The sequence below is a fragment of the Chelonia mydas genome, chromosome 8 (assembly GCF_015237465.2).
Source record: "Chelonia mydas isolate rCheMyd1 chromosome 8, rCheMyd1.pri.v2, whole genome shotgun sequence".
Classification (NCBI taxonomy): domain Eukaryota; kingdom Metazoa; phylum Chordata; order Testudines; family Cheloniidae; genus Chelonia; species Chelonia mydas.
In genome coordinates, this window is record NC_057854.1 from 51,270,660 (window position 1) to 51,385,784 (window position 115,125).

Below are 115,125 nucleotides of genomic sequence, written 5' to 3' on the forward strand. Positions count from 1 at the left end.
CGAACCTTGTTTAACCCTGTTTAATGTTGGACTGTTTTTGTCATGTTAACACCTGTGACTCTTTGGGCCCACGTATTCCATCAGTATGAATACAGCACCGCCCTCACCTGGTATCTCCTGATGTGGAATAGGTGAGGGGTAATAGATCAGGGCATACGTAGCCATCTGCCCAGATGTGCTGCAAGCTGGCAGGGCTGGGGAAGTGCCAGGGCTCTGGTCAGTGGGAAGGGTGGGGGGCATTGCTCTGCACATGTGCTGGGGGGTTGGCCGTGGCAGGCACCAGTTCCCTTGCAGAGACTGTAAATGGAAGCACTTTGGGTTTTAAATGGCCTGTCAGAAAGCATTTGGCACGGGCAGGACGAGGCTGAGAAATGACAGCTCATTTCAGCTTAACAAAGAGCTGCAGCAACTGACAAATACCGAGTGCAGAGAGCTGGCGGCTTTTCAGCTCAGCCCTTCGCTGCTGCACTTCCCCACCCCATCCTGTTCACAGCGTGGCTGGGGGAAGAACACGGGAGAGGGAGACGGGGTCTGACAGGGAGTTACCTCCCCCCGTCCCGCAGTTCACATGGCAGGGGAAATAGCTGGTGGAGGGTGCCTGGATTTAGGGGCTAGAGCCTGTTGTGAGTTGGCACGTGGCCAAGCAGGCCCAGAGGGAGCACAGGCCTCCAGCCGCCGATCTCATCTAAGAGGATGGGGGGTACAGATGGCCACAAAACCCAGCAACTTAGTGATCAAGCTTAAAAGCTTAAGTGGATGTTTGAGCAGGCGACGCAGGGTCTTGAGACAGCTGGGGCGCCCGGGATGGGGCAGTGTCACACTGACAGCCAGGGCAGGGGCTCTGGGGTAGATGCTGAGTGCAGTGGGGTGGAGTCCCCGGGCATTCCAGCACAGTGCAGTGCCCCAGAGCTGGGGCTGCGTCCTGGGGCTCTGAGTGCATGGAGCTGGCTCTAAGCAAGGGGACGAGCTGTGCTGATCTATTTACTCCACCTCCCTTTCCCTAATGCAGGGAACGGGATGGTGGCGAGCGGAGTAGGCTCATGGTCATTCCACGCTGCAGGGCTGGGAGTGCAGTAGCTAGCTCTAAACTCTCAGGGAGCTTACAATGAGCAAGGCTGGGATGGCCGGAGCTGCGAGCTCCTCCAATGCTAGCATTCCTGCAGCTGGCCCTAGACTGACCCCCTAATGAGTGGGGCAGGAACTGCTGTGGCACAGAGCTCCACATTCAGCACGTTTCCGTTATTCCTGCCAATGTGGTCTGGCACCAGACACTGGGAACACATGACCCCACAAGCCAGTGCTCTGGCACCGTTCCCAACAGTGACTCCTGCTGGGAAAGGCTGGTGCTGCAGCAGCTGCGAGCTACCGCACAAAGGGGTTGGTGCTGCAAGGGCTTCAGTGTTTCTGCACTTCTGGCGTATGAGTTCGAATCCCAGCAGCTGCAGAAGGCAGCCGCAGGAGCCCTTTGTTTCAAGGGGCGTTAGGCGCCTAAATTCCTTTGAGGGTCTGGGCCTAGGTTCATTATTGTAAAGTTCTTCATTGTCACGCTCCATGTCAGATGGGAGAAAATCCACCGCCCCCTTTGCCTCACCACCGTTTCAGCCCTTTGCTTCTCCTCCTCCTTCCCCAGCCTCTTTTCTCTGTTTCTCCCCATCTTCGTATCACCTCTTCTTCCCTCGACACTTCCTTCCCTGCAGCCATTTCATCCCCCCGAGCGGTTCTACTATCCCTTCTCCAGTCCATCTGCTAAAATGATCAGCCATGGAACAGCTAAAGCGTCACCTGAGTTGCCACTCCAGTGCGTTTAGTAGAGGCTAGGGGAGTTCAAGCCTCTCCGAGCCATTGGCTGAAGACTCTGGAAGGCACCATTGCATTGCTTTACGTTCTGTTTGCATTTGGAAGGCATGTCTGGAAATGGGCATAGATACCAGGGGACGGCATGGCCAAGGGGTGCAGGGATACAGGTGCCAGCTGAGTAGCTCTCTATTTAGTTCGAGGGAGGTGTCTTGTGCATGTGGAATGAAGGTGTGTGTGTGTGTAAATGCAAAACAAAGTGGAATAGGTGCGGAGGGAGGCGGGGGGTTGGAAAGACTGGGAGTGGAATGAAAGTGGGTGTGGAATGGTTGCGTGTGAAATGTAACTATTAAGTGCATGGCATGGGTGGGATTGGAGCAAACAGGCAAGAGTGTATGTCTATGTGTATGCAGTGTATATGTATGCCCATTGGACTCTTGTTCTCAGACATGCCTTTCACATAGGCCCCTGGCAAGTAGGTCTTTCACCCTCCCGTTCCCTAGATCTCCTTGTTTCATACAGACCTCTTTTCTCTTCCTCCTCCCTCCCCCAGACCATCTTCTCCTCTTCAGTGCTCTTTAATCACTGTTGGGGTTTTTTTTCATTCTCTGCCAAAAGGTTTATTTTCTGGTTCAGCTCTTTAAAAGAAGAAGCTGGATGCAGGGGCGGGGATGGGATCTCACTCACTGCTTTCTGGGTGCTGCACTTGTGCTTTTAATCCCTCTGCTGTCAAGCTCCATTAGGAGATTTGGGCATCATTCTGCTACTTCTGGGGCCTGGCCTCCCTCTAGCCCAGCCTGAAATGAGGGCAGTGCCTTGGCTCCAGGAAAGTGATGGATGGGGAATGATGTCTTAAAGAGACAATGCCCTCTGCCTTTTGTCTTCCTCAGCTGCCAGCATTCTCCCTTGCACCCATTGGTGGGGTGTTTGGAAAGAGATGGTGGCTGCCTTGCTGTGTTGGCAATCATGCAGCACGTTTTGCTAGCAGCGTGGCCTGGGTGTGCAGCCTGGCAGCCGCTGCAGGTGGTCTAAAGGCTGGCCTGGAGAGATGATGGGGCGGGGCTTGGTGGGTCGTAGCTGTGTTAGCATCACCTAGGGTTGCTGACTGGAAAAGAGAAACGGGGAGAGTTGCCCACTACAAAAAGCCTCAAACCGAGGGCAAGGGATGATCAGGCCATCATGGACTTCGGGGCTTCTGATGCCTTGAGAAGAAGCAGGAGCTAGTCCCTCCTCTGGTTGCTGCCCTGTTCAATGGAGCAGCCTTCTCCCTTCACAGCAGCACAAACCCACTGTCAAGTCAAAGGCTGTGACTGTCAAAGGAATCCAAGGATTGGCCCCTCTGTTCCCATTGGCGATTAGCACCCAGCTCTTGTAGGCAGCTTTGCAAATCTCAGCCTTCTGTCCTCTCTGGGCCGAGATCACAGCCATGTTTACACAGCCCCCCCATTACTTCTCCTCTGAGATCTGACCCCATTCCAACAGACAGCTGAGTGGTGTTCACACGGCAGCTTTTCACCGCACAGCCACGTGTCTGACTGTGTGTGTGAGCCCACCTCTGCCATGCTACCTGCTTGTCTCAGTACATCCTGGGAAAAATCTATCCCAGAATGCCTCAGCACATGGAAAGTCGCAAGCGGACATGCACACAGGAGGGCACTGTGGGGTTCTCACTGCACAGAGAGCTGCGAGGCAGGCAGACTGGCCAGTCTTGGTCACTGGCAAGGGCCACTTGGGCTCAGCTGCCACAGTTACTAGCTATACTTTGACCATAATTTGGGTGTGCATACAAGCCATGTTCTGAGCAGTCAGGGCTCTGGTTACCAGTTTGCTTCAAAGTGCTGAGCCAGCTCCTCAGCTGCTCTGAGCCGCCCTCTCTCAAGTAAAGTCAAAGGAGCTGTGCTATGGTGATTTTAGCAGCATGTTCTCTCCCGCTGCTGGTGATCTTCACACTCACACGTAGAATACATGAGAGAGCCACCGAGAAGCTACAGGTGCCTTGCAACTGACCAAGGATGCAAATGCCATCGATATGATGAGCTAAAGTCCTCAGGTAACCGAGGTCACAGCTGCACGTCCCAGCACCCTGTTGGTTTCAAAATTCTTTGTGTTTCCCTTCTGGTTCCTCTTGGTGAAGAGCAGCACCCCTGCAGCTTGTCCTCTTCTGGGCCATGTGACTCTAAGTTGTCAGGCCCACCCCAGGCCAGGGTGTCTCCTCCTCTAATGCTGCAAGGACCTGAGTCTCTTCTCACTCACCCCAGTGCAAGTCAGGTGTGAGAGGAGAATCGAGTCCAGTTGTTTCCAGTAGTCGGAGGTTGGGGAGGAATCCTGGGCAGGGAATGGCAAGTGGACACATGGAAGCTGGGTGGAAGGAGGATGCTAGTGGGAGGGAAAAGCTGGAGCTGTTCAGGTTTGAATTCTGCTACTGACCAAAGTATCTGCTCCTCAGACTGACATCCTCTTTCCACCCACGCTCCGGAGACAGGGTCCTGAGCTTCAAGGCTCTTCTGGGCAGCACTGCCCGAATGCCTTGCCTATGCACTGGCCTTTGTATGCAATCGCACCATCCTTCACTTGCTAGCAGACAGCCCTCTCAAAGGGGCCTGTTCTGATCTTATGCAGTGGTGATTCCAGGGTGGCTCTGTTGACATCCCTCGCATTGCTGCCAGTTCTCACAGGGTGGTTGGCCCCCATAGGTGCTGGGGGTGCTTCCGCACCCCCTGCCTTGAAGCGGTTTCCATCATATACAAGGTTTACAGTTTGGTTCAATGGCTGTCAGCACCCTGGCTATACAAATTGTTCCAACACCCCCCGCTGTCCCCTTAAGTGAAGTAAGCCCTCACCGCCGCCCACCCCCCAGCACAGCTACATCCCAGGTTGAACTGATTAAGAGGGTGGGGTGCCACCTAGGGCTAATGAATGAAAGGAAGACAGCTGTGATGAGGGGGTTGTAGGCAGTCCCTGGGGGAAAGCTAAGGGCAGTAGACCAGGGGTGGGGCTAATCTGCTGAGGCAGAAAGCCTGGGCCAGGAAACTGAAAAGGGCTGCGGGTGAGGAGAGAAGCTTAGTGGAGGGGCAGTCTGGTGATTTTCCCCACGCAGAGGCTTAGAAGTCAGGAGGAAGCCTATGGCGGTCTCTAGCTGGGGTGGCTGTTTTGGCTAGAAGAACAGGTGGGGAGCTATGGAGTGCTGTGAGTGGCAGAGCCCACCGGAGCTGGCATAGTAGGTGAGCTCTTGGGCGGGGTGAAGGGGCTCTTATGGGCTAGGTGCATTGTGTGTGGGGATAATGGGTCATGTTTGGGGGGCCTTCAAGGACTGTTGGCACCTATGTGGGATAATAAACCAGCCCAGGGTTAAGGTAACATCAGACCCATTGTGGTGGAGTCTTTAAACTGGGCGGGCTGGGGGAGAATGAAGCAGTAACCCTGGTGTTATTGTGCCCAGATGCAAAGGGACACTCAGAGGCAAGGGGGAATCATGATCGGTGAATCTGGAAACTGGCCTAGGGTTGCAGAATGGTTTCTGGTCTAACTCCCTGGGCCAGATCCAGCTTGTCTCAGGCTGCTGGCAGACTCAAGCAGGTTCCACGACAGTGGTTACACTTGGATCGTGTTTTCAAGCCTTTCTGTGCAACCAGGCAAGCTAGAAACTTAGCATCAGTTAAAAACCATGTGATTCTGACATTACATAACTCCTATAACAGTGAGGCCTGCATCTGTAACACTGATGCCATAATTTGCGTCTGGCTTAGTGACCTGTGGGAACTTTCCTCCTTGCACCCTGCTCCTGAAATCCCCTTGGGGAACCTCTGGTCCAGTGGCTACCTTGAGGTGCAATTGAATGGCTGGAGCCTTTTGGCTCCATGAATGCTGAGTATTTGGGAATAAAGCATAGGCCAGCTGCACATGCTGCCCTGATGGACAAAGCAGCGGTCAGGAGCTGGAAGGTGTGAGCTCCAGCCCTGGAGGTGGATGGGACTAAACTGCAGACACCAAACACTGTGGGGTTCCTGTCGGGGGACTGATGTCAGCACAAGCTCTGCAGAGCAGGTCTGAATGGGACCTCCTACAGAAGGGGCTAATTCTCACTGCTTCCCTCCTTGTATCTTGAGCTGTAACTTCTCCCCTTGTGCTTATCTGTTTCCCCCTTTCCCCAGGAAGGCAAAAGGGCAGGGCTGAGCTGTTGTTTTGAGTCGCATTGTGCCTGGGCTCAGCTCCTGTGACTGCCCCTGCACATCCCGAGCTGTGGATTGTGGGCTAATACCAGCCACTGAAGCCATGTGAACCACAGGTCCCGGACGGCATGTTTTCTCTACTTACCAAATTAAGCTGCCTTACCCACAGCTTTCCTGATGATGGAAGAGAATCTGCTGAGCTGAAGCCAGCTGTGGCTTGGCAGGCGGAGGGAAGGGCCCTGGAGTAAAGTACTGAGTGGTGTCTGTCACTTTGGTGACTCTCCCTCCTTGTCTAACCACGACAGTCTCCCAGCTTTGCCTAGCTGACTGGTCTGTGAGCCTGGTGTTGACTAGACCCATGATCCCAGAGCTGATCCTAACCTCTCTGGTCTGAGGGCTGGATTATGGGCTGTGATGAGAGCTCCCTTCCTATGCAGTGCTGTGCCCAGCCGTGTAATCTCCTGTATGGTGCCGAGGGCCAGTTCTGGGGAGGAGGGGGCATAACAAAGGGAAAGGGAGTAGTGTTCTCTCCTCTTCCTTGCTAATCTAGCTTTCAACAGATCCAGGATTGCCCTGGTTTCTCAGGCCCTGATCCTCAGCTGGTGGAACTTGGTCGACCTCAGTTGAAATCAATGGAGTGATGTTCATTTAACCCACCTGAGCAACTGATAATTCCTGAGTTCTCCTTCCTGCTGAGGTCACAGAGCACTGATTTCCCTTGGGATCCTGGGCTCTGGTGAGGTGACCCCTAGCCTGAGTGCGGGGGAGGGAGGAGGCTGAAATCCTCCAGCTGTCAATTGTCACCAAGCTGCCAGGTTTTCTCTTATGGCAGTTAGCTAAGTGGCCATCCATAAGAACAGCCAGCCATCCTGGGTGAGACCAAAGGTCCATCTAGCCCAGTGGCCAATGCCAGGTGCCCCAGAGGGAATGAACAGAACAGGTAATCATCAAGTGATCCATCCCCTGTTGCCCATTCTCAGCTTCTGGCAAACAGAGGCTAGGGACACCATCCCTGCCCATCTTGGCGAACAGACATTGATGGACCTATCCTCCATGGATTTATCTAGTTCCATCTAGGTGCTGAAGTAACCAGCTCCATTTAATAAAGCTCCTCTCTGGGGAGCCTATAATGTCTCCGAATGTGCCTGTGGGTGCCCTCTCTGGGTGGGCATGGGGCTGGGCAGGGGAACAGGAGTTGGGAGATAGAGATGGGTGGAGAAACAGTGAGGGGGTTGAGGGCATCGTCCATGTGCCAAGCTACCAGTGGCCAAATGGTGTGGCCAGAGAGCCAGGGGCGTGAGTAAAGCTAGGAAGGGGCCAGAGAGAAGGAAATCAGTAGGAATGAAATAAGTGGGATACTCTGGTGGGTGGGGGGTGAGAGGAATCACGTTTCTGACTCCTCTATCTAAGGGACAGCTCAGCATCTCCCATTCCTGCTCATGAGGTGCTGCATTCAAGCCCCTCCTGCCATCCCTCTGGCAAGCTGCTCCCACCGCGGAGCCTCATCCTGCTAAGATCTGGAGGAAGCCTCTCGGCTCATCAAATATTGAGACTTGTGCTCATCGGAGGGAGAAAACAAATCTACCTCTCGTACTGCTTCCACCTGCTGTATTGATTGAGCATCAGCCCCTCCCTGCACAGTGCTGTTCTGGTCAGTTAGCAACAGCCAGAACTAGGCCAAGCTAATGGTGGGGGTGAGTCTGCAGAGCCCCTCCTCGAGGTGGAGGGGAGCTAGGATTCCACCTGTCTCATTCAAACATGCAGTCTGGCTAAGGCCTGCGTAAGGATTTGTGTGAAGCCCTCTCTAACGCTGGTGTTTTATCTGCTACAGGTAGAAAGGCTCCTGCCCCTCGCAAAGTTCCCTACTGAATCGGGACATCCAACTCCCATTCGTCCCAATAGGGCATCTTTGACAATCTTGGCCTCAGTGTTCACTGTACTTAAATGAAGTGATTTTTGCTGCTGGTGAAAAGCGTGGTCCGGGTCAGCGAGATCCTCTCTATGCATGCCGGCTCCCCCCACGCCAAGCCCTGTCTCTGTACCACACCTCAGGCTGGCCTCTAGCCCTGGAAGGGGATTTCAGTCTCCAAGGGCCATGCACAATGCAGATTGCTGGCAAGGGTGGTGGGTTAGAGCAAGGTGTGTTTGGAAACATGGACTCCTCTTCACCAGCCACTGGCCTGAGCTCCACCGTGCTCGTTACACATGCACTCACCCGCCACACTGCCACAGCAAGATCAACAGAGGCGCTCCTGCTGCAGCTTCCATGTGCCAGCAGCTATCTCCTGCTTATAAGGCTATCCTCTGTGAGGGTTCCCTGACTCGTAATAGGCCTCCTCCCTTGTCTATCACAGCCTGGATTTGTTAGGCGGGTTCAAGCTTTCATTTCTCACAGGCAACCTGGGAGGAGCTCTGCTGAGTGATGGAGCGTGGGATGTGCGCTTCTAGATACTGTGCGTGTGCCTGCATATATTCACCCATGCAGTCATCTCAGGGTGATGTGAAAGGCAGAGGCTGTTTTGCCCCAGCTGCAGTGCACAACAGTTTGCTTAGGGGAGTGAAAAACTCCCTTCAAAACTAACTGCAGAGGGATCTTTTAGGGAAACTATCACAGGGAAAGGGAAGAAGGAATTGAGTAGAGCTGGGCAGAACCAGGAGCACTAGGAACTGAGTGTAAACTAGGGTAGATCCAGGGAAGTAAATGGATCAGCTGAGGATTTGGGCCATCAAATTCAAGGGGCTGCTCACATGGGTAACATTTAAGGACCAGGCATAAGACTTTTCAGAGTTAGGACTTCAGGTTGCACACTTAAGTGATCACAAGTTGGGAGATGCAAAATGAAGGTGTCAAGTTCTGTAGGGTACCTGCATTACATGCTCTCACAGCTGTTAAAGTAGCCAGGTACTTGACATAATCAGTGCGGCCCAGATCCTCAATCTGGGCTCAAGTCTTTCCTGAGTGCCGTGTGTTGGCTCAGAGTCTCGCAGGTATTTAGTCTCCTTGGTTCCATTGAAATCAAAATATCTTTGAGGATCTGGGTCTTGGAGCTTAGCATGGGGGGTGGGCAGAAAATCTAGGTGCATATTTGAAATGCAATTTTGAAAGGCTCAGACAAATCGAAGTTAGCTTTCTGACACCTCAATGCCCCTTCTTAATAACCTGTTCTTAATAAGAGTTTTTTTCCCAAGCCAAATTCTAGCTTGAAACGCCGAGCTCTGTATCTGGTAAACGCGTTCAAGCAAAGATTCACTGCTGGCATGGTTTCACTTACAGACTGTGGCCTTAATTCAGCAAGGTACTTAAGCATGTGCCTTGAAATCAATGAGAGACTTGCTTAAAGTTAGGCATATGCTTAAGCGCCTTGCGAACCATTTTCAACCTAAGAGCTGTTCACAAGCTGCTCTCATGACTATTTGCTCTTCTGTATTTGTGGGCTGTGGTTAATCACGTGGCGGTGGTTGCACTTCCTGACTGGGTGAATGAATCTCATTGGGCTGAGTCCTTACTAACTGCTGTTCTGTGGTTCCCACACCTTTCATGGCATGTGTGAGTGTGGGCATTTGGATGACTAACCACCGGTCCCTAGACGGGGTGTGTGGACAACAACCCAGTCCCAGGACCCTTCACGAGTAGTGAATCAAAAGCTGTATGAGCGTTGTCGAGTCAGATGGCTATTTGCAATTCAGGTCAATGCTTGCACTGTTTTTGCTAGTGTCCTCTAGCTCTGTTCCTCTGCACCCTCTGTGATCGGGGGTGATTCACATCACAGGGGCGTTGTATGAATGAGTTGGAAATTGTTTGGTGGTAAATGGCACCACTCCAGCCTCTGCTATTATTCCCTTGATAATCTAACAAGTGAAAGGTAATAAAAGGTTAACAGTATTGTTTCCTCACCTCCAACAGTCCCCAGATGTAAGCTAAACCTTTCAGCCCAGCCGAGCTTAAAGGGGAAACTTCATTGCATCTCTACATTATAAAATACCTGAGGGCTAATCTCTCCTGACATTACAGACGATGACCTAACTCACTTGGGACACCACCACTTGAGCATTATCCCTCCTCTTCTCCCTCCCTAAGATAAATGCCACAGCAGAGCTCTGCCCGGCTGATTTCCCTCCTGCACAGGTTGCTGTAGCTCTGTGCGTACCCAGGCACACATGCACCCATGGGAGCTCAGCGCCACCCTAGTATTGATCTAACAAACACATCCTAGGAAGAAGCTCTTAGGCAATTGGATGTGACAGAATAATTCTTTCTTCAGGAAGAAGTAAACAAGGCTCAGCTGGGGCCTCTATCTTGCCAGCTCTTGCAGGAGAAGCCTGTCTCCATCTATCACAAACCGCTCCCCTCCAGCATTAAATCACATGTGTACTTAGCTCTCTATATAATGCACTTTGTGCCTAAAGTACTGTTTGTGGGGTTGCCCTGGCTGTTCTAGCTCAGACTTGGGGCAGGACAGAGTGGTGGCGTGGGGCAAAGGGCCCAGTAATAGCTCTGCAGGTAGCCTGAGAGACAGGGGGACCAATCATTGTATTGTCCTCCTTTAGGGAGAGAGGTTTACCTTGGGACACTAGAAAATATACGTGGGAACCTTTCCACAGCCACCCACTTCTTTAGCATCTTGCAATAAACCTGACTCCTGCTGGACTTCGTGTGTGTCTGTATCAGGAATAGGAGTACTTGTGGCACCTTAGAGACTAACCAATTTATTTGAGCATGAGCTTTCGTGAGCTACAGCTCACTTCATCGGATGCATACTGTGGAAGCTGCAGAAGACATTATATACACACAGAGACCATGAAACAATACCTCCTCCCACCCCACTCTTCTGCTGGTAATAGCTTATCTAAAGTGATCATCAAGTTGGGCCATTTCCAGCACAAATCCAGGTTTTCTCACCCTCTGCCCCCCCCCCCCCCAACTCACTCTCCTGCTGGTAATAGCCCATCCAAAGTGACCACTCTCCTTACAACGTGCATGAAAATCAAGGTGGGACATTTCCAGCACAAAAAGGAGAGTGAGTTTGTGGCGGGGGGGCGGGGGGGGCGGAGGGTATTACCAGCAGGAGAGTGGGGTGGGAGGAGGTATTGTTTTATGGTCTCTGTGTGTATATAATGTCTTCTGCAGTTTCCACAGTATGCATCCGATGAAGTGAGCTGTAGCTCACGAAAGCTCATGCTCAAATAAATTGGTTAGTCTCTAAGGTGCCACAAGTACTCCTTTTCTTTTTGTGAATACAGACTAACACAGCTGTTACTCTGAAACCTGTATCAGGAATGAATTTGGAGCTTGTGCAAGAAAGGGCCTAACTCCACCACCAAGAGCCATGTGCCTGTCTAGTACAAATGAGTGCTTGGCCACCTGCCCTCCTTCTCCAGAGCTCTGCCAGGGCATTGGGGGCTCACTCATGGTCATGAGGGGTTGCCATATGCAGTGTGCTGTGCAGCTGTTGTGTAGGGAGTGGAGCGATATAGCCATCTGGGTCTGTCATTTTAAAGGTCACACGTATCTCCCCTGCTCCTAACTGTAATTCTAACTGCTCCATAACCATTCTGCTGCTGGAGCCCTGGAAGCAGCAAAGCACTTAAGCTCAAGCCCCCTCAACCTCACTGAGATGGCCTAAATGCTTACTGAATCTGGGCCGAAGCGCTCCCCTTCTGCTCTTGTTCCTGGTGCTGGAGATCTTGTGATGGGGCAAAAGTGCACAACGGAGCAGGCTTGGCCCAGGAACAGAGTCAGGTGCTGAGACTCCATGGAGAATGGGTGAGGTGCCTGTATGTAGGGTTGGGAGTGTCAGGGAATTGAGTGCCTTGGCTACCACTTGCTGTAGTTACACAGTATTAAGTATATCAAGTGTTGTTACCATCAACATTTATTTGTGATTGGATCTGGTGGCGTCTGTCTGGGAAACCAAAGCAGCCCCTCAGTATTTGATGTGGTGTTTGCATGTTGATGAAGGCAGTAAACAAACTAACAGAGCTATTTGCATTCCTCAGGCTTCAGATCCAATTGTTGCTGCTTTTTGTTAACCCAAGAATCATGCTGCCTCTGCCTATGCGCGTTCTCCCAGATTTGAATTTTAACTCTTTCCAGTCTGCAGGCCAGATCCTCTGCTGCTGTAAATCAGCACAGCTCAATGGCAGTGGAGCTCCACTGATTGATATCCACTGGGGCTTTAGCTCTGTGGCTGAAGTATTGCAATGCTTTCCTTCCCCAGCCATGGTTTCTCCAAGGGCCTGTCTCACAGAACAATGAGGATGCTTTTTGCATATGTTTCTTGCATGAACAATTGGGCTCAATTTTTGCTTGCTTCTGGAAAGGTGAATCACTGATGAGCAAGATGGTTGATCCACGTCTGATGAGAGCCTTTTGCAGAAGGGAAAACTGTGTTAACTCTGAGCTTCCTTTAGCAAAGAGCTGGGAAGGTTTGGGGAGATCCCGGACTGCCGTGGCAGTGACGGGAGAAGTGACAAGGGTAATGAGCGCATGAACAAAAAGGGGCAGTGTATGGAAAGTCTCATTTCATTCCTTAGGGGTAAGGTAATGAGTAAGGGGCACATCCTGCCCTTAGTAACTGTGTGTGAGAGAGTATAAAGGAACACTGAGCGCGCGCACGCTCTCTCTCTCATGCTGTCTCCTGTATCAGGCAGTCCTAGATCATCTCAGCGTTGCAGTATAATGTGCCTCAGCTGTTTCTTGGTATAAGATACTGGTGCTGTCGCATCTGGGAAGGGGGCAGGGGAGCATCCTGTCCCAATGCCCTGTAATGCATCACTTCGCATCCCAGCAATCCCTGTGCTTCCGTCCACATTTGGCACCATCTTTCAACGTTTTTTGTACTGCGCGCTCTGTCTTCCCTTTTGGTCTGCAGGAATGGAGCCCGAAGTCCTGAGGAATATGCTGATCGGTCTCGCCAGCGCATCACGAATTGCAGTTGAATTACTCCTTAAGCTACAGTGAAGAGTCCGATGTCGACTCACATAACGCAGATGTGAGTTTGCTTGTGGCATTCACGGACATGCTCACCACCGTGGAACACCGCTTTTGGGCTCAGGAAACAAGCACCGAGTGGTGGGATCACATCATCCTGCAAGTCTGGGTGACGAGCAGTGGCTGCAGAACTTTCAGATGAGAAAAGCCACTTTCATGGGACTGTGTGTTGAGCTCACCCCCACCCTGCGGCGCAAGGACATGAGATTGAGAGCTGCCCCGCCGGTGGAGAGGCAGGTGGCTATTGCAATCTGGAAGCTGGCAACTCCAAACAGCTACCGATCAGTCGCTAACCAGTTTGGAGTGGGAAAGTCTATCATTGGAATCATGTTGATCCAAGTTTGCAGGGCCATTAATCGCATCCTGCTCAGAAGAACCATGACTACGGGTAACGTGCATGACATTGTGGCTGGCTTTGCACAAATGGGTTTCCCTAACTGTGGAGGGACGATAGATGGGACACATTACAATTCTGGCACCACCCACCTAGCCTCAGAGTACATAAATTGGAAGGGGTATTTCTCTGGGGTTCTCCAGGCACTTGTGGATCACAGCGTGCATTTCATTGACATTAACACAGGCTGGTCCGGAAAGGTGCTTGACGCACGCATCTTTCAGAATACAAGCCTGTTCAGGAAGCTGCAAGCCAGGACTTTCTTCCCAGACCAGAAGATCACCATAGGGGAAGTCAAAATGCCCATTGTGATCCTTGAAGACCCTGCTTATCCTTTAATGCTGTGGCTCATGAAACCCTACACAGGAAGCCTTGACAGCAGCAAGGAGTGGTTCAACAACAGGCTGAGTTGGTGTAGAATGACACTGGAGTGTGCTTTTGGCCATTTAAAGGGCCGCTTGCGCTGTCTGTATGGGAAGCTGGACCTGGCAGATGACGACATCCCCCACAGTTATATCCGTGTGCTGTACCCTCCATAACATTTGTGAACAGAAGGCTGAAAGCTTCACTCAGGCATGGACCTCGGAGGCTCAACACCTGGAGGCTGAATTTGAACAGCCAGAGATCAGGGTTATTAGAGGGGCCCAGCACAGGGCTGTAAGGATCAGGGACGCCTTGAGGGAGCAATTTGAGGTAATATTTGGTACCCTGCACGGGAGTGAAGTGCAGTGGTTCTAATGTTGGTAGGAATTTGTGTTTGCTACATATGATGCACTGACTTGCAGTACCTGTTGCTTTCCTGGGCTATGGTATCTTTTACTTAATGCAATAATAAAGAATATTTCAATAAATGATTTTTTGGCTTTGAAAAAACAACTGCTAGGGAAATTGAAAGGGCATAACACATCTGTGCTGTGTGGGACAAGGGAAGGGGGTGGGGTGCAGTGGGGAACGGGACAATCGGAGATTTGTGTATGTCCTGTTATCAAACTCAGCCTTCCTGTCTGAAGTGCCAAGCAATGAGTGCTGCACTTCAGGCTGGCTAAAATGCATGGTGATGGAGATTGCAGGGCTGGCAGCTGGTGGCGATAAGAACCCAGATGTCAGGGAAGTGGGTTGGCGGTGACATGGGGGAACAAGGGAATTTTTTGGGACAAGGGGTGGGGTGGGTGCGGATGTGCTCCCTCTGCATTGCTACGAGCACCTGTATTGAGTCCGCTTGGCACTCCATGATGCTTAGTAGCCGCTCCATGCTTTGATGCTGGCAATCCGCATTCTGCTGACACAGCCTCCTTTCACTCTCCCATCACTCCTGCACTTTGATTTTCATTAAGGGACTGCTGATGACTTCATGCAGCAGGTCGTCTTTGCGGACGTTTCCTGATTCTTTGGAGTCTTTTGGCTGTTGATAACAAGGATGGCTGGGATCTCAAGGCTGCATCTGTAAAGCCAAAATGCAACACTCAACCGAGGCAGCATTGCTCACACCAGACAGAGCAATGATTCGCCTGTACTTAAAGACAAGTACAGTGTACACAATAGCAGAAATTGCCCATCCCAAAGCAAGCGCACAGAAGCACCAAAATGGTGAGTAAGCACAGGGGCAAGGGGGACTGATTGTTTCATGGCTGTACTGTCCTCTGGGATTCTGTGCCTTGGAGTACCAACAGCTGCTGTGACAGGCAGGGGGGACCATTGCTGCACACAGGCAAGCTGCATATGGGCCAGGGCAGAATCCACATTGCAGTAGAAGACCCTCCCTTTCTTCCCAGGTCACCCTCAGCAGCAAGATCTTCCAGGACGAACTCCTGTGGAAAATGTGGGGACATCTGCCTTGCCAGTGTGGACACCTCAGGAGTTAGGGCACCCAGGGCTGACTTAATGCACTCTAACTTGCAAGTGTAGCCAAGCCCTAATTTAGTAGCATCCGTCACCCTATTTACACTCACTTTGCACTGGTATTATTGGCTGCAGGAAGTGCAGGGTGATCTAGACTCTATGTCCTAAGAGAGCAAAATATGTCCTAGTTTTTTTTTTGTTTTGTTTTTTGTGTGTGGTGTTTTTTTTCCTGGCAAGAGAAGAGATCATGTCCAATGTTGTAGCTAGGCATTTAAAAACTGTGCCGGAGAAGAGGGTGGAGAATACTAACTGCAAGGGGGGGGGGTGAGAAAACTTGGATTTGTGTTGGAAATGGCCCAACTTGGTTATCATACACATTGTAAGGAGAGTGATCGCTTTAGATAAGCTATTACCAGCAGGAGAGTGGGGTGGGAGGAGGTATTTTTTCATGCTTTGTGTGTATATAATAAGATCTTCTACACTTTCCACAGTGTGCATCCGATGAAGTGAGCTGTAGCTCATGAAAGCTTATGCTCAAATAAATTGGTTAGTCTCTAAGGTGCCACAAGTCCTCCTTTTCTAACTGCAAGGAAGTATCCTGCTGGCATTGTTAAACATGCTGGGTGAGGCCAGCTGGAGGTGGAAGGCAGATTTATGCGACAGTCTGGGTATTAAAAGTAGGTGAATGTTGTAGCAGATGCTTATTAATTACTGCTTGGGTAACATCACATTAAGGGAAAATATTTGAAATCTTACTTTTTTTTTTTTTTTAAGTGAGTCCTGGATGTGATGGAGCATATGTTGTGGGAGTTCCTACCTGGCTCTGTCCAGAATCTGCCCTCCTAGGTTCTGATTCTACACCCTGTGCAGTTATTTCCTCCTGGAAGAAGTGGGTGTCACAGGTACACATGCCCTTCTTTTCATCTTGCAGAGATAGATCTGGTGACCTGCTCCAACTAATCCCTGTGCCATTCGGTGCAGCTGCACTGAACATAATGAATGATAGCTGGAGTGTATAAAGAGAAATGCTGGGATTCAGATTTGCAGTATACAACACACTGTGGCATGTTCTGTTTACTCTTCCTCCTGGCTAGTTAGTACGTTGCGTGTGTGTGTACACACTCTCTCCCCTTGCTGACCCATTACCAGTGGCCATTAGCAGCTCCAGGGGCAGAGTTAAGGCTGCATTGCAGAGTGGCGTGTAACTTAACTCTGTATTTGCTGGGTTTCAGTGGCTGAAATTTAGCTATTCTCCATATTCTGGAAGGACACAAGGCTGCAATGGGCACCTTTAATAAATGTTAATGCAGTTCCTGGGCAATTAATTTAGCCCAAAGTTATGCCCTTCCTGGGCTTTGGCTTTATTGGTGGTAGGAACAACGACATGTAAACCTCAACTTGAAGTGTTCCTGAAGCTTCCATGCAAAGATCTCGGCTCCCATCCTGCTTACCTCTCCTACATCCAGGGTGAAGCTAATGAACCACAGCTGTCAGTTTGTCAGCAGGAATCCATCATGCCCTGTAGGATTTCAGTATTTGCTAAGAGGGTGGGCCAACAGAAGAGCCCTGTTGCTCTGACACACTGGCACCAAGGGAATAAGAAATCTCTTAGCATTTGCAGCTCTTCCACCATGAGCTGGGGTCTTCTGAGATTTCACAAGCGACACTGGAATTGGGGTCAGGCCTAGTCAGTAGTTGTTTAGTAGGGGGATTTCTTCTTTCAACCCGTACCCTGACACAACGCTATGCTTGTTATCACTGAAGGGATCTTGAGTGAGGCCCAACCCTCAGTGGGATTCCCATGGCTCTTTGTCAGGGTTCTTTCCCCACTCTGAACTCTAGGGTGCAGATGTAGGGACCCATATGAAAGACCCCCAAGCTTATTCTTACCAGCTTTACATTTAAAAACTTCCCCAAGGTACAAACTTTGCCTTGTCCTTGAACAGTATGCTAGCACCACCAAGCGTTTTAAACAAAGAACAGGGAAAGAGCCCACTTGGAGACGTCTTTCCCCATAACATCCCCCCCCCAAACCCTACACCCCCTTTCCTGGGGAAGGCTTGATAATAATCCTCACCAATTTGTACAGGTGAACACAGACCCAAACCCTTGAATCTTAAGTACACAGAAAAAATCAGTCAGGTTCTTAAAAGAAGAATTTTAATTAAAAGATAAAAGAATCACCTCTGTAACATCAGCATGGAAAATACTTTACAGGGTATTCAGATTCAAAACACAGAGGATCCCCCTCTAGGCAAAACCTTAAAGTTACAGAAAACAGGAATAAACCTCCCTCTTAACACAGGGAAAATTCACATAAAACAAAAGATAATCTAATCCGCCTTGCCTGGCTTACCTATAGTGGTTACAATATTGGAGACTTGGATTAGGATGGGTTGGAGAAGATGGATTTCTGTCTGGCCTCAGTCCCAAGAGAGAACAAACACATAAACAAAGAGCACAAACAAAAACTTTCAAATCTTGTTAGGGGGAAGGCATCTTGTTCCCTTATTGGTCCTTTGGGTCAGGTGCCAGCCAGGTTAGCTGAGCTTCTTAACCCTTTACAGGTAACAGGATGTTGCCTCTGGCCAGGAGGGATTTTATAGCACTGTATACAGAAAGGTGGTTACCCTTCCCTTTATATTTATGACACTCTTTTTCCAAGAAGCTGGGTGGTATCCTTCCACCCTGACTTCAGTGTAGTAATTACGTTCTGCTTGTCTCCATTTCCCCGTGCATTTTCTAATGGCTACAATAGTGTTCTTCACATCTTGTTTTTAGCTATTCCTGATGAAGTTCTTTCTCAGGCCCGTGGTCATTCTCTGTGGAGCTGTGGTTGGTGTTAACCTACATTGGCAACACAGAAACAAAGCTAATGGGATGTGTCTCTCTACTATGATCCACAGGCGTATTCGGCACATCTATTTTTCTTGCTTGAATCCTTATTGAATTTACTAGCCCTCAGTGCATAGGATTTCATAAAATGGATTGGCCTATTAAATGGGAGTAATTCCTTCACTCTGTGGGTGGGTGGGTGGTGCTTATATACCACAGTGAGAAGAATATAGGTGCATTATGTTTTATTCCCTTGTCCTTTTGCTAGCTCTCATTCAAACACAGATTTATTCTCTCCCCAGCTTACCTGTGCCTTCTGATTGTGCTAGGCAGTCATAATGCTGAATCTGTGACACCACCATCAATATTTTGACAACAGAATATGAGGGCCAGAAATGAAATTATAACTTCCTGTCTGGATCAAGGAGGAGATGCTGGATGCTAACAGTCAGATGCCTTAACTTATGGCAATGGGAATACAGGAAATACAGTATGGACAAAACAGATATTACTTTGCCCTCTTAAAGCCATTAGCTCTTCTGTAGTGCTATTTATCTGTACATTACAAAAGAAGGCCAGTATCACTATTGTCATTTTAGGGATGAGGAAACTGAGGTCCAGAAAGGTGACATGACTTGTTCTAGGTCATGCAGCAGATCAGTAGCAGAGTTGGGAACAGATCGCTGGTTTCCCAATCCAGTGACTATTGACTAGACCAGACTGCCAGCTCTCAGACTCCTGGACTACTGAGTCCAGAATGCTACCTCTGGCACCACTCAAAATAGGAAATTCAAAAGAGGAAAGCAAAAAGAACATTCCTAATGTACTGAGGTAATTGTACACTAACATACATGGATGGAAAAGCTCCTTCCTGATCACTACAGTACTTGGCTTATGGCCTGAAGCATGAAATTTGATTCCCTTTATCTTAGCTTACCTATAAAATAAAGGAAGGTTTGTAGCTTAAATTCTGCCCCATCCTTCAGAACACTGTTTGGGGGTGGGAGTGAACAGTTATATAAGTGAGGGCTGGAGCTACTAGGAACAGAAGTAGTGTCTTGTAACAAGCCCTCTTGTGCAGGACTAAAGTGTGCCAAAGATAGGCTCTATTCTGCAAACGGTAATAGACCAGAGCGTAATCTTATCTGAGAAAATCCTGTGGCTGGCTTTCATATCCCCGTCTCATCTGTATCTCATCCATGTGCGAATCCTGTCTAGGCCTCAGGCAAAGCCCAAGTCCAGCCTTTGGCATCTGTTTTCCTTTCTGGCCCTTTTGAAGCACGGATCCCGCTTTTGAGTTGGTAGCCAGGACTACATTATGTGGGACGCTTGGCACTGGATCAAAGCAGCTCACAGGCCTACCAAAACCGGGAGGGATAAGCAGATGGGCAGCTTGATTTCAGAACCCCCTGCCCCCATAATGCTCGGTGTAGTTTGGCCAGGGTCAAAGGTCAAAGATTTCATTAGCAACTGCACAGAGCCGAGCTGTCCTGGGGGTGCTGGTGGCAGCGGTGGGGAATTCAGAGCAGAGGTGTACAGGAAATACAGATGACTTGGAGGAGGAAGGGCGGCTTGGGATTCCAGCACCATGGACAGGGCACGGTGAGGCCCGGCTGGGCTGGGGGCGGCTGGTGGCCCTGGGCGCGGGAACAATGGCAGGCGCCCTGCACGGCTGGCGCGCTGGGCTGAGTACCAGGGCGGGGATTAACCCGTTGGCTCCCTGCCTGCTCTGAAGCTTCCGGACGCTCGGCGGGACTCTCTCGGGAGCTGCTGTTTTCGATCCACCCGTCGGGAGCGGGGGCGGGGCTGTCTCTGACTCCTCGGGGCCGCGCCCGGCTTGCTCGTTCCCAGGCGGGATACTGCTGCCTGTGGGTGCCCCTGGCTCCAGCCTGGCGCCTGTCCCCGCACCGCGAGTTCGAAGCTGCGCTGGGGCAAGTCGCAGCCCCGCTCTGGGCTCCTGCTTTTCCTGTGGCCCCCGCCTCCCCGGCGGGCCGCCCTCCTTCCTCCCTCGGCGGCACGGTCGGCCGGCTCAGCGGGGGCGGGGGAGCCACCCCTGGCCAGTGCACTTGCTCGCCGCGTTGCATCCTCGGTGGCTTCCCGCGAGTGAGCTCGGAGCGGGATTTCTGATGCCATTGTCTCGTCCCGTCGACACCCCCCACCCCGCTACCGCCCTGTAGGGGGGCGGGGGCCAGGCGGTGCAGCAGGGCGCCCCCTGCAGCCGAGGGGCGCTTACCGCAGCCATGAAATATACACGAGGCTCAGAGAGCTGAAGCCGCTTCCATCACCTCCTACCTCAGCAGCAGCTCAGCCCCTGCCTCGCAGCCCGTCCGGCCTGCAGAGCAGGCGGGAGGCGATCGCTCGGAGCAGACGCTTGCAAGGTAAGCTGCTTTCCTGGGGGCGGGCGTCTCTCTGTCTGGGGGGAGGCTGTGTGGCCAGAGAGGAGAGGTCTGGAGAATCCGGTGCAAAAGGGGAGCTGTGTCCAGAAGGCAGCGAGACATTTCCTTCTGCAAACTTCTCGGCGAGGTCTTTCCCTCTTGCATGGAGCGCCCCCCCCCCTCCCGGCCCGGGGGAAAGTGCTTGGCTGTTATGCTGGGGATGGCTCCTCTTCGCTGACAGCCCTGCCAGGCGCCTTAGCTAGGAAATTTAACTGAAATCTCTTGCTATCCCCCCACCCCGCTTCCTATAAAAGGGAAAAAAGACTAGGAGGGTGCATAGAAAAGGAAGAAAAGTCAGATCTGGCCATTGGTGAATGGTGAAGCACTCGCATGGCTGCGGGGAATGATCGGAGAGCAGCGGGGTGAGCTCTTGACACTGGGCTATTTGTTTCCGAGCTGGATTTCCTCCCGTCCGCTCCAGAGCTCTGCTTTGGGGAGCCCCACTGAAGGGTAGGAGGGCTGGCGGCAGCCTGCCGCGCCTTGCAAGAGCCCAAACTGCCATGTTGGACTTTCCGATTTCTTGGCTAACTTGTGTGTTTGTGTTTTTAAAGCAGTAACACCCTCTCCTTGAAGAATCCTAGCAGGCAGAGAGGGGAAGGATTTAGCAAGCCCATCTCTGTGCCAGGCTAGGGTTGTCCCCTACAGCACTTCTTGTGCTTTACCTAGGCTAAGTTTGAAAAGTCCCAGGTGATGGGGATTCCACCAGGCTCACTCTGCAGGTGTGCTGGACAGCAGGGACATGGTAGCTCAGCAGAGCCCCAACCTTGCTCTCCTATACATATAGTCGAATGACCGCCTCATCCGCCTGATTTGCTGAAATGAAGGAAATCAGATCCCTTTGTTCCCAGGGATCTCTGTGTTGTCTCTCGCTGCAGTCCATAATTAGGAAGGAGAGCTGGGTTTAGCCTGAACATTACTGCCTGCACCCTATGGGTGACTGCTTCACCATTGGTGGGGCTTGTTTCCTCTAAGCTCATCCTGGAGGCTGAATTTCTGTCCCCTGCTGCAAAAGTGTCTATAGTAACATTTAGCCATACAGCTGGAGTTCCTCTCTGTTGTTGATTCTGTCTGTATATTGTAGAGACTTTCAAATATGCTGTGGAATAGTCCATCAGTACACACAGAGTTCTATTACTGTCCTCCGCCAGTTCCCTGAATGATCTGCCCTAAGAAGCTTCATTTTTAAATGTGATGCTGTTTGTGACTTGTCAATATTTGCGCTGTTCCTGAGCCTGATTTTTAGTTAATTAGCATTAATAGAGCCTCAGAAGGGTCAGGAGTTGTACTAAGCTGGGCAGTTTTGCTAGTGATCTAGGAAGTATAATAGGCTCATTAAATGGGTAGGAAGGGTTTTCACTTGTTTATAAACCAGAGATTGTGATAATGGGAGATTAGCATTTGCCACTAGTGGAAATTAATTAATGAGACAACAGGCTTGAGTCTCCTCATGCCAGGGATTTTTACAGTGGTGAGTCTTCAGTGGGGTTACTCCTAGTGCAGCGAGAGCAGGATCAGGCTGTAGTGATGGACATAGTGCTGATGAAGGGCTGCGAGCAGATGACTCAGGAGCCCTTGTTAAACTGCAGTGTGGGTTACTGATATCCCATGCCGTGGGTTCTTCAATGTGGTGTCCTCATTGGCTTTAGCAGCCACACCACTCCCCACTCTGCTCCAAGTAAAAGGTTCACTCCAAAGTGGTCCAACAAGGCCCTTGCCCAGATGAAAAACAAACTTTTCCTCATCATTTTGTCTCCTAATGGTTTGGGGTATGAACAACAGTCTAGTAGAGGCTGAGACCTGGAAAACTCATAGTTTCTTTGAAAGACAGATTCGTGTTTGCGCTGCTCTGAACAGAGGTGGATTTGACAATGGAAGAAGGGGAATCCAAGTATATAAGGCTATTGAATGAGTTATGACAGAAGTTACCATAGACAAAGATCAGGTTAATAGATTCTAAGGCCAGGAGGGACAATTGTGTGTAACACAGGCCAGAGGATTTCCCTGAATGAATGCCTGATGATCTCAGCGAGACCTAGGTCTTTCCTCCCTTTGGAATTTCTTTCAGGCACCTGGCTGCTCAATTCCAGTCACGAAACACCCTAGAGATAAGTGTGGGTAGGGGTGTCATGGCCCAGTTACCAACCCTCTCCTTGACAAGGGAAGGAGCTATAAATATCAAATATCAAAAAATGTTACTTGTGGCCTGAGCAAGATCAGTTAATTTAACAATAGACATAAACAGAAATAGACCCACCCTGGCCCATTGTTGTGTGTGTCCTGTGGATAAATCCAGGACGCTAGTCACCAGGGCTGCCAGTCACCCCCACTAAATGAAGATAGATAAGCTTAGACAGACAACAATAGGCACACAATCTTGTCTGTCCTCCCCTCCCACCCCCCCATCTGATTTCCTTTCCTGCACATCTGCTACAAGAGCAGAAATTGAGACCCTGGCTGAGCTGCTCGCAGATTGAAGTGCTGACCTTTCACATGGCTGTTTTGCTACTGAGATGAAATATTTAGCGCAGCTCCATTACTGTCTTTTTCTTGAAAGTGTGTTTCATGCTTCATCTGCTGGAAATGTTAAGAGAGTTCATGCCACATTTTTCATTCTGCAAAGTCAAAATCTATCAGGGATATGGGTGGTGTGTCTCTGGGTGGTTTCACTGCAAACCTCATTCTCCCAGCATAAATATATATCTCTTGGGTGTCTTCCATGCAGAGTTCTGCATCAGAGACCCACCTCTCATTCACTCATTAAGTGGGATTAGTACCCTGTCCATGGCGTGCACAGAGACAGATTGCATCCCCTTTACTCACATTGGTGAGCATAAGTAAGGATTAAAGCCCAAATCCATTGTCTTATTTGGAGTTATACCTCATGTACCCCAGCATAAATGAGCTCAGAATCAAGCCTCATGGAGTTCCAACAGTGCAACACCGATAGCAGTAAAAGGAGAATTGGTCCCAAGAGGGTTTTCATTGCAACAGAGACAGTTGGGAGGGGGGGGGAACTCTGTGCAACCATTAGCCCACAGCAGGGTGCAGTTCTGTTCACAGGGTCAAAGGTCAGACCTACGACATGATGACATAATATCTGGCCACCCTGGGATATGTTATCACACTTTAAAATGTAGGAGGATCCACTGCAGAATGAGTAAAGGCGGTGAGCTGGGAAACCAGGCCTCATATCTGAGGACCCGATTCCCCTCTCATTTATACCAGTTGACAGTAGCAGTAGCTCCATTGGAATTGAGGGCATTATACCTGTGTTAAAGTCATGCGAGAGTTCCAAGGGGCAGCAGGGATGGGATGCAAAGGGAGTGGTCTGCATAAATTAACAGCGACCTATCTGGTGAGTAAATAAGGGAGGAGTCCTTGGCCTGAAAGGTGGCTGTAAGGTGATGTGACTAGGGCAGAAGACAGGGATACAAAGCAAAACAAATGCTTTTGTCTTTTTGTAGGGAATAGTGTGATGATATTTTAAGAGCTACAGGAACTGAACTCAGACATTTGAATAAGGCTTTTGACACAGTCCCATATGATATTTTCATAAACAAACTAGGGAAATGTGATTTAGGGGAAATTACTAGAAGGTGGGTGCACAACTGCTTGAAAGACCATACTGAAAGAGTTGTTATCAATGGTTCACTGTCCACCTGGGAGGATATATCTAGTGGAGTCCCGCAGGGCCAGTCCTGGGTCTAGTACCATTCAATATTTTAATTAATAACTTGGATAATGGAGTAGAGAGTTATGTTTATCAAATGTGTAGATGATGCCAAGTTGGGAGGGGTTGCTAGCACTTTGGAGGACAGGATTAGAATACAAAATGATCTCAACAAATTGGAAAGTTAGTCTGAAATCAACAAGATGAAATTCAATAAAGAGAAGTGCAAAGTAGTCCACTTGAGGGACCAAAAATCAAATGCACAGCTACAAAACAGGGAATAACTGGCTCGATGGTGGTACCGCTGAAAAGGATTTGGGGGTTAGAGTGGATCACAAATTGAATGAGTCAACAATGTGGTGCAGTTGCAAAAAAGGCTAATATCATTCTGGGATGGGTTAACAGGAGTATCATATGTAAGACCCAGGAGGTTACTGTCCCACTCTACTTGGCACTGGTGAGGCCTCAGCTGGTGTAGTGTGTCCAGTTGTGAGTGCCAATTTTAGGAAAAATTTGGACAAATTAGAAAGAGTTCAGAGGAGGGCAACAAAAATGACAAAAACTTTAGAAAATCTGACCTGTGAGGGAAGGATAAAAAAATTCAGAGAAACTGTCTTGAGAAAAGAAGACTGAGGTGGGACCTGATAAGTCTTCAGTTGTGGTAGGGCTGTTATGAAGAGGATTGAGAGCAATTGTTTTCCATGTTCACTTAAGGTAGGTCAAGAATTAATGGGCTTAATCTGCAGCAAGGGAGATGTAGGTTAGATATTAGGAAAATGTTTCTAACTATAAGGATAGTTAAGTACTGGAATAGGCTTCCAAGGGAGGTTTGGAGGTTTTGAAGAACAGGCTGGACAAACACTTGTCAGGGATGGTCTAGGGCAGGGGTGGGCAAACTTTTTGGCCTGAGGGCCATATCTGGGTATGGAAATTGTATGGCGGGCCATGAATGCTCACGAAATTGGGGGTTGGGGTGTGGGAGGGGGTGAGGGCTCCGGCTGGGGGTGTGGGCTCTGGGGTGCGGCCATAAATGAGGAGTTCAGGGTGCGGGAGGGGTCTCCTGGCTGGGGTTGGTGTGGGGGGTGAGGGTTCTGGGGGGGGCCTGAGGATGAGGGGTTAGGGGAGCAGGAGGGTGCTCTGGGCTGGGACCGAGGGGTTCGGAGGGCGGGAGGAGGATCAGGGGTCGGGCACGGGGTTGGGGCATGGGAGGGGGTCAGGGGTGCAGGCTCTAGTGTGAGCTTACCTCAAGCAACTCCCAGAAGCAGCAGCATGTCCCCACTCCGGCTCCTACGCGGAGGTGCAGCCAGGTAGTTCTGCGAGCTGCCCCATCCACAGGTGCCACCCCTGAAGCTCCCATTGGCCGTGGTTCAGGGCAAGGGCAGTGTGCGGAGCCCCCTGGCTGCCCCATGCGTAGGAGCTGGATGTGGGACATGCTGCTGCTTCTGGGAGTTGTGTGGAATGAGGCAAGCCCCCAACCCCGTTCCCTGGCTGGAGCGGGGCAAGTCCCGGACCCCGCTCTTCAGCGGGAGCTCGAGGGCCAGATTAAAACATCTGGAGGGCTGGATGCAGCCCCTGGGCCATAGTTAGCCCACTCTTGGTCTAGGGTTACTTGGTCCTGCCACCTGGACTTGATGACCTCTCCAGGTCCATTCCAGCTCTACAGTTCTATGACCCAATGAATCTATTCTACAGTGCCAATATAGTAGGCAGAGCCAGGTTAGATTTGGCTAGTCCTGACCCTGGGGTAGAGCTGGGACTGGTTTGACTGGTCCTGGCCAATGGGGAGGACTGGGGGAGATTTGAATGGTGCCATGCCTAGGCAGGCTCGGATGATCCTTTTGTTTGATTGCCAAAAGAGAAGTTATGGTTCCAATATTTGCTCAGCAGGTTTTAAATGGTATTTCATTTCCATCTTGTAAGAAGGACCAAGTAAAACAACTCCATCTGCTTCTGCCAGGTCTCTGAGGCTAGTCAGCAGCACTCCATGACCAATGTGTCAAACGCTGCTAAGAGATCCAATACATTTGACCCTGGCCCATGTCTAAGATGGTTATTTCCCAGGGCCACCAGTGTTGGCTTAGTGCCTTATCCAGATCTAAATCCAATGGTGAAGGACAGCAGCAGAGGGCAGGTATTGTTGGAGGCAGCCCTTACCTAGGTTCTCGGTCACTTTGTGCAGCTAGTATGCTATTTCCCCACCCCAGAATGCATTTCTTTGTCTAATTTTGATTACATGGAAGTAAAACTGATCCTGATTAAGCCACCATTGAGGTTTGAATGTGGGATCTTCAGAGCTAAAAGCCTCCATTGCTAGAACTCTAGCAAGAAGGGTGTTCCAGCCATTAAGGCACTAGCCTGGGACTGTGGAGACCTCTGTTCAATCCCCTGCTCTCCCACAGGCTTCCTGTGTAACCGTAGCCTTTCTGTACCTCAGTTTCCCTCATCTGTACAGTGATGATCATAGCACTGCCCTGCCTCCCGGGGGTGTCGTGAGGACAAAATACACTAAAGATTGTGAAGTGCTCAGATACCCCAAGGTTTAAGGGGGCTAGAGAAGTACCACAGCTAGACAGAAATAAGTTGAGAATGAACTAAGTCTATTGGCTGGAAGAGGTAAGGGATTCTTCTGTGGCTCAGCCACTAGATGGGCACCAAAGCTCCCACTCTCCTAGTGACAGACAGACAGGCAATGCCTGTCAATGTTAGTCACCCTGTCAGAGTGGCAGCTGAGTGCTGTGCCCATCTGAAGGGCACACCTGCATACTAATGAGGGTTTTATGAAAGAGAGAACTAGGCTGCTTTTGTTTTGCTACCTAAAAATTAAGGCAACTCCACTGGGGCTGGATCCTGGTGTAAATCACTGCAGGTCCTTGGAAGCTAGCTGAGGATCTAGAGATGTGCAACTCTCCATAACTTTAGCAGGGATTGGACATGTGCGCCTGAGGACAGGAGCGGGCCCTGGGCTTTGTTTTTCTTGCATGCGCCCATCCCTGTAGTGTGTAAGCACGTGGGATGCTATCAGAGTATGACTTTGTGAATGTAATTACATTTAATGAGCCATTAAACTAAACCTCTGTTTATGCTCCAAGATAATGTTGACAGTCCCAGCTGTATGTCTTGTATCCTCGCAGGAAGAGAGTCTTTGCTTTCCTGTAGCTGATGGCCAGCGTTGCCCCTCCCCCAGCCTCTCTAAATCCTCTCGCTGCAAGAAAAGGGCAAGGTACAAGCCTTTGAGCCGCACAGAGCTCTTCTTCTGGCCTGGGCAGTTACTTATTGAGATGGATATGGAGCTGTGGCTCTCTGACAGCCACATTCTCCGTCCCTTTGAAATGAAAGAGAGACTTTAATGGATCATTTGACAGAGTGACAAGTAGGGGTGGTGAAAAAGTAGTAGAGAGGCTTTTATTTTTGTAACCAATTCTCCATTTGGTAGGTGGGGGGCCGAAGGCAACCTCTCTCACTAGCTGAGACCAACCCATTGCAAAGGGGCCAAATGGAGCCCTGCTAGAAGGAAGCAGAGCTCCATTGAAGTCAGTGGAGCTGCAGCTGCATACACCAGGCATAGATTTGGCCCAGAAGTTTTGGACGGAGGATTTTTAAAGCTGTCGAAGGTTTCTGGACATCATTAAATGAATAGGAATTAGGTGTCCAAATCTGCCAGGCAGCTTTGAAAGTTCCCAGCCCCAAAGGCTCCCATCTGAAGAAAGGTGACTATCAAGTGTGCATTGGAATAGTAATGGGGAAAGTCCTTTAATGCATCTGTCTTAAATATAAAGGGAAGGGTAAACACCTTTAAAATCCCTCCTGGCCAGAGGAAAAGCCCTTTCACCTGTAAAGGGTTAAGAAGCTAGGATAACCTCGCTGGCACCTGACCAAAATGACCAATGAGGAGACAAGATACTTTCAAAGCTGTGGGGGGGAGAAACAAAGGGTCTCGGTCTGTCTGTGTGATGCTTTTGCTGCGGACAGAACAGGAATGGAGTCTTAGAACTTAGTAAGTAATCTAGCTAGATATGCGTTAGATTATGATTTCTTTAAATGGCTGAGAAAATAAGCTGTGCTGAATGGAATGGATATTCCTGTCTTTGTGTCTTTTTGTAACTTAAGGTTTTGCTTAGAGGGATTCTCTATGTTTTGAATCTAATTACCCTGTAAGGCATTTACCATCCTGATTTTACAGAGGTGATTCTTTTTACTTTTTCTTCTATTAAAGTTCTTCTTGTAAGAAACTGAATGCTTTTTTCATTGTTCTCAAGATCCAAGGGTTTGAGTCTGTGGTCACCTATACAAATTGGTGAGGATTTTTATCAAACCTTCCCCAGGAAGGGGGGTGCAAGGTTTTGGTGAGGATTTTGGGGGGAAAGACTTTTCCAAACGACTCTTTCCCAATAATAAACCCGGTTAGATGTTTGGTGGTGGCAGCGAAAGTCCAAGGGAAAAAGGTAAAATAGTTTGTACCTTGGGGAAGTTTTAACCTAAGCCGGTAAAAGTAAGCTTAGGAGGTTTTCATGCAGGTCCCCACATCTGTACCCTAGAGTTCAGAGTGGGGAAGGAACCTTGACGGCATCGCTGATAATTAGCCAAGGGAGTCTCTATAAATGGAAACAAAGAATACTAATACCTGTGGGGAAGGCTGGTTAAAATAGAGAAACAGCTGCATTTTGTCCTAGAGGTTAAGCCCTCCATTAACTTAAATGCAGCTACACTCCTTTACACTAGCGGTGGATAAGTCCATAAACACAGTCCTCCTGTTCATTTGGATTTAGTGTTGGTGAAAGCCCTGGAGACTGAAGCCTGTTTGTCCACAGAACAGGTTTCAGCAACAGTGCAAGTTCCCTACCAAAGTGCCTCATGCCTGACCTGGCAAGGTCACTCCATAGGCCGAGTGAGGAGTTCAATCTGCATCGTTCATTCAGTTCCTGGACCCTCTGCTGAGACTGCCAGCCAGGGGGGCAATTGTGATAATGGTTTTGGGACGTGGACACCTGTCAGTTAGGAACTAGATCAACCGACTTGTGCCACAAGGTAGTCATTGCCGATAAGAGCCTTTTCCACATTCCACTGTTCTGAATCTGGAGACTCCAGCCATGCTGGCAGTCAGCCCAAATCAATTATGACAGGACTCTGGGACCTACAGTGCCAGTGGCTTCTAACCAGTTATCCCCTTCACAGCCCCACGTGTGCCAAACATCAAACTCTCCTTCCTTGACTCACGTAGGAACAGAATCAACTTCCTTTTGGTTCACCTTCTAATTTATTGCTAGGCTTTACCATACTGTCATAATGAGCACTATCTGTGCCCCTCCCCAACAGGGATGAGTATCTCTTCATAGCACACCTCTGTGGGAGGGAGGGTTGTCCCCGTTTTGGAGAGGAGAAAACTGTGGCACAGAGAGAAGTAGGCTTCTGTTTTCCAGAGGATCCCTTAATTTTGGACCCCCAACTGGAGATCCCTAGGGAAGTCAGTTGGATCTGTGCCTACACAGCACCTCTCAGAATCCGGCTTTAGACAACTCAAATTGGTCATGCAAAATCAGGGGATGTTACTGAGAATGCAGGTCTAAGTAACTCACCTAGGAAGTCTGAGTCAGAGCAAGGATCAGAATGCAGGTCAGAGTCCTTATCTACCAGGGCATCTTTCCTCTTTGGATCCAAAGGACACAAGTGGACTGTACATATGTGATGAACAGCAGTATTTGGAAACAGTTTATAGCTTTGCATTCAGCTTTTCAGCCTATTTTTAAGGTGTTTATATGACTAAATTGCTGATTTAGGGCAAACATATCCACTCTGTCAGTCTGGATCTTGTTCATTATCTATAACCACATCCAACAAAACATCATGTCTATAACCACATCATATCAACAGGACATGCATTACTTTCCAGCTCAGTGGTAGAGTGTTTTTTACTTTTCTCTCTCCCTGATTTTGCCTTGGCTCTTTACTCTGCAATGGCAAGTGTTTCTTGAAAAGTCGGAGAGATTTCGGGGAAAGTTTTCAGATTCTTGGTGACAGTTTTGAATTGGGAGCAATCTGCAACTGACTTCGGGATCTCTGAGTCTGATGCAGCAGATGTGTCCAAAACCTGCACGTGTACAACAGGCTTCGCTCATCAGTGAAAGCTTCCCTCTGGGCATGACTTTTGCGAGGAACAAGGTTTACTATTTCCCCAAGGGATTTTGCAGGGGTCATGAGTCAGATAGGGAGGCCCAGGGCCAATGTGCAACAAGGAAAAGCATTCTGGGTGGAAGGCGGTGTGCTGTTATACAAAGCTGAAGAGCTTTGATGGTGGTAATGACTGCAGAATGGGTCGGAAAAGCCAGCACCTGTGCATCCGAACATGGATGAGAGAGAGCTGCGGTTGGTTGGCTGGTTTACGTCCCTTGTCAGGAACTGCACTGGGCAGCATTCCTGAGCGTTGTTTCAGAGAAAGCCAGAGAGAAATGCTTGTTAAGACCCAGATCCTCAAAGGGGATCAGTGGGAGTTGGGCACTCAAGTACCTTTGAGGATCTAGGCCTAACTTCCCAGTGGGAGCTATGGCTCAAGTGGCAATATAACTGTCCTCAAGCTGGACCAGCTGCCATCTGTTTGGCTTTTAACCTAGTCCCCAAAGGTGTTAACCACTGGGAAACACTGCCTAATACCACTGTACAGGACTTGCTGAAGCACCTAATGCAGCATGTTCTCCTGGCTACACTCCAGCTGAACAATTACATCCTGCCTTCCCCAAATGGCCCCTGCACTTCCCATTGGATGTTGTATCGACTGATCACTGCTGAATCCACCAACTTCCATAGTGCTGTCTGAACTGGCATTGTTGTGGGGGTTTTTTTGGTTTTTTTTTTTTTTTTACTCCCCCACCCTTGGGAGGCTAATGCACCAGTGCCCCGGTTCTTCCTTAAACATGACAGCCCTGGCCTTTGGAGTCCACAACAATCTGTCTAGACAGACACTTACCCATCTGTAGCATGGTTCGGCATTGAGCCCTATAGGCAGGGTAAGCTCTTCTCAGTGCTTAATCTGTGCCAGGACTGAGTCCCGGCACCTCCTAGGCTTGGCAGTTCAGAGCCCTGGCACTTTTGCTGCATCAGTTATGAATGTAAAAAAACCAAAATTGCTTGAGCCCCGGCACCTCTTTCAGTACAAATTAAGCATTGGCTCTTCTTCAGGTCAGGCCACTCCCCTGCTCCAAATCTTTCCTTTTGAAGGTCTAGTTCCCTAATGAGGCTCGTTTGTCAGCCCTTCCCTCTAAGATCATAGGTTGTTAAAATCTCCTCAGGGTGTGGCAGGTAGTGTTGATGAAGTTTGTTAGCCCCTTTTTTCCCCTGGCCAGTGGTGGGATACATGCACCTCCTCATGGTATTCTTCCTTTCTTCCTGTATTAAACTGTGGTGCGGTGTTGCTAAAGAACTGCTGTGTTCCTCCTCAGCGGTGGAAGAAATGAAATTCTCTCCATGCACAGAATATATAGATCCTTTTAGGAAGCTGGCTATTGCCAGTAGCATGGAGAAGCGTATACAGTCAGGACTTTCTTTTTGTCGCCAACTGAAATCTTGCGTGCATCCTCCCAGGCTATTGGAGTAGGATGCAAATCAGGATCCTGATTCCATTTCTAGATCAGGTGAGGCAATGGAGCTGCTGCAAATTACCTCAGATTATATCTCTGCACCAGGACGAAACTGATAAGAAGTTCTCTGTTTGCACCCTGGATCTCTGCAGGTTTGGTGCTGTTAAGCTCCTTCATAGGATTATGCCTGCCTAAGAACATCATAATACACAGTTTTAAGTAGCAGAAAAAGATTAGATCTGGGAGAATAGCAAATCTCCACTGGATATGTTCAAAATACTCAAAGAATTTAGAAATTAAACTGGGCCCCTGACTCACTGGGTGTACAGGAACTGGCCACTTGGCAAAATTAGGGCTAGTTGTGACATCAGACAAACATTTTGAGACTGATTCAGCTTTCACATGCACCAGACACATACCCTCAGGTAGGTCCATAGGCTTACTGGAGTTACTACGGAGAGCAGAACTGAGCCCTCTGACTCGCTTCAGTATCTGGCTCCCTCCCTGCACACCATTGTCTTGAGTCTGATCTCACGTCCGTTGGTGCAGGACAGGTGTCTCCCCACTGAGGTCAGGGGGGTTAAGCAACTGTGAGATCAGAACTGGGCCTTTTTGCTTTACGCGCCCCAGCAGGTGTCCCATCTAGCAGAGCCTGAGAAGACTTCACCCAGCACGCAGCTGTGAGTGACCCAAGAGCAGCCTTTCTTGTGGCGTTTTGGCATGGCCACTCCAGGGCATGGCCACTCCAGCAAGCGCAGAGGTGGCACCAAAAGGCATTTTTCAAACCTTTGGAAGAAGCTGCAGTGGAGCCGGTTCTGGACAAAGCTCTGGTGGATGCTTGTTTCCTCCGAAGCAGTCTGCACATTCCTGCCTGGGAGACATCTGCTGCTGGTGATAGCTCTACCCCCAGGGCACCGGTGCCAGAAAGAGCTCAGCAGAGCTGGGGCATATTGGGTGCGGAGCACTCTTAAAAGCTAGCCCTTATCTAGAGGCTTCAATTGGAGTTCTATTCTCTAGAAAACCTGGTGATGATTGTGGGTGTTGAGCATGTGAAAGTCTGGCCCTGAATGCTGTTGAAAACCTGACCCTAGGGGCATGAACTCACAGAAAAGGTGAGAAAATAGAAACAAATTTAAATCCCTTGACTTCCATCCCCATTCTGTATGTCGGCCCCAGTGGTGCATGGAATGGAATAGGTCTTCTGCAGGAAGGTTGCTCTGCTCCCCCAGACTGGATGTTCCAACAGGAGGATCTAAAGCAGAAGCAACAGCACCACTTCACTGAAGAAACCCAGCAAGGAGCATCTAAGTTCCCTTAATGAGTTCCTGTTCCGTCAAGCTGTCCCTTCTCCTGCAGCAAGCCCCAGGCACCCCAACATGTGGGAGTGAGCCCAAACAGAGCAGCTTGTAGGATCGCAGCCTGTAATGAGCCCATGGAGAGAGTTCAGGCCAGATACGTGCCCTGCCTAAACTATTTGATCTAGTGTCTTTACTATTCACTCTGACCTTGTCCAGACTGGGATTTGGAAGGTGTTTGCACATGTTACGTGCCTAGTGTAGACAAGGCAGTGTGTCTTTATCATCTGTTAACTTGGCTTAGTTGACACTGACTTGTCTACACTAGGCATTTGACACGTGTTAGCAAACACCTTCTAAATCCTAGTCTAGACAAGGCTCCTGGGAGAAACTTTAGCAAGAACTTGCACCTCTCACGCTGCTAAGGATAAGGGAAGAGCTGTTATACAGCAGAAACTAAATATTATACTTTCCTAATTTCAGTAGCATTTGAGGGAAGCCCCTGCAGTGAAGGCATGAAAAGGTCGGATAATAGTCTGGGTATTTCTCCCATTTCTGGTTTTGGTTCTTCTCCAAATAATGAGCATTGGGAACTGTAGCTACAAAAACTGCCACAACTCCTTGCATGCAGTGTGACAGAAAAAGAACTCAATCCATTTCCCTTGCCTAGCCCCTCTCTCCCCCCACACTGGTAGTACCTGGAGGCACGTGAGTTCACTCAGCAGCGACCCCGCTGGTGGAGATAGGAGTAGCATTGATGGGTTCTGAAAAAACTATTTGAGGATGATATGTGTGTGGGACAGAGATATATAAGGGGAAAGCACTTCTGATGAAGAGTAGCTTGCCCCATCCCGCTGCAAACCAAGAAATGATGTCCTGGCAGGAAACAAACCCTATTCTTTCTCCCAGCCTTCTGATTTGGGAACAGATTCCCTGCAGAAAGCCCAGTTAGTGCTTTCCTTGTGTTTAAAAGCTGCAGTGTGGCCTATCGGCAGCCTAGCTCACTGTCATGTGTGAACTCTGAGCATGCTCTGTTGCTCTCAGAGGGTGGGAATGTGGCAGCACTCAGGCAATGCTGCGCACTGCTCAGTGGTAGAAAGGCCCTGACTAGCCAGGGAGGGGGATGATCAGGTGTATGGGAGGACAAGGCTGCTGAGAGGGCTAGAGGGGATTCCCGGAAGGTGCCCCCAAAATGTAAGTTTTTACACGATTCATCACTGGTGTTTTGAATCTGTAGTAAATGACTGAAGTCAAGTGCCCCTTGTTTATCTGGAAACCAGAGTCCAGCTGGGTCAGTGAGTGCATGTGCCTGGAAGTGCTTGTATGAGTGTGTGAGAACAGGGGGGCACGTGTGGGCGTGCACAACTGAGTGTCTGGATATGCGTGTGTGTGACCAGAGTGTCTGTGCATGCACCAGTGTGAGTGGGTAGCTCTTCAGGATAGTTCTTTAGCCTTGTTCCTGTCCTGCATGCGGTGGAAATGCTCGGGTTCAGTGGGCCAGTGCCATTCAACTCTAAAGGGGAATGGATCCTCAGATGGTGTAAATCAGTGTAACTGTCTGGAAGTCAATGGCGCTATGCTGGTTTACATCAGCTGGGGATCTGGCGCAGGATTCCTATTGTGGTTATAAGCCTTTCAGAATTAAAGTCAGGCCTCTAAATGTTTTATCTCCCCTCTCCTCAATTACAGATTAATTGGAGCCCTAACTTGGGTGCCATTTTGGAAGCGCAGTAATTACAAAACTTTTTACATTAATCTTTGTTTTAAATGCAGTTGTTTATGCAATGGTCTGCTAGTGCATCACAATTAATTCACCAGTTCCACTCAGTGCTGGATCTCTCTACCCTCCCCCATCAGTGCACCCCGACCATGCCCTGGAAGGAGAACCCTGACCCTATAAGACAAGTGCTAAGAGCAGAACTGACAGTGACATTGCAGAATCCTAGAAATGTAGGGCTGGAAGGGACCTCGAGAGGTCAGTCCAGTGTCCCGCCCCACACACAATGAGGCAGGACCAAGTATACCTAGACCATCACTGACCAGTGTTTGTCCAACCTCCAATGGAGATTCTACAACCTCCCTAGGTCACCAGTTCCAGTGCTTAACTATCCTTATAGTTAGGATCTAGCCTAATATCTAACCTCAATTTTCCTTGCTGCAGAATAAGCCCATTACTTCTTGTCCTACCCTCTGTGGACATGGAGAACAATTGGTCAGTGTAGCAAGTCGAGCACTCACCTGCATGGCGCCTGCTGCTGGTTGCCTTGGGAATTAGCCATTCCAGCACTCTGAGGGCCTCCTGCTGACCAGTGTCTCTCCTGCCTCAGGCCCCCGTGTCCCTCCTGGACCCCAGTGCCCCTTTTCTTGGGGTGCCTGTCCACAGCAGTAGCCCATACTCTGGGTCTCCCCTCCCAGGGGAACCCCCACCCCTTATGCCCACCTTGCCTCAGTGGCTACTGCTAGTCATCATCTAGCCCCCCTTTCTCTGGGGCAAACTGCAGTCCAAATTGGCCCATCATCATTGGCAAGGGGGTTGGACCAGCTGCCTCTGCCTATCCCTGAGCTGCACCTCTGCAGACCCAGTATCTCCTTAGGCCTTAACAAGGCCTCAGCCTGGGAAGTTGCCAGGCTGGAGATCCCCAGCTCCCCTTCCCCTTCTGGTACCCTGTGCTCCAAGGCAGCTAAGTCCTTTTAACTCCAAGACTGTAGTGAGACTGACCCAGCTCCTCCCTTAGCCCTTCCTATATTGGCCCAGCCTGGCCCTGATTGGCTGCCTCAAGCCCGCTCCTGATTGGCTCCCCAGGGCAGCCCTTTCGCAGGGCTGTTTTTAACCCCTTCCAACCAGAGCAGGGTGACTGCCCTGCTACAGTCAGCATCTTCTCTAAAACAACCTTTTACTTATTTGAAGGCTGTTATCAGGTCCCCCCGGTCTTCTCTTTTTAAGACTAAACGTGCCCAGTTTTTTAATCTTTTCTCACTGGTCATGTGTCTAAATCTTTTATCATTTTCATTGCTCCTCTCCACGTCTTTCTTAAAATGTGGCCTCCAGAACTGGACGCAGTACTCCAGTACTGAGGCCTCGCCAGTGCCAAGTAGAGCAGAACAATTACCTCCTGTGTCTGACATACAACATTCCTGTTAACGCATCCCAGAATGATATAAACTCTTTTGCAGCAGCATGATATTGCTGACTCGTATTCAGTTTGTGAGCCACTGTAACTCCCAGATCCTTTTTATCAGTACTTGCAGTTTGCCAGTTATTCCACACTTTGTAGTTTATGCATTGGATTTTTCATTCCTAAGTGTCATACTTTGTACTTCTCTTTGCTGAATTTCATCTTGTTGATTTCAGACCAATTCTCCAATTTATCACAGTCTTTTTGAATTCTAATCATGTCCTCCAAAATGCTAGCAACCCCTCCCAGCTTGGTGTCATCCAGACATTTTATCATTGTATTGTTCAGTCCATCATCCAAGTCATTAATGAAAATGTTGAATGGTACTTGACCGAAGTCAACCCCCTGTGGGACCCCACTAGATCTCCTTAAGTATGGTTTTCCAACCAGTTGTGCACCCACCTGTTAGTAATTTCATCTAGATCACATTTCCCTAGTTTACTTATGAGAATGTCATGTGGGGACTGTGCCAAAAACCTGACTAAAGTCAGATATATCATGCCTACTGCTTCCCCCTGCTAACCACTGGACCAATAACCCTGTCAAGGAAGGAAATTAGGTTGGTTTGGCATGATTTGTTCTTGAAAAATCCATATTGACTATTACTTATTATCCTCTAGGTGTTTTCAAATTGATTGTTTAATAATTTGTTCTAGTATCTTTCCAGGTATCAAAGTCAGGCTGATTGGTCTATAATTCCCCAATTCCTCTTCGTTCCCCCTTTTAAAGGTTTTATGTTTGCCCTTCTCCAGTCCTCTGGGACCTCACCTGTCCACCATGAGTTCTCAAAAGTAATTGCTAACTGTTCCGAGATTGCTTCAGCTAGTTTCTTAAGTAGCCTAGAGTAAATCTCATCAGGCCCCACCAACTTGAATACATCATAGCAAAGAGGCTTCTAAGCATCCTGTAGGTCCACAGGAGATCTATGGGCCTGTGTCCTGGCCCATGGTCTTTCTGCTAACAGCAGGAGTTAGTTAGCAGTTGACTTACTGGATGTTAAGGTCCAGGGAAGACCATGCCCCTCATTGGCTTAGTGTCAAGCCTGAGACCAAGAGAATGAGAAGGAGCATTTGGAGCCAATTATAGAACAAAGAGGCAGAGGCAGGTTACAGGGTTGCCATCCATCCCTATTCTATGGGATCGTCCCAATTGTTATAAACTTGTGGGACAATACAGTCTATGTGCCCCTAGACTGTGTAGTCTTCAGGGCAGGACCAAGCCTGTAAAGTGCCTAGCAACTTGTTGGGTCTTATTAGACCTCTCCCATTTCTGTGGGCTCTTGTTGACGGGGGAGACAGTGGGTAGGGGCCTGGTTTGGCTGTGAGGAGATCAGACCAGGGTTCTATTTGTGGCTCTGTGTGACCTTGAGCTAGTTTCTGGGCCTCTTTCTTCTGTTACCCTTTATCTGACTTGGCTGTGTAGATAATAAGCATTTCAGGCAGGGTCGGTCTCTTGCTATGTGTAAGTTCAGTGCCTAGCACAGTGGAGCCCTGATCTGCTACTACAGTCAATGTATTACTGCCACTCCCCGATCCTCCATGCTGTGTATTCCACCAGACAGATCTGAGCAGAAGTAGCTACACTGTTCCAGAGTTCCTGGGGGACTAGCCCAAACTCCTGGTGGGGGGAGGGAAGTAAAGGATGTGGGAGCAGTGAATAAGCAGGGTCATTCTCACCCTTTCCTAGCTATGGCAGGGCCTGCAGGGTGAGTGGCAGAGAAGCTGGCAATGCTGGTTCTACACCTATTGGTGGAGCTCCTGGGTCAGTGAAATCTCCAGCTGGGGAGCTCTAGCTGCTTCTCTTCAGGCAGCACCACGGGAGTAGAACTGGGGGCCCTGTGTATCCTTCACTGAGGACATGATGCTGCACTACTGAAATCAGGGGGAAGCATTGCCATTTATTTAAATGTGTGCAGGCAGGCCCTTGATGGACCGCCACTGGACCACCTCTCTGCTCCTTCTCCTCTTTCCCCGCTGCTCAGTTTCCTTCTGGTGAGCTGCGTCCCCTCTTGGGCTGCCTGTACAGTCATTTGCCTTCATAATGCCCAGTATCAATTTATAACTGTAAGAGGCTACTCCGTTTCTTTCAGGGATCCCGTTTGTGGCAGAAGGGAATACAAGGCAATAAATGGCTTCTGGCCATGATCAGATGCTGAAGGGAAGTTGGCCTGCATGATAATCTCCAAAGCCCTTTACTGAGCAGATTCCCCCTTAGGCCATGAATACCCATCCTATCTCCACTCGGTCCAAAGTCACTCAAATCTCAGGTGCATCTTGCAACGCTCTCCCCACTCCCTTCAGGCATTTGAAAATGGGCTGGGGGAGATCATACGTGAGGGGAACTGGAAGTGGAGGGGGATTTGAGTTTTTAAGTTGTGTGGCTCTTCAATGGTACTGCTGCCATGAGGATGTATGTTTAAGTTCTGTCCAGTCTTTGGACAGGCACCCTTCATAGCATTTCTGTCAATCAGACAGAGAAACCAAAGCAAAATCTGCAAGGATTATACAGTGAAGTAAGAGAAGGTTTAAAAAATATGTATATAGGAGGGGACAATATTTTTCTTGCCTCTTGAGGCTTTGGAAGTTCTGAATCAGTATCTTCTCAGCCTGCCCAGAGATAGTGAGGCTTGTGGGAATTGTGGGTGGAGTTTAGGGGAATTATTTGGAGGCAGAGCAGAAAATGAATAATTGAGGGGTGACCTCTTAGTGCAGGGCTGACAGGGGTAGCCCAGGAGTGCATCCGTACATGTCATAAATATAAAGGGAAGGGTAACCGCCTTTCTGTATACAGTGCTATAAAATCCCTCCTGGCCAGAGGCAAAACCCTTTCACCTGTAAAGGGTTAAGAAGCTAAGATAACCTCGCTGGCACCTGACCCAACATGACCAATGAGGGGACAAGATACTTTCAAATCTGGAGGGGGGGGCAAGGGGAGACAAAGGGTTTGTCTGTCTGTGTGATGCTTTTGCCGGGAACAGATCAGGAATGCAGCCTTACAACTCCTGTTAAGTTAGTAAGTAATCTAGCTAGAAAATGCGTTAGATTTTCTTTTGTTTAATGGCTGGTAAAATAAGCTGTGCTGGAGGGAATGTATATTCCTGTTTTTGTGTCTTTTTGTAACTTAAGGTTTTGCCTAGAGGGATTCTCTATGTTTTGAATCTGATTACCCTGTAAGGTATTTACCATCCTGATTTTACAGAGGTGATTCTTTTACCTTTTCTTTAATTAAAATTTTTCTTTTAAGAACCTGATTGATTTTTCATTATTCTTAAGATCCAAGGGTTTGGGTCTGTGTTCACCTGTACAGATTGGTGAGGATTCTTGTCAAGCCTTCCCCAGGAAAGGGGGTGTAGGGCTTGGGGGGATATTTTGGGGGAAGACATCTCCAAGTGGGCTCTTTCCCTGTTCTTTGTTTAAAATGCTTGGTGGTGGCAGCATATGGTTCAAGGACAAAGCAAAGTTTGTACCTTGGGGAAGTTTTTAACCTAAGCTGGTAAGAATAAGCTTAGGGGGTCTTTCATGCAGGTCCCCACATCTGTACCCCAGAGTTCAGAGTGGGGAAGGAACCTTGAAATGGTGGCAGAGTGGTGGGATCATTTTGAACCAGAAGCACAGCAGGATTTTAAAGGGTTTTGTAAAAGGTGATTGCAGCTGTAGATTCTGTCTCTCTGCCTGGGGGACAGAGCAGCAGGCATAACAAAAGGATTTTTCTGTAGGCTGAGAACAGCTATCAGAGAAAAAGGCATCAGGTTACAGCACAGCAAAATTTTACAAGCCAGTTTTTTTGTTTGTTTGTTTTCTTTCTAACTCTCGGGTGTAAAGTTAGTTAAAAACAGAGAGGTTAGGATGACAGACAGCACTGTTCAACAGAAACTGGAATTAGGCAGATTTGAGGCTGAGGAAAAACAAAAGGAATATGAAAGTATCTTGTCCCCTCATTGGTCATTTTGGGTCAGGTGCCAGCGAGGTTATCTTAGCTTCTTAACCTTTTACAGGTGAAAGGGTTTTGCCTCCGTCCAGGAGGGATTTTATAGCACTATATACAGAAAGGTGGTTACCCTTCCCTTTATATTTATGATGATACAGATCCTCGCAAGAGGATACAGATTGAATTTTCAGAGCAATAATTGGCTGAAATCCATATAATGGAAAATCTGTTTTTGGTCAAATCAAGCACTCCTGCCTCAGGCAAAATCTTTACTGAAATTAACAGGAGTTTTGCCTGAATAAGAAATGAATAAAGTCTGCAGGGTTTAGTCCATTCAACATAGAGTAGAAGGGAGACGCGTTAGTTGGTTTTTAGAGCAAGAGAACGGAAAGCAGGATTACTAGCTTTTATTCTTGGATCTGCCACTGACACATTTTGGGCAAGTCCCTTAACTTCTTTGTGCTGTAGCTTCCCCATCCATAAAAGGGAGCTAATAATACCTACCTCACAGGGGAGCAGTGAGTCTTACTTAATTAAGGTCTGTAAAGTGTTTGGAGATCTCTGTATGAAAGGTGCTGGATGAGTGCCAACTGTCATTTTTGCCATTTTTATGAACAAACAGATTTTTTTTTTTTTTGGTCTCATGGGAATTCCTATCTCCAAATTGCAGAAGCAATACAGTGCACAGTGAAAGACTGATTTTTAAAACACCTTCCTTCTTTGCATTCATCTTCCCTCTCCACTGCTTGCAGGACTCTTGTGAGGCTGGCCAGGACAAGACGTTTTCTAGGGATCTGCCATGTCAGCGGGAACTCATTTATTGGGCCTACACTATTCATTCCTCTTCCTGATCATTGTACTGCCCGAGGCGCTAGTGTTAGACCCTGGATAGACATAGAACGGAAAAACATCCCTGACTCCAACGGGCTTACAATCAGAGTTCCACCCCCACTCAAATCAGTGGGAATTTTGCCAGTTGAAACAAGGTTCGCTGCAGTGATTAGAAGTTGGGTCACTTTGCCATGGCCAAGTGTGACAAGGTAGCTGAGATGCCACCTTTCAGTACCGAGTCCTCAGATCTGCTGTTTCCAAAAGGTTTTTACTTCTAGCTAGTTCCAATCTGAGTTTTGAGAATTGGGGCGGGGGAGGTAAGGGAGAGGGAAAAAAAAAAAAGAAGAAAAGCGCCAGCCTTTTGTAGAGCAATCATAATGTGAAAGCTCTCAAGGGCTAAACAGAAACCCAAACCAATTACAGAACCTTTCCCGGGGCTCGGAAGAAACAGGATTCACAGAACAAGCTGGCAGCATTGCAGAAAATAGAACTGCTGGACTGGAGAGCCCCAACTGGATGATGGGTGACCTTGATCATATGCCAGTCAGTTACCATCAGACGGGGGACCAACAGCCTTGTGGGTTTTCAACTTCCCTTTTCTTCCTGTCTTCTGACTGAGGTCACCAAGTAAAGCCAGGATCCGTCCAATGAATGGTGGGGATGGGGCAGGGCCAAGTTTCAAGAGCTGCATTCGTGTTTTCACAGTGACGCTTTCTCTTGCTCTATTTGAGCTCCTGAGCCGATAGGGGCTGATTAGACCTGAGGGGCTGTTGAATTTCTTTGTGCCTTTCAAATAAAGGCCAGATGGAGCGAGAAGTAGCAGTGGGCTGACACACAGCTCATGAAAATAGCATGCCTCCATTGGAGTCAATGGAGTCTCACTGATTTACAGCCACTGGGAGTCTAGCTGTAAGTCTTCAGAATTCCCTGATCTGTTTTATTGCTTATTGCCTAGATCTTCCCTTCTGGTTCTTGTTTACTGTTATATTTGATTCCCCCTGACTCGCTGGAACATGCATGTATGCACCATAGCATGGTGCTTTACAGAGCAAATAAAGAGCCTGACTCTGATTTTGCTGACACTGGTGTAAGGTCTGGATCCTGCACACACCAAAGTCCCATTGACTCCAGTGGTACCGGATCAGGCTTTAAATGACATTCCATTGAAGTGGTGTAAGGGGGATCAGAATCAGGTCCCTGGTTATCTGTGACATGACTCAATGCAGGGTGATAAGGAAAGGGGGGCTCACCTTTTAAATTAAATGATCATTAATATTATAGTAACTGCTAGGAGCTGGGATCAGGGCCCCCTTGTGCTAGATATGGAACAAACTCTTCTAAACGCACAGCCTCTGCTCTGTGTAGCTTATGGTGTGGCTTGAGTTTTGCAAAGTGTGCGTTAGTTAGATTGGTAGCTTTTTGGGGAAGGGCTGTCTCTTTTATTCTGTGTTTGTACAGTACCTTGCACTATGGGGACCTTGACTACAGCTCCTTGATGCTATGGTAATACAAATAATCATCCTCAGGTTAGACCAGTTTGTAAATATTTTGTTGTATTTATTTAGATGTTAGTCTGGTATTGGAGAGTAGCTCATCATGTTCTACACTCTACGTGTTTCTGCACTGTGTACTTTCGCTACTACATCTCCAGACAGTTACCTAAACTACCAGGGACAAAATGGGTCACATTTTTGAAACAAAAAAAGAGAAGTTGGGCCCTTCTGAAAGCTGGGCAATGAAAATGGCGTAGGGGGTTTTATGAAAAGTGGTGTTGGAGCAGCTATGGACTGGAGCCTTTTAACCCATTAGTCACCAGGCGCCAGGATTCTGATGAGCTGCCTTCTCTTGTGAGCTTTCTAAACTGTTCTGTAACTTTACACCCCTAGCCCCTCCCACAGGAGCAAATGTATGTGGGTGGGTGGGTGGGTGCGGGGGGAAGCTGAGGTCCAGGAATTCCTGGCTGGTTTCTTCTGCCCTTTGACCATATGGCTTTACACTTACCTCCCTCCCAGGAGCCATTCCTGGGGGGAAGGTTTCACTTAGTGGAGAGGGAACCCGAATGAGTTCACACTGATGGGAGTGGCGGTGGGCAGAAGCATGTCTGATGCCACTGGCAGTGGCCACACCCCAGCCCTGCCCTTTTCCATGTCCACCTGGATAGACTGATGCTGGCAAAGAGCCCAGGGAGGAGCTTCGGTGATGGTGTGGAAGGAGAGGCCATGCCACGGAAGTGGCACTTTGTTGTTCCCCACTAGCTTTTTGTCCCTCTGCCTGCAGAAGAAAGGAGAGCCTTATGGTCTAGGCATTGGCCGAAGATTCAGTCGTGATTAAGGTTCAATTCCTAGCTCTGCCAAGGCTTCCCTTTATGATCTTGGGCAAGTCACAGTCACTCTGGGCATAGCTACACTGCAGCTGGGACTCAGCCTGGCCCAGTGGACAGACTGGTGCTAACTGAGCTCAGACTAGCCTGTTAAAAATAGCAGGATGGAGGCAGCCTGGACTCTCATACCTACCCCCCGGGTCTGAGCTCGGGTGCCTATTCCATCTCTGCTGGAGCCGCAACGTCCACACCGCTCTCTTTAGCATGCTTACTCCAGCCCCATTAGTGTCTACCCAGGCTGGAAGTCTCACTCCTAGCTGCTGTGTAGACATACCCACAGTACCTCTGTTCCCCAGCTGTGAAATGGGGGCTAACCATACCCATACTGCCTCTGTCTGGCTTGTCTCTGTAGACTGTAAACTCTTCAGGGCAGGTACTGTGTATATGGACGGCACCTAGCACAGTGAGGCGCTGCTCCTAGTCAGACTCTCTAAGTGCTGCTGTCCTACAAATAATAAATATGATGGCGGGAGAGAGGGTGATTTGGGCTTTAAAGACAAGGACCACACTGCCGGCCCTTTAAGGAGAGCTTTGCTAGCCACGGGGGGCAGCACATCCTGTGCCGCTGACCCTCAGCAATTGAGGTTGGTATAAAGAGGAGACAACAGTTTTGAGCATCTTTCTGAGCAAGCACAGGCAAGAATCCCCCCTGGCAGAGGTGACACCTCCTCCGAGAATCCGTGCACTCCTCATCCCCCCACATCTCCGGAGAGCGTAGTACACATTTGTATCTGTCATATCAGATCCTTCCGCACCACCGCTCTCTCAGCCAGCTCCATGCTTTGGCTCCCTGCCCTGAATCCTCTCTTGGGACAGGCCATCACTTATTCATGCCTTTTCTTCTTCTTTGCCTTTTCCTTCCCTCCGCCTCTCCTACCTTTAACTAACTCCCTGCCCTCTACCTGTCAATGCTGCCTGCCAGAATAAAACCAGAGCTCTCTCTGCTCGGAAGACAGAGGAGAGCATCAAATATTGACGAGGCTCAGCGAGGCGGCGTTGTGCTAGTTCAGAGGCAATGCCTGCGTGAGCTCAGTCGCTGGGGTCCCAGATGCACTCCTTGCGCCGCGTGTTCAGATCTGCAAGTAATGCTGCACCATCCCTTTCCCTTCCTTTCACTCGGAGACCCGTCCGGTAGCAAAAGCTGCACAATCCTGATCAAGTCCAGAGATGGCCTGGACCAGTCTGGCTTGCTTCAGACTGGCAGTCTGAGCATCGCCCTAGGCTACCAGCTACAGCCCCCGACTGTCTGTCCCTATGTACCCTTTGGATGGCAGTTGTAGCACAGTTGGCAGGTCTGGCGTGGTCCTGGACCAGAAGTCATAGTGCTTGTCCTGGAAACCTCATGCCACAAGCCCTGGATAAACACTGTGGCTTAAACTTTCAGCAGACAGCAGGGACTGTGTGAGGGTTTGTCCACTGCCCTCCTGTGTTCAGCAGGGTCCTCAGCGCAGCAACCCCTCAAACAGTCTAAGTTCCCCTTTCTCGCTCTCCGCACTCCTGCCTGTGTCTCCTCAGTTTCAGCTTTGGTGCTGTCCCTGCGGGGAAGAGTGGGGGCTTTGCCCTCAGAGCGGGGGGGAGGGGCAATCCAGCTGACCTCCCCCCCGCAGAACAGTTACCCGGCCTATTCACAATGGGCTGCACATTGGACAAACCAATTGAGGAACACTGTTTTTTTTCTGTAACGTCGTCCCGTGCCAGTGATCTCAGGGTCCACTTGTAACAACAGCAGTGACATTTTTCAGATGGGGGGGTCACAATGTTCCCTTAAGGCCAGGCTGCTTGCATGACCTAGTGAGATCACGTGAACCAGAGGGACAGGAGAGACTGGGGAGATGGAAGGGAGCAAGGTGTAAAAAGATAATGAGATGGAGAGAAGAGGGAAGGATAGAGATGGACGAAGAGCTGGAGAGAGAGAGGTAGATACAAAGGGCAGGCAGGTGAGAGCTATGAAGGCAGGGAGCCGTGCAGCTATAAAGATTAAGTTAAGCAGGGTAAGTGATAAATATCCTGCCAGACGCTGGACTCAGGATGTCTGGATGCCGTCTGGCAGCTCTCTCTGCTCAGTGAGAGCTACGTCAAATCCACTGCCCAAGGAAAGTCTCCCAGCACCTTCCAGCGCAGGTCTCCCAGTTCAGCATGAGCTTTGTGTTTACATAGATCAACGCAAAGTGTATTTAATTGAGGATGACGGGAGGGTGTGGAAGCAGGTTTCTAGCCATGCATGCCCTCTGTTTACATAGATTCCTCCCCCTGACAGCTGGAAGGAGGAGTAGCATCTATGGGAAGCCGGTGGCAGATGGGGCAGAGAGGTGGGGGAGGAGGCAGCTGGCAGGTGTTCGCTGTGTTCTGAAAGGCAGTGACAAAGGCCAGCCTGAGATGTTCTCCGGTTTAAGTGTTTAACAGTTGTAGCTGCTGGGCTCAGCAGAGGAGTTTTCCATAATTCTCAAATGCAACACAACATCAGCTTTGATGCCATCATCTTTCTCTTAATCATTGTTACCTATGCTCTGCCTTTCCTGGGTGTAACCTGCCTTCTTTAACTACTGCAGGCGGGAGCTACGGAGAGCTGAAGAAATAGCGGTGAAACAAAATGAATCCAGGAATATTGGTCCAAAGCTGTCAAAGGAGCACACACTTTTTGTGTTAGGTTTGCATGCACTTTTGAACAAGAGCTGTTTTACCAGCCTGAAGGCCATGGAAAGTCCATTTCAATTTTGTGTTCACAAGTGTTAGTAAAAAACCCCAAACTTTCCTTTTACATGTTGCAAGTATTTGCACCTGATTGTTGTTGGCTCCTCCAATCCAGGAATAGAAAACCGTGCTTTGTGACTCTTCTAACCAATCACAGCTTAAATAGTGAATATCCCCTGTTGAGTGGTTATTATTATTTTGTATTACCTTAGTCGCAGAGGCCCCAGTTACACAATGAAATAGACAGTCCCTGTCCCAAAAAGGTTTACCATCGAAGCATAACTGCAGTGAATCATTTGTAAGCAATCCAGAGTGTAAAGCATTTGCAGAAAAATACATAGGAAAATTATGAACAGACTATATTTGAAGGTAGCGTGATCCGCGGATGGGGATTCCGGGAGCAAAAAAGGAGACTGAATGTATTGAATAAATTATTCAATACAAATTATTCATTCAGCGTGTCAGCGGTAGCATCACTTCTATTTGTTTCACACCTGTGTCCTGCTAGTGCCAGCCAAATCTTCTGTAACAAGAGCATCTGACTCCCTTAAGAGCATGTACCACCAGCCTGCCTTTTATTGAACCTTGGCACTTTAAGGGAGAGGAATTCTGGGAGATATAGTTTCCCTGGTGGGATGGCTGGGAAGAGTAGTCTCTAAACATGTGACCAGGAGAGGGTCCATGTGACTGATGGGCTGTATATAAGCCCTGTTACTCCGCATGGGGAAGGAGTTGAGGTGGTGGAAGAGTCTAGAGAGGAGCTTTCTGATAAGAGATCTATTGATGCATTGGGCCTGGAAAGGGAACAGTGGGAAAAAACCTGCCTGGAGGCCAGGGAGGGGCCAAGCAAGAAGTAAGGGTGGAAGGTAGTAGAGCGGTGTTAAGGGCTAGTGGTCCAGTGATGTTACTAGCCCTTGCTTGGGACCTGAGGCTGGGGGCTTCCATGGAGGGACGAAGGACTCTCCTCTTCACACTAGCTGTGTCAGGGTAAGGAGCTCTGGCCGGGTGAGGGCAGAAGTGCTCTTGATTGAACCTGTGGAGAGTGGATGATGATTAGTGAAGCTCATGGGGGTCAGATGCCTGAGAAGTTACACCCCTGTGTCAATGGGGTAACTAGAAGGCTGTAGCCAGGAGATGGCAGAGGGACGGTGCACTCTGAGGAGGGCAGCCCTGTGCTGTTAAGCCTGAGAGAGGCTGGAGGATGACTGTCTGACTTGGACTCTGCTGATCCCTGGAAAGGGGAAGATCCCTTGAGAAGTTTGGTTGGAAGGCTGAACCCAAATAACCCACTCACAGTGGGAGACTGCATACCACCACCAGGTGGAGAGGAAACTGAGGCATGGACTTGTGATTTGATGGTGTAGAGGTAAGGACTCAATTACACCTTCTAGCATGAGTTTCCTTCTAAAAGTGGTGGCTGGGACTCCTCCTGCAGGAGCTCTCTGAAAGCTGCATCCTCCTGCTTCTACCATAGGATATCTCACGAACTCCACCAATGCCGGCTGGAGCTCTGGGGTTAGTAAGCTTTCTGTGTGTGCTAGCCAGGGCTGCTAGGGCGGTAGATTCCCTGTAGTGCTGCAGTGTAGACTGGAGTACTGATCTGGGATATGGTATTGCTTAGGGGGCATGGTGTGGGCTTAGTAAGGAGATGATGGAAATGCACCAAGGATCTAACATGAGACTGGCTGGTATTGCACATTTTACCACAGATCACACTGAATTGTTCATAGGAGTTGGGCTAACTTTTGTGGGGGTGGAGCTGACTTTCCATTTCTAATCAGACATATTGGGCCGAATTGTGCTCTGGTACAGCAGCGCAATTCCGTTGATTTAGTGAGGAGGAGCTGTTCTGTTATTTGCTGCTGTTTGTCTCGAAGAAGTTACTGGGATCAACCTATCATTGATTTTTGGGTATTCTAATGGCCTTGCCTCCCCCAGTTTTTGCTGAGTGTCAAGTGGCCTCGCTCATATAACTAAAAGCGTAGGGGAAATATTTTGCAGAGGGCTATTACAGTTGCTAACAAGCATGCGTGTTTTTTCTTTTTAATGTGTCCAGCCTAGTCTTGCGCAGACCACACCCCTGAGCACTCAATGCCTGTAGTAATGATTCTCCATACTGGGATGAGCAGGGCTGGGATACTATTTAGTGGTTTGATTCTGCAAGCAAGGTGCAGTGTCCTCAGTGACCGTTACCTTCAGTGGGGCTTGAAGATGATTTTCTGCTTGCAGGGTCAAGCTCTAGGTGCACAGCTATGTATGCACAGTCCCACTGCTCAAGAGCCAGGAGCTGCAGAAGGAACTAGCCCCTGACGGGCAGTGGAGGTCAGTGAGAGGATCAAAACATTTTGAGGAGGGAAGTTCAAGTCCAGGGGGGTGATGAATTTCCTCACGCTACAGTGCGTGGCTGGGAGGGAAAGGAGTGGCAATGAGAGCATGTGCTGAGAGCTGGAGGGGAGAGGATGCTTAGTGGGCCATGTCATCTTGTAAGCCCATGTGGATCACAGCTAGAGCTTAGCCTTGCAGTTTTTTGTCAAGATAGCAGAACTCAAGTGCTTCTGAACGGAGATTCTCCTTTATCCCAGCCTGCACCAAGCACGTGCAGGAGCCTGATTCTCTGAACTATCTTCCATGAGCTCTAGCAAAACTTTAAGTATCTGATTGGCTGGGCTAATGCAAGCTTCCTGAAGTTCCGCAGCTGAGATTCTGGGCTGGAGGCCATCCTCTGTTCCCTGTCTCTTGGTCATGCTGCAAGAGCTTTGCAGGGAGGGGAGGAGGACAGGTGGAGTGGGGAGGACAAGCTGGGGAAGGGAATAAAGTGAAGCTGCGACACGCACCAATCAGCTTTATTGTGGAGTAGAGTTAGTGGATCAGATCGGAAGATAGATTCAGATCCTCAGCGGATGTAAATTGGGGGATGTAAACAAAACCTGGCCCATGCTTCCTATTTTCTGTAGGCTGTCTTATGTTTAACCAGACTCAGTTAAACAATTGTGTAATGATCACAGCATGGAAGGGGTCTCATCTAGTGAGTGTAGTACAGTACCAAGCTCCCAATTCAGGCCCTAGGTCACTTTTGTATTATTCTGGTTTTTAACACCAGTATAAATCTATTGACTTCAGTAGTTACACTGGTGAAATCTGGAGTAACGCAACAGTTTCTCGGACACCAAATATTCCTTATTTATTTGGATTTATGCCCCAGCAAAAAGGGGTGTCTAGACAAAGCTCTGGGCCTCCTTGAAACAAGATCAAAATAAATAGCATCTTGTCCTCTCCCAACCAACCTCACTCAACCCCATCACAAAACATAAAATGATGGATGCTAGGCAAAATCAGCCAGAGATCAGTCAGACAGCTCTCAAAATATAATTAAGGAAAATACATGGAAATCCACTGTTTGCATATCTTGGAATAACTTGCCCCACATTCATCAAGATCTGCAATGTCTCTATAGACAATAGCAGAAATGAATTTAGCTGATTGTCCTAGAATGTCTGCTGTCTTTATACATTTTAAATGTTGCTATAGTATGTTTTCTAAATGTCTTGCATATTACTGGGTCACGTGCACACACAGCCTGAACTCCCAGTGTGCTGACCTCATCCCCAGAGGTCCACGTGAGTGGCTCCGATTGCAGGATCGGGTCCCTTGATAGCAGAATGGCTTTCTGCACTCATGGTGGCTGGGGGTGAAATGACTGAGATGTACTAGCTGGACTGAGACGCTTAGTTCAAAGACAACTATCCCAATTTTGTCTTTTCTAAATTAAGGGCTTTTTCTGGGTATTTCATCTTTAGTCTTGTTTACAAGCAGGCTTGTAGGCTCCTCAGGTTACCCAAACGCAGCAACACCCAATGCTCTCCTAGAACAAAAAACCCCTAGTTAACCAAAGGGATAGACATGGTATTGGAAACCTCAATGGTGTAAGATCCTTAAAATCTCTACGGAGAGCAAACTGTTGTTCACAAAAAAACATGATTTATTTTTATTGAGGACAAGTTTTTAGTTGCGTGCAAAGATTGATTCTGCGCACCAAAAAAAAAAAGCCTTAAAATGCCAACTGGGTGTGTGTGTGTGTGTGTATAATAAAATAGCATTTCAGCAATATGAAAAGGCAAAGCAATTTCTGGAAATGTATGACTAAAACTTGAAATGAAGCAATATTTTACTGGCATTGCTAGTGTGTGTGCACTGCATCCTTTCTAAAAATCTATTAAAATTGGCCTGAAACTGGTATGTCAGATCAGGGGCCAGGGCTTGCTAATTAATAGATCTTCAACTGGGAGGAACTGCAGCTACCACTGAGGAGAGAGAAATGGTGAAAAGGAAAGTAGAAGGATTGCAGACCAAAAATAATTGAAACAGATTCGGCTTGGAAAACTGCAGGCTGATGGATCATGGGAAAATAATTGGAAACACATGCCCTCAGTGGGAGGGGTAAACCTGCCAATCTGTGATACTGAAAGAGATGATGGTCCAACTTTCAGAAGAGCTCAGGGGATTCGATTTTCCAGTACTCAGTACTCTGCAACTCCCATGTGACACTTACGGCCAGGATTTCAAAGAAGATCAGTTTCCAACATGCTGAGTGGCCTTGACAATTCTGGCTCTAGGGGTGGAAGTGAACAACAAATTGGGCATGAGTTTGCAGTATGATATGCAGCAATAAAGGTTGGTGGAATTTTTTTAAAGTAGCTTATTGCCACTTCCCTACTTATTAATGCCTTTCTCTGCGATAGGGCAATTCTTCATTGGCAGGGAGGTGGACGGACTGACTGGCTCTGATTCCTTGGATTAATGTGGTCGTCTTTCATTTCTAGACACAGAAGACCAAATTAATCTATAGAGTTACCCCAGGAATGAGTTTGGCCCATATTGTCAAATGTGCATGAGGTCAAAAATGCAATGAGTGTGAGGGGTCTCTGCCTAGCCTGCAATGGATGTATTGCACAACTATTGCCATAAGCCAATTTAGCAGGGCGGGAATATTTGGTTGTAAAACTTGCCAAGGCTTGTGTGTGTGCGCCTAGCCAGTAGTATGGACTCCTTACTTTCATAAGCACCACATTCATCTTGGTCCAGCTCCTATTTGCATGAGTATATTAACCCACCAAACTCCATGCTCCAACTCAGGCTAATGCTTTCTTAGCAGCTGGGTCAGCAGACCCAGTAACCCCACCGTAGTGTCAGCAGAGATGACCTTCTCATGGTCTAAGCACCGCTGGATCAGCAAGATGCTGTCCGTGTCCTGTTGTTTGCCTCTGTAATCTGTTTCGAAAAGGCAGCCCCATTGCTGGTTTCTCTCTCTTCTTCCCCCCCCTTCCCCCCTCCCATTAGGCAAGTTAGATGATTCTGGAAAGACAGTGACTGGGCTAATTTAGCAGGCAGACATTTCATTGAATTAGCAAATGCATCGGCGAGTGAGCCTGGAACTGTGGTACATGTGCTGGGGTGGAGTTCAGCAGTGCAGGAATGGAGGGGGTTGGGTGACGTCGACTTGAGCTTATCTAATATTCTTATTAGCGACAATCTGCAACAAAGGGAAATACGTGAGCTGAAAACAGAAAACAGGCTCGACCTCTGCTGTCCCCAGTCTGGTTTAAGTCAATGGGAGGCTAGACTGAATAAAGATGGGGGCTCTAGTCTATACTGAGGAATTGGAAAAATGACCTCTCATTGTTGCTCCTGAGAAGAAAGATGGCCTCATGGTTTGGTGCTGGACTGGGACTCAGAAGCTCTGGATTCAGTTTCTGGCACTCCCACAGACTGCACGTGTGACCTTGGATGTCCTTTGGGGCCAGGATTTCCAGTGTTCAGAATCCAGCAGCTCCCACTGTGATACTTGGGGCAGATTTAGCTGATCTCACATGGGAATCTGGCCTTTTGCTTCTCTCCGCCTTGGTTTTCCAAGTGGGGATCTGACATCTTTTATCTCTTTTGTTTGCAAGCTGTTGAGGGCAGGGGACTCTCTTGCTATGTACATGTACAGTTCTTAGCACAGTGGGGGCCTGATCTCCAGTTGGGGGGGGGGCCCTCTAAACCACTATGTCAGTACTCATCAATTTCTAGTACCATCCCCACCTGCTCAGTTCCTTCAGCATCACTTCCTCCTTAAAACTATGCCCAAACACCACCCTCTTCCATGGCTTGCAACCAGCTGCTGTGGCCCACGTATTGCTGGTTAATGCCCCTTGCTCCTGACAGCTCTTATGCTGCCTTTGTGTGATGTTTCCTTTATTGTAACAGCTGCGGAGTGTGGCAGAGCTGTCTGAATAGTGCATTTCTCAAATTAAATGGGGGTGTAAGTAGTAATCGCACTTGGCTTCAGCCAACTGGCATGACTTGCCAAGCCTGCCTAGGATTGTTGCCCAAAATTTGCAGGATTATTGCCCTCTGTTCGTGGGATGTTCATAGTTTGGCTGGATTCAGCACCATGGGTACAGTGAGGAGCCATCACCGAATGGCTGGTCACCATCCTCTTTCCACTAGTCCCTTCAGAGCAAAGGGGTTGGCAGGGCCCTGCTGGCGCAGGGCTGGTCTCACTTGTGAGCAAATCCCAGCTGTATCTAGGGCTGTGTGGATGATTTGACTAACCCAGCCTGTTCACAAAAGGCCTGGGCCTGGAACGGCTGGAGTCTGCAGGTCAGAAGCAAGATGCCTTGAGAGCGCTGTTGGAGGGGAGGAGTTTGCACACTAGCTATGGCGTTAACAGCACAGGACTGGACCTAGCTCCATGCCCAGAGGTGTGATCACACAGGGACCAGCTCTTCTGGGGTCCCTGCTGACAGGCAGCCAGCAGAGAGCCGCTACAGCCCTGGAGCACAGGGAGGGTCAGTGGGATGACTATTGGCATGCAGGGGTAGGGCCTAAGAAAGTGGTCCTCACCCACTCAACTGCCAAATCTTCCCATCCTCCAACAGGATTTTGGAACTCAGCCCAGGCCACTATTCATCTGCACACAGGACATTACAAAAGCTGGTCAGGGCCAGAACTGTATTGTCCTGCGACTCTCCTGGCCACTAAAGTCACTCTAAGGGCTTGGCTACACTTGCAAGTTAGAGCACATTAAATCAGCCCCGGGTGCCCTAACTCCTGAGGTATCCACACTGGCAAGGCACTTAGAACGCCTGGACTCTGCAGCTGGAGCGCTCCTGGTAATCCACCTCCACAAGAAGCATAAAGCTTGCTGCGCCCCGGCTGAAACACCTGGGTGTCAGTGTGGACAACGTGTTGCATTACTGCGCTGTGATTGGCCTTTGGAAATGTCCCACAATCCCCTGAAGTCAAGTGGCCACTCTTGTCATTGTTTTGAACTCGGCCGCAGGCATGCGGATATCCCCTTTCAGAGCTCTGTTTCTGACAGCCGGCATGCTTATCTGCTCTGGGACAAAGCAAACCATTACTGTGGAATGCTGGCGCTGTGTGTGTGTGTTAGAGAGGGCGGGGGGGGGTCTGTTGCTGTCTGAACTTACAAGACAGCATGCTGACACACTCTCCCCCACATATACACAACACACTCCCTGTCACACTCCACCTCTTCACCCCCCCACCCCCGCATTTGAAAAGCTTTCTGCAGCCACTTGAACACTGGGATAGCTACCACAATGCATTGCTCTCTGTGGCGTTGCAAGAGCTGCTAATGTGGCCACGCCACTGCGCTTGCAGCTGACAATGTAAACACACTGCAGTGTTTTCCATGCTGCGGTCTCCGAAGGCTGGTTTAACTCCCAGCGCTCTACATCTGCAAGGGTAGCCAAGCCCTTAGACTTCTTCAAGGGATGGAAACCTGCAGGGCAAGTGCCACGATGGCCCATCTCTTCCACTAAGGAGGCAGAATTGCAGCCCGGGACTTCCGAGGCAGGTGCCCCAGGTCTGAAAAGGTCACTCCATTGACATCGGAGCAGCGCACTGGCTTTGCTCAGAGAGGGGCATGGGCTTTGAAAGCCTTGACTAGAAAAAGAGGGAGGGGCGGCAGCAGCAGCAGGTGGGTCCCTGGCCTGGCTGCAGGTGAGGGGGCCAGGTGGGTCCCTGGCCTGGCCTGGCCTGGCCTCCCATCCCCAGCTCATGCATGGTGCTGCTGGACTCTGGTCCCACATGGTTTAGCCTAGTCCTTTTGAGGTGGCTGCCATGAGAGTAGATTAGGCTCTGAGAAAGTAAGTTAGAGGGGAAAGCTAGTGAGCTGTGATGGAATGAGTCGATGGGTGGGGTGGAACTGGGTTGTGAATGAATGGGCAAGGGGGGGAAATGCAGAAGGGAATCTGCTAAGGATAAATACCAACAATGTGGAAACCCAGCGCACAGAGCGATCATTAGTTCAGGATTCAGGCTCCAGGACAGCTGGAGACAAGGAGGGGAAGGATGCCTCCAAAAAATGCTCTGGCACACATCCTGTTGGCACTACATCGCTGCAATCACTTTGGCCCCAATCCTGCAATGAACTCCTCAAGGGCAGACCCCTGTGCTGGCATGGAGCCTTACTGACTTCTACAGGGCACTGTCTGGGTGGGAAGATCTGCTTGCACAGAGCCCATTACTGTGGAATGCAGGATCCCGTTGCAGGGTCAGGCCTTTGCTTGTATGTTGCTTCCTTCCCCCACCCTCCATCTGTCTTGTCAATGGATCTCAACCTTTTCCATACCGTGCCTCCTAGCTGTCTCTGGAAACAAATTTCAGGACTCTCCCACCCCGCCCCTCTCAATGACTCAGACAAAGGGTGGCCACAGCCCCCCCCCCCCAAAACATGCTCACACCCCCATGTTAAGAACAGGGCTGGATTAACCTTTTGTGGGCCTGGCCCCAAACATATTTGTGGGCCCCTATGGGGGCAAAGGAGGATGATGGGGGGAGGTCGGTCTCCAGAGCAAGGAGCCAGCCAGGGGCAATGGGGCATAGCATGGTGGGGCTGGCCTCGCTCCACCCAGCTCAGTGCAAGGGCACTGTATATAAACCAGCAGTTGCCAGACACACACGGGCCAGCCCAGCCCTCTGCTGCCAGTGTGCCCCTTCCCCTCGGGGGTGAGCCCATGCCGTGCCACACAGCCCCCAACTCACTATGCCCAGCGTCCCCCAGAACTGCTATGCCGGCAGCCCCCCACACAGACCCTCCACCACAAATGCACAGCGGCCTGCACACCACCACCCCTGCCCAGCACCCCCGCCCCCACAGCCACACCACTACTTCCCAATGCACTTCCCCACAGCCCACCAGCACAACTACACAGAACCCCACTCAGACCCCCCCACTGGCCAGCAGCCCCTCACACACCTCCCAGAGACCCACTCCCTCACACCCTGCCCCCTGGCCACACTCACCGGCCCAGCTGGAAGGTGACGGTGTCTACCAGGCTGAGCTGGCAGCGCGGCCGGGGCTGGTGCAGTCCCTAGCGTGGGGAATCACTCCAGCCTCTCAGGAGTGGCACAATTAGCCAGGTCAGGGCCTGCCCCCGCCCTGGACAGACTCCCTCAGGACCCACTTGCCTGGAGATACAATGACCATACGTCCCCATTTGGCCTGGACAGTTCCCTTTTTAAGCTCTGTCCTGACCATCCTGACACTTTTGACAAAAACAGGCATTTATCCCATTTGCTCTTGCCAGCTGATCAGTTGGCAAGAGCAAATGAACAAATGCCCATTTACCAAAAAACTCCAGTGCGCCCCCCTAGCAGGACATGGCAGAACGTGGGGGGGAGAGGGGAGTGGCGATGTAAGGTGTCAGGCAGCCGGGCTTGGGGGATCAGCCCCAGCCGCAGGTAGAATAGAGCTTGGGGCGAGGGTTAGGGGCGAGCCCCAGCCCCTGGCAGTGGTGCAGGGAGCTGAGGTGAGGGAGGGATCAGCCCCTGTCCTGGCACCAGCATGTGGAGCTCGGGGAGTGGGGGGTCAGCCCCTGGCTGCGGCGTGGGGAGCTGTGGGGGAGGGGTCAGCCCCAGTGGCGGATTTAGAGTTAGTGGGGCCCTGTGCTCAGCTTCATTTTTGGGGCCCCTCCTTGGGACCCAGCCAAGAAAAAGAACATTCTCCTATCTCCCACCCTCCACCCCCATTTTCATTCTTTTTTTCTTCATCCTCCTCCTATAAGTAATAGCAAGTAAGTGGAAAATAAAGTGAGGTACCTGGATTGTTCTTGTAGTCTAACTTACTTTTCCACAGGCCACTTGAAAATCGCTGAGAGTCTCGGCGGACACTTAATGATCTTTCCAAATATTGTTTGTACCATTAGCTAGCTACAGTAAAGTGCTTTGGATAAGAGCGCTTTATAAAAAAAAATGTAAAAACAAGTTGGGGTGCAGGGTCTGGCCAGGACTTAGGGTGCGGCTGGGGATGTGGGGTCTGGGAGGGAGTCAGGGTGCAGGAGCAGGCTGGGGGTTGAGGTGCAGGGTCTGGCCAGGAGTTGGGGTGAGGGAGGGGGCTCATGGTTGGGACAGGAGTTTGGGGTGTGGAGCGCTTATCTGGGGCAGCTCCTATTTGGTGCAAGGGGTGCAGGGGGGATGTGGGGGGGTGCAAGAGTCAGGGAGGGCAGGGGGCTGGGGCTGTGTGAGGGGGGTGCAGGAGTCTGGGCTGGGGTCGTGGAGGTGCTTCCAGCCCCCTGCCCTGAGAGTGGGCTGGGCTGGGGCCCCTTTGGAGCCTTGAACTGTGATCAAACGCTGCAATTGCAGTATAGACAGACCCAGGGACTGCAAGGTATTTGGAGCAGGGATGTGTGTCTGCAGAGCACCCTGCACATGTTAGGCAATGCAAGATAAGCACGCCTAGCAGGAAAGATTCTGGAACAAGAGGGCTAGCTGCTGCATTGCTGGAGGATGTGGTAGGCAGAATAGCATAGAGGCTGCTAGTCCACATCTTACTGATTTGCTGGGTAAACAGGAGAACAGAGTCTCTTTTGTCCATAAACCAAGCACATATGGATGAGAACACACAGGGAGCAGAGGTGGGCAGGGCAAGAGGCCACGGTTTGGTAGTTCTTTTCTGACCTGAGCCACACTGGCTCACAATGAGTTGAGCACTAGCCTGTCTCTAGCCTGCTAAGCCTTCAAGGAACAATGCTTGGGCGATATTAACACCAGGGCTGGGTTTTTGTCCCAGCTGAAGAGGGAAGGTGATGGTCCTGTGGCTAATGCACAGGCCTGGGGACTGGGTGAGCTTGACTTTCTTCCTGGCTTCACTCCAGGTTCGCTGGGTGACCCTGGGCAAGTCCTAGCCTTTTTGTGTCCACGTCCCCATCCGTAAAATGGGGATAATGCATCTCACTCACCTTACAGGGGTGTTACAAGATCAAATGCTTTAATAGCTGCAAAGCATGTTGAGGCCCGGATGAGAGGTGCTGCATAAATGCAAACATCACCCTCATCTGATTGAAATGGGTCCGGCCTTCACCACATTCTTGACCTCTGACACTTGGGAGGGTTTTGTGGATGGGTGAGTAGACGGTAACAGCACAAAAAGCTGCAGCAAAGGCTTGCCACGTGGGAGGCTGATGGGGCCTGATTCACCGTTACCAAATAGGAATGCAAAGCGGAGATAAAATGCTATTGCTGGTGTAAATGGCGGAACAAGGTGCAGGTGATGGGGAATTGAGCCCAAAGAGTGGGCGCTCATTATTCGGTTGCTTTGGCCTTTTGGTTTAGATCAAGCATCGATGCCACTTACAATCTGATGTGTGATTTGTCAGGGGATGGTGGGGCTGCCTCCTGCTCTGATGAGGGGATGGAGTTGGTGCCTTTCTCATCTTTAGGATATCCCTGTGAGGACGCCGAAAAGCAGACTGGTGGGCGCTCAGTGAACACCACTAACCTAACAGAATACAAACACAGGCAACAGGGTGGCTGATGGATGCAGTTCATAGTCCTGTTCCCATAGGATCCTGAAATTGGTGCATGGGTGGTTTACATGTTGCACTAGGGCATAGCCAATTGCTGGAGGACACTAGACTGTTAGTGGCATAACATGGGTGTCAGGAAAGTGATCTTATCTCTCACGCACACCGCCAGTACAGCAGGTCCACCCCTTTTATGCAGGCACATGCAAGGATACTTTCTTGCCACGTTAGTAAAACTAGCCGGGAGACTATACATGGTTATATGGGAGGGTGAAAGTACTTTGTTCCATTTTTACCATCCACTGAGAATTCCTATGGGGTGGAAGATCTGCATATTAATTAATAAGGGATCAAAGATACTGATTAAAGCAGTGCTCTATTGATCATAGGCTGGTCTTTGACTAATGTTATAAAATGGATTTTTCAACATTTAGTTTGCTGAAGGGAAGTGGAATATGCATAGGCACTGGTATTGTAGCCATGGCTAGTATCTAGCCCTCTCAAATAAAGACAATTTGCATTTATGCAGGGTGGCGCTTTAAATCCAGGGAACCCATGCTGAGCTCTAGGTAATCTAACTCTGTATATTCAAACCCAAATGGAAATGCCCTGATGCAGCCATACCAAACAAACAACCTCTGAAATGTATTGCTGTAAGATGCTTCTTTCCCCGCCCCAAACCACTGTGATTTGTTTTGTTTTATGTTTCCTTTAGCACCAACTCGTGCTTATTGTTAATCCCGGGTGTTAATGGGACTGTTGGTGAGAATATGGATTGCTCCCAGGTAGAAGGGTAGCGGGACTGGGTCCATTGCCAGTGTGCATTCTGAGGCAGGGGCTGTGTCTTCTATTAGTTTGCTAAGCGCTGGGTGGTATATGTAATATACTTTGTAAATATTAATGACTTGGCTTCATGACACTCATTAGATGGGTAATATTACTATTCTCATTTTATGAATGGGAAAATTGAGGAACCAGAAAGGTTGCCTAGGGTTACACAGGACTTTTCTATAGCGCTGTGGATAGATTGCAGCTCCCCCTGTCACTGATCCACACTAGTCACAAGGCTCTCCTTCCATAATAGCAAAAATAGGCTTTGTGTGTAGAGGAAAGTTGGGGTTATTAAAATAGCCTGGTTGTTACAAATTGAAGGACCAGATTTGGATCTCAGTTTCACATGGGTGTAACTGAGATCAAAAGCGGATCTGCGGTGATTTACATTTTTACTATGACTTTTTCTTCCAAATTTTGCTCTTAGCATTGCACCTCTGGCTAGGTATCAGGCAAGAGGGACCAATGAACTTTTCTGTTAAAGCATCTCTTTTATGGTCAGAACTGCTCGTGGTTAACACAGATAGTGGTGGTCTTGTTTGAAATGAAAATGGAGGGGAAAACCAAGTTTTATGTTAGTTGCAAAATGAGATCTGACTATAAATGTTGTTGTTGGCAATATGGGCTTGATACAAAGCCCATCAATGGACAGACTCACGTGAACTTCAGTGAGCTCTAGATCAAGCCCCCAGCCCCAATTAAAAAGTCCATTTCTATTCAGCAAACCCCTTCGGACAGGTGCCGAACCCTCATTGACTTCGGTGGGGCTCAGGGACTTGATATAATGTGCTTTGCTGAATGAGGGCTCATGTCTCTATGTCTCAGTGAATATTGCCACAACAACACCACAGCCCAAGGTAGCATCATCACTTGGGGATGTAGTAGCACAGATGTGCTTTAAATAATGAGCAAAGACCTGGTCCCAGCCCCAAGAGCTCGGGATGGGCTGCTGTTGAGATAAAAAGCGAAGGAAAGGGGTGGATGGGAGAAAGGATTAGGTTGTTGGATGGTAAAATGCACATCTGGTTAGCTCCTGGTTTTGCAGGATTTGTAGGTGTTGCAGAATGCGAAGGAGCAAGAATTCTGCTTGATTCCCCCCACTCCCCCGACCAATGTTGTAAGGCAGTGCTGACAATGCTGACTTTTGGCAAAACCTTGTATTGACTTGCAAACTGTGCAAATTTGATATGGACGTCACTGAAAGAGAATAAATATAGAACATCAAGATGTTTTTAATTTACAGAGTCGCTTTTCAGGCCATAACTTCACATTGAGCCACGGCGTCAATTAAAGCAAATGTATCTCTGCACCAAGTGGTTTTGCACGTAGTTTAACACAGTCCCTATCCTTCACCAAGGATTGTGTCTGCCTTTGGTCCCTTCTTCCTCACCTCCCTGAAACAGTTATGCTATTGTATCCTCATTCTAATTGCTTCCAGAAAGCCAGGGAAAGATCAATGACACGTAAGGTAACTGCGCAAGCCCCAAAGTTTCTAACAAGCTATAATGGTCATTTGAATCTCTGCTTCTATTTGTATTGCATTTTTCTGAAAGACCCTTTCATCTGCTCTTGAAATGCAACCACCTCTGGTGTGGAATGCAGCAGCCCACAGTAATGTGACAACAGTTTGTGACGGGAATTTTTAAAAGACTAATACTGTACAGTTGAAATAAAAGGGGACACTGTCACTGCCCCACTTAGAACTGGGCCAGGATATCCTTTCTTTTGTAAAAAGTGCATGATTACTTGTCATAAGATCAGCCTGGCCCAGCTGACGAGGAGGGAGGCAAAGGTGACTGTATAAGTTTGTGGCTGCTAGATTCTAGGGCTGACCAGGCACCAGTCTAATCTCTGTCATAAATTAGAGCAGCCTGAAGGCTGCTTTGATTTATACCAGGCTGCTGATGGCTCCTATTTCCAGCCTCTGGGAATAGCTGGCCACATTCCTTGTGCTGGGGTAGGTGAAAACATATTGCTGCTAGTTTGGCTCCCTAGGCCACAGGGAGATTTCCCTTACGCAAGAGGAATCCCCAGGTACCCTGTTGAGCTGGCTTGTCTGCAGCAGAAAACAGCTGGAGCAGAGTGCAGAATTTGGCGTTTGAGTCTCTTCTTGCCATTAGCTTAGTCTGTGACCGTCAATCAAATCCCTTAACACTCTCTGCCTCAGTTTCCCTATCTGTAAAATGGGGACAGGGATGCTACCCACCTTTTCCAAGGGCTTTGAGATTGGTGGCTTGAACGCGTCTAGAAGTGCAAAGGAGAACTTTCACTGGACCAAAATAAACAAAATCAGCTCAATGTCTTCCATTTACACTGATCTCAAGGACAGAGGGACGTACTGCAAGGTTAGGTACACGTCAAATTAATACTTTGGTGAAGATTTGCGGCTGGTAGAGCAAACAAGCCAAAGCAACTATCTCTGTGTGCGTATTTTTTGTTCAGCAATGCAGTCAGTCTCTTCTCCTTAAAGAAGAGGATGTGTCTATCTTTAAATCGCTGGGACTAAAGCAATGCGACGCTAGGTAGCTTTTTCCCCTCTGAGTTTTAACAAAGCGTTATCCTCTGTACTAAAGAGCTTTTTCTTGATCCAAAAGTCTGTTCAAGTCAAAAAATGTTTTGCCACAGATACCTTATCTCAAATCAAAAGAGAGCATCCCAAATGCATCTAGACTGTATATTGATTGACCGACATACTAACTGAATTGAAGGACACGTTAAGTTACCTCGCTTTCCTTAGTAAGCCAAGTGCAAAGTAGTAGAGTTCAATGCTGGAAGCCCCCTTCTCCCCTGCCTCCCCCCCGCTCTTTTTTTTTTTTTGCCTCGTGGTTGCATCTGTTGGCACCAGAATGTGCCCGGGGTCTCCATTCTTCTTTTCTGGAATACATGCGACATGACTCTCGGTGCTGCTGGAAGGCACTGGGCATCTCTGAGCACACAGGGCTAAGCAGAACTTCCCCTTGCTGGCCTGTCAGTACGTCTAGCTACAGACGCCCCCTGTAGGAATGAGAGCAGAGTTCACATTTCGTTACATGCAGCCCACTCGTTAGAACCATGGGCCAATTCATCCATCGCACTGATTGCGTCTCTTGAGTGCTGCCACCCTAGCAAGATCAAAATCGGGGACAAAGTGTTCTCAGGAGAGCTCCCGTTGTCATCAGCAGGAATTGGAGGGTAAAGTGAGCATGATCTCGCCTGTCCTGTCTTACTGCACCGGGGTCAGTAAGTCAGCGGCAAATGAGCTAGTTTTAGAAAGGGGCCATGTGTCAGCTTTGTGATCTAATGGGCTTGCTTGGGGTTCACTGGATCTACCACACCCAATTCCAGAAGCTTCTGGATGTGGAATGCTTAATCTCCCTAGCAACAATGACCCAGACACAACTCACTCCTACCTCCCCCCAATGGGTCTCTTAGAGAGATCTCCCTATTAGGCACGTGGGTTTCACCATGACAGCCAAACGCTGTTTCTCATGCCTCAGAACAGGTGTTTTCTGGGAGTGTGGGAGAGAGCCAGCCATCCTTCTAGAACAGCTGCAAGTGGCAAACGCCTGTCCAGTCTCTGAAGATACTCACGGTCTCTTAACCCAGTTTGGTCCATCTCTGGGGCCTTTTTCTTGAATTTCATTTCTTTTCTGCAGAGTCTTGTCATTACACCCACACAAGGGTAGAGTCGTAAAGGGGCCCCTATGGCCCAGCTTGGGACATCTGAAATGCTGTAGGTAGTTATAGAAGGTGCTTCTGATTCAAAACTGCTTATCTAAGTGTATAGATCTCAAAATCAGAGGGAACCATTATATTCTTGTAGTCCCACGTGCTGAAATAATGCAGGCCTAGGATTTTTATTTTTATTTATTTTATTTTTTACCCAGAGATTCCTGGGTTCATGGCTATTCTCCTGCTACACCATCTTCCCACCCCTCCCCCATCATTATCATCCTGTTTGTACATCCCAGCCACAGCGTCGCATGTGACCTGAGCATCGGGTTGTGATACAATTTTGTATCACCACACAACCTGGAAAGGCGTTGTGTTTTTAATCCCCTTGCTGGACAAGCCATGGTAATGGGGGCAGTCCCATGCCCTTTGGGAAGGCTGTCCTTACTGGACCCCTGGGGACTTTTAGAGAATTACAACTGCAGAGGACCAATCTTTTGTCTTGCGCACCTTTTTTCCCCTTTGAACTTGTAAAAGAATCTAGAATGGCTTGTGTAATCCTACAGTGGTGTGCGTATGCATGAGCACAGCTGGAGAGTAGAGAAGACGTTTTTAGTCTGTTTTTTAACAAGGCCAAGTGACAGGTTTCAGAGTAGCCCCGTGTTAGGCTGTATTCGCAAAAAGAAGAGGAGTATTAGTGGCACCTTAGAGACTAACCAATTTATTTGAGCATAAGCTTTCGTGAGCTACAGCTCACTTCTTCGGATGCATCCGATGAAGTGAGCTGTAGCTCACGAAAGCTTATGCTCAAATAAATTGGTTAGTCTCTAAGGTGCCACTAGTACTCCTTTTCTTAAGGCCAAGTGGTACATTTAAATGTTTAGACTGTAATGCGTTTGTTTCAGGGAGCAGGCAATGAATTTCTGTACCCACCCTTCCCAGAAGGCACAGCTTCTGATGAGAAGGGATAAAACTCTTTAAATACAGCAGTATCAGAAAGGAAAATAAGGAAAAGATCCCTCCAATGGTTATATAGGTCCATCAATGGCTATTAGCCAGGATGGGCAGGGATGGTGTCTCTAGCCTCTGTTTGCCAGAAGCTGGGAATGGGTGACAGGGGATGGATCACTTGATGATTACCTGTTTTGTTCATACCCTCTGGGGTGTTGTAGGAGCAGCAGTGATCTGTATGCTCTGTATAACCTGTATGTTCAAAACGTCTGTTACACCTCACCCCCCCACCCCTCCTCTCCCTCTTTGAATACCTGTGAAGTGGCTTTTTCCCTCTCCCCCTCCCTCCTGGAATGCTTGTGGGATGAATGGGCTGGTTGAACAGCTGGAAGATCAGAAGAGCTCCCAGGAAGATAAGGTGTCCGGGACTCTAATTAGGCAGTGATCACACAGCCAATGCATAGACACTGTCCGAGGTGGAGTGTGACCAACCAGACGTGGCCAAGTCATCTCTAGTCGCAGGCCATGAGGAGCAGGTCCTTAAAAGGGGAAGGGGCCATGTGCTCAGGAGTGCACTCACAAGATTGTACCTCCCGTAAAGGCCCTTCGCCTGGCCAGTGGTTCGTCGCATTGCATTCTATCGCACCGTCCATCGCTGCTCTGTGGTACACTTACCTTGAAGGATCCTGGCATCTCCAGTGCCGTGCCTGTCCTGGGAGTGTGAGTATGTGAGTGTGAGTGTGACCCTCCCACCCCGTTTCTTTTGAGCTTAGCTATCAGTATAATAAATGTGCTGCTTTCTGCCAAACTCTGGTGGGTCATTAGTCCTCCCTAAGCTTACTAGCTGGCCCAATTTCAGGTAACATAGGGCACCTGGCATTGGCCACTGTCAGAAGACAGGATACTGGGCTAGATGGACCTTTGGTATGACCCAGTATGGCCTCTCTTATGTTCTTATGAATTGCTGCCGTAACTCCGCAAAGCACATATTTAACTTCATGCCTGTAATTAGGCGCTTTGCTGGGTCAGAGCCTTTGTGCTGGTGAAAAGTGCTAACCTGTGATGGCCCTGGACACAGCGGGCTGCTTTTGGGGCCAAATCTGACACCCATTAACATCAGTTGGAAAACCCCTGCTGATGGCCTCATGGCTGAGCCTGCAATCCACAGAACAGATGCAGCTTGGGAAGCAGCTGAGCAAGAGTGAGTCTTCCACACCCCCTTGCCAGCATGCCTCCGCTTTGGCTTGAGGATAGAGGGCAGCCTCTAGGAGTCTGAGGGGGGTGCCATCTCTGTGGCCTGCTCTGGCCTTGGCCTCTCTTCAGTGGCTGCTAACAAGGGAGCTGATTCTTGGGAGCTGTGAGTTTGGGGTCATGGACACCTGTCCTCTGGGAGGTGCGCTGAGCCCACCAAGCCAGGGTGCTGAGGCCACTGAGACATGGCTAACATAACAGGGCTCAAGAGGGTAAGAGTAGTTGGAATTCTTCCAATCCAAAACTGTTGTCAGTAGCTCACTGAACCAGTCTTGTTCAAGGATTCCTCTTGAGTTGGATCAGGTCCCAACTGCTTTGATTTGGGCCCAGTCATCTCCCCTCCCCTGGTTCAGCGCAGTGCCAAGATACCAGAGCACCCCTTGGCTTCTGTGCTCTCAACACCTTGTTTGTGGTGCGAGAACATTGTCTCTGTCTCTCTTTCCAGGATATTAGGGATGGCCTGGAAAGCCACTCCTCTCCCCCCACTCCACCCCATAATTCTCACAGCCCGCCTGCTTGGTCTAACCCTCGGGATAATTTCAGACTGCTCTCATAGTTCTAAATCAAATCACTGTGACCAGGAAATGAAGTTTTCTGGATGCAAACAGCTCCCTGCCTCATAATTCATGGCTCACTCAAAACAGGTCACCAAAGGTCAAACTCTGCCTTCTTCCAGCCACTGTCAGTAGCCCTCCTGTATTAACAAAGCCCAGTGGGCTTTGATAACGTAATAGAAAACTGTTCTGCCCCCATCTCTTTATATGTGGAAGGCACAGCTCAGGTATAAAAGAACTCGGGAGCCTCGTGTTTTCAGTCTGAGTTCTTAGCCCTTCTCTGGGTTGAGTGTGTTGACTGGATGATGGAAATATTGTCCCGTTGGACTAGGAAGGTATTGGTTTGGTTTTTGTGGAGTATTTTTTTTTGTTTGTAGGAAGAAATAAAATACTAAACATCCAGCCACATCGTTTTGGCATCTCACCGTAACTTTCCAATCACTTGTGTGAATGGCCAGATCCTTCAGAGTTTGTTTTGTTCTCTCAAAAATCATCTCTAAAAAGACAGTTAATTAACTGTATCTGTATTCCCTGAGAGCACTGTGTGGCTGTCTAGACAGATCAGCGCAGCATATTCCAGGCCTCCTCTGGCGCACTGTTCAGCGGGACATGTTCCTGCTGGTTTGATGGCAAACTCCTTTCCTCTGTAGCAGCTGCAAGTTCCTTGGGGAAATGAATGTGCTAGTGTAATTTGTATTAATCTCCTTAGCTTGCTTACGTCTCTCCCTCCTGAATTTCCCCCAGCTAGGGAGGCATCTTTGGGGTTTCTTGTATTTGGCATCTGAATGAGTGGTTGGAGAACAGATTTGCTAACATAATGTGGCTTTCCAGTGTGGCTAAACGCAGCAGGGTGGCTGCTAGAGTGGAGTGGGAATTTGACTTTTGTTGTGCACCCCATCTCCTGCTTCTACAGATCATGAATGCGAAGCTAAACTCCTGACCATCTCTCCAGAATCAACCCTTTCCAATCCACCTGCAAAGAAAGAGACCCAGACTGAAGGATCCTAACTAGTGGCAGGGGAGAACAAAACCCATCCCCAAATCCAACAGAACCTCTTCTGGCCGCTTGACAAAGTTCAGATCGCTTATCCCCCTTGCCTATTCAGCTTTTATCGTTTCCAGCCAGGGGCAGGTAGTGAATATGGCGAAGGCTAATGGATTGTTCTTGTGGCGTTTCCATATGAGTTTGCGGTTTTGAAGCATGTGGATAGTTCAGCTAAGGTTCTGATCAGCATCTGAACTCTCAGGTGTTTATCCAAGATGGATCTCTGAGCTTTGTGAGAACCCCCTTACCCCCAACAGTAATGTATAACTTGCTGAGCTCCAAAGAGCTTGGAAGATTGTAGGAATTTTCATGTCGGATTAGACCACTAGTCCATAAGAAAATCTTCCTGGGCCACTAATCAAGTCTTGTTGGCCATTCTGGACCAACTTTTTCCATTTCTGCTTTACCCTTTTAAAGATGGGATGATTGGGGTTCAACACAGTATTTGGGGGGAAGATGTGCCACTAATTTCAATAATGACATATTTTCAGTATTGTTCTCTTCCTCTCGCTATACAGCCCAAGCTTTCTTGTTTGCTGCTGCTGTCTGTTGAGCAGATGTTTTCTTTGGCCTGTTGAAGTGACACCTAGATCTTTCCTGAGTGGTTACAGTTAATTATGAGTATGAGTAATTCAAATAGTTCATTCCAGCACTGGCAATCCCGGTCCACTTGCACTTGTCTCCACTGAATTTCATCTGCTACTGTTGCCCAGTTGCCCAGCTCTGTTAGCTCCTACTAAACTGGAAATCATCATCTCCCCAGATCCTGCTCTGGATTTTAGAATCTTAGTGTTGCCATCTCTCCTAATTATATTGCAAGTCTTGCCGTATTTGTTTTTTCTTCAAGTCCTGGCTGCTGGAGTCGTGACTACAGGAGAATTTTGGCTTTCATTATGAAAAAGGTAAATTTTCTTGGAGAGAAAAAGCATGGAAAAACTGCTCCAAGCCTACCCACAAGGCACAGGCGGGGGGAAGAATCCACCTTTTTTTTTTTTTAATTTTATTTTTTAAATCTCATGATTTTGGGAACCTTGACTCATGATTTTTGAACGTTTGGATTTGGCAATACTAGAACCCTGCCAGGTTACCAGGGATAGTCAAGCTGAATATTAATTTTGAACATTGAGAACTATTCAGCCATTTGAATATTACTTCCGTATCGGTCAGGTAATGTTCAAATCAGAGGTTTGTTCCTGCCATCTCTAGCCCCATGCAAAGCAGCTCAGTCCACCTCCCAGTTGCTTCCTGCTCCTTCCTTTCATGATGTAATTGTCACATACTGATCCAATGGCAAACCGCCAAGGGACAATCATCTTCATGGTGTGAAAACTGTTCTGAACCTGCACCACAAGATGGGATCTAAATGCCAGATCTTTTCACGTGGCTAGTGCAGGACACACAAGACAACCGCCCGTAGTGCTGGAACTGCTAAAGTAACAGCCTTGCATTAAAAATAGGAACCAGAAAAGAGAAAGTTACATGAATTTTAAAACCAACCATCCGAGCTGACTGAAGTGCAAAATGTCAACAAACAGTATAAATGGTGAAAACAAAATCTGATATCAGAAAATAGGGCTGAGATTTTCAAACCTGCCTAGGGGATTTGGACGCCCAGTTCTTATTTACTTTAAGGAATACAGATGCTCTATTCCCGCTAGGTGGATTTGAAAATCTGAGCCTGGATGCGTAGTGCATTCAGCTTAAATGCAATAGCCCGTGCACAAGTGTGGCAACATGCCTGTTAACAAAGATGGTGGTGTAACACGTGGTGGTGAAATAATTCAATCTGTCGGTAGCCAAGATTCTATGCTGGTTTGCACCTGGTGTAACTCATTGGCTTCAGTGCAGTGTAAGGTTAGGATTTGGCCTTGGAGTGTGTAGATATGTTGTAAGTGTGCAAAGCACTCTGAAATCCTTCAGGGTGAAAACTACAACCCTCTGTGGAGGCATCCGAGTTAGAAAGCAGCCAAGAAGGGCCAGGGGGTGAAATCCTCACCCAAAAGGGCACTTTAAGTGTCTCCTCCATGGCTTTAACATCACAGATGGGGAGGGATGTGAACTGAGCCCCCAAACCCACTAGTAAATGCTTTTATTTTTCTAGGCGGTTTTAAAGGGCTGGATCCTAGCTCAAATTGGTGTACCTCTAGAAGTCAATGGAGTTATCCTCTAGCTGGGGATCTACCCCTTTCCATTTCCATCCCAGTGGCTAGCTCAAGGAGCAAGGGAAGTGTCTCTATGAGCAGAGCCGAAAATAAAACCAGAGCACTCTTTATCCCGGCCGAGGCTTCTTTTGTTTTCTGAGAGCAGCCCCGTTTATGGTGCTCTGGCCTGACCGCATTTCCATTACAAACCCCTCGGTTCAGAAACTCCGAGAGTCTCTCTTAATAAACAAACCAATCAATTAACTTGGGGGTGCCTGTTAGTACATGGTGTCTCAGGCGAAGAGTGGAGTGGCAGGAAATCCATTTGTCTATTTTAAATTGTAGCAGGGGAGTCGCCTCCATTTTCTAACTGAGTCAAAAGGAAAAAAATGTTTCTTGTCTTGGGCACTCCGGTATTCTTTGTTATTTAAAAAAACCAGTAAAGAGACACTGCCAAGAATTAGCTTCCCGAAAAGTCTTCACCTGTGTTACTAACAACATCTTTAGGGTATTAACACTGACTTTTAAAGTCAGTTCAGTGCTCCATCATTTCAGGCTTCACTTGGATCTTAGATTCATAGATACTAAGGTCAGAAGGGACCATTATGATCATCTAGTCCGACCCCCTGCACAACGCAGGCCACAGAATTTCACCCACCCAGTCCTGCGAAAAACCTCTCACCTATGTCTGAGCTATTGAAGTCCTCAGATGGTGGTTTAAAGACTTCAAGGAGCAGAGAATCCTCCAGCAAATGACCCGTGCCCCATGCTACAGAGGAAGGCGAAAAACCTCCAGGGCCTCTTCCAATCTGCCCTGGAGGAAAATTCCTTCCTGACCCTAAATACGGCGATCAGCTGAACCCTGAGCATATGGGCAAGATTCACCAGCCAGATACCCAGGAAAGAATTTTCTGTAGTAACTCCGATCCCACCCCATCTAACATCCCATCACAGGCCAGGGCCTATTTACCATGAATATTTAAAGATCAATTAATTACCAAAATCATGTTATCCCATCATATGCTTGACCGTGTGCCTTTAAAATAATATGGAGCTTCCATGGATGACCAAAACATAGGCTAGCATTCCAGGGCATTCTGGGGAAAAATCCCAATTGAAGAGGGGTGTAATTGGGGCAGTTCTCTTTTAAGGTCAGTGATTAGTGTGCTAGCCTTGGACTCGGGAGAGTCTCTGCTCCACCACAAGTTTCCTGTGTGACCTTGGGCAAGTCCCTTAATCTCAGTTGCACCTCTGTACAATGGGATAGTAGCACTGCCTTGCCTCCCAGGGGTGTTGTGAGGATCACCACATTACAGACTTTGAGGTGCTCAGGGGCTGTGGTGATGGGGGCCAGATAAGTACCTGGGATAGGTGTGTTTTTTGTTTTTTTTACACCAGTGTAAGTCCAGAATCCATCCGCAGAAGCCAATGGAGTTATGCCAGCCTTGTACCAGTGGAATGCAGAGCAGAATTTGGCTGACGCATCCAGTCTCTTCTGCTGCGGCATGAAAGCTCCCATCAAAGTGACCCACGGCACTGAATAAAGTGGTGAAGAGGTTTGGGTTGTTGCTGCCACTACCTCACAAGCAGTGGAGAGTGTCTTTGCCAGGTGAGAACCACTTCTGACAAATAAGCAGCCGTTTACTCAGCTCTGGGATGTGCCAACTTCTGCCAGTGTGTCCTATGGCACAGGGTCCCTGGCAGAGGGAAGTCTGCCTGGGGCAGGGGCAGCGCAGGCTCTCTCACCCTACTGTGAGTGGCTCAGAGTCAGTCAATGCAATCCCATGAGAAGATGGCACTAGGCGGGGGTTGGAGGGGGTGGAGTGGAGAGTGGCCAGGGCATCTTGAGTGCTAGTGGGTAGCCTCCACTGACACAGCCCTATGGAGTTCTGGGCACAAGCTCGTGCTATTGCCACATAGTGGAACACCCAAGCAGGGTAACACTGTGCCAGTCTGATGAATCAGAACTGTAGATTTCTATTGCTTCTGAGGGGCAGCGTACTAGGCAAATTGCCCTAAGTGAATCCACCCTCTGTGTGCTGTGTCTCAACAGCAGAGCTCTCTGGGCTCGCTGGCAGTTGGGAAGAGTTGGCCTGCAGCACTGTTTTAAGTGCTGTTTACAGCCTGGCTCATTCTAGGTACTTAGTAATGCTTGGTTTGTCACTGCGCTTCTGGAGCTTTTAACTGCTGTGTGCACGGAACAGGGAGCATCCAACAGAGTTTAAGTAATCAGTGCTGGGGTGCATGGGCGCGCTCTGGGGAATCCAGCCCTGTGCAGATGGCCTCCACACAGTCTGCACCACTTAGGTCCCAGCCCCCGTCTTACAGTAGGACTCGGGGGGGTGTGCTGGGTTCCTGCCAAGGAGGGAATATTGCCCTCTGTGTGTGCTTGTCCATTCTCTCTCTTTCTCTTTCTGATGTGCATGCTCTGCATAGCACGAATGCAGCAATTTTTCAATTCTTATTGCACGTCACCACTTGCGGCAGGCTGCCGTAGCACCGCTCCATCCTGGGACCTTCCCCAGCACTCATGCTAACTCGGGAATTGAAAGGGATGCTTTGCCTGTGGAACTTGGTCTGCATCCAGAGGCTCTCCTCTCCTCTGTGCCTCAATGTCCTATCCGTAAGATAGGCATAGTACTACTTTTCTCCCCCTCTCTCTGCTCTAGTACATTGTAAGGTCTTCAGGCCAGGAATGGTTTCCTCTATTTGCAGTGCTTAGCACAATGGGGCAGTTACCTTGGTTGGGGCCTTTACAAACTGTTGTCATACAAATAATTAATGGGACCGCCAATACCAAGCTGTGGGGGTTGCATAAGAACAGAGGTAGAGAGCAAGCCAGCCGTGGCAATGATTTTTGTTCTGCGTGCTGTAGCTCAGTGAAGTTCAGTCTATGCCATAAGCAGCAGGCCTAGACCAACGCTCAGTGGAGACTCTAAGGCAGGAGTAGGCAATCTATGGCACGCATGCCAAAGGCGGCACGCGAGCTGATTTTCAGTGGCACTCACACTGCCCGGGTCCTGGCCACCGGTCCGGGGGGCTCTGCGTTTTAATTTAATTTTAAATGAAGCTTCTTAAACATTTTAAAAACCTTATTTACTTTACATACAACAATAGTTTAGTTATATATTATAGACTTATAGAAAGAGACCTTCTAAAAATGTTAACATGTATTACTAGCACGCGAAACCTTTAATTAGAGTGAATAAATGAAGACTCGGCACACCCCTTCTGAAAGATTGCCAACCCCTGCTCTAAGGGAATCCTAGCTTGCAGAAAACAATGAATTTCCTTGCACTGTTTGTAGGTGAATCGATTCTTGTTCATTTGTCAAACACAGACTAAAGGCTCTAATGGAAAAATAATTTAGTGTGAATTCAACCGGAGGCAGCAAATAATTGACCACAGACTTAACAGGCCAGATTCTGCTGTGAGTCACGCTCCTGTCAATGGACTAAATTCAGACTGACTGACTGTAAGCAGACGCAGCGCCACCTGCGTCAGTGGACTTGTCCCCACTTGCACCAGCTCTGAATGAGGCCCAGTGAGCAGGCATGGTGGAGGAAAGAATCTGGCTCCTTATTTATATTTGGAGAAATACATTCAATCAGATTCTCCTCTCAGCTGTGCTGGTGGAACCTCAGAGTCCAGTGGAGCTGGGCCAGCATGACTAAGCCAAGAACTCATCTCTCTGACTCTAAAGCGATTTCCCCTAAAACATGAAGCATCAGGAAAAGACGGAGGCTGAGTGGTTTGAATATAACCGGAGGTAACGTTAAGTACTAATGCAGAGGCGTTTTTCCTGCCAGTCCACGTGGCGTGTGTTTCAGAGCACACCTGTTTGCTGCACTCTAATGCAAGAGTGGCCAGAGATCAGGCACAGACGCATGTTCTCTACCGTAAGTGGTAGCAAGTGTCAACCTCCATATGCATCTGCTGTCTTCCTTACAAGAGCACTGAGTTGGAGGGATGGGGGCATGGATGGAGAACGGTTGCAGTTTAGACATGGGTTGGATCATTAGTACAAGGATTGCTGAATAGACCCAGAGCTGTGTGTCATATGCCCTATATTGCTGGCAGAAGGAGATTCCCCTCTTCCTCGTGCTCCAGAAGCACAGGACTCTCACTGGAGCATCTGCATTCTAGCTTCACAGCTGATTCGGGGTTCCCTGTGGCTGCGGTGTGCAACATATAGACAACTGTAAAGTCCCAGATGGCCATCAAAATGTTAGCAAAGCTGAGAGTTGATGACATGCTCCAGGCCCCTCAGCCCAGTCACTGATCGAGGCAGGGTTAAAACAGGGCTTCCTGACTCCCCAGTGCCATGCTTATTCCTCTCGCTGGGGCCTGCTGCCTCCTCTGAATGGCTGAGAGCTGAACATGTAGCAGGTGTTTGAACGTGGAGCATTATGGCCCTAAGTCTCTCCTTGTCTAGTTCCAGCCAAAATAGCCTGCTCCCCCCAGGTTGGGGAGAAGGGTGGAGCCATTCGGATAATCACTCTGTGAGTGCAGGAGAAATGAAAAGGCTGGTTGCAGCCCAAGCCAGGGGTACGCTCGGTGCCAGCCAGCCATGTCGTCTCTGCACAGCCAAAAAGTAAACCGCAAACGAGGCCAGCATGGAGCGTGAACGTGCCCAGCTGGGACTGCCGCTCCATCTGCAGCACGCGCCACGTGCCCAGAGCTTTGCTGGGGCTTGGCAAGGAGGGGAATCCATTAGCGGGAGAGTCCACGTAGCCCAATTCACAATAGCGTGACTTGGCTCCCTGCTGCCTATGCAACTTAGCTGCGGCTTTGCTTTTCCTGCCGTAATTTTTCTCTGTTTAAACTACCAAACTGAGCATGATTAAGCTCAGCACAGATAAATCTTCCTGTCCTTCCTTCAGCCCCCACAGAATCACCTCTTTTCCCTTCTGTCTCCATCACCTTTGCATTTGGCCTGTGCTGTAGCTGTTTTTCCCCTTTCTTGCTCTTTATGCTTCTCTCCCCCATAGCAGTAAACTCTGGTAATGGTTGACTTTTTTTAAAAAATATATACACATACACCAGACAGAAATTCTTCCTCCTCCCTTCAAATCATTGACCAGGGATGCTTATTCACAGGGGGCAAAGGACCCTATCTCCAGGGCCACTACTTCCTGCCCCCCCATTCCACACATAAGCCATTAATAAGGAAAGCACTCCGCTCCAGCAGCATGACTCACTCACAGGTCACCTCTGCCCCAGAGTAGTGGGATAAGAATAGAACTTGGTTGTGTGATATGTGGGGTCCGGTTTCCCGGCAGGAGCAGCCCCTGGTGCGCCAAGAGCTAATTAGGGGACTTTTCTCTCTCTTGGGAAGTGTGGTGCCAAGGTAACCGAGGGGGTGCACACCGGAGCCGATGATGGTGATGAAGCTGGGACCAGTAAAATGGGAGGACAGGAGGAGGTGTCAGCCAACTTCCCGGGGCTGGTATAAGGGCTTGCCGGCAGCATGCCACTAACCATAACCCAACAATGCTGATGTGGGAATCCCAGGGCAGTTTGGACACTGGAGTAGGTGTCAAACGTTGGGCAGGGCCAGGAGAAGGGCCCCAGTCCCTACACCAGAGTCTGAGCAGGGTAGGGGCTCACCATATGCTCTAGAATGTGTGATTTCCTGTGAGCACCTGCAGGGGAATGTTGGCATGCTTCCTGCACCCAAGGTCTCTGTGCTCTGTAATAGGCAGGTGGCTCTGGGCTGTCCCACACCGCCCAGAAGAATTGTTTGTCCCTCCTGGTCAAGGCAGTTCAGGTATGGCTGTCCAAGTGAAGCATTCGGGGTGTGGGTGTCTGGTTCAGGCAATGTACAAACCACAGCATCATCACCCAGCTCTGCTGGCACACAACAGTGTGCCGCATTAGCAGAGCTGAAATACCCGGCCAAAGGAGAAGGTGTGGTGGAGTGAGCTGTTGGTCTCGATTTTGTTGAGTAGCTTCCACAGCCCACTTGCCATGGGGAGGGCTTTCTGAAAGCTCCGTGTACGCAGCCTGGTGCCTCTCTAGTGAACATCATCCTCTTTAATTTTGTCTAAGAATCTGGTTCCACCTTGTTGGGAGTTTTTGTGCTTGTGAAACTACTCATCCTCGACTAGAGCCAGGCACAGTGCCAGCAACGCACAAGCTTCCACCCATGTCCACAGCCGTGCCAGTGCACCCCAGCCCAGCTAGCTCAGTCCTCATCCCTCGATAGCTCTGCTGTTGTGCTCATTGTATCAAATAGCAGCTGGAGAACGGCAGAGAGAGAATAAGATGATGGTGGCGCTGTATATTTTTGTGAGATTGCAGAAAACTAGCTAGTCTTTCCTCAAACAATCAGTGCATAACATAAACCTGACGTGTGCCTCCTGCGTTCCATTCCAGATCATTGTTTGTGCCAGATCATGTGGTGACTTTTTTACCTGTGAGAGACAAAGACCATCTTCCTTGTCCATGCATTGTCATTGAATTTAGTGTTCTAAAATAGCTAGTGGACTAGCAGTGCTGTATGAAATGACACACTCCCTGTGAAAGGACTGTGTGAACATTGCATACCCTAGACCTGTCTGGCCCTGCTAGGTGCACAAAATACAGCCAGTGTCACTTCATGTTAACTCCTTGTAAAGGCTGCGTTACTTCACTGGGACTGCCTGAGGAGTAGGCTAAAGCCGAAGTTGCTCTTTGGATGTGGAACATTAAGCCCTGCCAATGAGGACCTATCATGGAATCATAACAACTAGAGATGGAAAGATCACCAAACAGGTTAAGCTGGGTGTGAAATGTCTTCCCATCCCAGGAGAGTTTCTGAAACTTAAAGTCCTGTCCTAACCTTGGATGAGAAAATGTGGGATTGGGTCAATGGACATGTTTCATTTTGATTGTGACCTTCTGTAGGTATAAATTAACTAAAAAATTTTGAACCAAACAACAAAACTTTACATTTAGACAAGTTTGAAACTTTATACGCACACGTGGACACACACACACACGTGTGTATGTCTGTATGTACGTAAATATAAAAATACTGGAGATTTGTTGAAACCAACACTTTCCTGCCAAAAGTTTTGGTTTAGACAAATCAACACTTTCTGATGGAAAAACAATTAGTGGGAGAATTCCATGCTGTGGCCAGGGCAGGACTGCTTCCTGCAGTATATTTGCCAATGCTTTGACCAGTCCACTTTTAAGTAACTGAACAATGGGGATTCTGCCAGTGCTCCTTGGAGACCATTCCACGGTCTACTATTTCTGCCTGTTAGAATATCTTCTTGAAGTTGAGCTCAGAGCTCTTTTTGTTTAACTTCATTTCATGTTCAGTTAATCCAAGGGGTTTCATTAACTATCTTCCTACCATTCTTGTTGTTTGTAGCCCTCGAATACTTCATAAGGGTTTGGAGTATCATACTGTACATTCCCCACCATCATTGTGAAGCCAGGCTATGTGCACTTGGTTCTTCAAATCAATTCCCACACATCCTCCCAACCCTGCATTAATTTTTCATGTCCCTCTCTCTGATTTTCCAGTTTGGTGTGATCCAATGGGAAAGACCAAAGGCTCTTTAGAAGAGTCATCCCTGGCATAGATCATTTAGCAGTACACACACACACGCACGCACACACACACACACAGAAACATCTGCCTTATCCATGTGAACCCGTCAGGCATGTGGCAGGCTAACAGGCACCTGCTTGGCACCATCATCCTACAGCCGTGCCCTGCAGTTCCATTGCCGAGATGCAGACTACATTGCCTCTGTGCATGTTACCCTGGGGTGGGACATGCAGAGACATGGTGAGTGAGGCGTTAAAAGGGAAAATAGGTCTTTGTTTTCCACTGCAACTCTCCTGGCACTGTGGAGAACCTGGAAGGGCCCAGTTGGTTCTGGTCCACATCCATGCACTGCTTAGCAGTGCGTGAGTTAAGGAGCCAATTAGACACTTTTCTTATCCAGGCTGCCACCTCGCTTGATCAATTTCACGAGTTAATTAATATCTCTTGAGGGCTTAATTAGATTGGATTGGCTGGAAATGGACTGGGGCACAGGTCCCTCTCAATGAGCATGCTCCTGAAGGGGCTGTGACTCAAAAGGAGATGGAGATTGTTAATTAAATGTGATCACGCCAGCTGCAGCCAGTGTTTTCCCCAGTTACAGAATCAGTGCTGCCCTGGGGAAAAGTGAAACTGACAGACACTGAGCGGGGATGTCTCAGGTGGACAGACTGCCTGGAAACTGGGTCCATTGGCCAAGGGCCTTACGGTGGGTGGGCTTTCCATCTTCCTTTTAAAGCAGCAAGGACTGGGTCACTGCAGGAGGCAGGTAAGGCAAATCCTTTGTTCCAGCAGGGACTGGGAACAGCATTATAGTGGGAACTACTCAAAGTTCCTCAGAGAGATGGGATCTAGGGACTAGGACTCTGGGGGCCTGGGCTCTGTTCCTAGCTCTGACACATGACTGATGTGTGATCACTTCGTCTCTCTCTCTTCTCACACCCTGTGTCCGTCTTTAGTCAGATGGTGAGCTCTGCGGGACAGGCACTATCTCTTTCTGTGTGTACATATGTATGTATGTACAGGGCCTAGCACAGTGGAGTCCTGATCTCATCTGTGGTTGCCAAGTGCTGCTGTAATATAAGTAAATGATTGTACTGCTTCCGATGTTTTCCTCTCCGATTTCTCCCCCTCAAGGACAACCCACGTAATGCCGTGTGGAACTTCCTGCTCCAGTCGTCTCCTCTCAGGCCCATGTGACTGTGGCACCATTTCAGCCATTTTCATTGTAAGTGTCCAGCCAAGCTACCCATGACAACCCACTTGTTCAAGGTTAGACATCTGGGTAGGTGTTGAGAAAAGCCCCATCTGAGCCCTGTGGGGAAAAGAAGACATGCTCCCCGTGCACTGATAGTCTGTTTGTTGTAGTGTGGTGACTGCGGATTTACACTACATGGGACAATATACCAAGTACACAGGAGGCTAATCTGGTGGCTAAGGCACTCGACTGGGATTCAGGAGAGCTGGGTTTGATTCCTGGCTCTGCTACAGACTGCCTGTGTGACCTTGGGCCAGTCACTTCGGACTCTTCTTCCCTGCAGAGTTAACTCAAGTTACAACTTCAGTGATGCCCCAAACTGCAGTCCTTCCCCCCACCCCCCCAAAAAAAACCCTTCACTTGAGTGCAGTGGTGCTTTTAACTCCAGTTTGCCGGCCCACCAAGTGGGATAGGCTAGCTCAAGTCAGCCCAACTCATCAGCTGCTAACATGGCGGCTCTGTGTGCAGCTGGAATGTTTGACCGGCTGGCTGCTCGCACTCAAGCTCGGCTCACTTGAGTGTAGTTAACTTTGCAGTGAAGCCACAACCTTTGAGGTAGGAGCTGTCCCTGTATGGCATCTAGCAAAGTGGGGCCCTGCCACTGGTTGGAGCTTTTAGAGGGTGCATCTACTGGCTGTGGAAGCAAGCCTCCCAGCCAGGATCGAGAGAAACTTGGGCTAGCGGGCCTCGTGCCAGCGCTCTAAAAACAGCTGTGTAGACTGCGTGGAAGTGTGGCTCAGACTCGAAACCCACCCCCATTCGTAGGCTCCAGAGCCCAAGTCACAATCTCTGCCCATCCTGTTGTGGAGCAGGAGCGTGAACCCCGCTAGCCTGAGTCTGTTGAGCCAGGCTAGGAGGCTCGCTGCCACGGGCAGAGTAGACCTCCCCGAAGTGCTGCTGTAACAATAATACATAAACAGTTTGTGTGGGCCAGTTTTGAGGCTAGCCAATAGCATGCAGTGCAGTCAGTTGTAAAGACTGTAAGGCTAAATAATACTTAACGACGCTGTGCTTTTCCCCCAAGAAGCAACACTGAATTATTTGCAACCTCATGATAGCCACCGTGTCCTTAAAAGGTTGCCCTCTTGGGGGGCCGGGAGGGAAGAAGGTAACGTTTTTTGTAATCCTGGAGGCCAAATGCCCCTAACAACAATGCTAAAAGCCCCATTTTGTGCCCAGGGCTCCTGCTGACTTCAGTAGAGCCATTCACACGCAGTCTAGGGATGTGTTTGGCTCCGAGACTCCACTCAGCAAATCATGCCTTGCTTGCTGATTTCCTTGGAGTGGTTGGTCTTCTGCAAACATCCACTTCTCTATGCTTCTAACTAAAAAATGACAAAAGTGGCAAAGCAGCTAGTGAGCAGGGCAGGGGAACTGGCTCTGCTGGTGACTCGCTATGTGTGACTCTGAGCCTGTCCCCCATCGGTACAACGGGGAGTCTTAATACCTGCGTCCTAGCGGTGCTGCTTGGCTGAATTAATCTGACCTGCTGAGGCACTTTGAGAGCCAGAGGCTGCAGCACTGGGGTCAGTTGCACCACGGCAGCCATTGTGCGGGCGTGGCAGTGAGACCGACTGAGCAGCAAGGCTGTTCACTAGTGCCTTGGGAGCACTGTGCACCAGGTTGCATGGCTGGGCTGAGGGAGGTGGGTGGGCACTGCCAGACCCACTGGGGCAGGGCTGCCTGCACTTACATCATATGCCCAGCAATGTACTGAAATGTGCACTGCTCATGTGTGTTGAGCCAGATCCTGGCCCTTGTGTGCAGCCCAGGTAGGCCAAAGGAGAAGGAGGGGGAAGTTCCCATGGAGCGGAAGGAAGGGGAATTCTCTCCTCAAGGCATGGAGCAGCAACAGAGCCATCAGGCTTTCAGCAGCCCCTGCAGCTGCCCTCGCCCCCAGCCCCCTGTGGGGTTTGGTGAAGGATTGATCAGCCTTGCCCACACGGAGGTGAAGGGGGAGCCCATGTGGAGAACCAGAGCGCTTGTCTGTGTGGTATTATCGCAGAGTAATCAGATGGGCAACGGAAGTGCAGCAAACAGCCACGGGGTTTTTTTTGCCCTTGTGAATTATTGCAGAGCAAACATTACGCAATGCGCACAGCTCAGCTCACGTAGATCCTGGCTCCTTGGACTCTGCAGCATAGCACCATCACTGACTATTCATTCTTAGACCCAGCAATGGGATTAAGTTAATGAGGGGGCCTGATTCTCAGAGGCGCTTATCACCTCCAGTTACCACTGACTTCAGCTGGAGTTGTTGGTGCTCAGCACCTCTAGAAATCAGACCCAAAATGCCCAACACTTGACTGTCCAGGTTTGAACCACTGCCCCCTTAATGGCTAGTCAGAAATATTGCATAATGAATGAACATGGTCTAATCTCTCTCTCTCTCTCCCCCCCCCCCCCCATCCCTTGCAGGTCCAGCGCACCCTTCAGTGAACGTACGTACCCTCTGTTAACTCTTTCAACCCTGTCACCCACTTCATGCCCTCTTTGCACTGACTTCCCTTCTGTATGGCACTTTTAATGCTGGAAGATGCTGGGCTATTGCAGAGAGGCTGAGGGCTTCCCCCAGGCCTGCTGATGCCTTGGAGCCTGCTGTGCTCTGGAGTTTGGGCTTGCAAAGGCTCCGTGACCAAGTCAGGCTGTACCTTTAGACGTTCCCTGCTGGAGCTCTGGGTTCGAATCTAGCATCATGCTCCTCAGATCACAAGTGAAGCTCAGTTTGGAGGGATCTTTGTCCTTAGTCCTTATCAGAAATTCTTCATGCAGCTGAGCTTCAGAAGTAGCCTTTGGTCAAGAGCCACCTGCAGTTGGACAAGACTGGTCACACTGCATGGGGACCTGCTTTCTGAGGGTCAGCCCTGTATTTTTCAGCTGGAAACTTTCTGACCAACTAGAGGCAGCAGGCAGTAGCTTGAGCCTGCCCTCCCCTGGGTATATGGAAGAGCTGCCCATGTAGTTGTAGGAGCATCAGCGAAAATCTACTCCCGTCCAAGCTTAACTATAGTCTCCTAGCTTGTGTGCTGTTGAATTAGTACCACCTGGTGACTATGTTGGGAGCATGGAGCCTTGACTTGCAGAGTGCCCTTGGGCAAATCCGTCCAGCTCAGTTCCACCAGTGGGCTGCAAGGGTTAATTAGTGTTCCTTAAGCACTTTGAGACACCTGTGTGAAAAGGGATATTTGCACAAGGTACAAGAGAACAGCCTTCTGCTACCCTCCTCGCTTAGTCCTGGAGAGTTGCATTTCATTGGTCACAGTGCTCTTCTCCATCCTTCTGTTTTTCAGGCATTTCTTTGACTAACGCCATTCATTCTCCCACATGCACAGGGTACTCCCTGGGCTTGATTCTGCAGCCACTGAGCTACCCACATTTAAAGGCAGCGGTGGCTGTACAGATGCAGCAGTAGCAGAATCAGATTCCCTAACTCAAACCACAATAACTGACCATTGCTCTTAGCTCCCTTGAGTTTAACCCGCTCCTTTCCTTGCACTGCCTTTCAGAGTTTGATGGAGAATCGGTCGGATGACAGCGGGAACTGTTGTTATCACCGGTGGAATACTAGCGACCGTGATCCTACTGTGTATTATTGCGGTGCTCTGTTATTGTAGGCTACAGGTATGTAACTACACTTCTGGGGTACGGTACCTGTGCTTTGTACTTACCTGGACAATGCAGCTGAGTTTCAGGAATGCTGCTGTGCATTGCTTTATACCCCACTGCAGCAGGACACTGGGTGTTGTGATTGTTAATCTTTGCTATGCTCCCCCTTTTCCTAGGGAGCTCCATAGACTGAGGGCTTATTTTTGTTTTCCTTTTTCCTGGTGCTGGATGCAAATCCTGGGGGTTGAGGGTTTGTAGAACTCAAAATTAATTGGAGAGGTTGGCTGGTTTCGCAGTTCCCCCTGTAAAGTAAACCACTGGGTTTTTTTTCCTAAGGAGATTAGCTAGAAAACCCTTTTTATACACTGAAGTGAAGTCGGTGCTATGGGTAGAGGCAGAGTTCCCCACCATGCCCAAGCTAGGCTGCCTCAAATTTTCTGGACTAGATTTTCAGTTCCACCTGTGCTACTTTGCACCATGTGCATGGCACTTAGTGTCTGAATTCTCACTATAAGTGGCCAGCAGAGACCACCTTTGGCAGAGGCTGTCTCCGTACTGCTGTAAAACCTCTGAAGCTGGCTCCTGTGCCAGCCACCTCTTCCCAAAGCAGAGGGTGTGCTGAGGAGAGAGGGGGATGTGTGTTGGGGCGAGGCGGAGCTCTGCTATGCTACTCTGATCACTGCTGACATAAGGTTCCTGTGACCGTGTACCAGGCCCTTTGAGGCCCCCTGCTGGAGGCATCATGGTCCTACCACACCCCCGCCCCAGGGAAGGAGCAGTGAAGTTGGCTCCTCCAGGCCTGCCTAGAGAGGCTTTCATATGGGGCAAGATTAATAAGACTGGGACTTTTCTGCTTGCAAAAGAGATGACTAAAGGGGATATGAAAGAGGTCTATAAAATCATGATTGGTGTGGAGAAAGTAAATAAGGAAGTGTTATTTACTCCTCCTCATAATACAAGCACTAGGGGTCACCAAATCAAACTAATAGGCAGCAGGTTTAAAAACAAAAGGAAATATTTCTTCACACAATGCACAGTCAACCTGTGGAACTCCTTGTCAGGGGATGTTGTGAAGGCCAAGACTATAACAGGGTTCAAAAAAGAACTAGGTAAATTCATGGAGGATAGGTCCATCAGTGGCTGTTAGCCAGGATGAGCAGGGATGATGTCCTGAGTCTCTGTTCACCAAAAGCTGGGAATGGGCGACTGGGGATGGATCACTTGATGATTACCTGTTCTGTTCATTCCCTCTGGGGCACCTAGTATTGGTCACTGTCGGAAGACAGGATATTAGGCTAGATGGACCTTTGGTCTGACCCAGTATGGCCATTCTTATGTTCTTAAGCTCTTTGCATCTCCTCTCGAATGGTTCTATGTGCAATTCCCGGTAGTTGACCATTATCCTTCAGCCCCTGCTGAAGGACTTTCATGGATGAAGAAACATTGTGGGGAGGGGAGTGAGAATGACCGTGAATCCTAAAAATGTCTTCAAAAGTAGCCTGTGTCCAAGACCGTGTGTATGACCCTGTATGGGCCTTTGTGCACAAGCATAGCTGCATGGTATGTTATCCTCTTGCTAACCAAAGCCTTTTCCTTGTGCATAGTATTATTGCTGCAAGAAAGATGAATCTGCTGAGGAAGAAGAGGAGGAGGAGGAGGAGGAGGAGGAGGAGGAGCCTGACCTTCCCACTCGCTCATACCTTACAACCTGCAATGCCTGCAACTCTCGCATCGTCGACGGGCAGGGCAGCCCAGCACCACCACCCCACGAATTTAACCAGCAGGGTGCTCGGAACTACTGCCCTACCTGTTCCCCCTACAGCTCGCCCTTTTACATACGGACCGGTGACATGGTGCGGAATGGTGGTGAGAGGATCACCTACATGCCTGCCTGCTACAAGGAAATGGGGCCACCCATCAGAATGGCAACCCTCCAGAGTTACCCGATGACCCGCCATGGCATCGTCCATGAGACCTTTCCAAACCCGAGGGCTATTAGTACAGATGTGTAATCAGCATTGTCACTATCTCACGGGGTGCGCCAATGAGATGGCCATTGCGGGGTGGGGACTCCATTTATTTCAGTGGGGTTTCTTGCAAAGGAGAGGAACCCTTGAACAAACATAAACAGCTAAGTCAGAGACCCAGCGTGGTCCTGCTGTTGATCTGTCCAGATCATTGTAAGCTTTCGTGGGACATTTGAATGAAGAGCTTGAACAAGATTTCTGAACCTATCACAAGTGTAATTATTATTCCACTGTATCTACGGAAGGGACTTGTCTAACGAGGGCTATGTACAGTACGAACTAACTTAGTTATCAAGACCCTTGTGACTCTCCTTACTCCCTTGAGTCCTTAATGAGGTCTTTGGTGTCTACACTAAGCAAATCCTACTTGTCACTTTCCAAGGCAATACCACTGGCCTCCAGTATGGATGAACTGAGCACATTCAGCAAGAGCAAGACGTCATACGGGGAGCTGTCGGCTCCAGCAATGGCTGCGGCATTAGAAAGGAGGAAGAGAGCGAGAGGGTGAAGATCCAGCCAGTGTGCCGGGAGTTCTAACACTCTTGCTTGATGAAAGCTAATGGAGAAGCAAATAAACAGTTTGATCATTTTGTTCCCTTCATATCACGTTAGTTGCAATTGAATGCTAGTGTCTGTGTTAGAATGCAAAATAGGATAACCTCTCCCTGGCTACTTTAGATAATTATGAAGGGGAGAAAAGGGGACTAGTGAAATTACTGACATATGCTAACAATGGAGATGATCCTGCTGCTGCCAAAAAAAAAAAAAGCCCTTTAATCTTCACAGGCTTTTTTAAGAGTGATTTAATTTAGAGGCATAAAAAGCGCAAGGTTTTATTGAAAGGAAAAATTGCACTATTAAAGAATGAAAGCTTTGATCTTCTGCAGTGTGCAAAGCCCTGAAAGGCCCACTGCCATCTTCTGGGAAACTGAGAAATAGTCAGTTTAGGACTAATTCTGCTTACAATAGCAATAGGAATGGAAAAGACCTACTAGATCATGACCTTGGGGTCATGACCAGCAGTGGGAGGAATCACACAGACAGGTCTTTAGGGAGCTCATGATTGCCTTTCCTTTCTTTGGGGCTAGATTGGTGGCCCAAGCCTACTTTCTGGGGTAACATGGGGTCACTGCATGAAAAATGTTGACAACCACTGAGCTAGACCATCCAGTCCACCTCTCTGCAAAATGGACATGGAGATTATTTTTTATTCCAATACCAAACTAGGCAAAAATTACTAAAAAGGCGCATCTGTCATTCTGATCCATTTCCATAGCAGCCAGCTGCAGGGTCCCCAACACGTGGTCCCGTGTGTGCAGGTGGAGAATACGAATTGGTTGCAGGTGAACCTATAAAGCTAAGTTCCTGCTGCCACACAAACTTCCTTAGCGATGATCGCTAGAGTATGTTTAACACACAGCCGTGCTATTTAGGCAGCATTATTTAGAACTATAAACTGTGATAGAAGAAATAGTCTAACTCCATGAAAGGCGTTGGACTGACTGACAGCCTTTATATTCTCTGTTCATCCACAGTTGGGGCATGACATGGTGCTGGGGCACAGCACTGCCCAGAGCTGCAGGCTCCACGTTAGCAGGGAGAGGAGGGTTCAGTCTTCAGGCCCATTCACTCTTTGGCGTCCCTGCTGAGACTGCCAGTGAGGGAGCAGATTAGTGCCAAACGTGACGGTGGTGTGTGTGACACAAGCGTCTCTCCATCAGGAACCAACCCGTTTGCTGTAGACTGTTTGAACAGCCATTGGTCGCCTGCTGGTCTGTATTTGAACCAAGGCCTTAAAACTGAAAGATTTCGCATCCTGATACTCCCTGGCTCCTAAGCCATCCCGTCCTCACTGTGACCCCTAAATAGCATATTCTCCAGTTCTCCCTCAGATGGCAGTTGCCTCTTAAGTGTCCTCTTACGGACCCTGGGAGAAAAAGCCAGCTAATGTTGGGAGGGCAGTAGTAGCAACAAAGGCCTCCGACCCGAAGTGTTCAATAGCCCATTGCTCCTATTGGCTTCCTATCCCAACCAGCACACTCCCCTGGTGATACAGTGTCTGGCAGGGTTTTCCTTGGTCTAACTCAACAAGTCCTGTCCTTTCATATGCTAGTATCTGCTTTAGCTAGCCCTCCAGCCTGAACTTAACCCCACGCGACCTGTGGTGGTCAAAGTGCAGCCCATGAGCTAAACAGAGCACAAAGCTCTGCCTCTTTAATATGAAGGGACAGCCCACGGAGACTAACGGTCCCGGCATGCAATGCTGTCTCTTCCCAGTGAAGGTTGCTGGGATCAAGGTTGTGCATTATATGACAGGCTGTAGGCTCTGTGGGTCACACCTCTGTTAAAAGGGAAGATAGCTGTCGTTTGCTCCATTGTACGCACATTAAATGTGACCCTTAGGCTTCTAGCAGGCTGATGTGGCCCTGAGCTAGGCCAAGTGTACCCCAGTATGAGATTGGTAGTATACCCCAGCTGAAGACCCCCATCACTCATGAAATCCCAAACACATTTTGCATGTGTGCTGGAACATGTGAATAAGTACAAAAGTGAGAGCTACAAAACTCAAGTGGGAGCCCAAAATGTAGATCCAGCCCTGCTAAGGGGTGAGGGAAGGAACAGGGAAGTCAGACTTTTCTACATGGTGGTCTATATCGTTGTTGCTCAGCTGTGAATACAGAGTGAATGTCAGAAATAAATGAGGACTTTGAACTGTAAAGCGGGCAGTCTCTCTTCTTTGATCGGGGCCGGGCAGGTTTTACACGGTGCTGCGCTGGAAGCGGTCTTGGGGCACATGCGCCCTCCCATCCATTCCAGCCCTGCCCCCCGTCCATGCCCGAACACACATGCAGAAAATACAAATGGATGGGTTATTGCTTTACTGTCAAATGGACTCTTTTGTTTGAAAATTGACCTTCTGGCTGGAGGGTACAGCAGCTGGTCTAGCTGCTGCCGGCTGTGGTACACGCTCGGCCACCTCTTGATGGAACTCCTTGCTCACGTCCCTGAAGCTCTGGGTACACACCCAGCAGGAGTAGGGCCATGAATTAGCAGTGTGGTGGGGAAGAGGAGCGGCTCCTTGGTGATGGATGGCAGGGACCAACCTCCCACACTACCCAGGCTCTGGTTGCTTTGTAGGAATTGCTGGTCTCTCTATAAAATCCTATAGGTGAAGAGGGGACTGTTGTTGCTACGTGTGCCCAAGGAATCCTTCCTAGCTGAGCAGGATGTTCTACAGGGACTGGCTCCGTGACAGAGCACTCCAGGCGGAATGGCTTCTGTCATAGAAAAAGGGTTTATGGTGGAGTCTGTTTCTAAGGGGATCTTGCCCCTTGGTCTTGGAAGGCAAGCGTGGTGTGGCAGCCATCAGGGCGCCTTACTCCTACATGACCGGCAGCAGGCCTTCCTGTAGTACCAATGGGAGCACAGCTTCACCTTCAGCACCAGCACGCAGTTGGCTGTCGTTTTGTCTTCACAGTCTTCATCTGGGGAGCGAAAGCATCCACAGCAGCGGTTAAAGCAAAGGCTTGCCCCCAAGCCTGAACTGCCACCTCAAGAGCGCCCCCCCTTTACCTGGTGCCTCCGTGGGGCACACCTGGAGCTGGCACGTCTGCTTGGCATCGGGTTTGGAAGCTGGGTCGCAGCCCTGTCCCAGGGCATCTCCCTGGTAGCACTTCACCTCTCGGAGCCGCAGGCCGGCACCACACGTCTTACTGCACTGTCGGAAGCAAGAGAGAGGAGAAGCGGGCTGTGAGCCTGGTGCCTATCACCCCCCCAATCACTCCTCTTGGCCCCCCCAAGACAGGGGATATTCACTGAGGGAGTTCCCACTTCACCCCACAGTGAGTCCCCAGCCAGCCTCTCACCTAATGGGCCTTGGGGGAAAACTACTGTCCTCTTTCTGTATTTCCCTATGCCTATTACTGACTGGTCCCAAGATGCTTGCTCTTCTGCTTCTGGCTGGCTCTCTGCATAAGAGCTAGCAGCTCAGAAATGTCCCCCAAGCCATGCTGAGAGTTGTACAAGCTGAATAAACAGGTTGGCCTCATTAACTAGCATATCCAGCATTCCCAGTGCTATGCATGTCTGCACAGCGCCTGGAGACCTGGCCCATGCTCGGGGGCAGAGAGTCTAAGACCTTCAGACCACCAGCGCTCAAAGGGCTGCGGAGGAGGTTAGAATTTAGAGTTAGTAACAAATAAGGCTGCAGGGGGGACTGGTGATGGACCCTTTCCCTGCACCATACGCAACTTGTTCAAATCCACCAGGGCACGTGGGGACTGAAACTGGCTACCAGCTAACAACCCGTTGGTGGCCTATGGGTAATAAGTGTGATGGCTTCCATCTACCACCCATTGCTTAGGTGCATGCATTGCAAAATACCTCCTGCCATACCGTGCTTGCTCATCAGCTCCCCTGGTGGGAGGACTCAACAGAGATGCCAAGCACAGAACAGTTTCAGAAATTGAGCTCCCTTCTTATCCCTGCAAGGCAGGGCTGGGGCATATGCGTGGGCTGTGGAGGAAGTCTGCTTTGTTGCAGCCCTTTGGGAATCCTGTTTGGCCGCACATCCCTGGGGCTGTCAGTCTGGCACTTTTCGCTAGCACTTAACACACCAATTAAATTCAGTTGAAAGGCGTGAAGAAAGTTGGCTCCTGGAGGGTAGGGGTGTGCATTCTACTCTATGGGGCATGACGCCCAAGGGAGACGGGCACCAAGATAGTCACCATTACCCAGCACACAGGTAATTGGTGTCCCTACTCCTGCTAGGTCTGTACTCAGAGACTCGGGGATGTGAGCATGTCCAGCCCTCTCCTCTCCTGCTAGCTCCTGAAAGGAGCCGGTTTGGTGGTTCCATTCAGACTTAACTATGCCACAGGCACAACACGAAAGTAGCAATTCTCCTGGCTCCCTTGGCAACTGAGTCTTCCTCTGCAGCTCCCTGGAGTGTAGGCCCATCACCCCTTTCGCCCTTGGCATGTGTCATTCCCATTTTCCTGCCAGCTCCTTCAATGCCCACCCCCTCCCTCTCGCTCCCTACCTGAGACCAGGAGGTCGTGAACCACGTAGAGCAAGGCCTCTTGAAACAGGCCGCCTGCACCTCCGGTTTCTGGGAGGCATTGCAGCGCTTTTCTGGATACTCCCTGTACACGCCGTTCTCCAGGCCGGCACACAGCACGCTCCTGGTCTTCACCCCCCGGCCGCAGCTGGCGTCACACTGGAAAAGCGAAAAGGAAGCCAGCTCATTCACGGCTGCTAAGGACTGCTACGCCCCAGGCATGGGGCTCAGGCTGGTAGACGCGCCGGCCTTCCAGCAGGGGGATTCCTGCTCAGAGCAGTTCACAGTGCAGTCTTGAACAAGTCACTTAACTTTTGTGCTGCTACTGACCCAGCCGCTGCTGCCAATGAAAGTTAGCAGCCTCAATACCTTAGAGACGTTGGATGCTAGTGTCTGTAACTGGCGTTGAGGTCCTTAGACACAGAAGAGCATCTGAGCTACCAGGCTAAAAGTAGCCGTGTAGCCGCAGTAGTACAGGCAGCGGTGGTGCAGGCAGGCTGCCCCAGGTACACACCCCCAGCCTTCAGGCCGATCTGTACTCGGGGCAGCAAGCCCACGCTACCATGGCAGCACTGCTGTCTACTGCACGTATGTGTACGTGCGCTGGGAGTCACACCCCTAGGTCAGTGTGTAGACTTAGCCTTTAGGGATGTAGTTGTACCCAGATGCCATGTAAGAGCTGGATATTACAGTGCATTAATATATCAGTCTTGGTGAGAGACATATTTCACACTCCTGGATCGGGACTGAAGGAACACAAGGCAGGCTTAGTTGTAACGGGCGCCATGCCGGTGCAGCGTGACGCGGGGCTCTACTGACACGCTTTAGCTTGTAAGACAGCTCTTACGTACTCAGTCATGCAGTAGCAAGAGTCCAGCTCTGTTCTGCGCCCTTTGCATGTTCCCAGCTGCCTCTGCCAGCGTGACTGCCACCTCTGTGCTTGCCCCGCTTTTCACTCCCCCCGCCCTCGCCATGCAGCGCGAGCACAGCTGGAGGGCAGGGAGCTGGATTGTATTCCATCTTAATCACCTTCCAGCTAGACTTGATCACCAAGGCCCGCTCAACCCCGGAAGGGGACATGAGAGAAGAAAAGCGCTCAGACTGAGTTCACGGGCCCTGGCACTTGGAGAAACAGAGCTTGTAAACCCAGCTGCACTGGGGTGTGCAAATTGCACAGCAGGCAAAGGGGGTAATGGACTGCCATGGCCTAGGGAAATAAAACAGCCCCAGCTTATTACACCCATCAAGCCCAGAGGGTGGGGCCTCAAGCCCTCAGCACTAACCAGGAGGTGGGTTTAAGCAGGCTGCTCAGACAAAGGGAGAACACTCTTTAGCCAGGGATGGTGGGACCCTAGGCACCTAGCGCTTGAAATGTAGAATTATCAAGTGGTTTCCCTGCTTCATATCGCCGCCCCAGCTTAAAAGTGCTTGGGGTCTGGCTGGTTCTGCTAGGCCCCAGGGCATCTCTGTGGTCCCTCCTGAGTTCACTGTAAAGCCATGAGAAGGAGTACTTTTGGCACCTTAGAGACTAACCAATTTATTTGAGCATGAGCTTTCGTGAGCTACAGCTCACTTCATCGGCTGGCTCATGCTCAAATAAATTGGTTAGTCTCTAAGGTGCCACAAGTACTCCTTTTCTTTTTGCGAATACAGACTAACACGGCTGTTACTCTGAAACCTGTAAAGCCATGTTAGCTCCGTGCTGTATGGGGAAACCAAATGCCAAAGTGTCCTGGTTTGCATTATCTGGGATGCCACCTAAAACAAGCTATTGCAAGGCTGAAGCTGGCAGGCAGCACAGAGCAGCGCCTGGGCTGAGGCTGGGTCTATGCTATCACTGGCCATTTGGAAAATCGGTGGCACAAAGCAATCGTATTCGCTGGAGCCTTTGTACTGCTCTGACACTGGCAGTAGCCGTGGTGTAGACAGGCCATGAAGGGGGCTGGCAGAGTGTGGCTGGCTGGGGAGGGTGGCTGGCAGCTAGGATGTGCTGGAAGGAATAGTGTGGCTGGAACCCAGCCCCTAGCAGTTACCCTCTCCCTAGGCCCAGACTACCCCCTTTCTCCCCCGCCCCCGATCTCCAGTTGTGCCCACATTCATCCCTGCTAGGCAACCTGCCCCCCATGACCGATGGCCCGGGTTTCAATCTGACCACTCTAGACCTCAAGTCGAAGCGGAGGAGGCAGAGGCAGCTACGGCTCATCTGCTCCTGGTCCTGAGAGATTCTCACACTGCCGTGTGCTTTCACTGGCTCTTAGTGAATGCTTCAGGAGATGCCTGCTGCACAGTGATCTTGATGGCCCTGCTTTCAGACAGCCTATGGGTCCTGGGGTTTGGCTGGGCCCCTCTCCAGTGCTCTCCACTCTTACTGCAGTGTGCGTAACGGGACTGAACTTCAGGGCCTTGTTTAGATCTTGGATCTGCAAGAGCCACCAGGCTAGAGCGGAGGAGCAGAGTCCCTGCCCTCTGATGGGAGCTCTGGGAAAGCCAGCATTTGTCAAGCCATTGCGGAGCGGCAGCTGTGGGGAGTGGCGTTTGTGACTCCCCTCCCTGCTTCGGGAACCTCCTGAGCCGCCTCGGGCGGGAAAGAGCCAGCTGGCAGGCGGTTCTGCTAACCCCGCCCGGGACGGCATAGCTCCAGCACCAGCGCAGGGGCTGTCGCTGCCCAACCCGCGGCAGCTCTGGCAGTAAAGCTGGGAGCCCCAGGCACCCAATGGGGCGTCTGGCCTGAAGAGACCGGCCCCAACTCAGCCTGACCAATGATGGCCTCCTCCCTCCTCCAGCCTCTGCTATGGCAGGCTGTCCCAGGTGCGGGCAGGATGATGAGATCCGCTCCAGGGAGCAGGAGGGCCATGGCAGTGAGAAGAGCCTGAAGGAGCTAACCAGCCCCAGGGAGCTGAGGAACCTGCCCCCGCCGCGGTGAGCCAGGCTTTGGGTGGGGAGCGGAGCCGAGCTCCGCCTCAGGAGCCGCCTGTCCTGCAGCAGAGGGTGAGTCCCATCAGGCACTGCTTCATTATGTTCCCCACTCCTGTGTGCTGCTCCTGCCCCCAGCCGTCTCCCCCCAGGAGACAGCGCCCCCGTCTCCCCCCCAGGGACCGTTCCCCTGGCTTCTCGGCTTCCCCAGGGTTTGTGCTTTGATCCCTCCCTGGGCCCCAAACGCTCTCCCTCCCCGAGGCTCACCCCTACTTCATTGCCTCCTCCCAGCCCCTCAGCACTGACACACAGGTCCCCTGTGCTTGTAGAACACACATGTTGGCTACCCAAGGCCCATGTACCCCTTCCCCCCCCCCCCCAAGCAGGCCGGATGCCTGGAGTCAGCCCCTCCAGACAGCAGGCAGGTCGAAGTGAGGCCACTCCAGGCTTACCTGGTCCCATTCCTGCTCCACCCAGTGTGCAGGGCAGTTCTTGTCCCCACAGGGGTAGACAGCCAGAGGCTTGGCAGCAGGATCGCACTGGGAGTCCGAGATCACCTTCCCCTCCAGGTTGCGACACACGACAAAGCGGCTCATCCGCCCCTTGCCGCACGAACCTGAGCACTTGGAGAAATAAAGGGCATGTCAACGTGCCAGTCACTGAACAGCACTGGCAGGAGGGGAGGGAGCATGGTTGAGTGGCCAGAGTATGGGAGTGGGAGGCAGGAGACCAGAGTGCTGGTCCTAACTCTGATGATGACATGCCGCGGTTAAGGGCTGATGGCCTCACAACTGCCTCCTTAACTCAGGAGACGCAGTAGCTTCCTCGTTTTCAGGCACTCATAACGGTCCCAAACTTTTGAGCTGACCTTTTCCAGGCTCCATCTGTGCCTGGAGGGGAATGTTTGTTAAAAGTCTGAGCAAAAACAACTCAACCGTTTGTTTGCGTATAATGTAAACTGTCTGTGTGGGCGATAATCCCGTAATCGGCCCCGTAATCTGCTCTGGGTGTGTGTGGTCCCACAATCCACTCTAACGGGGGGTGGGGTGGATTCCATCTCCACCTCCATTCAGGCCTGGGCTACTGCATTTCTTCACCCAAGACCTCAAACCTCGAACAGGTCAGGGAAAGAGGAAAAGCAGCCGGCCTGGACTCACCGGTCCCCAGTCAGAGGCAATCCAGCGCCGGTCACAGGGTGGGCCTGTGCACTCCTTCTCACTGACAGGCTTCAGGGCCTCATTGCAGAGGCCTGGCTCTACTGAGCAGCGTACCTCCCTCTTCATCATCCCCTGACTGCTGCATCGAGCAGAGCACTATAGCACAAGAGACCAGACTGCGTCAGTAAGGGGACAAGAGATTGGGTGGGGGGAGAGGGAAAAGGTACATTTTTCTTCCCTAGACTGAGGTGAGTGCTGGTGCAGAGGGGAAGGCTGGTCCTGTGGCTAAAGCAGTGGCGGGGGAATCACGATACCAGAGTTCTAGTCCCAGCTCTGCTGCTGGGTGGCTACAGGCAAGTCACTTCACCCAAATGCCCCCAAGTTTTGGGTGCCCAGCATGAGTCACCTTGGGCTGGATTTTCAGAGCCGCTGAGTGCATTCAGCTCCCACCAGCAAACCGGAAATGCAGGGGTCTGGCACATCTGAAAACCAGACCTACAAGGCGTGTTGAGTTGGCCACCCAAAATCAGTGACCTCTTCTGAAAGTGTGGGGCTTAGCTTCTTAGTGCCTCAGTTTCCTGAGCTGTAAAATGGTGGTAGGGGGAGGTTAGTCTCACAGGGGTGCTCTGTGGCTAAATTCACTGAGATCCTCACAGGGATGATCCTATAAAAATGCAAATTATTATACAAGATAGCAGAAGGGGTAGTAGACTCCCCTGGACTGTGTTAGAACAGGAAAAAGATGGGCAAGAACAATGCTAGCTTCCCTGTGATGCCTAATTACTGTGCTTCAAACTACCCAGAGACCTCCTCAGCACGACACGTAGGAACGAGTCTACTGCTGAGGTCAGTTTTCCTCTGGTCATGGGCCACTCCCCAGTCTAACCCTGACACATGGGGTAGGCCACTGCACTCCATACCTCCGACCACTCGGAGAGCTCCCACTGGGGCCCACACGCCTTGTTCTTGCACGCTTTCCTCTCCATTGGCCTGGCCAGCCCAGCAGACTCACACAGCTCATCGTAAACGGAGCTGTCGAAGCCTGGAGCCAGCATCTTCCAACAGCGCACAGTCCGGTACTGGTAGCCCTCCCCACAGGTCCTGGAGCACTCGCTCCAGCGACTGGTCTCCCACCTCCAGGTGGGTTCGCAAGGGGAGAGAAGACAAAGCAGAGGTCAGAACAAGGCATGCTGAGGGCCACAGACATCAGAGACAGGGGGTATCTGACACAGGTCACTGGTGGGCTCCTTTCATCTTCCTGAGTACATGGGACTGCCCAGTGCGCATGTGTCTCCAATTAAAGTGATAACTCTGTAGGACAATTATCCCCCTGTAATTAACTACCAGTTGCTCATTGGTCTCCCACATGCAGCACAGAGGCCTGATTGCATGTGGGCCTTAAAAACTTCACTCCATGGCCCTTTCACAAGCGTAAGAAGGTTAATACCTGTGTCCCCAGTGTCCAACTGCCCTGCTGCCTAGCATTACTGAGGTCTTTCAACTGGGTACTCTGTCCTTTTCTCTGTGCCTTATTCTGTTGCACAGGGCTGCTGTGTGCTGTTCCAAGGCTGTCCCTTTCCAGCGCAGAGGTGGCAGCGTATTTCCAGGAGCAGCGTGATCCCCATACGCAGAGGGCTGGGTGGTCACAGTGTTTGTCTGAGTCAGCAGGGGAGTAAGGGCCTTAATCCCTTGCTCAGACTGTGACTGACTCTAGTGGGGAGCGCAGGGGCTACTCACCCACTGTGAGCAACTGGGTGAGAGCGGGGGAGAAGGATGGGGCGTGGGGGGAGCCCTGGTTCTGCATCCACCAGTCAGAGTAGGTGCACGAGTGCCTGGGGGGAGTGAGTTGCTCCATGAAAAGGGGGTGGAGTAATTTATTCCCCCATCAGAGTAAGGTGGGAGAGGGGCAGGGAGGCAACGCGACAGAGGTACCACTCAGTCTCTGGGGTTCCTGGGGCAGTGCAGCTGTGGGCCACCCCTTCCTCAGGGCAGGTTGTTGAATTGCTCTGTCTAGCCCCCAGCTTGTAAATTACACCCAATGCATCTGGCCCTGCCTATGTCCTGGGGGTTTTTATCCTGACTTGCACAACATGTTAGGCCACCTTTAAATAGACAGCGGTGGATATTCCAGTCTGCTGTAAAGCAATGTAACCCAGCCCAACAACCTGAGCTGACGCAAACCCATGGTCTAAGCATCTCCGGGGTCATTCCTCACTCTGCTGTATCAAGATGGCCACCAAAAAATGACAGACCCTACCCACCTCTTTCCAATACTCTGCATTGTGGGTGCTAAGTGACACCCAGCGTCAGAGTTATTGAGTGGGATCAGCTACAGGACACAGAAATCCCACCTACGCCCACCCCTCTTCTCTCTCATGCTTTCTCCCTTTCTCTTCCCCTGATTTAGGTTCTGTCTGCACTGCGAGCTAGGGGTGATCCCCCTGCTCGTGTGCACATACTCACACTGGTTCTCCTAGAGCTAGTACGAATCTAACTAGCAGCAGCGGAAGCATGGCCGAGCCGTGCTAGGTACAAACCCACCCGAAACCATGGGTGTGCATTGGGCACCTCCTTCTCTGTTGGTTGTTGGCTTCCCATGCATTATTCTGCCTGTGCAGTCTTTGCCAGGTCCCACCTAGCTCGGTTTGCTGCTGTGCAGGCCCATCTGTGGCTGTATCCTTGGCTGATGGGGTGTCTTGCTGAGAGGGGGCCAAGGCTTGAATATCGTCACTCACCTGGGTTGGCATTCTCTCCCTGTGCAGAACTCATGAGTGGGTTCTGGGCGGGTCAGGGCATCACAATACGCTTCCCCTACTTCCACTCCATCGTACCGGACACACATGGCATAGGAGGTGCTGATGCCTGCTGGGCACCATGAATCTCTCTTAGTGCCTACTCTCCAACAAACCACTACTCGCTCCATCTATTACATGGTGCCTATGTGTCTGAGAGTCTAGTGCCAGGGCAAAACCACAAATATTCAACAGGATCATTATCCAGAAGAGAACTGCAAAGCTCAAGCCCCACGTGATGAGGCCAGCAGGACAGCAGCCAAGACCAGAACTGAACACTCCACAGCATAGTTTACCAGTGCCAAAGACAGCCCGATGCTGCTGATGGGTTGCTTTCCACCCACCTCTTCCCAGGACCTTTACTCCTAGTCTCACTTCATTCAGGCAAAAGGATGCTGAAACTTAAATAAAGCTCCCATCCTCTGAAGTATCTATGCTCACTCTGACACCACTCTCCAGGAGCTTCAGACGTGTCAAGAGGTCCTCTGCAGACTAACAGGTCTTGTATGTACCAGCTCCCTTTCCCCACCAAATATACTTCAGCCCCTCCAGTCACCCCACCAACATGAAACCAACTGGCAAGACTTGGAGCCCAGCTTGGAGCTATTCACATCAAGGGAAGTCACCATTTCCAAGTGTGAACCTACTATTCAGCTGGGCTCAGGTTCTTCTCGATGGCTTATTACAAGTTTTAAAAGGCTCAGCCCAAGCACAGAAACATTCACCCACCTCCCAGTTAGGGTAATTATATAGATCCTCAGTGAAACAGGAGCCCCCGTGACCCATAAGATCACATACTACATGCCCAGGTTCTTCCCCTGCAGCTCCCTCCCATGCACCTTCGGCTGAGGTACAGGAGCCGTGCCTGTGTGTAAATGTTAACCCTTGTTCATGGTGTAGCTGGATCCTTCATTTGCATTTGAAGAGGATTTAGTGCTGGTGAAAGGCACTTGCCGGCCCTGGAGAAGGGATTCCTCTGTTGACCCATGCACGAAGGACAGCACAGGCAGCAGCAGTGCAAGCTTTCGCCACCCTGCCCTAGCCATGCGCCTCCGCCCTGCCCCAGACAGGGGAAGGAGAGCTCACTTGCCATTCCCAGCAGCTGAGATTGCCCATAGGGGTGTGACCTAGTGCCAACCGGTGCAGGGGCTTTTGGGATGTGGACACTACTCCACTAGAAACTGGCTTGAGGACACCAAGTTATTTCACAGAGGCCACCAAACCACTTTCAAATAATAATAGCTTCTGGTTGCTGGGCTGGACTATACCTGGGGACCTTCAGGTGAAGGGCTCTACATTTCATTCCCAGTCCTGCAAAGCCATCCAGTCTCCCAGACCAAACCTACCTGAAGTGCATGTGGAGCTGCAGGGAGCATAGGCGGAGACCTTCCACCGGTACATGTCGGCCAGGCTGATGTCATCATGGTCCAGGGGGCTCACATCAAATTCGTTGCTGCAGAGAGAGGAGCAGGAATGAGCTTAGTTTGGGATGCAATGAGCGACAGATAGTGAAAGCCTTCCTCGGGTACTCCAGGAGATGGAGAGGGACCCCAGTGGCTCTGCTTCTTTTTCTTACTGCTTCCCTGCAGGCTTGCGTGTATCAGGTTGCATGAGAAGATTTCCTACGGCTGGTGGATCACATTGGTGAGTGAGGGATCACATAGGAGGTGACCAAGCCCCTTTGGAGGAGCAGAGGCACTATGGAACGTGTTCTGGGAGTCTGAGATGGACTGGCACAGGCTGCTGACTTTGTCCCACCTTCCCCATCACCACAATAACAGAGGAGTCAGAGAGGGGAAACCCAAGTGGAGAACCAAGTGGAGAATTTGATAGCTGCTTTTAACTACCTGAAGGGTGGATCCAAAGAGGATGGATCTAGACTATTCTCAGTGATAGCAGATGACAGGACAAGGAGTAATGGTCTCAAGTTGCAGTGGGGAAGATTTAGGTTGGATATTAGGAAAAACTTTTTCACTAGGAGGGTGGTGAAACACTGGAATGTGTTACCTAGGGAGGTAGTGGAATCCCCTTCCTTAGAAGTGTTTAAGGTCAGGCTTGACAAAGCCCTGGCTGGGATGATTTAGTTGGGATTGGTCCTGCTCTGGGCAGGGGGTTGGACTAGATGGCCTCCAGAGGTCCCTTCCAACTCTGTTATTCTATGATTCTATGATTCTAACCCTAAAGCTACCATGGGAATGGGATGATCAATCCTCCCAGGATAACCAGCCTCCTGTCTTCCCTCAGGAACCTGGCGGCATCTCACCTTTCAGGGCCAGGGGCTTGAAGGGGTTCTGCCAGGTGGCTATTCCCGAGGCCAGAGTGGAGGCTTGAGTTGGAACCCAGCACGGGGTTCTGAATGCTTGTAATCACACTGTAGTTAGCTGCCTTCTCCTGGCTCGCTGCATAAGCCTCTGCCTTCGTGCTCTCCAGCAAGTTCGTATTGGCAGGCCCTTTGTGCAGCCCTTCTGGCCATCCAGCCACCAGCTCTCTCCACAGCCCTGCAGTTGAGTTCTTCCAGCCTAGCTTGGCAGCCAGGTACTGCAGTTCCCTGCAAAAGGCAGCATTTTGTGGGTCCTGGTGACACAATCTCCTGAAGAGCTGGAGCCTGGCTGCCCCGATCCCACCGCTCTCCGGCATCTCGGGCCTCATCACGCTGAAGGGCATGGCTGTGCTGATGGAAATCTGGTTTAAGCTGGAGGCTAAATGAAAATGCAGGGGCGTTAATGAGCCCACAGAGGCTCTGGTTCACCACCTCTGGTTCCCCCTCTGGTTCACCACCTCCCCCATCCACCCAGCTGGTACAGCGCCCACTGGCTTCGATGACAGCAGAGGTGGGCCAATGCTGAGTGTTTCTGTAAGTCCCACCCTTAACAAGCACCTCAGTTGCCCAACCATGAGGTAGCCAAGAAAACAAACAAACCCAAATCTGTTTCTCCACCTACTACCGCCGCCTCCTCCTCCTCTGCCTCCTCGCCCGCTCCTTTTGCATGGTAAACTTCTCTGATCCGGAAGCCAAACTTCTCTTCTTCCTCTTCCCTCTGTTCCCAGCCCCAGGGCCCAGCCTGAGCAGTGGAGTTACTCTGGAAGAAGTCCTGACTGTTGAAGCTCAGGTCTCCATTCTCTTCTCCAGGTGGGAACCGGTCGCTGACATCGTCCGGGGAGAGAGAGAGCCAAGTGGTATTGAAATCACGCACAACCCCAGAATCTGCTGGGACTGGGGCTGGATGTTTGGGGCTGGAGTCCGGTAGATGAAGGTAGAGAGGCGCCTTGAGGGCAGGGGCAGCTGTTCGGAGAGCTGGCGAGGGCATGTGTGGCACAGTATAGTCATACGTTATATGGGGCATTTTCCCATTGAAGTTATAGTACTGGGGAGAAAACAAAAACCCTGTGAGCTCATTTGCATGTCTCATGTCTATTGGATCAGAAACACGTGACCCACACCCTGAAGCCTGACCTGGAGAGTAAGTGCTTTGTGATGAACGCAGAAGAGATGGTGTACCCATGATGGCCGGGCAGGACCGCCCAGGAATGGCACAGCCAATCTCTCCCAGAAGGCATTGCTACAGGGAATGAGGCAGGAGCCCCAGGCGTGGGAAAGCTCAAAATTCCCTTGCCTGCAGGGCACCTGTGGTCTTGGGGCTCGGAAAGCAGACCACCAGGGAAGCACCCAAATCTTTAGCTCCATACATACCATGGCATTCAGAGACTGATTGGTGGGGCCCTGGGCAATGACGTACTCCAGGCCATCCGCGTGCAGGTTGGAAGGGCGGCGGTACTTGAACACCGTGCCAGCCACACGGAAGTTCTGGGGATTGTCAATGGCCGAGTTCCCATTGAAGAAGAAGCGCCCAGATTCATCCGCCAGTGCTGCAATCAGAGGAGAGGGACAGGAGACTTAACTCCAAGCAGACTTCAAGGAAAAGAGGCCAACAGCAGCCCATGCTGACTTGTATGGAGAAGTACTCCTTGGCCAAGGAAAATCACCCAGGGGGAGACACTGTCTTGGGCTCCGTGTGTCGGTGCCCTGAGGGACGGGATACCAAGTTGAGGGTGGGCTGAGCTCACACTACAGTACGTCACATTTCTAGTCCAGATCCCTGGAACCATGGCAACGTGTGAGGCAGAATTGAACGTGCAATATTAAAGAAAAATTGGTGGTTCAATGGCACAGCGGCTAAATATAGAGAAATTTCACCTCCAGAGAGCTGGATTTATTTAGCTCAAAAGTCGGGAGAAACCCACAATTCTGACCCAGAGCTTGCTTTCTAACCCTCACCCCACAAATTCAGGGCTGTTTGGATCCAGTGTTACAGTGTGAGCCTGGCTTTAGTCAAGTGAATTACAATGGAGGCAGGGCTGGTCAGGGTATCTGTGGTCCCCTAACAGCCTTATTCCAGCTAGATCTCTCAGCCCTTTGCTTTCTGAAAGCACCAAGAATAACACGTCAGCTGCGACCCAGCCCATGCAGAAAGCAAAGATCCAACACAAAGGAGCGTGTGACCCCTAACGGATCGTTCCAGGTGAGAGAGGATCATAGATGGTCTTGTCCATCCTTTATTTCCTAAAGCCTGTATCCTTCCCTCCTACGGAAACACCTGCCAGAGGGGTACAGTTGTCACCAGGGCTGGCCCCAGCGTCCCAAGCAGGAGCTTGGGGCGGCAGTTCGAAAGGGGCAGCAGCTTCACCGGCCGCGGTGGCAATTCGGCGGCAGCTTCTTCCTTTTGCCGTCCATGGCAGCAGTTTTTTTTCACTGCTTGGGGCGGCAAAAACTGTAGAGCCAGCCCTGGTTAGCACCTAAGGGACGGGGCAAGGGTTCTAGAGGAATCCCTCGGTGCTGCCAGAGGGGGTGCAGGGAAGTCAGGTGGACACCCCGAGAATCCTGGTTCAGCTGCCCGGTGTGCTGGCCCCGCCCTGCTGCTTCCCACTCACTCAGGAGCCACGCTGCCTTTGGCTCCCCCCACAGTCGCCAGCACCCTCCTCTCTGAGAGGGTCAGAAATGGCAGTGCAGGAGTCAATGCAGCAAGGTGCTGGGGATTCCTGTGTCCAGATCTGCCCATTTCTGTGGGGCTCACACCCATTTAAAGCTGCTCCCCAGCACCTTCCCTGCTCCGGTGTGACTTTACCCGCTCCAGCCTGGCTGTGGTCATGCACAGGGCCTCCTGCAGGCTCCCCTTAAGCTTTTGCTCCTGCCTTCCTTTGCTGTCGGGGCCTGTCCTCTCCGCACCATTCCCAGGAGCACAGCCCATGCCCCACTTCTGGCCGTGGTGACGTGCTATCCGCTGCGTGCTTTTCTGTGGCTTACCCAGGATGTTTTCAGTCTTCCGGCGCTCGATGATGAGAATGTCCGTGGCGCCGGCAGGGATGTTCGTGATGAACACATAGCCTGGGGAGTGGGAACAGAACAAAAGGTTGGGAAACCCAACGCGGGAGAGAGACTCAGGCTGCTCCAGCCTCACAGGTGGCTCAGTGAGGGCATTGCAGAGCTGCCAACTCATGGTTTTGTCATGAGTCTCATGATATTGTTGTTGTCCTTAACGCCCCAGCTCCTAGAGTCAAGTGGAGATGGGATGAGTTCTGCCTTCATTCTTAAAGAAAAAGTAAGTTTCTAGCCCTTGTGGCTGTGGAGAAAGCTTCAACATGTGAGCCTGGTGCATCCTAAAGGCTCAAAAAGCAGAAGGCAAATAAAATCTATGATTTTTACATAATCCCAGGATTTTAAAGCCAATCTCATGATTTTCTGAACATTAGGGGTTGGAAAGCCTGGGAGTGGTTGATGGGCTTTTGTTATGTTTCAACGGGAGTAGTCAGCGGCAGCAAGCTGGCTCTGTGTCCATGCAGGAGGGGGATGATGCCCTGCCGCACAGGGCACACCGAAGAATTACTCTTTAAGCTCCAGGAGAAGGGGTCTTGTCCCAGCTCCCTCTTTGTGTGTGTGTGTGTTTGTTTGCAGTCAAGGATTCATTATTAAAAAAAAATCCCTGCCTGGTCTGTTGAGGTTGAGCTGCTGCAGACCTCAGGAGTTCATCTGAGTCCCGACTCAAACTCTGAGGCAGGAAGAAAGTATTAGTTTTGGGCGCATGAGGGAGTCATCCCACCCAGTAGAGCCACAAGCCCAAAAAGATAAAGGCCCAAGTACTGCCCAAGGTTGGATCTGAACTAGCAACCTAGAGATCAAGGGCTGCAGATCTCATCGTCTCAACCTGATAGTTTCCCCTTGGAGAGTGAAAGGTGACCTGCAAAGGGAGGGGAAAACAACAAGCAAATGCACAAGCCAATTTTTTAATGCTGGGTAAAGAAGGTTTTTATCAGATTGTATTTGACATTAGAAATGTGGGTCTTCTCTACCATGCAAAACTCTATGGTGACGGGAGACCTAGTGAAATGCTGGAATCACAAAAGAGTGTATACGTCTCACTCTATCGGCAGCAGCAGCATCTTTGCTACTGCAATCTAAATAGTAAAAATAACAACAAATACAAGATGAGCAATTGTGTGGGGAAGAGAGTTTTAGACACATTTTTTTGGCCTCTGTTTTGGTTTGCTGTTATTGTTAACACTTTTTGAACTCAAATATCTAAGACGCACTTTTGTTAATAATCAACTGCCTGCGTCCACCTCGCCCAATAGAGACAATGGATCTATGGCTTATTACAACACTCTAACAACCCCCACAGTTGCTTACCCTTCCCCCCTTCCTTTCCTCCCAATGACTGGAGAGATGTTACCAGGCCACTTCATCTTGAAGGGCCCCTTGAAATATGTGTTAACTACTTATGCTAAACAATCTGTTCCACTTGTATTTAGCTGATACACTCTAAGGCTATGTTTACACTACCACTTATGTTGGCTTATGTCACTCAGGGGTGTGAAAAAACCACCCCCCTGAGTGACATAACTTTTGCCAGCATAAGAGCTTATGTGCACAGCTTCTCCCACCAACATAGCTACCGCCGCTCATTGGAGGTGGTTTATTTATGTCAAGTGGAGAGCTCTCGCCCGTCGGCACAGAGCGGCTACATGAGAGATCTTACAGCGGTGCCAGTTGTAGACATGACCTAATTAAGTTTCCCAGACCTGAAGAAGAGCTCTGTGTAAGGTCAAAAGCTTGTCTCTCTTACCAACAGAAGTTGGTCCAAAAAAAGATATTACCTCCCCCACCTTGTTCTACCTTGCCCCTTCAGTTAACATGTGAGAGCTCACCATACAAATCTCAGAGTCCCCAAGACCCCGCAGAGTACCAGATGTGACGATCCTGATATTTCAAAAAACCCAAACCCAGAAAGTAATACTTATTTTTGAAAACTGTTTCAGGCCTTCTTTATCCATTCTAAAGCAGCACAAACGGGCATAAACCCAATCCTCTGCGGGTCACATTTAAAAGCAATGAAGTGCATTTTGGAGTTGGGTTTATTCAGAGCTGGCAGTTGTTCCTGGGAAAGGAAAACCACCAAACAAAAAACATTCCTGATTCAACTTTTTCCTCTTCCCACAGAAAAGGAGAACGAACCACCAGAGCTGTGAAGAGCACTGGGTGCAGTTACAACAGGGCTGTATCCAGTAGAGGGTGCTGCAGTCTAGTGGAATTACCATAAAGTAGAGTAGTAGGTGTCCCAGAATGTCCTACAATCAATATTCTCTGGTTATCAGCGCATCACAGTGCTGCTCTACCAATCAGCAATCCCATCATTCTGTGAGGAGGGAAGAGTGGGAGTATGGAGAGGGGTAGAAGTGAGGGGAGTTGTAGGGCCTGAGAGAGGACCACGTTTCAGAGAACACTTACCTCCTCTGCAGCCCATCGGCCTGGAGAATATAGGAGAACGATTGCTGTCACCAAGAACAGCAGCACACATTTACAAATGTAGTGACCTTCCTCGTACAAGATTAACATCCAAGCGCAAAATCAACTCAGAGCAGAGATAAAAGAAAGCGCATTGAACTCCTAACATCATCGGGCGTGGGCAAGATGCTGAGATCAATAGATATAAATAGGACCCCCTGCCACTTCACATCATAAAGTGATGGAGGAAAACCTCACTAACTAACCATACAGCGAACCAAACCAGTTTCCTCTGCTGATTAAGCTGAACAGACAAAATACCATCATTTTGGTTTACATGGGGAAAGAAAGGCAAGGTATTATTCAGCTCCTTCAGCTGGGATGTTCAGACTCTGCCCTAGTTGGCAGTCCATGTTAGCAAGAAGCAACATGTGAAATTATTTGATGGGCATCACTTAACAGGGTGTACCTAACTGTGAGATCCCCTTTCGGAAGCTTCCTGAGACCCGGTAGCAAGTGCTGCCATCCCCTCCGCACACCCTGCATCTGTCCATCGTCCGGGATGAGTAGAGACTCCCATCGCACCCAACCGGCTGCAAGAAATACAGAAGAAAAGACAACATTACCAGAGAGGTCTTCAATCCTACTCTGGAGCAAGGGGTGTCCGCAACAGACCTACTGGGTAAGTGAGATTCTAAACTGGGGGAGATCCCTAGAGTGAGAGTTTACATGTCTTGGGCACACAGAAGTAAGAACTCTGAGGTGGGGTGAAGGGCTGTTTTAGCTCATACTGCACCTATGTTTAACCGACCCACCTTGCTGGGACATTGGTTTGGAATGTCCTTCCCCTGGAAGGGGATGCATCCAAGAATGGCCTTGCTGAGCCAGCAGGCAGCTGTTTTTAGTGGGGCAATGTCATTTTGGCAATGACCGTCTCCAGGAGGCAGCACATCCAGCAGCAGCAATGCCAAGCCGCCAAATCACTGTCCTATGGAGTCTTGAGGTTTAAGTACCATTGCATCGCAAGAGGGCTTTCACTAACAGATTAAAACTTCTTGCACTGCTGGGTGCTCCTTCAAAAACAAACCAAGGCTGCTGCTTTTCTCCAGGCTCAAGGGAGAATGTATGCTCCTCATGCAAGTACATGGCTGCACATAATGATCTCCCCAGCCCAAACCTGACTCCTCCATTCTACACAGGCATTATTAATGTGACATTTACAGGAACCCTATAGCAGCTGTTCAGTTTCACTTTACTGCCCATACTTGTGGTGCTTGAGGAAAATGATTTAAAACAAAGCCTTCAGCCCCCGATACACAGCCCTTCCTCCCAGTGCCTCACCTCACACTTGCCATTGATGCAGACCCCCTGGTACGTCCTGTCTTTGCAGGATGTGCCGTCCTGTGCTCGGGCCATCAGCTGTCTCTCTCCACTCCTGGTGGTGCACTGGAGGTCACAAGGCTTGTTGGAGATACTCGTGTAATCATCTGAAGGGAGAGAGGTGAGATGGCAATGGGCAGAGCAGCGGGGGCACAGGATGGCTCCAGGACCAACAGTGAGACAGTCTTCTCCTTTAGGTCCCTGGTTTACAGCTACCCAGGGGAGCGCCTTGGCCCAGAGACGTGGAAAGCTTACGCACCTACCCACCCACACCCAAAGGAAACTCTCCTTCTCCTACCCCCATTGACCAGGTTTCCCCAGGTACTTTTCGTCCCCATCTCTCATGCTGAGCTGGTCAGCCATGGACAGACCTGGGTAGAGAGGTGTCCAGTGGTAATAGTGCTTCCCAAAGGCCTTAGCATTGAAGGTGGCGCACTGCTGTTGTTTGAAGCTGGCCATGTTGGCTGGGCAAGGCTGCAGAGAAAGCAAAGCTAACATTAGCCTCCTAGATCAAAACCAGCCCACTACAGAAAGGGAAAACTTCCAAGGGATTGGAATTCCTCTCTCGTTCCAGAGCAGCGTGGCCCCTTAGGTCAAGGCTAGGATCCACTGGTAGAGCAATGCAAGAAAGGTCCATGTGAAGTTAGTACAGCCTGCAGGCCCTTCTCATCTCAGAGCTGTGGGCAGACACTTGGATGTTACAGAAGGGGCTAGTGGATCTAATGGACAGAGTAGAGGCTGAGAGTCAGGACTCCTCAGTTCCATTCCCCTCTGCCACTGGCTTGCTCTAGGAGCTTTGGCAAGTCACTTTTCTCCTCTGTAAAATGGAGATAATTGTAAAGCACTCAGATGAGGGTTGCTGTGGCAGTTTTACTCCTTGCTGATTCCCCTAGTGGATAGGGCAGTGGACTGGGCCTCAGGAGGCTTGGATTCAGTTCCTGCCTCTGCCACTGCTTTGCTGGCTGACCTTGGGCAAGTCACTGCCTTATCTGTGCCTCGGTTTCCCCATCTGTAAAATGGGGATACTGACTTCCTTTGTAAAGCATTCTGAGATCTATGACTGGAAGGAGCTAAGTATTCTTCTTATTGATGTATTAATATTAATGAAATGCCCATCAGTATTTCACCGGGGCTAGTGGCACTGAATCAAGATTGCTGCTGCTCTCAGCATTAGCCTTGTTCTTATCCCTAAAACAGAGAGCTGTAGTCACACCTGTGACTGTCTCAATTCTGGGGTGACCGTGTCTGTCCCGCTCAGACCCTTAATCTGCTTGTCATTGCCGTACCAAATCTCAGGCACAACTAGTAGGCTTGCGCCAGCACAACAACCCTGTGAGCACCCACTGAGGCCATGTCATTCCCCTCGGAGTAAATGGGTAGCCCTGGGAGAGGTTCTTACCTGTTGCTGGCACAGCTGGTAGTGCTTGGATTGGCCCCCACACATGGTGCTGTTTGTTCCCTGGGATAGGTGGAGTCTGAAAGGCAGAGAAGAACTACGCTGTGGGAGGAGCATCCGATGAAGTGAGCTGTAGCTCACAAAAGCTTATGCTCAAATAGCTCTGGGAGGAGTGACCAGTGGTTTGGAGGACTATGAGGTGCTAAAACACAGAGGCTGTAGGACAGTTGTGGCCTGTAGCTTAGAAAAGAGACGCAGAAGTCAGGCAGTAATTTTACAGGAGTGTGTATTAGAACAGCTGGTTTTGCATCCAGGTTGTCACACACAGCCTATGTAACAGTGTGTAAAAAATGTATTTCCAAGGGCCCCAGTTTTAGGGTGGGATGCTCTCACTTAGCGATAGCAGCGGGGATATTACATTGGTCGGAATGGCAGCATCAGAGCACTGCCACCTTCCTCCAGGCTATGCCGTTTTCTCTCTCTCTGTCCAGGTAGAACGACTGATGAAACAGTGTGACAGTTTGGGGGTCTATGTACAACTTATGAATTCTGTTTGATAGTGGGGACACTATGTGTACCTCTATCAGACTGCGGACTCCATATTGAATGTGGGCCTTGTTTGCCTTCTGTTTTGTCTTTTACCTTCATTTTAGGATGAAATCCCAAGGGCTAGTGGCACAGGGTTAACAATGGCAGGTCATTAAACCTTGCTAGTCCTCTATTCACATGGGAGCCCCCTTGGACAAAGAGTTTCCTGCCACACAGAAGAACCAGGCTGCCCAGGTGGGTTGGTCACTAAGCTATGCATCACCTGGTGGCAGAGGTGAAAGTAAGCCGGTATGCCCCGGTACGGCGTACCTGCAAGAGCCGGTGCACTGTACTGGGGCAGCCCGGCTTCCCCAGGGGGCAATTTAAAGGGCCGGGGGCTCCCAGCAGTGGCTGGAGTCCCAGGCCCTTTAAATTGCCTCCAGAGCCCCGCTGCTGGAGCCCTGGGGTAGCAACTGCGGGGCTCTGGCAGCTATTTAAAGGGCCTGGGGCTCCCCTGCTTCTACTGCCCTGGCCCTTTAAATAGCTACCGGACCCCCGCCGCTGCTACTTCAGGGCTCCAGGGGCTATTTAAAGGACCGGGGCGGTAGAAGCAGGGGAGCCACAGGCCCTTTAAATAGCCCTCAGAGCCCTGGGGTAGTGGGAGCTCCAGGGGCTATTTAAAGGGCCGGGGCTCCAGCTGCCTCTGCCGCCCCAGTCCTTTAAATAGCCGCTGGAGCCCTGCCGCTTCCCCAGGGCTCCAGTGGCTAATTAAAGGACCAGGGCAGTAGAAGCAGGGGAGCCCTGGGCCCTTTAAATAGCCCCGGGAGCCCTGGGCTGCTGCTGCTACCCCGGTGGGGAAGGGGAGAAGGAGGGGGGCACACTTATCTTACAGGTTGGGCTGGGGCTGGCTCTGACCCCCTCAGCCCCTCCCTTTCTAGGGGCCAGAGGTGGCCCCAGCATACCGGTAAGTCACTTGACTTACTTTCACCCCTGCGTGGTGGGGGACTTTGCTCACCTGATGAAGCAGACTGACAAAGGAGACTGGAAGTTATGAAAGCGAAGTGAGGTCGCTGCTAGCCATTTTGGGGAGAGGGAGATGAGACCAGAAGCAGGAGAGACAGGAGAAGCCTTGTGCAGGAGGGAAAGAGGAGAAGAAGGATCCTAGACTCCTTAAAAGAGTTTGACTTAGGCCCAACGACTGCTCAAAAGCGGTGAGGACACCGAGGCAGGGAAGGATGTATAGGTGTTTTATTCTGAGTTACGTGCTATCATTTGTCTCTGAAGAGGTAAACAGTAAACCAGAGTGGTCGCAAGGTTAAAGCTCTGGGAAGGGATATGCTTAAGCAACTTGGATATCTTGGGAGGTCAGCACTGGTCCTGGGGGCCCACTGGTCACACTTCCATGAGTGGCTAACAGAGAGTCTGTGCTCAGGAAATGTGTCAGAAGCCAAAGTGAGAGAGAGAGGCTGGAGCCTACCCAGACCAAGGGATGTTTAAAAGCACACGGATCAGTGCATGGGACCCAAACACAACAGCTTGGTGTTGTAATATTAAAGGTACCTAAAGTTGAATCAACAGTAGCATCGGATCCGGTGACTCATGCTTTGAGGCAGCAGGGGAGCTGACTTCATATTCATAAACCGAACCTGGTTAATCAGTACTCCTGGTTTTAATTGAGAAATCACTGCTTCACATGCACCAGCTGCTTGCAATGCTGCATCTTCTAATCCCTGGGCAATGTGAGTTACAAGCGCGGGTCGGGAGGATGTTAGTTACTGCCACCATTAAACAATCAGGCTACAGTGGTGAGTGTTTGACAGGAGCTCTTTACCAGGGCTGTGACAGACAGTGTGATCCAGTGCATAGCCTACTCATTTAGAACTCAAGAGCCCTGGGTTCTATTCCTGACTCCACCACTGACCTGCTGTATGATGCTGGGCAAATCACTTCCCCTCACTTTCCTCTCCTGCCTGTTCAGACTGTAAGCTCTTTGGGGCAGGAACAGTCTCTTACTAGGTGTATGTACAGCTCCTAGCCCAGTGGAGCCCTGACTCTAGTGATCTCTGTGTACTACTGTACACAAACATGATTACTGGCAATAATAATCATTAGAGCTGTTTGAAACATTTCACACACAACGTTCTTCCATCGGATAATGCCATTTTGTCAATACCGCCATGTTTTGTGGAAATGTGTTGACTTCAACAAAATGTTGTTTAGAAAAAAATGGGACTGGAGCAGTCCAATAAAGTCCAGAGGGACTACTTTGACCTTTTTGCAATGTAATGTTTCCATTTTCTGTTTCAAAATGACGGCTTCCATTTTTAAATATTGTATATGATAAAGTCTAAATCAGAACAAAATGTATGAATTTTATCCAAACGTTACAATCAACCCCACACAATTTTAGTTTATTTTGGCTGGAGGGAACTGTTGCAATTTTTTGGTCGTGTCAGAACTGCAAAGAAATACGCAGCAGCGGAATTTCGCACAAAACAGATAACCCGAGTCCCACGGCACTGTAGCAAAAACACCCAGATGGCAAATAACAAGCAAGTCAAACACCATGACTGGCATTTTAAAAAGAGTGGAATTCCGTAGCACCAGCGATTGGACTGACCCAGACACTTGTCACCTTGGGTATGTCAACACAACAATTAGACACCCACAGCTGACCTGTGTCAGCCAACTCAGGCTTGCAGGGCTTGGGCTGAGGAGCTGTTTCACTGCCATGTAGACATCTGGACTTGGGCAGGAGCCTGGGTTCTGGGAGCCTAGGTTCTAGGACCCTGCAAGGTGGGAGGGTCCCAGAACTCAGCTCCAGCCTGATCCTGGAAGCCTGCACTGAATGAAACAACCCCTTCCCCTGAGTTCTGCCAGCCGGCATGGGCCAGCAGTGAGCTTTTTGTTGCTGTGTAGACATACCTTGTAAGGGCTTGGTACAGACTTGTCTGTGTGTGCAACCACCACCCAGTCCCTGCTGGGCAGATTGAGTGGCAGGATGCTTTTGGAAGCCAACCACCAATGTATTGAGCCTACTCCGGATGGCAAAGAAATAGAGGGGCCTGGGAAGAGTCTGGGCAAAAGCTATGTGAAACTCATTGTTCTATATAGCACGTTGCTACCTACAGTGCCAGCTGTGCCACATTACTGGAGCAAAAAGATGCCGGGCTCCTCCCCCATCTAGCCATAAAGAAAGAGAGGGTGTTTGTATAAGCCACTGGTGAGTGTTACAGGTACCCCTCCGTGCCTGATCTACAGAGGATATGGAGCTGTTAGAGCCCTTGCTATAGAGGTCTGATCCTACCTCAAGCTGTGGCATCTTATGCTTTTAACACGGGATGTCCTTGGTTCAAGCCTGTGTGTCAACTAAAACAATGGGTGCCACATTTGCAATCCTCTGAGACCTGCTTGCACCTCCCAGGTTAAGAATGCATGGAATAGATTAGGTAGGTCGCCTGATGACTGCTAACTGTATTTGCTAAAATAATGATAGGGTTGACAAATCTCACCTGTCAGGGCATAGCAGGAAATTCTTCCTGCAGGGATAACACCGTACAGTGGTACACCCTGTGGGTTGTTTTGGTTTTTTTGCCTTCAGTTTTAGCCACTGCCAGAGACAGGATACCCCACTAGAAAGAGCAACACTCGGCTCTTTTCCTGAGCAAATCCTATGCTCCTAACAGACGCTAATGAATCAGAAGCACTGTGACCAAGTTGGTCAGTTTCAGGATTCACTGGGCCATTGTGCGGTGATGGCACAATCTGTTGCACGGCAGTTACCTAGAAATGGCTGCGTGAATTTGGTGCTTGTGATGGCAAAATAATCCAAATGCTGTGCAAGTTTCCCAACACAGCACTACCAATGTGCCTTCGTCCTGGTCTGCAGCGGACATTGTCGGGGGGAGCTGGAGTTCTTGACACTTGAGAAGGGGACAATCTTTTGGTAGCTGGGGGCACAGTTTGAGACCATGGAATAAGCATATTGGCTCCCTCTGCAGAGCGTCAGCAGTGAAAGTGTTAAACAATGCTGGAAACAAAGTGTGCAGCCTGAGACTTCACAGTTATCATCCCCTTGGGATGAAACAGGGCAGCATTATTTCAGGCTGTCTGCAGACTCAGGCAGATATCACAGCACTGTGTACACTTGGCTGAGGCTTGGAAGGTTTTCTTTGCAGCTGCAGAAAGCTTTCTATATTTTTGTTTTTAAATGCAAGCTTGAATTCTGGAGCAAAACCCTGCAGTGAGGGGTAGATTCTGCAGCAAATTCCCTGGCTGTGGAATTACAGAGGGCCGGTTCCAAAGCCCATTGAAGTCAGTGGAAGGACTCACTGGGCTTTGGATCAGGCCTGGAGGACACAGAGCCCTAGCTAGGAAGGCACAGGGAACACTCTGGGGGCACTCAGGCCCCCTTTCCCATTTCTTTTCCCCATCTTTCTCCTATGATGGCAGTGTCTGTGCTCACCGGGCAGAGGGGGGACACAGACACTGGCATGTCTTGTTAGTGGTGAAGTTATCTGAGAATCATGGCCATCTCCAGACGGAAGGCACCTCTGCACATCCGGATCCTAATTATGCAGCTAGCCAACCCACATAAAAGAAGGGTTTTTTTTTTTTTTTCCTTTTGAAGGAAGGGAAGAGGGAGGAGGCCGTGCCTGGGCTTCCTCTGCTTAGAAGTGCATTCATGCAGAATGGAAAGGAGCAGAGGAGAGGGGCAGGCACAGTGAGCGCTCTGCACTCTCAGATGCCAGCTCTCATTAGCATCCAGGGAGTCTCATTAGCAGGTTAAAGAGATGCCTCTCCAGGGGTCTCATTCATCTCTTTAGTGGAGGTAGGGGCTTCCGCTCCAGTCCCCTGCGCCGCCCTCACCGCCCTCAGTGGCAGATTTGACAGGCGCTAGCAATATAGTCTGGCTGAGAGAGAGCAGCAGGTGTTCACTGGCAAGTGCCACAGGCGATCAGCTGCTGTGACGTGAGGGAATGAATGGAGGGAGCAGGAGGGGATCTGAGCGAGAGAGGGCCATGGCCGGCTCTAGGCACCAGCCAAGCAAGCAGGTGCTTGGGGCGGCACATTTCTAGGGGCAGCATTCCAGCGCCGGCCATGGTGCCCCTAGAAATGTGCCCCCGCCACCCCAGCTCGCCTCTGCCTGCTCCCCTGAGCTGTTTCGTGCCACAAGCCTGGAAGGGGGCGAGGGAGGAAGGGGAAGCCGAGCGGCGGCACGCTCGGGGGAGGCGGCGGTGGTGGAGTGGAGGCGAGCTGGGGCGGGGAGCGGTTCCTCTACCCCGCCCCATTACTTCCTGCGCTCCCCCCCACCCTCACTCACCTCCGCTCCACCTGCTCCCCTGAACACGCTGCCTCTCGCTCGCCTGAGGGGGGAGAGAAGCGGAGTGGCAGCATGTTCAGGGAAGCAGGCGGAGCGGAGGTGAGCTAGGGCCGGGGGGAGCCACAGGAAGCAATGGGGGGCGGAAATGCGGCACGCCCCGGGGAGGAGGCGGGGCTGGGGATTTGGGGAACGGGTTGGGAAGGGGTGGAGCTGGGGCGGCGCGAAAAAAAAGCGGGGGCGGCCAAAAATTTTTTTGTTTGGGGAGGCCAAAATCCTAGAGCTGGCCCTGGAGAGGTCCACACAATGAAAAAGAGGAGGAAGTCCCAGAGACGTGCCTGGGCCCAATGCTCTGGGATTAACTGGGCAGTGTCAGAAGCACCAGAGTAAGTTGCATATGGAGGGTAGGTCAGTGTAAGTGGCTCTAGCACAATAGTGTAACTGGCATTGCCGTGGTGGGTTTGCCAAGCAAGCGTAGCTTACCTGCTGAAGGCACGTAGCAGGGAGATGGGGGGCATAGCAACAAAAGCAACTGACAGGGGGATGTGAGATAAAGGCAGCTACCTAAGTCCCACCATTGCCCATGCCCTCACCTGTAAGTGGGTGCAACTCACCCGTAGGCCAACATGAGTTGCACCTGCTTATGCCAGGGCTGAAGATGGTCCCTACAGAATTACCAAATCAGTGTAAATTATGCACATGTCACAGGCCCGCTGGATGTCAAAGCAGGGCTCTTTACTTTTCTACCCGCTTTCTGAGCTACGTACACCACATGTGAAATATACCCTGTCCTCTACATCAGCCAGGTGCAAAGCGAAAAAGAAGACACGAAAAGTGGCCCAGCTCCCCGGCCCAGCATGCTTCGTTACTCCAAGATATGTACGTTGCAGAGCACAGTTGCCTAGTGTAACCCATGAGTCCTCCTTTGTGCCTGCGTCAAAGAGGATGTGAGTTTATTACAGCTCCAAGCACCTTTCACCTCCAGCAGTAGAAGCTCATGCTTTTAGCTCTGGAGGGTTTCTGCTCAGTCCCCAGTTGTGACCAAAATGGGGGTCACCACACTAGAATTTGAAATGTTTCAGATACAGAGCTAATACCACTGCACTACTCGGAAGGCAGAGGATCTCCATGAGAGGGATGCGGGAGGGAGAAGGATGCACTTTGGGTCACCCCTCCCTGCAGCTAGTAAGAAAAGCTGAGGCTGGCTGCAGGTGGGCTGTAGCGGGCAGAGGAGCCTGTTAAGCGTCCGGCTGCAGTTCTGTTCCAGATCCATAAATATCCAGTTTTTCCTGCCATGTCAAATATCTGGTGGCTTTTGGCAAACACAGAAATGTCAGTTCTGCTTTCTAGAGCTTGGAATCATTCAGGGCATGTGAAAGGCTCCGCAGGAAAGGAGAGACACTCTGCCCTGGGTGTTGCCTCCTGCTCCCCTCCACTGGGTGCATCCAGCATCTGGGCACCTTATCGGTAAAGGTTTCATGAGTGTCCATGAGTCTGGCGTTAGCTGGTGCTGCTCCATTGCTTACCTTTGCCGCAAGCAGTGCCTCTCCCGGGACATCACTCCTCCCCCACAGGTACGGGAGCATGTGGACCAGGAGCTCCATTCCCCCCACCACTTGGTGACCTCTTCATCCCAGGGGCCTGCTCCTTCTGCTGCCTCACTACTGTCCTGACAAAAACAGAGGATGGTTAGCTTGAGAACCCCAGCTCTGCAGCTGCCCTTGGGAGGGGATCAATCCTCTCCTCTGTGGATCTTTGGGTGGGCCACAAAAGTGAAAACCTTAAGTCTTCTAGTTTGGAGAGGGTAGGCCAGCCATGGTAGAGTCTAAACTACATGGCTCTATTGTACAGTCCCCAGTATCTGCCCCTTCTCAAGCACAGGATTCCTGGGTCATTCAGGCTGATCCCCATCTCTTATAAGGAGTGCACTACACCACGGCTATTCTCTGCTTCCTGTGTCCCAGAGGGGGACACGGAAAGCAGAGCACAGGGCGGCTTTACCTTACACTGGGCACTAGGCCAGCCTCTGCATGGTCTCAGAACACCGAGTGGCTTAAAGTTACCTTGGACACTACTGCATCCTGGCTCCAAACACAGAAACAGGGAACTGTGAATCAGGCTCCCAGCTTCTATTCCCTGAATCCAACTTTCACTATTAGGTTTAGACTCCAACATCCCACCATCTTCAAAATCCCCTTCCCCTCCCGCCGTGTCGAGATCGGACTGGCTGTGTGCTGACACTGGGACATCAGCAAGCCAGTGATTTCAGCAAGGCCTTCCTCTGCCCACTGAGTAGTCACCGTTACCACGAGGGAGCTGCTTGAGCTCCTGCAACTTCAGCCCCTGGAGAAGTTCCCCTGCAACAGGAACAGGGCTGATGGAGGTTCAGCGCCCCTCCCTCCTATATTTCAAGGGAATGAAGGAGAGCTGTAGGAGAATGCAGGAGGGGCCACAGCCCACAATGTTCTGCTCAAGGTTACACAGTGTATGTGTTTATATTGCAGTGTACGATGATTTGCATGATTCTTGCTTGATAACCCCAGCTGCAGCCTTTCCGCTGGATCTGCACAGAGACACCCCAAGCCCACAGAGGTTTACCACATAGCTCTAGTTTCAAGAGTGGGGCCATAGTTATCTGATCATATACTTCTTAGCAGCCCCTTATCGGATGCAGGTCTTTGGATTTTGGCATTGGCTTCTGAGCTCCAAATCAGCTTTTGGTGGGCCCCTGCACACCAGTAATGGACTCCCCATAAAACAGCGACTGGGTGGTTCCCCTGCTGAGTGCCTATTGTCACAGCAAGGCGCCAGTAGGGACCCCATTCCTGTACTGTTCAGCATCCACTCTGAATGAGGGAACACAATGGAGTTTGCACTGCAAGCACCGCCGATGGTGCACATCAACTCACTGGAGCTACAAATGTATTTTTAACATCGCTCCACAAATGATAAATTCATAATCTTTCACACAAAAGCCCCAACATTTTAACTGAGAAGCGACGTTTCACCTGACTCTCTTGAAATTGCTATTGCATTATTTCACCTGACTTCTCCAACTGAATTCCCACCACGAGCTTCCTTGAAAATACCATTCCCCGCTCAAGTTCTTCACATCCACTGGTGCTGAGTCTTTCTACAGTGCCAATCGGGGCTGGTCTGTGTATATATATGAGGAACCAAGCAAAGACAGCAGAATTCATAAGGATGGAGCCCTACAATGGAAGCCAAAGCCTTGGGCCCTTTGAGCAATATGAGGTCATTAATATTTTTTGTCTCTTAATGGGGGAGAAGGGAGAGCGAGCTGTGATTTGCGGAGATGTGATGGATATGCAAATGCTTAGTTCTTGATCACAAACCCAAACCCCTCCTTCAAAAATGAGGCCTTAAGGAGTAGCTTGTGTTTAATGTTGGCTTGCATGTCAGTGTCACTTAAGATGTTGGTAAATGGCAGATGGGGACCCAGGACAGTGCGTTGAAGACAGTCTCTTTGGGCCAAATTTGCAAAAGAGCCCAGTGGAGACGTGTTGGGTGCAGAGCTCTGATGAGAATCTGGTCTTAAATAGCACAATGGGATCTGCTGGCTGCTGAGCACTTTTGAAAAGCTGCCTCTAATTGGGGGGTGGTGAGCCCTGGACAATCTGGCTCTTGGAGACCAACTCCAAACCCTGTGATACGCTGAGTGACCAGCAACCCAGAAAGCAGGTGCCTCCGGAATCCTTTCAGAGCAGGCTCTGAGGTTCTGTGGGCCTGTCTCTGGCAGCATGTTGGGCCCGGCCATGTGTTTTTAACTTCTTACCCTCCAAGCTGCCAAGTACATTTTCCTTAGAGTTTTCCTCTCGGCAGGATGGAGGAAAGGTTTCATCCCCTTCAGTTTCCTACTTTTCTAGTTGGCAGACTCTGGATTGGGAGCTAGGTCCTGCTCAAGCGGGGCTCCTATGGAACCCTGTCAGGACCACCAAACCTCCTGAGGGAGCGTAGCAGCTGCATCCCACCCTGCCATCCTCTAGGGGATGAATCCCCCCTCACTGCAGCACACCCTTGTGTCAGCAGGGCAGAATCAAGCCCATCATCTTTAATGGTTTAAGACGTGCCCCTGCAGTGTGCTCTGTATAGGCCATCCCCACACACTGGCTTTGATGG

General features: G+C 49.9%; 2 protein-coding genes and 1 long non-coding RNA gene across 5 annotated transcripts; 2 read left to right on the forward strand and 1 right to left on the reverse strand.

The window, feature by feature from the left end:
- Positions 1 to 4,732: 4,732 nt before the first annotated feature.
- LOC122461460 lies at positions 4,733 to 8,253 on the forward strand. Its single transcript, XR_006283367.1, has 3 exons — positions 4,733 to 5,015; positions 5,946 to 6,699; positions 7,795 to 8,253. It is a non-coding gene; the product is annotated as an uncharacterized LOC122461460 (long non-coding RNA).
- An 11,583-nt stretch (positions 8,254 to 19,836) lies between these two features.
- On the forward strand, positions 19,837 to 82,648 carry FAM163A (family with sequence similarity 163 member A). 2 transcript variants are annotated; one of them, XM_043521161.1, is made up of 5 exons: positions 19,837 to 20,400; positions 76,910 to 77,000; positions 79,449 to 79,471; positions 80,537 to 80,651; positions 82,241 to 82,648. In XM_043521161.1, exons 4-5 carry the CDS (start codon positions 80,559 to 80,561, stop codon positions 82,646 to 82,648), a joined length of 501 nt encoding a protein of 166 aa, XP_043377096.1. In that variant the 5' UTR covers positions 19,837 to 20,400; positions 76,910 to 77,000; positions 79,449 to 79,471; positions 80,537 to 80,558. The 2 variants fall into 2 exon arrangements, with proteins under 2 accessions (XP_043377096.1, XP_007061218.2); XM_007061156.4 differs by lacking the exon at positions 19,837 to 20,400 and adding an exon at positions 69,633 to 69,838.
- Positions 82,649 to 85,371: 2,723 nt separating this feature from the next.
- On the reverse strand, positions 85,372 to 112,647 carry LOC102943419 (ADAMTS-like protein 2). 2 transcript variants are annotated; one of them, XM_043521159.1, is made up of 17 exons: positions 112,512 to 112,647; positions 105,141 to 105,216; positions 104,113 to 104,215; positions 103,703 to 103,848; positions 102,831 to 102,954; positions 99,887 to 99,967; positions 98,276 to 98,451; positions 97,505 to 97,949; positions 96,848 to 97,283; positions 95,931 to 96,037; positions 94,528 to 94,654; positions 92,713 to 92,926; positions 91,793 to 91,948; positions 91,088 to 91,258; positions 87,705 to 87,881; positions 86,237 to 86,381; positions 85,372 to 86,148 (listed from the first exon to the last, which is right to left on the reverse strand). In XM_043521159.1, exons 1-17 carry the CDS (start codon positions 112,541 to 112,543, stop codon positions 86,030 to 86,032), a joined length of 2,835 nt encoding a protein of 944 aa, XP_043377094.1. In that variant the 5' UTR covers positions 112,544 to 112,647; the 3' UTR covers positions 85,372 to 86,029. The 2 variants fall into 2 exon arrangements, with proteins under 2 accessions (XP_043377094.1, XP_043377095.1); XM_043521160.1 differs by lacking the exons at positions 104,113 to 104,215; positions 105,141 to 105,216; positions 112,512 to 112,647 and having other exon boundaries at positions 102,836 to 102,954; positions 103,703 to 103,841.
- Between the last annotated feature and the right edge of the window lie 2,478 nt (positions 112,648 to 115,125).

Bases quoted from the DNA above. Each gene is read 5' to 3' on its own strand.
- FAM163A (XM_043521161.1), top strand. From the start codon at position 80,559: ATGACAGCGGGAACTGTTGTTATCACCGGTGGAATACTAGCGACCGTG. The intron at 80,652-82,240 runs GTATGTAACTAC...CCTTGTGCATAG, and splicing joins TCTGTTATTGTAGGCTACAG to TATTATTGCTGCAAGAAAGA.
- LOC102943419 (XM_043521159.1), bottom strand. From the start codon at position 112,543: ATGTCCCGGGAGAGGCACTGCTTGCGGCAAAG. The intron at 98,452-99,886 runs GTAAGCCACAGA...CTCTGATTGCAG, and splicing joins GAAGACTGAAAACATCCTGG to CACTGGCGGATGAATCTGGG. The intron at 91,949-92,712 runs GTATGGAGTGCA...CTTGTGCTATAG, and splicing joins AGCTCTCCGAGTGGTCGGAG to TGCTCTGCTCGATGCAGCAG.